Source organism: Poecilia reticulata, chromosome 9, assembly GCF_904066995.2.
Source record: "Poecilia reticulata chromosome 9, P_reticulata-male-v2, whole genome shotgun sequence".
Lineage (NCBI taxonomy): Eukaryota > Metazoa > Chordata > Actinopteri > Cyprinodontiformes > Poeciliidae > Poecilia > Poecilia reticulata.
The window spans coordinates 11,260,572-11,401,591 of NC_088838.1; the positions used below are offsets into that span (position 1 = coordinate 11,260,572).

General features: G+C 41.4%; 8 protein-coding genes across 19 annotated transcripts in view; 5 read left to right on the forward strand and 3 right to left on the reverse strand.

Annotated features, from left to right (window-relative positions):
• The first annotated feature begins 2,205 nt into the window (after window positions 1-2,205).
• Window positions 2,206-59,190, forward strand: dtx1 (deltex 1, E3 ubiquitin ligase). Of its 3 annotated transcripts, none has more exons than XM_008419187.3 (10): window positions 2,206-2,974; window positions 3,401-4,030; window positions 30,834-31,581; window positions 43,147-43,208; window positions 43,447-43,578; window positions 49,237-49,298; window positions 49,442-49,600; window positions 50,892-51,053; window positions 51,960-52,049; window positions 52,485-59,190. In XM_008419187.3, exons 2-10 carry the CDS (start codon window positions 3,772-3,774, stop codon window positions 52,707-52,709), a joined length of 1,899 nt encoding a protein of 632 aa, XP_008417409.1. In that variant the 5' UTR covers window positions 2,206-2,974; window positions 3,401-3,771; the 3' UTR covers window positions 52,710-59,190. The 3 variants fall into 3 exon arrangements, with proteins under 3 accessions (XP_008417409.1, XP_017162329.1, XP_008417408.1); XM_017306840.2 differs by having other exon boundaries at window positions 2,207-2,974; window positions 43,417-43,578; XM_008419186.3 differs by having other exon boundaries at window positions 2,207-2,974; window positions 3,428-4,030; window positions 43,417-43,578.
• A 199-nt stretch (window positions 59,191-59,389) lies between these two features.
• rasal1a (RAS protein activator like 1a (GAP1 like)) lies at window positions 59,390-82,365 on the reverse strand. 5 transcript variants are annotated; one of them, XM_081610530.1, is made up of 21 exons: window positions 82,067-82,365; window positions 81,754-81,810; window positions 77,588-77,701; window positions 77,210-77,271; window positions 75,793-75,922; window positions 75,266-75,347; window positions 74,731-74,871; window positions 73,803-73,894; window positions 73,251-73,368; window positions 72,942-73,095; window positions 70,280-70,344; window positions 69,470-69,582; window positions 68,660-68,852; window positions 68,422-68,559; window positions 66,620-66,764; window positions 65,969-66,141; window positions 63,643-63,780; window positions 63,343-63,481; window positions 62,275-62,389; window positions 61,962-62,041; window positions 59,390-61,800 (listed from the first exon to the last, which is right to left on the reverse strand). In XM_081610530.1, the coding sequence occupies exons 1-21, from the start codon at window positions 82,129-82,131 to the stop codon at window positions 61,652-61,654; spliced, it is 2,463 nt and encodes an 820-aa protein (XP_081466656.1). In that variant the 5' UTR covers window positions 82,132-82,365; the 3' UTR covers window positions 59,390-61,651. The 5 variants fall into 5 exon arrangements, with proteins under 5 accessions (XP_081466656.1, XP_017162248.1, XP_008417400.1 ...); XM_017306759.2 differs by having other exon boundaries at window positions 62,275-62,395; window positions 73,269-73,368; window positions 82,067-82,362; XM_008419178.3 differs by having other exon boundaries at window positions 62,275-62,395; window positions 82,067-82,360.
• A 1,116-nt stretch (window positions 82,366-83,481) lies between these two features.
• On the forward strand, window positions 83,482-85,507 carry dgcr6 (DiGeorge syndrome critical region gene 6). Its single transcript, XM_008419181.3, has 5 exons — window positions 83,482-83,894; window positions 84,144-84,304; window positions 84,496-84,596; window positions 84,681-84,821; window positions 84,949-85,507. Exons 1-5 carry the CDS (start codon window positions 83,791-83,793, stop codon window positions 85,024-85,026), a joined length of 585 nt encoding a protein of 194 aa, XP_008417403.1. The 5' UTR covers window positions 83,482-83,790; the 3' UTR covers window positions 85,027-85,507.
• A 148-nt stretch (window positions 85,508-85,655) lies between these two features.
• Window positions 85,656-94,122, forward strand: LOC103470611 (E3 ubiquitin-protein ligase RNF34-like). Of its 3 annotated transcripts, none has more exons than XM_017306812.2 (6): window positions 85,656-86,712; window positions 87,187-87,405; window positions 89,289-89,735; window positions 90,211-90,412; window positions 91,499-91,540; window positions 92,472-94,122. In XM_017306812.2, the coding sequence occupies exons 1-6, from the start codon at window positions 86,707-86,709 to the stop codon at window positions 92,657-92,659; spliced, it is 1,104 nt and encodes a 367-aa protein (XP_017162301.1). In that variant the 5' UTR covers window positions 85,656-86,706; the 3' UTR covers window positions 92,660-94,122. The 3 variants fall into 3 exon arrangements, with proteins under 3 accessions (XP_017162301.1, XP_017162300.1, XP_008417404.1); XM_017306811.2 differs by lacking the exon at window positions 85,656-86,712 and adding an exon at window positions 86,743-86,860; XM_008419182.2 differs by lacking the exons at window positions 85,656-86,712; window positions 91,499-91,540 and adding an exon at window positions 86,743-86,860.
• A 2,059-nt stretch (window positions 94,123-96,181) lies between these two features.
• On the reverse strand, window positions 96,182-109,407 carry kdm2ba (lysine (K)-specific demethylase 2Ba). Of its 4 annotated transcripts, XM_081610533.1 has the most exons (12): window positions 109,255-109,377; window positions 108,230-108,349; window positions 104,869-105,093; window positions 104,603-104,746; window positions 102,949-103,037; window positions 102,319-102,604; window positions 101,952-102,005; window positions 100,622-101,433; window positions 100,104-100,267; window positions 99,843-100,004; window positions 98,740-98,958; window positions 96,182-97,373 (listed from the first exon to the last, which is right to left on the reverse strand). In XM_081610533.1, the coding sequence occupies exons 3-12, from the start codon at window positions 105,061-105,063 to the stop codon at window positions 97,192-97,194; spliced, it is 2,307 nt and encodes a 768-aa protein (XP_081466659.1). In that variant the 5' UTR covers window positions 105,064-105,093; window positions 108,230-108,349; window positions 109,255-109,377; the 3' UTR covers window positions 96,182-97,191. The 4 variants fall into 4 exon arrangements, with proteins under 4 accessions (XP_081466659.1, XP_008417397.1, XP_081466657.1 ...); XM_008419175.3 differs by lacking the exon at window positions 108,230-108,349 and having other exon boundaries at window positions 102,319-102,597; window positions 102,951-103,037; window positions 109,255-109,407; XM_081610531.1 differs by lacking the exon at window positions 108,230-108,349 and having other exon boundaries at window positions 109,255-109,407.
• A 3,536-nt stretch (window positions 109,408-112,943) lies between these two features.
• On the forward strand, window positions 112,944-116,126 carry LOC103470606 (calcium release-activated calcium channel protein 1-like). Its single transcript, XM_008419173.3, has 2 exons — window positions 112,944-113,326; window positions 115,571-116,126. Exons 1-2 carry the CDS (start codon window positions 113,213-113,215, stop codon window positions 116,108-116,110), a joined length of 654 nt encoding a protein of 217 aa, XP_008417395.1. The 5' UTR covers window positions 112,944-113,212; the 3' UTR covers window positions 116,111-116,126.
• Window positions 116,127-116,951: 825 nt separating this feature from the next.
• Window positions 116,952-128,252, forward strand: LOC103470662 (histone-lysine N-methyltransferase SETD1B-A-like). The gene is made up of 17 exons (XM_081611136.1): window positions 116,952-117,679; window positions 117,780-117,884; window positions 118,704-118,974; window positions 119,057-119,216; window positions 119,680-120,700; window positions 121,400-122,107; window positions 122,692-122,790; window positions 122,875-122,929; window positions 123,018-123,190; window positions 124,029-124,155; window positions 124,230-124,613; window positions 124,749-125,756; window positions 126,283-126,446; window positions 126,526-126,651; window positions 127,178-127,297; window positions 127,462-127,599; window positions 127,705-128,252. Exons 1-17 carry the CDS (start codon window positions 117,542-117,544, stop codon window positions 127,876-127,878), a joined length of 4,971 nt encoding a protein of 1,656 aa, XP_081467262.1. The 5' UTR covers window positions 116,952-117,541; the 3' UTR covers window positions 127,879-128,252.
• Window positions 128,253-140,366: 12,114 nt separating this feature from the next.
• hpdb (4-hydroxyphenylpyruvate dioxygenase b) overlaps window positions 140,367-141,020 on the reverse strand; it is a 4,298-nt gene continuing 3,644 nt past the window's right edge. The window contains exons 13-15 of the mRNA XM_008419170.3: window positions 140,895-141,017; window positions 140,684-140,800; window positions 140,367-140,592 (exon numbers count right to left, since the gene is read on the reverse strand). Of these exons, the coding sequence (XP_008417392.2) occupies window positions 140,482-140,592; window positions 140,684-140,800; window positions 140,895-141,017 (351 nt within the window). The 3' untranslated portion in view covers window positions 140,367-140,481. The remainder of the gene's footprint in view (window positions 140,593-140,683; window positions 140,801-140,894; window positions 141,018-141,020) is intronic.

The window sequence follows — 141,020 nt, forward strand, 5'->3', positions numbered from 1 at the left end:
CTACAGAAGCTGGCTCTTGGGACGTGGAACACCTCCTGGACGCCTCCCTGGTGAGGTGTTCCGGGCACGTCCCACCGGGAGGAGGCCTCGGGGAAGACTCAGGACACGCTGGACGGACTTTGTCTCTCGGCTGGCCTGGGAACGCCTTGGGATTCCTCCGGAGGAGCTGGAAGAAGTGGCTGGGGAGAGGGAAGTCTGGGCCTCCCTTCTGAAGCTGCTGCCCCCGCGACCCGACCCTGGATAAGCGGAAGAAAATGGATGGATGGATGGATGGATGGATGGATGGATGGATGGATGGATGGATGGATGGATGGATGGATGGATGGCATGCTTTTCGACTGTCAGGAGAAGAGAACCAGGAGAAAACCCACACAGACGGACACCAGACCAAGATCCCAACCCAGGTCCTTCTGCAAGGCAGGTTCAGCCTTTCTCATTCTTTTTTTTCTTTTTTTTTTTTGCATTTATATATCCATTTAAATCTTGCAACATGACAGATATTCTTTCTTTGGTCTCTGTCTGTTTGCTAGTGTAGCTCTGCCAGCAGTGAAAAACTGCACTGCAATACCAGAAAAGACATAATGTGACCTTTAAGAAAATGCATTGTTTTGTCTCAGGCTGCACATGGCTAATTTCTGACACTGCCTGGATTATAAACAAGGCTGGTCATTCTGGACTTTGACACATCAGGTAAAGGTGTGGTTGGATTTGGGTGTTGTTCCAATTTTGACTGCTGCTGAAGTTCAGTTTGTTGTTTCCTAAAATCTCTCAATATGACAAAACCTTTATAAATAGGTAAAGATGGCTGGGTCTGTGTTAAAGACTCCTCCCAGAGATGAACCTGACTGAACTGAAAGTAGGAAGAAAATTATAAAAGAGACTTGAGTAACACAAAGCAACCTCTATAGAATAATCAGTTTCCAGACCAAGAAACTGATTATTTTGCTTCTGTACTGTTACTTTGCCAGTATATAATAATCATAATAGGTTTCATTTTCAAAAGTCCACAGCAAAAATAAATAAATAAATAAAAACATGAAGATATATGTAGCTTCACACAAACATATCTCATAAAATCGCTGGGTTTTTTGTCCTCAGTTCACTAACACCAACATTCCACGTGATGGCGCTGTTTTGTAAAGCTAGAGTCGCTATTGGCGGTGGGGTTTAAAAAAAAGGAAGAAAATGTTTTTTCCTCACACTGATCTCTCCATGTAACCAGGCAACACACATGTGTAATGCTCACATTATGAAACCAGCGAGTGAACCTTTACAATCAGGCAGGTTAAGAGGAATAATCATTGAAACTAGCGAAGAGAAAATATATTTTAAAATAAGACATGTTAATTTTAAACTACTAATAAAATAAATAAATAACGACAAGTCATTTTTTTCATTGTGTACTGAATTCAAGAGTTGTCTTGCTTAGTCATGTTGTCAATATAAGTGCGTACTCTAGAGGGATATGCTGACGTAAACCAAGCTTAAAGTTTTGATGACAGCTATATTGCAAGTTGTAATTGCAGGAGATTACGTAATAGCAAGATTCACATTTTCGCTTTTACTGTTTGTGCTGTAATTTGTTGACAGATCAAGTTATTGTGCAGAAAAAAGACAGCACTGCAGAGCTCAACGGGGGAAAAAAACCAGAAATAGGAACAATCTCCTTAAGAAAAGAAAAAAACTACATAGCAGGAGTTATAGTGCATTCTTCCTCCACCTCCCATTACATGTTTTTTATGTTAGGCCACAAACTCTCATCCACGTCACAGAAGGCATGTAGGGCACACAGCAGCACACATGCTGAAGAAAATGTAGCTTTCTGGCCTACATGCCAAAAACACCTTGTGTGGAGGAAAAACTAACGCTGTACATCACCGTGAACACACCACACAAATTTCAATACAAATGTACATACATAGTGGTGGCAGCATCGGCTGAGCTACTGCTGCCTACAACTTTACATCAAAATTATAGACCTCCAGTCCGTCATGACAGACGGTCGTTCACACACGACTTTTTCCTGTTAAAGGGGAGTTTTTCCTCTCCACTGTTGCCACATGCTCATCCAATCAGTGACTTGATGCAATCTGCTTGGTTTCCTTGGATTTGAACGATAACTTCAACTTCAACGGTGTCTGACTGATCTGACTGCTTTTGTAAAGTGTCTTGAGATGACGTGTGTTGTGAATTGGCGCCGTATAAATAAAACAGAATTGAACTGAATTGTGCCAGTCCCTCACGTGCGATCTCAGTGAGAAACACACTGCGGTTTTCACGTTTCAAAAAGTACATAGATGTGTGAGTGTGTGTGTGTGTGTGTGTGTGTGTGTGAGTGTGACCCGTTTATCCATCTTATCGTCGTCAGCTCCTCTCGTTGACGATGCAGAGTTTATTTTGAAACCGGATACCGGAAGTGCCATCTTTTCGGTGTTTTCTGTGAAATTGACCAATAGGCTACGTTTCTGTCCATGCATACAGGTGTGCACGGCTGCGCATACTTGAGCAGCGTGGGATCGGGTGTTTGCGTTAGGAGCGTCTGATTGTTGGTGTGACACGGACGGAAAGGAAACATCCTCCCCACCGGCGGAGCGGCTTCTGTCTGCAAACCGCGCAACTAGGGCACACAGTCAGTCAGTCAGTCAGTCAGTCAGCACACAGCAGCGGCAGCGCACCAACAAGCCGCTGTGATCTGTGCACGGCGACGGCTCGCTCTTTCGTAACGGAGTCGGGGGCAGCTTCAGCGTTTGCGGGACAATTTGGAGCGTTGAGTATAGGGATAGGTCTGTGAAAAGGCAGGCGTGTGTCGGAGGGGTTTGCATCTCTCTCTTTTTTTCTTTTTTTTTTGTTTGTTTGTTTTAAACCCCCTCTTCGTATTGCTCTCTGGTTTTCATCCCGGTTCCCGCAAGATGCAGCCTCTTACCTGACGGGTCTGTGGCACCACAGCTGCTGCTGCTGCTGCTGCTGCCTACAGGTCTGTATCTGTAACATCTCTTTTGAGGCATTTTCTCTGACTAGTATTAACAGTTAATCTGGAGATCGCATGTGCTATTTTGTTGTTGTAATTTTTTTCCCCCTGCTCCATAGCAGACAGATCTGTTTCTGTGAGATACCGTTTAGATGATCTGATGATAGCTGGCTCTATTTGTTTTAATTTTTTTGCTGCGTTTGCACACTGCCCATCTATACATCTGATGGCAGTTATTTTACTGCTGCTGCTGCTGCTGACACAGCTCGCATGTAGACTCGCTCAGTTTTCATAGATTTTGACAGAAATCCGGATAGCCAACAGTAGCAGAGCTGCAGCCTCAGTAGCTGAAACTCATTTAGGACATCTGTTTATTAGTGGATTTATTTTTATTATATATTTTTTTTTCTTTGCTACTTGTCATTTGTTTAGTGGCTGTCTTCTGTCGACCTGCTGTAGCTCTCCTGTGGTCATCAGCAGCATCAGGATCGGGATCTGTCACTTCAAACAGGACAAGGTAGACTTCGGCTCATCATCGAAAGTGGCCCCTGTCAAGAGAGAAACCTGCTGAAGATGACTTCGTCGGAGCCGACTGCCTGAAAGCAGCATGAGATAACTGAGGGACTATCACGCTAACTGCTGATTCGAGCTGTTTTTTTCTCTTTTGAGGGCTGGTCCAAAACGATGTTCCTGTGCGCGAGCTGACTGGCAGCGGGGGTTAGGGGGGCCTGGGGGGGTTGCAGTGGTGTTCTAGCACGGGGGACACAGCCCAGCAGCTCAGACGCAGCCGCCGCCGGAGAGAGATGGCTCGCCCCGGGTCGGGGCTGCTGGTGCCCATGAACGGGGTGGGATACCCGCCTCAGAACCTGGCCAGGGTGGTGGTCTGGGAGTGGCTGAACGAGCACGGGCGCTGGAGGCCGTACAGCGCGGCGGTGTGCCACCACATCGAGAACGTGCTGAAGGGGGACGCCAGGGGAAGCGTGGTTCTCGGGCAGGTGGATGCCCAGCTCTCCCCTTACATCATCGACCTGCAGTCTATGCACCAGTTTCGGCAGGACACAGGTAAGAGGCAGGAGACCATGGGCAGAGATGACTTGGCTGTTGCTTTCCAGGAGCGTGGAGGCGCTTCAGTGGAAATGTGTTATTGTCCCTTGCAGACTTTTTCTGTGGTGTGTTTTTTGTTGTCTTTTAGTAAACCGAGACAGAGATCATTTGAGTAAATATGGATCAGTGTTCGTATGGTGATTTAATTTAGCAGCTGGTAAACGCTATCCAAACCCAAAAAAAGTGAGTAAGTAATATCCTCTTAAACCTAATTACAGCCTGTTCCATCCTCCTTGGTGGCAACAACTGCTGCCAAGCGGTTGTGATAACTGGGAATCAGACTTTCCTGTTGTAATTCAGCCACGTTGGAGAGATTTAGAGCAATGAGGGGAGATCTCTGAGATTTATGTCTGGATTTCAACCAGGCTTCTCCAAAATTCTCCACTTATTTTTTTATTTATTTATTTTTGTTTCGTTTTATGAGCGAGTCAGAGGTGGACTAGCTGCTGTCTGTGGTTTGGATCATTTCTCTGCTGCATCATCACTCAAGTGTGTTTGAGCTTAATGTCACAAAACGGTTGCTGGACATTTTCCTGCGGGATTTTCTGGCAGAGAACGCACACACACGCACACACACGCAAACAAACACACACACACACACACACACACACACACACACACACACACACACACACACCTTCCAAAAAGTTCCACTTTTGTTCTGGTCAATCCACATGATTTTTTTTTTTTGGGGAGGGGGGTTATCTAAATGTTTGAAGGTAAATGTGAGATGAGGCGGTTGTGTGTGGTTTTCACCTCAGAAAGCTCCATTTTCTTTCCCGACTCTTTCTTGCTCTTGGAAGCGAAAACAGAAGACGTACATGTATGTATTCAAATAATTTTCACAGCACTTTAAGAGTAGCTTCATGTCTTAAGCAGGCGTGGGTCAGTTTGAGATTTTCCCAATCTGGTAAGCTTGAGTAAAAATACCACTGGACCATCCGGTTAACACTTTGCTGTATTAATATTTTGTGTCATTCATTTGCTGAGGCCCGTGTATGTAAGATGCAGAACTGAGAAGCAAACAGCACTAATGTGCTTCAAGTGGAGTTAACATGTTTTTTTGTTTTTTGTTTTATGTTGACTCGTCATCATCCAGCAGTCTGAATGCCACGACCTTGACTAAGGTCATCAAGAGTGAGCACCGTTTAGTCAGTGCCTTTCTGTTTACTCCCCTTTCAAAGACAACGATTCCACTAGCGAATGTGTCACAGGACAGTTTTTACATCTTCATAAGCTGAGAGGAGGTACAGGATGACGCCAGGACGGACGCCAGGATGGTTATCACAAAAAGATTGTGATAACCACAATCTTTTTTCTTTTTTTTTTTTTGTCATTTTTACAAGAAACCCAACAGTGATTTAAGGAGGAAATGGAGGAAGGAATATGTTCACCTTGGTGACCTTCCAGTGGGAAACTAGTGCTGAAAAAAAGGAACATGTAAAACAACATTTGACACAACTGAAGTGCACTGCCTCCATTTCTGATGTAAATAATAATTTACTTTTATGTAAACATTGACGACAATTCAGCGGTTTCTAAAACAGCCTTTGCATAAACCGCGTTTCTGAGACTGGAGGTGTCTTTGTATGCGAAAAGTTTGAGTTGGTTCCCTTTTTGCACCAGCAGTTAGCTTCTGCCTCGAAGACCAACTCATCTGCTTTTGTACAAAATGCAGAAGAAAAGAGAGTTTGCTATAGCAGGTCACATAATAACTGTTTGAAACCATTTAATAGAACCTTTCTAAAAATTCAAAATGGCGGAGTTCACAACTTCTGTTCAGTAATCCAAACTTTCATGTTTCATTTGTAGGCTTAAATTTGTCTGATCAGCTAGAAATCAGGATAGCCACAAAATGAGTTTTATATCTGAAGCTTTATCGCGAGCAGTGGTCACATCTGCAAAAAAAAAAAAAAAAAAGGAAAAACAAGTTACCACCTAAACACATTTCATAATTTTCTGTCATAGGCTGTGGGTTTCTTGATCGTCTTCTGTTTTTTTTTTATTTTTTATTTTTATTCGTAGACGTTATGCAACATGTAAGCGTCACGTGGCTCACAGACGTACACATGGGATCTGCAGAAGGTGACCCCGCAGTGCATGGAACTGCTCTGTGTCACCTTTAATGGGTTTGCTGTGGTTAATTTGCGAGTGCATCATTATATTAGAGTACAGACGGAACAGAAGCACGTCTCTAATTCGGTAAGGGCTCTGCCTCATTGAATTAGATCCATCTGAAGTTTTACTGAGATGTGTGTGTGTGTGTGTGTGTGTGGGGCTGGTAACTGTCTGGTTTTACAAGCAAACATTGACTAAACACAGATTATTTTTCTCCGGTTTGACTTTATTAGATGAGCTAATGTTCTGGTTTTTTGCCAGGTTTTGTAAAAAAAAGTTTATGCAGTTCCTGGTGATTATGTAGTGTCCTTCGAAAGTATCCATACCCCTTTAACTGAAAATATCTGATGTGAATTTGTATTCAATCAAACCATCTCCACCATGAAACACGGCGCTGGACGCATCATCCTCTGGGGATGCTGTTATTCAGGAGGGACAGGGTAGTAAAGCCGAAGTCGGTGGCGTAGTTGGATGGAGGTAAATGAGGCAATCTTAGAGAAAAACCAGTCAGACTGCAAAAAGACTCGGATGAAGGTCTGCCTTGGTCATCAGCGGCACATCCATCCATCCATTTTCTTTACGCCCTTGTCCCTTAATGGGGTCGGGAGGGTTGCTGGTTCCTATCTCCAGCTAACGTTCTGGGCGAGAGGCTTGGTACATCCTGGGCAGGTCGCCAGTCTGTCGCAGGGCCATCAGCGGCACAGCCATGGCTAATATGGAATCCCTTAATCAAATTGCATTAATGTGTTTGAATAGATCAGCCCTAAATCTAATTTAGAACTTGTGCCGAGACTTGAAAACTGATGATCGCAGAAGTTCGCCGTCCACTCAGACAGAGCGCTGATCGCAGGGAAATGTTGCTTTTAGACAATTTACTCAAAGGGACTGAACACAAATACCAAAAAACTAAGTCCTTTATTAGTAAAAGACTTGGAAAAACAACGTACATTTCACAATTACGCCCTAATATGTTGGTCTAGTGCGCAAAATCCCTCTTCCACTGAAGGGGTACGAAAACCTCTTCAAGGCGCCTTGCATTTTGTAGAATTAGTTACGGGAGGAACTAATTCTACAAGTAAATTCGTAGTAAATAACGGCTTATTTCAGCTCCATTTGAATAAAACACGTGGAAACGAGCGCGGCTGCTTTTCCTCGCATCCGTTCAACCCTGGAATGGTCTCCGAAGATGTCAGGCTTAGTTTCTGATCCTTCTCGCTGGCGTTTCCCTGTCTAACAGAGTGCAATGCACAGCCTCACACGTGCCTCCAGTTTGACTGGCTGTGAGATGAGCCAGTAAACACTTTGTCAGCCAGCCAGCAAGAGCTGGGCCTGACGTTTATCTCGTCTCCCGGTGTCGTTCGGAGCGCTGCCTTCACCTCCGTCTGGGATCAACCTGTCACGGCGCAGCCTGACGAGAATCCTCTGAACTCTCACCCCGCCCCCCACCCACCCGCTCCTAAATGCGCCCAACCTCCAGCCAGGACATCGTCTTTGACGCATCGTGAGCTTGTCAAACATGGTGTTTGAGGCATGCACTCCATCGCTGTTGGGAAATCCTGTTCACTAGGGGAATTTTTGATCTCATCCTCTGAGGCCAGTTTCAGCAGGAAATGGGAGTCAAATTTATTTGTGTAGCACAATTGGTTCAACTGAGACGGTTCAACATGCTCTTCAATATATTTTTGGGCCAGTGATTTATCCATCTTCCTGGTTTTAGTCAGAATGTGAGCAGCAGCGTTCTGGATGAGCTGCAGCTGTCTGATTTTTTTTGGTTTTAGCCAGACTTGTAAAGATGCTGTTGCAGTAATCGAAGCGACTAAAGATAAACGCATAGATGAGTTTCTCTACATCCTGCTGGGACATTAGTCCTCTAATCCTGGAAATATTCTTCAGGTGATGAAAGGCTGATTTTGTAGCTGCCTTTATGTGGCTCTGAAGGTTCAGGTCTGAGTCCATTACTTCACCCAGATTTCAGACCTGATCACTAGCTTAGCTGTAGTACCTGAGAAGTGCCAACTCTGTAGGTCCAAAGATAATTACTTCAATTTTGTGTCTGTTCAGCTGGAAATAAGTTATTGAAGAATTCTGCCGTCCATGTATGAGAATGAAAAGTTTACAGGATCCCGTGCGCGTGTGTGTGTGTGTGTGTGTGTGTGTGTGTGTGTGTGTGTGTGTGTGTGTGTGTGTGTGTGTGTGTGTGTGTGTGTGTGTGTGTGTGTGCGCGGTGTTCCATGCGGAGGTTTGTGCCCTGTCCCAGTGAGCTGTGCAGGGTGTGTGGGTTTGGGAGGATCTCCTGTGGGCAGCAACCAGGCCGACTAATGAGACTGCAGGTTTAGTTTACAGTGCGCTCCCTGTAATCAGAGCGTCATGACGACAGCGCTGGCACCGCAGATGATGCTGCAGGGTCCCTCTCTTCAGCTTGGCAGTCCAAACACATGTGTACTTAATTTGCAGCGGGATGAATCACGGCGCGGGAACCTCGATGAGGCCGGCCCTGCGTGTGTGAAGGCAAAGGCGACGACTGGCTGCCGGCCAATTGGGATCGATCTGTTCTCCTCCCCAGATGCAAGGCTGAAAATCTGAACACTGCTTCGGACAGATCCCCTTTCACTACAGCACTCCCTAGGTGAAACAGACAGACCCGTCTGCCGTCATACACCAACGCTCCCGGCCTGTCAGACGGACGTTACGCTGATTGATTCTGCCGCCTGGCTTTTAAGCACTCACATCTTCAATATTTTCCCTTTTTATGACGAGGGGTATAAGGCACAGATCAGCTCATCTGCATTCGTGTGTGTGCGTCACTCCCTTGTTTGTTGTGACCTTTTTTCTTAGCGAATAGAAATTTGCTTTGTGGGACGCAGACATTGAAATGCAGCACGTGTCAACCGAGGATGATCTTTCCCACCGACATTGTGCAAATTGAATTTATATCCTGATTATTTGCTCGGGTGGCTTCCCCATGAGTTTAAGTCGGCGTTCAAGTTTGATATTTGCTGATCATGGGGTGACTGAAATGTTAATTTCCAAGTAAACTATGAAATAAAATTCAGCATCGAACAAAATGTACAGTACCTTGCAAACATATGCGTGTGTCAGAGGTTTTCTTCACATTTTGCCACATTACAACCACAAACCTAGCAGAATTTTTTGGGGGGACCAACAAAGAAGATGACTAAGATGAATAGAAACTACACCAGGGGTGTCCAAACTTTTTGTCACTTGAGCCAAAATGGTCAGCTCAAAAGTACTTGTGGGTCAAAAAATATATAATTCTCAAAAACTAAAATCACTTTGAGCACTCTTGATCTAAAGCCTTCTTTTAAACCTCTGGCTGCATGTTTGCGGTCGTTCTTCTGTTTGGTGAACATCCATTTCATTCCCAAGTATTTTGTCGCCTTTCACTGGTTTTCCCACAGAATCACCTTGTATTTTCGCTCCGTCCATCTTTCTGTCAACTTTGACCAGCTCCCCTCTCCCGAATGAAGGAAAGAATTGCCGCAGCACAATGCCGCCGCCACCGTGTTTTGCCATGGGGATGAACGTGTCTAAGGTGAAATGCAGGGTAAATTCTCTGTCAAACATTTTTGCCTTTAGGTTGAAAAGTACAAACTTAACAACACCACTTTATAGACATTGTTTTTGTAAAAATAAATTTTGAAAAACATTTACGGTTCTTCTCCTTCCACCACACAGTGATGTGCTGGCCCATCACAATAAATCCCAATCTAATAACGTTGAGGTTTGTGGTGGCAACGTGACAAAATCTGACAACGTTTCTGCATGTCGGCATGTATCTCTCTGCTGGGCGTCTGAGGCCTCTGCAGTGTCACTGTGCTCACTTGCTGCAAGGAGGCCCGTGTGCATCTCAAAGATAAACCTCCATCAGCCTCTGATGGCTGCCATGCTGCCACACCGAGGCTTTGTTTGTTTTGGTTGCGGAGGCTCCAGAGCCTCCTCTCCTCTGGCTCATTACCTACGACTAACTGCCCTCTCTCTGGCTAATTACTGAGCGCAAACAGCAGAAGACAAAGACCTCATTAGGGGTTACGGGCTGGCCGGGGGATTCAATGCCGCTACCTGTGCACTGAAAAGGCTGTGTGTTGTTGAAAAAGAGCTGTGAGTTTGTTCTTTTTTCTCTCTCTCTCTCTCCTTTGTTGCTCAGTATGGAGTATGTGTGGGAACAGTTTCGGTGGTCTGTGGGAGGAAGCTGTGAAAAGGATTCCTGCAATGTACGTGAAAAAGGTCAGGTGGCGTGCACGCCAGCTCTGACTGTGAAATCCCATCTGCATGAGAAGAAAGTGAAACCGAGCCGGGAGCGGAGCATATAGACTTTAAAGTCTTTCGCGTGTGTGCGGAGAGATGTAAGGGAAGCAGGCTAGAAATAGAAACGGAGCCGTTTGTCGTTGGGTGTGATTGTGGTGCGTTTGCCGTTGCTTTCAAATGGTTTCCCGCTGAGTGTATGCATCAGCGTCGCTGCGATGTTGGCTGGCACAGTGTCTATGGTGCGCTACTCCCATTACAGTAAGAAGCATCAATGTGTCGACAGTCATTCAGCGACGGACGCGTTTACTGACACCGTTTACTTTTCGTACTTCGTCAGTGTCCAGAAACGTCTAATTATGTTGAGTTATATCATTACACCAGGAAGTTTCCCCAGTTTGAAAATATAGAGATGCACCAACCAGATTTTCTTGGATTCTATTTTTTTTTTCATTTATTTATTTATTTATTAGGTCTGAGCTGCCAATTCTAAATTTGACAAATGCATTTTTTAATTAAGCACTACAAGACATAACAGAGGAACATCTGCTACATTTTCTGTGATGGACTGTAGTTGTGTATTAAACAGGAAATAAAGAAATTACAAGGTTCTTCCAATGTATCAGTCAAAGCACTTCACTGAGTTTTATGTGATTTTTTGCTCAATTAAAAAAAAAAAAGAAAGTCCATTAGGGAACTTGCTAGGTCTGGGCAATTAATTAATTCAATCAGTTAATCAGATTTTCTGTTTTTGAAGATTTATTTCTTAGACTGTCGTTTCCACCAATGCACTCCTTGGATTTTTATAGTTCAGAGTGACAGCAGCCTGACCAAGAACTACCATCTTGTTTTACAGCTTCCATTTATTTCGACTTTGAATTCATTGGGGCAAGTGTTTTATGTTTTGATTTTTTTTCTTAAGCAAAAACAGTGATTAAAATCAGATTTGGTATTAAAAAAAAGTCAGAAATTAATTACTAAACCACATGGCCCAGCACTGCTGTTGTTTGGTGTGATTATACCAAACAGAAACTTGTGGGAATTCATAGTTTTGACACACTGATTTGTTGATTACCAGTCAGAGTAAGCTCTTTTTATTGGTCCTGATTTCAGGTCTAAAAATATTATCAGAATTTTACAATCCATTCTTCTTTAAAATCTTTGTCTACTTTTAGTATCTCCACTAGCAGAACTGTTTTCCTCAGTCCCTCAAACCAGCATGTTTCTGCACACTTTGCACAAATCCCTTTCGTTTCTTTCCTGTTAGCTTTTTGTTATTGTTTTGTTTATTGCCTCCTAATTTTACTCAAAGCTTAAAGCCAGCCTTTGTCGCCTTCATTCATTGCGTGTGAAAAGGTGGTCTGTAAAAATAAAGACCGACTGGTTGAGGAGGCCAAGCTTTGAGGCAGCAAGTTCTGCTGACGGATCCGGCGCAAAGCAAAGGTTTACCATGTGGAAGAGCAGCTCATTGTCATCAGTATAGTTCAATTGTGTTTTGTCAGAAAGAGGGTTTTTAGCGGAATCGGAGCCGGGGCGGCGCCGAGGTGTCGCCCTCCTCGGGGGTCCGTTAGGCCCACAGCAGCTGGCTGGATTCCACTCGTATGTCTGCAGGAAAAGGGAGATGGAGGGAGGAACCTGCAGAGGTGAGGAGTGAGGAGGAACGCGGGGAGAGGTGGAACGGTTTCCTGATGGGAAATGACAGACTGGAGGAAGGGAATGAATCACAAGAGGCTGCTGGAGCGTAGCTGCTGTGAAACATCCACTTAAGCCTAATGGTTTCCTATTTAATTTTATTTTAATCAAACCTTATTTATTGATATTTGTTGCTGGCTATCTGATTAAGCATTTCTTGTGGGGAGTGTGATGGTGGGAGGCTGATGGCTGCCACAAGCACTGGCATGATGCTCTGAAATAAACTGGAACCTCCAGTATTTATACGTTTCAGGCACATATTTTACTGTTTTGTTTTGTTTGGTAGCTAAAATAAATAAAACCATCTAAAACTCGCAAAATATGTTATTTATATTGTTAATTATTTATTGTATTAATTATTGGGTACAGAATTATGATTCCTGACCATTTTAGGACTTTCAGGAATGATCAGTCAAAAGTCCAAAACACAAGATGCATTTAAAAAAAGACAACAAACAGAACAAAAGACATTCTTTTTTATTTTTTACACTTTTTACTAGTGTTCAAATTGTGATAGGCTATATGACGAGAATAACCTGAACAACCCCAGTAAATGCAGTTATAAATTGACGACGACTAAACGGAGAAGCAACCTTTTCAACTCTGATTTCACTTGTTTTTTACAGCCGAGTTTAATTTCACTAGCCACATCCAGGTCTGGGAAATCAACCTTTTGGGGGTCAAAATGAATCGTAGCTGAACATAGAACACAACACCAGTAGCCTACAAGCTAACAAGCTTAAGGTGATGTAGGCTATTGATATTAGCTAGTCATCTTTTAGCTAAATTTACCTGCATCCAACAGCTTTACTCAACAGTCTGTTAGTTTGGGGGAAAAACTGTGAAAAGTTCTTTTCGTTTTGCTGGTTTGCTGCCGCACAGGTGTAAACCCAGCGCGAGCGTCGTAGCGCTCATGTTGCGCTTAAAGGCGCCTCGGAAAAACAGGTTACGACATGTTAACAACGGATTAAACCGTTTTAACTGCTGATAAAGGTGACAGAGGACACAGATATGGGACGTGTGGAAGCCCCTACTGTATCAAATTGACAGAGAAATAACAGAGTTGGCCATTCTAAGGTAAAAACCCAGCGCATACGTTCATATTTTTGTTTTTTTTCATCCAGACGGCTTCCCGCGCCCCGCAATGGTACGGCACCACCCCTAGGGGGCGCGCCCCACAGTTTGGGAACCTCTGATCTAGAGCAATGCTCAACGCATTTGCCATAATTAAGCACAGAGTTCGAAAGCAAAAACCACTGCTAGAAAAAAAACGACACAAATCTCCATGTCAGATTTACTAAACAGCACCTTGATATGGCCCTCTAGAAATTTAGAAACATATATTGGTGAAAAGTTAGATTTTTTTTTCTTTTTTCCGCAGGGTGTGGTTGTCCGCGCATCTGGTTTAAAGTTCACACAGGATTCCAGTGAAAGAATAAATACGGCGGCGGCAGCTACAAAACAATAGAGTCAGTCCTCAGCTTAAACAGGCAGCTTTGTGTGCTAACAAATGAAACCATTGTTGGGGGGCCGGGGGGGGGCGGGGGGGGATGCATTTTGTATTGGGTCGGGATATCTTTTACATTGAAATCAGTCTTAATTCGAAACATTTTACAAAAAAGCTAATCAGAACGAAATTACGGTTCTCCTCCGTCGAAACATAATATAATAATCCCCGTAGTTTTGTTTTAAAGCATCAGACAGACGGTTGTTGAGTTTAAAGCCAACCTGATTTTCCAGCCCTCGTTGGGTCTGCTTCTCGCTCCACATCTTTATTGCGTTACTGTGATGAGTTCAGTGTCCGCAGCTCCTGGCAGCCTGTGGATTTGGGTCGTGGAATCGTTTCCTCACGTCACGTTCGAACTCGTAATCTAGCAAGTCGCCACTTTCAACTTCTAAAGTGGATATCTTGCTTTTCCATCAAGGAAGTAGTTTAAAAGCTGCTCTCTCTCTCTCTCTTTTTATTTTTTTATTTTTTATCAGGCTTGTCTGGGAGGTCGCTCAGATCAGAGCTCGGGAGTCTGACTCGGCCCGCTGCTGCCAGAAAAGCGGGGATTATCAAAGGCCTTATCAAAGCATTGTCTGTGTAAACGCCGCTTCATCTCCTGCTTCCGTTTATTGGCTGACTCCTTGTTGAACAAACGCCCGTCTTAAAGTATCCTTGCGCTCATGTAAATCACTCCTCTAAAGACCGTCTCACACAGGTCGGAACAGCTTCTGCATAATGTGATTAAACGTAGTGAACATAAAACCATCTGAATGAATGATAGCAAATAGTAAATCGTTTTGTATTGGTTGTCTTCTATTTTTTTATGCCCTACTGTGTGTAGCTCTCCTTTTGTTTTGAATGTCGTGAACATTTGCTTCATTTTGAAGGATATTTATGTTGAATGACCACTTCGTCGTGTTGCTGGGCTGTCCTCGCCGCTCTAACGCTGTATAAAATTAGGGCGTTTTCACGCCAGACAGTTTCGTAGACTCGGTTCTGAACTTGTGACTCTTTCAGATGGTGTAGTTCATTCGCAAATTGCTCTGTGTCAAACGACTCAAAGTCTTCGAGAAACCTGTTCACCCCTGGCCCCTGGTGGCGCCGCACCAAGAACTACTGAAGGAAACGACATGATAAACCTCCGAACAAGAAACAAGACACTGAGCGGAACTTAATTCTTCACAAAATGACAACAAAAGTGGAGCGACGTCAGATTTTAGCAGTTGCAGGATTTCTCTTTAGTCTTTGGCAAAAAGACAATTTTCCCGCACATTTATTTGGGTTGCATTTAACCAGAACGCCCTGCGACATAGTCCACTTCCTGCTTTTGGAGCAGTGTCCGGTCGGCATCCACATACACATTCAAACCGTGCCAGTTCACTTCAGTCGAACCGAGACCTCTGTTTTTAGGCGGATCCGCATCAGAGCTCACCAAACAAACCGGACTTTCTAAACAAACGGGCCAGATTTCAATTGAAACGGTCTGAACTGGGCTGGTGTGAATGCCCCAAATAACCACTTCACCAGTAACCGTACTTGGGGGGGATTAAGGCTCATTTAGCAGTAATTGTTATTTATGCAATAAGAATTCAGATCATTTTGAACATCCTTTCCTAAAAAGCTCCCAAAACCTTGCCAAGTACCGGTTGCTCCTGCATCCGAAACCATTTGGAGCTGCATATCTGACTGCGAAGGTTTTGTGACGTCGACTCTTCCTTCTCACAGCAAGGTCAAAAGCTGTTTGGAGCGATGACAAAAAGAGGGGGAATATTTGTGGCGAAGCGTGGCTCAGGCCCTACAAGCAATATCACTTATTTTGATTGTGTGCTGCCTGAGCAGTAGCTGGAATATCAATGCGAGGCGCTCCCCCGCCCTCCTCTCCTCCGTTCTCCGTGTCACCTGTAAGTACTTCTAAATCACGGCTCTTGGTACGAGGCCAAACCCGGTGGCGGGCGAGCAGGAGGAGCATCCTGCAGTAACTTGCGGAGGGGAGGAAGTGTGCCAGGTGGTGCTGGCAGCCCGCGTCCACTTCTCCTTCTCGGAGGAGCTGCTCACATGCCATCGCATGTCTGGGAATGCGTTCGGGGTTTACGCCTGCGGCCCGTCGTGATTCCACGGCGTTTGCCTCCGGTTGTGTGCTTTGCATCAATGCGTTTCAGTCGGAGAAAGTCAGGTGAAAGAATGTGAACGTTGTCGTTGCAAAGTCTTTTCAGGTGTTGATTCATGTCAGAGTCCCATGGGGGGTGGGGGGGGGATGGGTTATGACGGATTTGTTTCAGTGTGAAAAAAGCCATAGCAGCATTTATATTTATATATATATAAATATAAATGCAATAGATTTAGTGATTTAGTTTTTCCGCTTGTCTCTTTGCTTTGTCCTGCTGCTCACCTTGGCAGGTTGACAGGCAGTGCAGGAGATTTAATGCTGCTGAAATTCAAAAGCTCGGACGTGTTTTTTTAAAATTATTTTTATCTCGATTGAAAATGTGACTAGTGATTATTAATAAACAAAACTCAAACATGAAGCAATGAATAATCAAAATGTGAAAATAAGTAAATAAAAGTAGACTTATTGCATCTAGATTGAAGTCTTAAAATCCAGTGGTGTAAGAATTAGGCATGCATCAAATAACAATAAGCCTTCGCTTTCACTGCTCGGGGATAATTATAAAGCTGGAAGGAACCTTTACTGGGAATAAGTCATATGCAGGTGGAAGTTGGTTCTTTTTGCTAAATAAAATACTCCACAAGCTGCAGTTAAAATGAGAAACTTGACGGACCGGCCAAGTCGACATGAGCTGCACAGGAAGTGGAGAAAAGCCAAAGAAGCAGGTTAAGCTTCACATCACTGTGTGAGTTGCTATGCAGGATTTAGCTAATGTACATCAGCAGTTAGGATGGCTAACATTGTAAAACAGCAGCTTTTATGTGTATTTCCTGAAGTTTGCAATTCTCAGATTTCCAAAAAGGCTGCCAACATTTTTACACCAGGATGTTGACAAACAGACAGAAATGGAAATCCTAAAAAAATGGCTTTAAAAAAAATCCCCTCTGACTGGCATTAGCATGGTGCATTTACTGATAGGGAGATACATATTCAGAGTCAAAAGTTTACAAAGACTGAGATTACTACGCCTTGAGTCACTTTGGTAAATCCCCGATGATGATGTCATGGTTTTGTAAGCTTTGATAGGTTGACGCACACATAAATCTGAGACAGTTTAACATGAGTTAAATGAGGATATTCTGTTGGACATATTTTAAGACAATCCATCAACCACACTGCTTCTTTATGTGAGAAGACATCAGGAGGAGAACTGTGGGCCTCTGTGGGTCTGGATCATCCATGCCCTTAAGGTTAAATATTCATTTGCTCAAACAATACAAGCATGAACAACATGGAAACCTCCAAACCCTCATACTGTAAAGAAAGTGACTTCACTGTGTGTTACAATTAGAGGTGTGCCGATCGATCGGTCACCGATCATAATCAGCCGATTTCCGTGAAAAAGTGTATGATCGGTGTAGTGTATTTGCCTTTGAATGTTAAGTTTTATACTTTAATTTTTTTGGCAATGTTGAGAGGTTTTATTTTGGCTCTTTGCATTATTTAGCCTCTTCAGAGCCTTCATATGTTATCAGTCTGTTAAAGATAGTATTACCGATAGCAGTACAATTTGCAGAATGCCTGTTTTGTTTAGTTTTCTTCTTGGAAGAAGTTATTAAAAACGAGTTTTTGTCTAAATTGAGGTGAATTCATGGTTCGTTTTTCCACATAATGTAACCGGTAGTGTTTATGATAAAAAAATAATAATAATTAGGTGATCGGTATCGGTGATCGGCCCTCATGGGTGATCAGTATCAGTATTGGCAGGAAAAAACCTGATCGGCACATCTCTAGTTACAATTACGACTAAGTGTCCTTCCTCTGTGAGCTGCACAGGGTTTATTCTTCCTGTTGGACCCTCTTATCCAGCAGCAAGAAGTAAAATGAAAAAAAAGAAGAAAAAAAAGTAATTTTAGATTGTTTTTTTTTTTCACCATATTTCTGAGTTTAATACTAATTAAATGAGTTGACCCTTATCTCCTCCAGAGTAATAACACGTTCTAAGAATGTCATAAATGATTCATTAATCATAGGTCCTTTTGAATTATGCATATTTCTTCCAGCTTTTGGGAACCCGAGGGCATGCAGTCGTCTCATTGAGGCGAACCCCTTTTCAGCGATATCCGTACAATGAGAAGAAAACCATCTTTCTGGCTCAGCTGTAACACTCTACTGTTAATATTTCAGTGACTTACTCTTCCTCTTTTGCCACCTCAGCACAATCGATAACTTTTCGAATCGTGTACAGCAAAAAAAAAAAAAAAACCGGGGCAGGCTGCGTTTTGTCGAAACCCCTAAGAGTCCGGTGGTAATCTTTGGAGACTGATTCGTGCTTTTAGCCCTAAAACGGCAAACATTTGACCTCAACCACAGCCGGTCTCTTGCATTAACCGTCTACCCCTCATATACTGAGTGATTACAGATGAATTGTGCAATGCAGAAACATATGGAGCATTTTGGATGGGCACACTGTACAAATGTGATTAAAGTTGTGAGTCCATGGGGGAAAGGTACCGGACCTGATTTCTAAATTTAAAAAAATAAAAAAAAAACATCCTTGAGAAAGGAGCAGCACAGTCGAGGTGAAATTGGTGAACACATCACCACTTTGTGCGGTTGAAGCACTTTGACGCCCTCTCAACGCTCTCACACCATGTCCAGTTCAGCGCTGATCAGAGCCGACCACTGTCGCCTGGCACAGGGACAGCTTGTGCTAATGTGGCCAGACGTTTCCTCTGATAAGGCCTGAGCACGTCTGACAGCCGCGAAGTGGATTATGAAAGCCCATCTCGGCAAACACGTTCGCTGCGTGTTGTTCATTTGGATGAGTCACACTCGCTTTCAATAGCCCAAGCTTTTCTTTTTTTTTTATGGGTGATTTGTTCGAAGTGATTGTTGTTTCTCGAGAGAGAGAAAAAAAAGCCACCCACTTAACATATTTTGTGAGCAATGAGTGTTGAGCAGGCCATCCGATAGACCTGTATGTGGTTGTGTGAACAAAGCAGTGAGTCGGAAATCTGTGACGTCCAAAGAGATGAGGCGGTCCTTTCTCTCTCTTTTTTTATTTTTATTTTTTAAAACCTCATTTTGTGCCAAATTGTTCTTAAACTGAGTCGTGTGGCTCGCGTGGCCAAGGTCATCCGATGGAAAACAACGTGACCTTTTTTCTCCAAGCCTCTCCTCGCGCGAGTCGGCCCCATCAGTCAGGTTCCGGCTGAGCAGACGGTGGAGTCTGTTGCCGTGGTGCGACGCCAAGCATGAATAATGGCGCCGTTGCCATGGAATACATCACCGTGTATCGGCGTGGGGAGTAAAAGTTGGATGCGTCACTTCTTCCTGCTAAATGGAGGGATTAGCGTTGCTGTTGGCAATGTGAGGTCAGATCAGATGGCCGTGTTTCAGTGTTCGCTAGACTGCATCAGGCTAGATTCAATCAAGTGGAGAGCTTTGGAATCTCAATTTATCACATTCAAATCAATTTTTTGAACCAAATAGTGATATTTGACAGTAATTAAAGAACACTATATAAATATTATTATTTTTGCTGTGGACCGGTGTCAGCACTGCTGTAGCTAGCATTAGCTCTAATGTCTGTGTTGAGACACATTTTGCACGACTGGCAATAAAACCTGAGGTACATTAACACAAACTGGAAGAGGTCCGTCTGTCTCAGTCTGCTTTTCAAGGTTCAAATTTCTGCTTTTAGCGATGTAGTGATTTTGTTTTGGTCTCTCTGTTGTAAAGGATTTTGTGAAAATAGCTCCACATTTTCAAAGATGGCTCGGAAGTTTAAAATTGCTTGATCGTTGGTCGTCTGCCTCAAGAATTGGTCACATCCTCTCCTGTTTCTCCATTAAAAAAATAATCTCCATTTAAAATAATAATAAAAAAATTCCAAATTTTACGTGTTTATGTTGCTTCATCGACTCGGGTGTGTTTGTTTTCAACTATAAATCGCTTTAAATCGTTTTTAAGTTCGGAAATGTGGAGGAGACAACCACTCGGATTAGTGCTGCTTCTCCTGCTCGTCTCTCGCAGCAATCTGGCTGCGTGAGTTATTTGAAACATTTTGAAAAGGACTTTCATGTTTTTATTCAATCTGCTCTCCAGTAATACTTGGCTTCACTGTTGAACCGATGCCTGGATGAAATATTTAGCTGTTGCTCAGGCACAAGAGCTCCTCCGTGGGAAGTTGGCAGTAAATTATTATTATTAATACAGAAGGTAAGCAGGTGAAGTGACTATTTTCAAAAGGGACGGTGCCTCTGAAACCCCTCCGTCCTCATCGGCTCGGTGTTTTCCGGTTCTCCGTTACGTAAGCTACGTCGGATGTGTTTCCTTGAAAAATTAACAGAGCCGGATTTTTTATTTCCTTTGCGAAATTGCGTTTCCTGCTAACAAGAGATCTCATCCACTGGAGACCTGTCAGCTCTCTCTGCTTGTGCTGCCATGTTAATGTGACGCCAAAGCTGCAGATTTAGTGTGAAGCAAATGGTGCCAGAGTTGTGCCTCTTTATTTTTATGTTTTTGTTCTTTCTTTTGTCCCAACAACTCGACTGCACTGACGAGGTTTTCCCCTGGACACGACGCAGCTTTGTGTCAAAATTCAACGTAACGCTGCTCGCCTTTGCTCATGCCCTCAGCTGCAGGTCGCCACAAGTGAGTGAAAAAAAAAGAGCCCAAAGTCCTCAGCCGAGGGACGGCCACAACGTTAAGGTTGTCTCAGCGCCTGCTGCAGTGCAGAAGCTGGCAGGTGGACAGGCCTCTAACTTAATTTTCTGAAGTTTTTTTTTTTTTTTTTTTTTTTTACACACTCTGGCCTTTTTGTGTAACCTCAGTAAGTGCAAACGCTGCACAAGCATGCAGAAACTGGCCAGCTCCCCTCGCCTTGCCAGGCTGTTGGAAAGCTGGAGGGGCTGAGGAAGAGGAGGACGGTTGCAGTGGGAGTCGGTTTGCTTTTCTTGACCACTTTGTCTTTCTTGCAGGCGAAACTGTAAGTTGGGCAATTTCTTTCTTTCTCTTTTTATCTTCTTTTTTTTTTACTGCAGCGTTTACTTTTCAAGAAGTTGCTACCCCCACCACTGCACTCCTTGCTTCTTTTTTCCTGTCAGCTGATAAGCTCCTCTCATCAGATACTTTCCACCTTTTCCTCTCCTTTTTTTTCTTTCTTGTTTTCTGGCCTTATTCCATCTCAGGATCCTCCCTCCCCCACCGTTCTTCTCTTTTTCTTCTCCCCCTCTTTCTCCCTCATCTACCGACACTTTTGTTCATCCATCACTTTTGCAGACAAAGAGATCAGGATGCTTCAGGGAATCCAAGTCACTATTCATGACTACAGCCCTTTATGAAGAGGTGCATCCTGGGAAAATAAAAGCAATGAATCAGGACGTGGAAAGAGCTTCGCCGGTTGAGGATTTTTTTCTTTTCTTTTTTTTTGAAAGAGTAGCTGAAGAACGGAAATATTAAGATCCAATACTGCTAAAGCGGCTTAATCCCAGCCTATCACGCTCATTACAATGTTCTCTGATCTCCACATGTTACCTAACGAGTAGATAAGTCTCTTACTGATCTTTGGGACTTTGATGTACAGGTATGCAGCACTTTGTTTTTAACACGGGAGAGAGAGATTTCACTTCTAAGGTCTCTGCTTTACATGCATTTCAAGAAAAAAAAACTCCTTTTATCATACTCAGGTAATAGCACAATTTTTATTTTTATTTTTTGACAGTTTGAGGCGTTTATATTCAAAGCAACGTCTCACTCTTTCGTCGCTAATGGCCAGCTTGGGCTCATTGTTTGTGAGGGATCCTTTTTCCAGAGATGAAAGTCTTTTAAAGATCTGCCCCGGGGAGTTATGTGAAAACATCAAACTGGCTTTAATTATTTTATGTCTCCCATACTCAAGAATGCATTAACATATTCATCATGAATTTGCTATTTATATGAGGAAAATGATGAAGGTTGATGATAATAATTCATGGAGTTTTTTTGTTGTTTTTTTTCTACAGCAACATTTTTGACCCATTTTATTTAGTTCAGGGTTGCAGCGGCTGGATCCTTTACAGCTGAGTTTGAGGTTGAACCCTTTGGATATGTCGTCCTTCCGTGACATTTTTGTCATATTGCATTGTGGTTTTTTTTAGTTTAACACGTGTCTTTGGATGTTCTTCTACGTCGGACTAAGTTTATCAGATTTAAGTTCCTTCAAGTTTGCTTTAAATATTTGTTTCAGTGTTCAACATGGGTACTGTGGCAAAATGCTTGTTATTGAAGACACTGGTGATCACATAACTGGGAAGTGCAAATAAAAATTTACCAGGTTTGAAATTCTTTTGCAAATAAAAATCTGCTTGATTTTACCGTCCTTTCTCTCGTAAACCGTAATAAAATCCAGTAGATCCCTTAATCCAGGGAAGTTTTCTAGTACAGTAATTAGTATAAATAGAGTCCACCTTTTGTGTATTTTAATCTCATCTTAAATCGAGTTGTCCGAGATGTCAGAATTTTTTATTTTTTAGGAGAATATTGGTAAACAAACAGCATCATAACTTGTCATGTTTTTCACGGCTCTCCAAAACTCTCTCAGGAGACAAAGTACAAGTTTTACAGATTTTATTGAATACAGCAGAGTCTTGGAAAGTCAGAGGAGGCAGGAAACGGCAACGCTGTGAGGTAGAGGGACAGAGGTGAGCCAAGGAGATGAACCCTAAGGAAGGTTGAATGGTTGATGGCTTTCGGTGGACGAAGGTGATGAACACCAGGACAGAATGAGCAGAGTCCGGGGAGTCGTTGGCTGACGTGGCACAGGGGATGCTGGGAGCAGGACATGTTGGATCAGTGGTTGAATGATGACAAGAGGTCATGAGCCGTTGACCCAGGAACTATTGCAGGGAGATTACGAGTGAGGAACCCTAGGAGGAACTCTGGAGGTGACGACGGAGGAAACCTTGAAGGATGAACACAAAGAAGGGAGTTAACAAAAGGCTAAAGCACATGAGGGAAAACACAAGGAGTCAACAGGGGGGCAGCAGGTACAGCGGAGGTTAACGCTCAGGCGATGAAGCAGCGGCATCTAGGCCCTCTTATCCTTTGGTTGATGGTGCGTGATGATGATAAAAGGTAAATGACCCGTACTTGAATAGCGGTTTATCAAGTCCGAGGACTCCAAAGCGCTTTGCTCTACATTGACTCATTTACCCATTCACGCACAGGGTCATACGCCGATGATGGCGAGCTACATTGTAGCCACTGCTACCCTGGAGAAGACTGACAGAGGTGAGTCTGCCATACAATGAGAATGGTGCATAGCAGGTGTTCAAACTGGCAACCCACCGGTTAAATCCAAATCATTTTTAACAAGATTTGAAAAAGGATGTTTTCAGAAGGCTTGCTGTCTGAAAACAGTGATGTACAAAGCAGGTAGAGATGCACCTTGAAAGACTTGAGGCTTTAATTTCAGTCCAAGGCTGTTTTATAAAGGAGGCAGAACAAAAATGCACAGGACAGTCATCTGATTTTATTTCCAAAAGAACTTAAATATTTAATTTCCCTTTCCACTGACAATAATGTGGTAGTTTAGTGTTATTCTTTACAGACGCACTGTAAACATGCTTCTTGGGGTGTTCATGACATATAATAGCTCCTCCGTTGAAAGTGAACAATTCTTGACGTGCAATAGAAAAAAATAACAATTTATGTGTCAAATTATGTTATATGTACCCGAGAGTGGATGCCTGTAGTGAGTCATAGATTATTGCCGGTGTGGATTAGAAACTTCTCAACAGTGTATTGAAAAAGCACAGTGAGGAGCATTAATGTTTTAATGTTGACGCCTAGAGGGAACATTTCGGAGGGGAAAACGGTGCTTGAGAGCACGTGTTTAACCAAATACCATCCATCCATCCATCCATTTTCTTTACACCCTTGTCCCTTAGTGGGGTCGGGAGGGTTGCTGGTGCCTATTAACCGAATACCAAGTTCAGAAAAAAAACAAAAACATTTATAGCACAACTTAGTTTTCGGGTGCTGAAAGGAAGAGTAAAACCAATGTAACGCTAGGATTTTGTCTTGTTGTTTTCATTACCCCTTAAAAGACTTTTCAGACATATATGACTGTGAGCGTTTTGCGAACTCTCCCCTTCCAGTTCAGCGGAAAACGCAGCAGAATGTTTTAATGCGATCGACGGGAGCCCCTGGGAAGCAGGAGAGGTTTGTCAATTGTAAGGATTTACGATAGAGCTCGATCCAAGCTTGGCGGCAGCGGGGCAACCCGGAGCAATGAATACAAGGTGATGTTTTTCACTGACACAGATCTCTCATCTCTGTCCAAAAGCTGAGCGTTGTATGTGTGAGAGCCGGGACGGGGTCCAGTGAGTGACAGAGTGGAAAATGTGAGGGATGGCTCAGTGGTGACTGCTTTGGTCAGGATCCAGAAGAGACTGGAAGGGGTGTTTTGGGCCGGTGGGGGGAAGCTGGCGTCAGCAGCAGATGATGAGTACAGGAGGAAGACTCTGCTGGTGCTGTTCTCAGGGAAAGTAAGAGTACAGTGGTTCACATGTGGACACACGCGCCCACCCCATCCTGCCCGTTCTGCTCTCTGCGGAGACGCTTTCATGACAACGACATCTCGCCTCCCTGTGACGATATCGTTTTGACCTGGTGCATTTTGCCATGTCTGGAATTACCTGTAGCGACTGATCGAGTCACAGACGGCTTCTATTGGGAGCGGGCCTTTTTTTTTTTTATTGCTGTTTCTCAGATGGCCACAGCACAAATGCACTGAAAGCGTGGCATGACTTCAGTGGCATATTTATGTAGTATATTCATTAAGTTAGTAGAAATAGCACCTTTTTTTGTTTTGTTCTTTTCTTTTATCTTGTTTTCAAATGATGAAAAAGTTATTTTTTTTTATGTTTCTGGTCTGGATAAGTGCACAAGAAGAAAAGGTCACTGTAAAAATCCGATGGTATTTCCAGAATGTATTCACTTCTATTCATCCATCCACTTACAGTTGTATTTTCTTCTGATTTTGTCCATAATCCTGTAGAAACTAATAGCAAAAAAAAAAACAAGCAAACATTGTATTATTTTTGTTGTTAGATGAAGTTGTAAGAAAAAGAGGGTAACAAAAATTTAATTTGAAGCCTGGAGTCTTCAAAAATCTCATTTTGTCTTCATTTTGACATGACAAATGAGGGAGATCCTTGAGGAGGGGGGTAAAAAGAGAGCATTACAGTTCTGCTTCGAGAGTAAATTATCCCCTCCGGCTGTGCTGCATATTTTCGTTCAGAATGAGCAGTAATTGTACATCCGTTGTAAAAGCATTCGATATCGCTATCTATAAAGTATCATTTTCCCAATCTATTTACTTCCCCTGCAGGATACCTCTAAGGGCAGTCAAGGATGTTGCAATTTAATGATGCATGTCCTTCCCTTTCAAAGAGTAATTCCCTGCACTCGCAGGCAAAAACAAAGCTATTAGGGACGAGGACTGGAATGGCTTCTTCTTTTTTTTTTTTTCTGCTCCGGCTAAGATGTGAAAGGCCAATTGAGCCCATCCTGAACCCGCCTGGTTCTGTGTGACAGCGGGTCGAGAGTCCCGCGGCGAGATTCGATTGTAACAATACATCACGCAGCTATCCCTCACCCGGAGGAGGAGACTGTGCTGGTGTTGGGTTTGGGGTGTGGGGGCTGGTGGGAAGGACAGCTGGAGGACATCGTGGGAGTGAGGGAGATTAGTGAGGCAGGAAAGATGGCCGCCGAAGGCACAGAAGGTCAGACGGGAAGTGACCACTCTTGCTCGGTTTCCTGTTAGGATGAGCGGGAAGGGTCACGGGGAGAACATCAGCAGCTCGGCCAGACATTTTGGTGGGGCGGCGGTGGGGGGGAGGAGTGTTTATACAGCAGTAAATTACAGGATATAATAGGTGGCAGAAGTTTCAGAATGAATGTTTGGATAAAACTTTTCCACATATGGGCTCTGGGACTGCTGTGTTGTGGCTTCTGGTCTCCAGTCCTAACAATCCTCCATCAGCAGTTTACACAGATCCTACAGCAGAATGCAAACACGACGGCACAAATGTTTCTGCCTCACTAGGTCTCGCCTCTCAGTTTTGGAGTTATGGCAGCTGGTTACATTTTGTACCATCGTCCCTTTGTCTTTGTGCGAATTCCCTGTGCAAACCCCAAACCTCAACTCTTAAGATTTTGCAAGACTGCTAAAATTATTATGGGGTAGGGTTCTTTTGCGTGCAGTACTATTCAGCTTCCCCCCTCACCCCCCACATAAAACTAACAGAAACAAATGCTTAGCAAAATTAGCAAAAGTATGTCATTAAAGCGGACAGTAGCTATGTTTACTTGCGCAAAATTACTTTATGGGACTGAAATGCATTCAGACCGGGAGAGAGAAAAATAATGGTTCATATGAGAACAAAATTCATTATCCAATCTTTACATGTGTCGGCAGCAGGTTTTATTCGGAGTAGACGCACTGACACGCGCAAAGTTGGAAAATTACTGAACATAAAAACAGACAGCGGTAGCAGTGTGTTCCTTCTGTGTTTTCAAAGTGTCCATCTCCGCTCCAGGTTTGGTTGAGACGTTAATCCACTCCCTAATTAAGTTTGCTCTATACCTTCTCTTCACTGAAGGCGTAAATATGTCACGTTGGCATAGGACCCACATGTGGTCAGGTCAGTTTGCCACAGTCAGAATGAAGACGGAACAAGGCTTTGTGCATCATCAATCGACATACCCGTTTCATTTGGATGATAATTTTAGATGTGAAAATACTCAGATTGAGGCGTTTTTATTCCCGATTACTTATGTCCTAGTGTTCATATAACCCATCTGTTTTGACCACTTGCATTAAACCTGAAACTTTTTAGCACCATTGCACTTTTTCTTCATAATTACTTTTTGGTAGGTAAACAGAGGAAGTACTAAATTAATATTGTCGCGAGTTATTTCATATGATGGTGGTTTCTTTGAAGTGTGACATTGCTTTACATCTTGTCTCTGCTCAAACATTGAAAATAAATAACAACCCGTGTTTAGAACTGCTCACCTTGGCATTTCCTGGTCCTCAATCCCATGTAGACCCAGAAAGCCCTCTGTAAAATGTTACGGGTGAAAGTGCTGATGTAGTAAGTTGCTGATTAGAGTACTAGAGGCAGAAACCAGTTTACTTGTGTACTTGACTGAATGTCAAAATGACTGACGCCTCTGTAGATGTGCTGAGATTGGTCTCAGTCCAGCCTCCCTCAGCATAATTTTTTTTGGTTTATGACATGGTAGATCAGTGTTGCACACATTTCATATCATAAAGTTGGTTGTCTTCTTGTTTGCATACATGTTATTTCTTTCTGTAGCTCTCTATATACCAAAGGATATGTAACTAAGGGTCAAACATATCACAATTTTCCAATTTAAAGCCCCTTAAGGCTTTTAATGCAGAACAGTTTTCATACCTGGTTGAGCGACTGGTGATTAGTTTTAGCCCTTATGATTTTCTGTGTTCAAATAAATAAAGCTGTTTACACACAGTGGAAAAAAATAAAACATTAATTTGAGTACAGGAGTAGAAAACAAAGATATGGTCAGAAGCAAACACACTTTGCTATCCTTAAGCTTTCTGTACAATACTTCACTGGTTCAAGTCTTTCCTGAAGACCAGGTAACTTTTGACATGACGGTAATCACACGACGGGTTACCCAAGGTACCATCTTGGGGCACCTCCTATTTTATATTTACATCCTCGGCACGCAGCTTCAGTTATTACAGCTAGAAACTACGGATCAGGTCTAAAATCTGGACGTAGTGATGCATTCAGACCTCGACATTCAGAAACACATAAAGACAATTACAAAGACAGCCTTTTGTCCCCAGGAGAACATTTTCAAAATCAATGGTCTAATGTGCCAACAGAATCTTGAGAAACTCATCCATATGTTTATCTTTAGTCCAATTGATTACTGCAACAGCATCTGCACAGGTCTGCCTTAAAAGATCAGGCTGCTGCAATTCACTCCAACACATTGCGTTCATAAGAAGCTCATGATATACAACTCCTGCCAGATGTGCAATGTGTACACAACTTTATTTATTTCTTTAAATAAAGATACTGCACCATGGGGAATATTTTCTAAACTAACTTCATTTCGTTTCACATCTTTTTGCTTCTACTGGACTGCTGAGGTTTGTGAAGCCAAACTGCTTTCCATCGTCATTTGTCAAAGCCATTATAAGACCTTTTGTGTAATTTGTACAATTAATATCAGTCATTATTTGGCAGTTCTGAAACACAAAGAGAGCAGCTCTCTCACAGTTTTTTTTTCCTTCTCTGACCAATGGTGTAACAGTGGTGGGAGGATTTTTAGCGAGAAGCTGCACACAGGCTGTCAGACAGAAGGAAACTGGATGTCCTTGAGCGACGAACGGTGTAGAAATAATTGATAAAAATGATGAGGCTCTAAACGGAAATCATTTTTACATTATAACCCTTTTCTTTCTTACCTCATTGTTTGTTTTATTAGTCATCAGGTCACCGCCTCATCAGGACGGTGTCTTCAGCTTTTCAATGCTGCGGCTAAACAAGCCGCTCTTCCAGAAATTTCTGAGCTGTGTACAGCATCTAACTCATAAACTTCCCGTTAGGAGTTTATGAATAAAGCCTTCGTTGGCTTTGATGTCTTGGCTTTTAATTGGAGCGACCAAATGTTTTCTGGAGAAACGCGTAGTGGCCAGATGAGACAAAGACTGGGCAGCTCGGCTGTAAGACGAGGTTTTCAAGTTTGGCAACACTGAACCAGCAGTAAATGACGGTAGTGGTGTTATGCAAAGGGCCTATTTTTTCTGCACTGGTTCATTGTACAGAGGTAATGAGCTACATCCACATTTTGCTTTATTTAATCTCAAACCAACAGCCGGGTTGCAGAAACCTGGACACGAGTTGGTTTTCCATCCGAGTTCTGATCACAGACACACATCAGAACTGATGCTGGATAAAGCAGACATTAGAACAGCTTTATTCCAGTGTGTTACTTTAAGCTCCCTGAATGATCTCTACCCTTTGGAGAAAAAAAAATATTCTGAACAGCTTGTCAGAGACAGAAACCCAACTATTTAAAAAAATTAGTTCCACCAGTTTGGCCATTAAACGTGCTCAAATATCCAGCCAGTTTCTAGGTGTGTATAACTTTGACCATGAATCCTTCATAAATTCAAACACAATTCCAGCTTTTAAAAAACAAAACTAAAATATGTCATTAAAATCCCTGAATAAATATATTAACAAAAGAAAAACTACTTGCTTCTCTTTTTAAGACTAGGCAGAAGCTGTTGCACATGACAGACATTAACCACATTATATGGTCACGTCTGTGTTATGCATTTCTGTCAGATCAGCTTAAGCTAATAAACAGTCTTCAAAATGAAATGCTGTTCATCCCTCCTCACCTTAACCAAGTGGATAAATTAAGGCCTGGGGATAAGCAACTGCGCGTTACATTATTTATGAAATTTGCACAATGCTTATTTAGCTGTTGATTTTTACAACAATTTAAATCATACTTGCATGTTGCACATCTGATTAAAAAAAAAAAAAGCCACAGTGAGGAACTGTAACATCACAGAACCTTCCTCTTCTACAGAGACCAGAACATGACTTTCAAAAACCACGTGGAAGAGGTTTCATTTTGAAACTTATTAAACGATGTTGTGTATTTTGGCTTTCTTCTGAGGAAAAAGGAGGTACACCTTGCAAGCGACAATCACGCCTTGGTGCAGATTTGTGCACGGACGGTTGGGTGAAGATGTGAGAGACGCACGCAGCTGGCTGACTAGTCATCTGTGAGCACATGGCTCAGACTGAAATTAGCCACCAAACCGAGTCCTTTAGCAGCAGACTGCAGGACGCAATCAAGGTCAGAGTCGCAGTTTCTGCTGATGCAGTTTTATTCCCCTGCGTTGGCGCCAAACTGCCGATTGAGGGGGTTGCCGCCGCTGCCCAGCGGCCCTGCTCAACCCATGTCAATCCCACGCCTATTTATTCTCCACACACACTCCTGTTCCTCCGTTATTGCCATGGCTCTCCCTGGCACGGGACTGTGCATTTAGCCGTTAAATTAGCTGGGGGAGGGCGAGGGGGCGACGCTTTCTGCAGGAGCGCCTGGATACCTTAGCTGATGTGTGGCGTGGAGATGGATAGGCTGAGGTGTCCTGATTTCCCATGGGGCTACGGTAATTGTGTTATAATGGAGGAGGGAGCTGAGTGCCCATCGGCGGTGGTACATGGGCACAAAGCCGCCTTGTCCCAAAGTCCCATTGCACCCTGTCGTCATACAGAAGAGTGGCAAACTTACCGAGTAAGGGCTTGTGGGTATGACGCGTGTCTGTGTTGTTTTTTTTTTTTTCTTTTCAAAGGCCAAGTTTACACTTTTATGTGAAGTGGCAGCTTTATGAGGGTGAAGAATTTATCAGTTTTCACATCAGCATTTGTTCTCCCCTCAGGGCATCAGAGCCATGCTGGCCCTCATTTCCATCAGCGCGTCACGTCTCCTCAGCACCACATATTGTTTTTGATGTGCCTGAAACTTGAAAACATTTGGTCTGTACTGGTTATAGATCAGTGTGGGTTTCCTACAGCGTAATAGTCCTGAATAAAAATAAAAATTTTATTTTGTGTATTTACACAATATGTCGAAATAAGCCCAAAAACAACATTGCTTTTGTTTGAAACAAGAGCAAAAATGTGATCTCGCTGGTAAAATATCTAAACATATTATTTCTGAATTTTTCTTTTAAAAATGCATGAAAGACTTAGTAGCAGTCTTTCATGCAGCTGGGTGGCAGTGGGCAGGAAAGAAAAAAAAAGTCAGCAAATATACTTCCCACCAGTAGGGGGCCTGTCGATGCATTAGCCCTAACGCATTGGAACGAGTAAGAGGCACCAGAAAGTGTGTTTGACTCATGGGTGTTTTGAGACAAGCCTCGTGATAAAACTAAAGTTCTTTCTCTCATTGACCAAAGTGTTTACCATTCAAGTCAAGAAGTCCTTTTCACGTTGTTACTTCTCTCCGTTTTCTCTCAGGCACCATGAGGCCCGTGCAGAGGAACTTCTACGAGCCGTCGTCGGCCCCAGGGAAAGGCGTGGTGTGGGAGTGGGAGAACGACAACGGCTCGTGGACGCCGTACGACATGGAGATCTGCGTGACCATCCAGAATGCCTACGAGAAGCAGCACCCGTGGCTGGACTTGACCTCTCTGGGCTTCTGCTACCTCATCGACTTCAACAGCATGTCGCAGACCAACCGGCAGAGTCAGCGCAAGCGGCGCCTTCGCAGACGCATGGATCTGGCGTACCCGCTCATCATGGGCTCCATTCCCAAATCCCAGTCGTGGCCCGTGGGCGCCAGCTCTGGCCAGCCCTGCTCTTGCCAGCAGTGCATCCTGGTGAACAGCACAAGAGCCGCCTCCAACGCCATCCTGGCCTCGCAGCGGCGTAAGCTCTACGGAGGGACGGCGGGCAACTCGGGCGCCCCGGGAGCCCTCGGCGGCGTGCGGCAGAGCAACACGTTTGCTGGAACCTCCCTGTGGTCCCCGACGTCCGGCTCCTCCGGTGCCAACCACAATAACATAAGCGTGGGAGGTGGGCAGTCGAAAGCCGAACAGGTGCAGTCGCCGCTGTCTTCTGCCAACTTCCCCTGCTCCCCGGTGATGCCGTCGCTTTCATCCTCCCACGGTCACCACGCGCTCACCATCAACGGACAGAACAATCTGAACCGGCCAGGCACCCAGCGGATTTCCATGGGGACCACCAGAGGAGCCATCCCACCCGGGTAACGGTGTTTGTTTGTTTGTTTGTTTGTTTGTTGTTTTTTGCTCCTCGAGATTCTCTGAAGTCCGCCGCAGCCTTCATGTGTTGCTGCCTCAGCATAAAGCTCAGATTCAACTTAAACATTGATTGAATATATTTTTTTTTAAAAAACAACAAAAAAACGGCATGTTTGCCTCACAAAGCTTTACGCTGAACGTGTCGGATTTTCTGTACCTTTTTTTTTTTTCACTCTCCTCACCCTTTACTCCGCTGATTTATGACTGCTCTCTTTTAACATGCTGATCAATGGATCTGCAGAGGAATCATAAAAAAAAAACATCTTCAGCTTAGTCTTGTTTTCTGTGTGCCAGAGTCCTCCCTTTCCTTCCCTGTGTGTGTGTGTGTGTGTGTGTGTGTGTGTGTGTGTGTGTGTGTGTGTGTGCGTGTGTGTGTGTGTGTGTGTGTGTGTGTGTGTGTGTGTGTGTGTGTGTGTGTGTGTGTGTGTGTGTGTGTGTGTGTGTGTGTGTGTGTGTGTGTGTGTGTCTCCTCCATAATGAGCTTATGTTGGCCCCAGTAGGCGTGAAATACTGCAGCTCTTCTGGATCATTCTGCTTTGAACTAATTTGTTGCTATCAGGGCGCGCTGGGGTTGTTGAGTCGCTTGGAAGCTAAGGAGTCTGACGGAGCGAGTCAGGCAGGGGATGGGGGGTAGAAATGCGGGATGTGTTTTTAACAGCGTCTTTGTTTGACTGCGCGTCGTTTCTGACTCTTGCGTACGTGGAGTGACTGATGGGCAAAGTGCGAAGAGGGCACTGGTGTAGCTTTGGAAGCCTGTTCGCCACGAAGGCAGAGCTCCAGCGGGGAAGAATGAATAATGGATCAAGGGAAAATCAGAGCGCCAGCATGGTGCTGACCTCAGTGCAGTTCAGAGAAAAGGAACCAAGAAAAGGAAGTTTGTTTAAGTTCAAAGCAGTCCTTGTCCCTGATCCTGTTTTTTTTTTTTTTTCTCCCCCGTTACAATAAACCGAAGCATAGAAACAAAGTAGAAACTCCTTCGACTTCGTTGCATGATAGAAAAGATACGCTGGCGTTGGCCATGTTGCGAGCAGCAGCCTGCCGCTGAAATCCAACACCGTGTTGGAAGCTGGGTTTTTAGAACTGACACTCAAGTTTGAATTGTTTTTTGTTAAAATCATTTCTGCTTATTTGTTTTAGTACTTTGATCACAAAAACTGGTGATCACGGAGATATAAGAAAGAGCGATAAAGGAGAAATATCTGTAAAAGACAATGTATTTAAAATGTAGGTAAGCTGATTTTAACATCACAGTGTATTTGTTTAATTTGCTTTATCTTTAAAAAGTAAAGTTTCTGAGGTTTACCTTTTTTTGTGTAAAATGTTCATTATGTGGTGGATGTGAAACACATTGATAAATGGTAATAGTATTGTTAATATTATTACATCTAAAAAAAAAAACTTAAATAGTACTATTAATAAGACATATGGGGCAAAGAGGAGATGCAGAGTTGTCATGGATATTCTGTGTGAAGGTCTTTCCTTAGTTTGGGGACCACAGCCATTGTGGTTTATTGCCTGAACAATTATGCAAAATGTAAATTTACATCAAGATGTTTAGAGTTGGTCCAGGCTCCAGGCTCAGTCCATGCCCTGTGAATTTTACTCAGCATCGTAAACGAGCTTTACGTTACCCTGCTCTCAAGGCTTCAGGTGTCTCTGGAAAATCGAGTGGCAGGAAAAAGCAACATTAGCTTGAATACATTTATCAGTTTCCCCTTTCTCGTGGAAGAGGTCAGGAAACTTTTGGAGATGTGCCAACTTAGCAGTGTTATGAAGGTCTCATCATAACATTTTAGCTTTTTTTTTTCGTTGGTTCTGAAAAACTGCATTTTGAGTTTTTTCTCTTGTAATTTTTATTGGTTGCGGGATATTACTCACAATGTGGTGGTGACACGGACGTGCAATCTGGACACTCGCGCATGTCCGTGATATGAAACCCTCTCCCTGCTCTAGTGTTCATTTTTTGTTATTCTTTGTGCTTCTGGGGAGAAACACACTAAAGTGCTTGCTAGAATAACATCCTGTCACTACTGTGGACTGAAATGCTTTCGCTTTCTGCAGCCCGACTTGGGTCACTAACCCCCCACCCCCACCACCACCACCCCCTGGGGGTCATCCCATTCAGGGACAACTCTTCTGGAAATTCAGGGCTCACTCAAAGCTCAGCCATGCAGAGTTGTAGGTAAAAACGTGACTTTCTCACCTCGAGGCATAGAAACACTGAGACCCACAGCGGGTAGAGAGAGGAAAACAGATGGGAGGGGTAGGAGGGGGGTGCGAGGGGGTGGCGGCGGTGGTGTTGAGCGTAAGGCGGAGCAAATCGGTTCCCAGGCGAGTGGCTCGATGTACAGGATGAGTGTGGTTAACATGCGCACAGCAGGACATGAGAGCTTGCAATCTCACGCAGGCACAGCCTGAAATGCAAACTCCCAGCGTACGTTCCCACAAGTGTGTGCTACACACAGATAACAGAGGAACCCACGCAGAGTGTAAAACATCAGACTTTTTTTTTTTTTTCACACACCCACGCCCTAATTTAACTGTTGTTGGGTGCAGGAAAGGAATTTGGCACACGGCGGTTTGTTTTTATCAGCTGAATTTACGTGCAGAGAGCACGGCCGCCGTGCTGCTTCTGATCGAGGGTCAATTCTCTAAATCGATACAAAAAGTTAACAAGAATCCCGCATGTTGTTTATGTATTCTTGTTGTAAGATCGCCCGGTGTCATAAATGTTGGAGTGACACGTTCATTGTTTGATGGCGGCAGCTGCTGTTGACGTATTGATCTCTATCCAGCGTGTCGTAAAACAACTGGTCGTAAGCTGGGGGTTGGGTGCCGCCTCGCACATGCACAAAATATTAGAGGTGGCACCATCTGCTGGTTTGTGTCAACACGTCGGCGCGTGTGAAAACTGGACTGCCCACGTCCCACCACCTGCATGCTGTGGCGGCGGACGCATCTGTCGGCACTGGGACCGAAGCTGCTTTCTTTTGGTTTTGATTTCTTTCGCGTTTATCTGACCTAAATCTGAGTCCAAAGGGATAATAGTGCAGCCATCAGCGGATGCATGAATATGCAAAGACGTTGCATAAACTTTCATTTTCAGTGAATGTCTTTTCAAATTTGTTATATCAGCAAATGGGGTGGGAAAGCTGACACAGGCTCAAAAAGTAAACTGGATACCTAAGACAGCTTAGACGCACTGATGGAGCTTTTACTGCCTGATGCCGATTTTCTCAGAGGGATAGAGAAATCTTGGTTCACTCTTTTTTTGCATGGAAAACCTGTTTGAAGTCATCCCACAGCATCTTAATTGCATTCAAGTCTGGAATTTGCCTGGGCAGAGGTCAGAGGTGAACTTTCAGGATCATTGTCCTGCTCCATAACCCGATGCTCCCGTGCTGAAGGTCATAAACGGATGGTCGGACGTTCTCCTTCAGGATGCTGACCAGAATTCATGGTGCTGTTATTTACGGAGAGTAACCCGGGACTTGAAGCAACAGGGTGGACACAGACCACCACACTACCACCGCCATGTTTGACTCCGTTGTCTTTCTGTATAAGGCTGTGTTAGTTTTACAGCAGATGTAACGGGACACGACATTCCCAAAAAGTTCAACTTTTGTCCTGTCAGCCCACAAAATACAATCCAAAAAGTTTTGGGGATCATTTTTTTATAAAGACGAGATGGCTCAGTAGCTTTCTTAACTTAAGTAAGTGACGTCAGTGCTTTAGATGCTGTTTTTACTTTAACACCTCAATAAGTCAGTGGTTCTTTTTTGGACTACTTTTTGTTGAATCATTACGGTTCCATTAATTCTCCATCTGTAAACAAAGCCACTCACTGCAGTAAGTGACTTTGTTTCTCGTATGATCTCTTTAAGCGGCGCATGATGCATTGCTTTCTAAGAACTTTTGTCCTACTTCATGTCGTCAGGCCAGTTCTTTTTAAGTGTTTCTTCATTCTCCAGGTCTGGCAGAAATCAGGGCAAGTTGTGTTAAGTTAATTGTTTATCCCGGTCTGTTTGGTCTACAATCTGTTTCTAACACCGACGTTTCTTTGACGATACGAAAAACGAAGGTGTTGCAGAAAAAGGCAAAAACAGAATAAAGAAAACTCTCACTAAGCAAATAGTTATTCAAAAGTGGACGTAACATAGCAATGATTTATTTGTGTGTAACACTTTGTGGTGAAATGAACAGGCAGGCTGGTTCACACGGTCTTGAGTTTTTTTTTTGTTTTTTTTTTTCACTCAGAGAAAACCACTTCCTCTTTTGTTTAGCAGTTAGTGTGTGAGTTGCCAAATTACCTTCTGATGAGTAAAAACAAAATGTAAAACCAAAAAGAGAGAAAAAAAACCCTAACAGCTGAGTTTTCTGTTGAAAGGCATAATAAAAATAAAAAAAATTGAACAACATGTTTGCTGTTTTCATGAGGCCCCTGAGGTAGGAATGCTAATGTGGGAGCCGACAGATCATTATTCTCCATCGAGCCGCCCCCTTGCCTTGCTCAGACGCTCCCCACCAGGATTAAAATTAATATTATAGCAAATAAATAAATCATGAGAAGATTATGTGGGCCAAACTGATGCAAGTTTGAAATGTGCTGGTGTCAGTGTTGCTCCTCTCCGCTCCACTCCGACTCCGCCGCTGCAGGGCGAAGCGGCTTTGCGTCCACCTCCTGAAACCTGCGTCAATACAGTAATTTAACAAACACTCATACATTTTTATCCACTTTTTTTTTACAATGCATCATGAGCAGATGAAGTGGATTTTAGTTCTTTATCAGCATTTTTTTTAAAACTGGGCTTAATGCCGTGGGTCTAATGAAGGATGACAATCGAGTAGGCCCTAAAAGAAAGCTGAATATTCCCTCAGGAGTGAAAGAATGGCCTCTGTGTTGCCCTGCGACAGACTGGCGACCTGTCCAGGGTGACCCCGCCTCTCGCCCGGAACGTTAGCTGGAGATGGGCACCAGCACCTCCCGACCCCACTGAGGGACAAGGGTGTATAGAAAATGGGTGGGTGGGGTGGGAGTGAAAGAATGGCACCGAGAGGAGGAGAAGAAGCCGACCCATATGCCCCGACCTGCCAGGGGCCCTGATTAATGTGGCATTACAGCATCAGCGATGAAGCTGCGGACTCTTTAAACAGTTAAATGTGTTTCTTCTGACTTAAAAACCCAGATCAAGAGACCTAAAAACAACGATCTTGTGTAAGAGTTTTTAATTTTTTTATGAAAACAGGAAAGCAGAGACAGAAAAACTTCGAGGTGAATGCGAGTCGAGAGAGGGGGAAAGCAAAAACTGTTCTCACGGCGTAAGAAGAAACGCAGTGGTGACAAAGGTTTTGTGCGGTTTGCTCAACGTCCTCCTCGGCGACGCTGAAGTGCCACAGCAGCAGAATCACAGAGGAAACGCTGAAGCTCTGTGCCTGTTCACGCTGATGCTGCGCTGTGATATGTTGCGTCTGAGCGCAGACCGACATCGCCGTTTCATCGTGAGGTGTGGGAATTTGTTTCTTTTTTGATTTTTGACTGATTAGATTCAGTTTAAATTGCAACTCCGAAGACCACGAGTGGCTCCAAAAACGAGCCTTGATTTAGTTTGAGATTTCAAAAAATAAAAAAGATTTTAAAAAATCTGAACTTGTTCAGATCAACGCCTTAATGTTTAGCTATCCCTCTGTTTTTATGCCAAGTGTCGGAAATAAATTTGGGTTTTTATCTAAGAAGAAGAGATTAATAAAATATGAGCACAGGATGTTGCAAATTTCTGAACACTTTGTGAGAGTTTTTGGGTTTTCCCGGCAGAATGAACCGAGGAGGTCTGAACAGATTTAACCGAGGCATTAAACTTTTAAGGACACATTCTCAAAGAACAACGAGATTTACAGCATACAGACTACCTGAAATATCACAAACTTCCTTAAAGTGGGTTAGGATTTTGACACAGGAGAATTATCACAGGTGATGAATTTCAGCCTGATAATTTGCTAAATTATTTCTCTAGTTGAATAAATTCTCTTAAATCCCGTTGGACTACAGAGAACTCCAATGTGTTCACTCTGTTAATGCAACCTGCCCTTATTTTGGGTTAAAACAATATAACATATTCCAAAAACTTCCCCACACATGTCCGAACAGTCCATACTTTATACTGCATAATTTTATAATCTGATGCGTTGTTTCTTTCAGAGCGGACTCCTTTGTGATGGGGGGGGAATCAGGTGTTCTCACAGATGTTGGAGTTTTCTGTGAGGAAATATTTTTTTCTCTTTCTCTTTGATCGCCTCTGCACCTGATCTGTTTGTGGCGAGAACATCTGTTGCCTGGTTAGCGAATGAGTCAGAGTTGGCATCTTTTTGTCCTCCTGTTTTGTAAAAAGCTCTTTATATGGGGAAAAAAAAAATTATCATTACTTGCACAAAAGCTGATTCTGCGTTCTGATCTCTTATACGTCATAAGACATATTTGTCTCTGCCTGTTAGAGAGGGCTACCTGCTTTGTAAGTGTGCTGCAGATTGCACATGCAAAGTATGGGTTAAAAAAAAAAGCTGCTTGATTTTTGCCCCACATTTTATCAATTGTTTTAAAAGGAATGAACGAGGGGAACTACTCCTCGGTTAAACCCCGGAAGTCGTGCAGCTGCAGGCACCGTCATCGCTGTTTGCCGTGATGGTCAGGGTCGCTGCCTCGAGATGAGGGACACGTACTTCTATATTTAAAGTAGACCGGAGAGGAGGAAGGAGTCAGAAGACGCCGTCGATTTGTCCGATTTTAAAATGCAGCTTTGGAGAAAAACCGCTTTCTAGCATTGACGGTTTGTCTCAAATGTACAGTATAAAACATCTGATGATGGACGGGAGTTTGTTTATAAGTTCAGAATGAATCTTTGTCTAGGCTAGCGGTTCTCAACGTGGGCGGTACCGCCCCCCGGGGGGCGTTCAGAGGACGGCAGGGGGCGCTGGCAGAAATTTTTACAAAAGGGGGGCGCTGGGATTCCTCTGGGGGGCGTTTGGTCGAAGGTAAATTTTGCACCTTAAATGCACAACAATACCCGTTTAGACTTTGAGCAACTTGTTAAAATTGCATTGTGTAACATTAAATCATGCTTGGCTGCAACTGTGTCAATGGCAGCTCTTCTTCTCTTCAGTGTTTGTAGCTTCTTGGCGCTGCAACGCTCCTGCTACTAGTAGCTTCACCGCATCAGTTCAGCGTTACACCGGCTGATGACCTTGCTGTGATTCACTTTGTCTGGTATTTTTGTATGTTTTGGCAGTTCTGTGATCATGTCAAAGCAGCAACTTATTTAAAAAATGTTTTATTTCCGTTTGAAAGCTGCCCGCTTTCATGGAAGGATAACAGAAAATCGCTCTTATGTAATGACTAAAATCATGATACCCTCACTTTGTATCCCTCTGAAAAAATGAACCCATTTAAATAAAGAAATCCCTCCATGGGTGATACCATGATTGAGAGCATTCATTTTATAGCATTAACACCGGTGCTGTAAGTGGTCCAGTATGAAACGGGGGTGATAGAACAACACAGCACTTTTAAATTTCAATAATCAGAATACCGAAATTGTTTCAGTTGTTTCAAAAGGTTTATGTCAGTCTGCCTTTTCCCCATCGCCCTGCACCTTAAGGAGTTTTTAAAAAAAAGACACGCACATTGGCAAAACTCTGAAACAGGAGAAGCGGGACATAAAACAGAGCGACGAACTAGATGTGAATTATGGCATAAAAATAGAGAATCCAACGCTGAACAGTGAAAAAAATCAACACATGATGTGAAACACATGACGATTAGGCGCAGCAGGTGATGAGTGAAGATGACTGATGGTGAGCGTCAATAAACATAAAATCTAGCAACAGGAAAGAAACTAAAGTGGACATGGCAATAAACCAAGAGAGGACAATACTAATCAAAGGAAACTAAATGACATTCCATGACACTTTCAATTTGACTCATTAGGATTTGATTAAGAACCAGATTTGTTCTTTGTAATTTCTGTCCAGTACCACCAGAAACTGACAGAAACACTAAAGACAAGAAGAGCTATGATTAATGTAGTTATAGTTCTATCCATGTTTTAATGTTGCAGAGCTCAGTCGTTTTGCAAATAGTTCAAAGTTTAAACTGCCATGTTGTACATCTTTTATCTGGTCATTTTGTGGAATATTTAACAACTAAAAAATGGCACAGGACAAGAATCTTTTTTCCACTCTGATTGGCTGCTCTTAGACCTACCGATTTTAACTTGAATGTTCATTGCATTTTTGTAGACACCTGTGAAAATAATTTCTATTCCCATGGCTTTTTTATTCTCTGGGAAATAATTTTGATGATAAATACAGAAGCAAGCATAAAACCCAAAACATCTACAATAGTGATAGTAATATTAATGATAAAATAATGATCAGTGTAAAGTAGCCTACAAATTCTTTGGTGGAGGGCGGTGAGGGACCTGGATAAAGGCTAGGGGGACGCTGGGCCAAAAAAGGTTGAGAAACTGGTTTAGGTGGAAAATAAAGAATCCAGAAAATGGCTTTTTTCTTCCTACCTGTAGCAGACAAAACTAACCCAAAGGTTTGTAACGATACATTTATCGTGAGGGGAGTTATCAGCTGGAACTGAAAATATCCACGAGACAAAACTGCATCTCCATGAAACGTCAAGCTGTGTTTCCGACGCCATGATAAACGTCATGTCCTGGAACAAAATGTACATGCAGACGGTACATTATGCTAAAGGATCCTTCGCTGCCCTGTCCCATTCCTTCCCCTGATGTAAATGATCTGTTTGATCATGGCACTCTGTGGACGCCATGAATTATACATGCACACATAAACAGAGGCATGTTGTCCCTCATCTGCTCTCATTTGGTTTCCATTTAAGTGTATGTTTAAGTGAGAGGGAAGATTTCCCACTGGGCAGCACTATTTTTTATTTTTTGTCTTTTTGGGTTTTTTGGGGGCGGGGGTTTGTTGTTCATTTGATGCCTCACATCATCGACCTTACCTTTGAAATTTACTGCTAAGCTAGCGTTCCTTTATCCACAGCAGTGGAAACAAACACTGGCTAAGCTCTCAATCAAGCTGATACCTTTATTGAGTGAAAGGGCAGCTGCGTGTCGTGAAGTATCGACTCGGTGTTTTGTTTTAGCTTTTTTTCCTTTCTTTTTCTTTTTTTTCCTGAGCGCCCTCTCTGAGCTGAGAGATAACATTAAGTCCTGTGTTGCGGTTTAAGGTGTGAAATCACTCTCTGTTGTTGAAAAACCTCTCGCTCTTTCGGCTGCTGCATGCTCGCACTCACAGTTAAGTTCAAAATCTTCACACTCCCTTTTTCTATGACCACAACACCAATGTGTTGTCTTGAGTTTTCATGCGACGGACCAACACAGAGCAGTGACACCGTGTAGAATTGTCATTAAAGACGACGTTACATAAAGTGAAAGTCTTGAAAGTGTGCGGATATAACTGGATATATCCTGACATTATAGACTCTATATACTGAGTAGGGAATTTCTGAGGGAAATTGGTTGTCCTGGAGTTTATGCAGGGATGTCCGATGAAAAGGTGGCTGCACTGCATGCTTTATAGAAACGTTTTATTGTGAAAATCACAGAGCGCTTTCATTCAACTTCAAAACTATGCATTGATTTCTGGTTAGAATAATAAGAGAAAACAAAGCAAAAAAATCAGCAAATCAGAACAGAGGTGAGAAACCGCACATGCTAGAGAAGGGATGGGTCACATGAGCTTCCCCACTGGGGTCTACGTTGATGTGCACCCTGCTTTGCCTCATCTGCTCCTTACTCCTTTTCTAACTAAAGTTTTGTAGACATTTGTATGCAAACTGAAGCCTCCATATCCTCTGGTCTTCATTTATGTGCAGACTATAGTGAGCTAATTACTGTCCTCAATCAAGGAACGACTTGGACTGCTTGTGAAAGCGTTGGTCAAGATTTGTCTTGACCTGTGTTGTTTTTATTTATTCATTGCTATGCTGGAGCACATAGACATTAAACCCATCTGTCTTTAAAGCAGATCATATAAATTGACTGTTGACCACTGCGCGTGCTGCAAGTATTCATGTCAGTATGACCACTGCAAATTTAGTTCAGCACAAAAAAAAAATTTATGTCAACACAAAGTGTTTTAGGAGTTTTGAACGAGTTTTATTGTGCTGTGTTTTGGTGTGAACGGAGACCTTTCTGGAAGTAACTGAATATTTACCGAGAACTTTTCAGGATTTCCAAAATGAAATCTTCTGGTTTTCTCACCTTCTTAAAGAAATCACAAACTAAGGGGAAAAAAGTCAAGCCACATTTTTGGCAGTAAATTTGTTTGGTGCATAAATTCATATTGAGAAGATCAGATTTTTTTTTGGCTCAGAGAAATGTCAGAAGGTGTTACTTGATGCCCTTTGCCAGGCTGCACAGCCAGAGAAACAGTGTTTTGAGGGAAATGGCTCAGTTATGTCAATTCAAACTAGCTAAGCTGTCACAGTGTGTTTGATTTTCCACCACAGGTAACAACAGGGTCGACTACGACTAACTTTAGAAAATGTTTACAAAAGTAGTTGGTGAAAAGTAAGGTGCTGTCCTTCTCCTTTTATAATCTTTTAACAACAAGAGCAATTGCTTTGCTTGTTATTTCTTCAGTAATGACTTCATCACTGATGAGTATTGTTTTACATCAGAGCTTGTCGGTGCTTAGGCAGGCGTGGTGCGTTCACTGGTCGTAAAAATATTGAATTGCCTAGTTACCAATGGAACAGTCAGGGATGAAGCTAAAAATTGAAAAAAAAAAATCCTCTGATTCCTGTTCGTTTATAATGGGACCTTTTTTCTTTTTTTTTCTTTTTTTTTAAAGTGAACTTCTTGTTCTGGGTATGATTTTTTTTTTTTTTTTTTTTTTTTTTTTGTTCTGAAGTTTGATGGGATTTAATACAAGCCTCTCATTCTAGCCAGAGGCCCTAAAACTCGCAAGAAACCATTATTTCTTTCGAGCTTTGGCGTCTGCTGCGCAGCATCGTGTTTCGTGCTAGAAGAGCCGATTGTAGTTCCTGAGCTCTGCTCAGCGGGGCGGCGCCGTTTCAATTGAGGTTTCAGCCCCTCGGAAAGAGTCGCTGTATCCTGCGCTATTAATACACCGCTGGCTTTTGTCCGCTCTGCTCCAGAGAGTTTGAAATGTGGGCAAGTGAACTGTCGTCTGTGTTCGCCACACAGTCCAAGCTCTCCAAATGTCATCCTGAATCAGGCTCTGCTGCGGTGCTTTGTGCACGAGTCAAGCCGTCTCAACCCATTGCAGCAGTGTCTGCTGAAGTGCTTGACATTTCAGCTTCAGTATTTATAGTGGGATGCAGGGAACAGTAGGTTGCTTTCTGGTTTTTTTTTTCCTCAGATCTCAAGTAATGGTGCACCATTTGGGCCATTTACTGTCAGCAACATTACTCACTTCTGTTTTCTGTTTTTGGCTTCTTTTTCTCTCTCTCCTTACAGCGTTCCTGCTTTACCAGTGAAAAATCTGACCGGGTCTGGACCTGTGCACCCAGCGCTAGCAGGTTAGAAATCACCACGCTTGCAGCGTATTTTTCTTAAAAAAAAAAAAAAAAAAAACACAACTAGAAGAGGTTCTCTCCGTCTGTTTTTTTCTCCCCACCTCAAAATGTTTTAATCTATAGATTTTTATCCCAAAGGAAATGAGTGACTGTCGCTGTTCTTTTCCCACTCTTCTCTGTGTTTACGTGTGCGTGCGTACATATGTATCAGGCATGACAGGTATCCTGATGTGCGCTGCAGGTCTACCCGTTTGTCTGACTCGAGCTCCAAAGCCTATCCTGCACCCACCGCCCATCAACAAGAGCGACATGAAGCCTGTGCCAGGGATCACTGGCATGCGGCGCAAAACCAAGAAGAAGCACCTGAAGAGAGGTGAGTCTGAGAAAACCGGCCTGATCAGAGCAAACAAATCGAGGTCGAACTTTTTGCACGGAAACCCCACACTGTGCGGTGGAAGGAACCGCCGATCCACCGTGTCCTGCCAAGTTTCGCAGTGCGTCTGTATTGGCTGTCTGTCCTCTGTTGTTTACATTTCATCCCATCCTCTGAAATAAACTGTTGAAGGTTTTCATGCAGGCTCTGCTTGGATTACAATACTTTGCAATCGTCATTGTTTTCTGCTGACGTTGGCAAAAACGTTTCTGGACAGCTGACGACATAAAATGATGGGTTCACCTTGCAGGATGTTCCACTAAGCTGCAATTGTAATTTGGTGAAACCAAGCTAAATTTACGTTTGGGTTAGGGTTAGTGCCACTTTTCTTAAAATGGCAGGAGGTTTCCACTGAGGTAAAACAGTTGATTAGTTTTTCTCTGATGTAACCAGTGGTGAAAGTAAGGGGGTACGGCGGGGTACTGCGTACCCCTAAAAAATTTAGTGGGGGTACGCAGTACCTGCAAGAGAGGGGAGCGGCTGTCTGCTGGAAAAAAAATCAATGGGTTCACTGTGCAGCCGTGAGTTCACACACTAATCAGCCGTGACTGATTAGTTTTTCAAGAACAATCTAAAACACGACTTAATCAGTTAATAAATAACCTTTTTTCTCATTTCATATTGTTTCTGAACTGTTCGTGCTTTACTAGAGCAGCGGTGCAATACGTCGATCGCAGAAGGTTTTGAGTCGATCTTGGCATTAGGTGACAAACTGAACGCAGCCAGGAGGCTGAGACCAGCACGTCCTCCTCTGGCTCCTTATATAAACGTTCATAACTTTATTAAAGAACAGCAACAAAAAAATCAACATAACGTGCTCAAACAACAATTATAATCTCAGTGATTATTGTTTCAACAAGGTGTTGCGCAATTCTGTGCGTTTCGGTTCCATTAACAAAATAACTAGCAGAGCAGGAGTTTAAAATGAACTAATCAACCACAGCTGTGTTCAGGGAGGCTTATTAATAATCGCAAAATAAATATCAAGCCTGAAAACCTAATATTGTAACGGACTGAATGTTATGTTTTTAAGTAATCTCTGGTTGGCTTGTGGAGTGCAGGAGGTTGCCATGGCAACGGGTGCGCTTAAATGACAGACGGAGAGTAAAAAGGTGCGACTGGTTTAGAGTTGATCACCTGTTCAGGTTGTTTTACCTTTGCCTTGGCGCATCACAGCCACTGTACTTTCTGAGCATTCAATAAACGACAAACTTGGACTATACCTCTTCTGTGTGAGTATACATCATTTACAACAAACATCAAACACGGTAAAAATGTTTCATTAAGTATTTAACAAACAAATGGCTTCTACCGCGATAATTATGTGAAATTAAATTAATTGTCTGATATAAAAAATAGTTTTGTGCTTTGAGCTCAGAGTCTGAGAGGCTTTTCCTCCATCAAACTATTTTTTTGCCTCTTATTTAGTGGAAATATTGATGTTAATGACACTTTCTCCAAAATAATAACCTTTTTCAACCTTTATAGCTCCACTGTTGAAAATGAGGCTCTAACATTCACAAATGACATTGAAATAAAATCCAGTCCAACATCTGGTTTGAGGTGATTCCTATGGAACCTGTTGGAGGAAAAATATTCCAACTTCAAAAAATGAGCGTTAACCTAACAGAGCTCTGTGGTTCCTCCTATCAGTATGAGAGTCAGGATGAGGAGGCGCCATGTTAGGAAGAGAAGTGGAAGCTGCAGGATCTTCAGAACAAACAGGTCATGATGCTGGGCTACTGGTTATCCCTCTGTCTGGACACAGGATCAATAGAACCAGTTTAAAAGCTAAAATGAATGGTTATATGCCAGACATGGAAAACTGGAATGCATCCATACCATGATGTTCAGAATTTAGGTCTCATGGCATTTCAAGGTGTCAACATTGCAGCCAATGGGCTGAAGGAAATACAGCTTTATTTTCTTTATTTTGTAGCAATTCAAGAGCTACTTCGCAAAAAAATTCATCAGCACAAAAACTCCAAAGCACACACAAAAAAAAAAATATATATATATATATATATACTTTTTTTTTTTTTTTGTCATAGTACCCCCAAGAATTTAAAACTACTTTCACCCCTGGATGTAACCAAACGTCACCGGTAAGAGACCCACAAGGAAACATGGTGGTGGCAGCGTCATTTTCTCTCCTTGCTTTTTTATTCAGATGTCACTATAGACTTCTTGTCGTGTCGTGTAAAATCCTGAAACGGTTCTAAATGCCAACTTCACCAAGAGTCTGAGCACAAGTCAAAATCAATACAACAATCATAAAATTTAACTAAATCAATAGATGGTCCAACAAAGTATTCGTTTTACGGCTGTCAAGCACATCTATGCAAGCGGGTTGTCGTGTATTTTTCACTTTCCAGATCCCGACCGAGGAGACTTTTTATTTTTCATACAGGGTACTCAATTCAACGAAGGGAGAAATTTTATATGTTTTATGTATTTTAACAGGTGTGTTGTCTTTTGTATCCACTGTATGTTGTCTGGGTGGAGCAATCTGGCCTCCAGTTAATTGCTGGTTGATGAATGCCGGCCTCCCAGTGGAGCGGCCTGGACCACAGGGCGCATAATTGATTGGGGTGACGGTGCATTTGTCCTCTCGGCCTGCCTTTTAAGATTCCCTTTGCTATACTCACACACTTTATAGCACACACACAGTAAAGTCTTTACACAAACGCAACAATAAAGCTTAGTGGTTGATCACGATGGAGATTATGTCAATGACAAATTACAGTAAAATAAATAAATGAATACATACATGTGAATCTTGTCCAATTAACAATTCTTGTCATCAAAAGTTTAGCCATAGTTTATCTCTCTCTACTATATTGACAACATGACTAATCAATTTGACTGTCGTATCCAAACTCAGTACTTATCACTCTGAAGCACTGTCTAGTTTATCCATACCCATATTTAATTTTGAGGAAGAAACTGGGATGTTGCTTTGGTATTTTGTACGAATCGCTTTGAAAAACGCACCTACCGCTTTGCAAATCTCGAAAATTGATTGGAGAAACGCACCGAAACGACTGAGGAAAAACTGTAAATAACCAGATTCCTTCTCAGTCTGGGGATCCATTAGAAAACCTTACAAGGCGGCTGGAGTGTTGCCAGATTTGCGAGTTCACTATAACAGAAGAATGCATCGTGCCAAGTTTCAAGCTGCGTGTTTGTGGCCGAAGCTACACAAACTACATCCTGTACTGGCAGCTGCAGACGGATTTCGGGTCAGACGAGTGTCGACGCTGGAAAAAGAAGCCGTAACGGGATTTAGGTGCCAGGTTAATAATCGGATATATAGGAACTGGATGATATAGGACAATTTCACAGTCAGGAAACTTGGCATAATGTAGCAGGAAATGCTCTGATGTATTAATAAGAGCCGTCTCCCTTATGGGAATAACCTGCTCCAGTGCATGCTGATTTATTGTGAGCGTTTCCTCAGGCTATCAGCAGAACTTAGCAATCGTTATTGGCTTTAATTACATTGGCGCCTCTGATGTTGTGAATAATTGAGTCAAAAAATACCTGCAGTAAAGAAAATGGGCATTTCCATTTTAATTTCATCATTGAGTAAAAAAATCATAAATCAAAGGGTTGACAAGTTTTGTTAGCTGGAAACTTTTGTATTTGTGCTTGTTTTTTCTCCATTTTTATTTTTTTTTACTTTAGCTGCATACATTTGCTCATACCAAGCAACTCTCATGTCAAAGCCTGAAGCTAACCTTTGATAGACAGAGGGTTTATTTATTCACCTGTCAAGTCTTGGTCAGTAGGACTTTTGTAATGTTTTACAAAGAAAACGTCTGAAAAAAAAGTTTGGCGCATCAAAGTGGCGCAATGAAAAATGTAACGTTCTTCTTTCCAGCCCTATTAACTACTTTGGTATTTTGCATCATTTAATATAAGCTTACAATGACAATAACATTAGAAATTATAGACTTTGTGACCAATATTAGCAGGGATATTGACCCTGTCTGTAATCGTAGAATAAAAACTCACGTAAACTGGGTGGCACTGAGCAGCCTGGAGATTAGCGGGGTTTTTTTTGTTGTTTTTTTTTATTCTCACTTTGCTTATTGCACATAAAAAAAAACTGTCTGGGAGGTTTCTGATCTGACTAATTAAGCCCTCCCAGTTGTGCAATATCCTTTTATTCGTGCACCTATATCTCTCTCCTCTTTCCTGTTCTCTCTCCTCCCTCTCTGCTTGTTCTGTGCCGAAGCTTTTTTGTCTCTTTCCACCGCTGCCCCTGCTTTTGCTCGCTGGCTGTGCCTCAAATGAACAAACAAAGGCTCATGGGGGAGAGAGGTTGCCTATAAGCGTATTAGGGGTGTAAGCTTTGTGTGTGCGTGTGTGTGTGTGTGCGTTTGTGTGTGTGCTCTCAGCCATGGTAGCCTGGTTGCACACAGGGATTATCAGGGAGTGTAGGGAAAGGCTGTTTGTTATGTGCCGGTTTGAAGGTGACCTCCTCTTTAACATCACACGTCTGGACCATATACGGGCAAAGCATATTTTTTTATTATAAAAAAACATCAGTAAAAATCCCAGTGCCACATTTGCAAACACTATTTTTTTTTTTAAGATGCAACAATATTTTAAAATAAATTCATGTTCCGTCATTGCAGGAGAATCTCAATCTGGAAAATGTAGAAAAATCGAACCTTTAATTTGTAAAGTAGAGCTAAAACCCCACAAAAAGAAGTAATTATTAGTATTTAGATTAAACTAGATCATTTTAAGGCTTATTTTAAGGTGATCCCAGTTTCTAGGAATGTTTCATTAATAATAAATGACGTGCTGTTTCCCTGAGGGTTTAAATATGTCATGATACAGAGGACCATTTCATTTAGCCACTGGCCTATAGGCCGGAGGAGGATCCATATTTATTTTGTCACCATAGATTATGAGCAGAATATAGTAAGGTAAATAAAAAATAAAAAAAAAAGTCAAAGCTCACCGTTTTAGGACAAGTTTCCTTAACAAACATGAGACGCAGTTCACATCTTAGCCACGAACCGGGGAACCAGGAAAATCATTTTCGTCATAATTTTAAAAAGACAAACATGGACTTTGCTGAGCTCTGCTAGCAGCTTAACTGGATCTCTGTGCTTTGGTTTGTGAGAATATAAAGGTTTTTTTGTAGTAGGCGTGGCTTGAAACGAAGCATAAATATGTGAAAAAGCCGTTCGGTGTCGCGTACAATGACGAACCTGAGATGGTATGTTTCTTTTCCGAAGGCACAGGGAGCCTATGTAGCTAGAGTGCATGGCACAATGAAACTATGCATAATGAAAATGGGTCGGCATCGAGTCTTTCAGCAGGATAATGATTTTTTGATGTTGCCTAATTAACAGAAATGCTTCACCTAACATAAAATCAACCTTATCGCAATGAGAACCTGAGAGCCAAGTCATATAAAACCTGTTGGGGGCAGGGGGGGCGGAGCGTCGTAGGAAAGAAAGCAGGGTCAGAGAAATTTGAGCTGCATTATCACATTTTTAAGTTGCATTATCACAATTACTTCAGGTTTTGCTACAATTAGTTGGAGGATCATTTCTTTTTGTTTGATTTCATAACCAGGCAAAAACCCGGAGGATGTGGTCCGAAGATACACAGAGAAGATTAAAGTGGTGCCAGACGAGGTAAAAAAAAAAAAAACAGCAAAAAGTTTCCTATCTACCAACAGATGCAATCTGTCACTATTCAGTATCCTAACTGGGTGTGAAAGACTCACACACACACACAAAACCATGGCAGCAGATGTATTTCTGGTTGGCTCTTCCAGGACTGTACCATCTGCATGGAGAGGCTGGCGATGTCATCGGGCTACGAAGGCATCCTGCAGCACAAAGGCATCAAGCCAGAGTTGGTGGGCAAACTTGGCAAATGTGGTCACATGTACCATCTGCTGTGCCTGGTGGCCATGTACAACAATGGCAATAAGGTGGGTAAAAGCTTGCGAGCCAGACGTTGTTATGATGTCGCTCCAGGCTCAAATAAACCTTTCGATATCTCAGAGCTCGACTGGTTCTCACGACGCCGATAAATTATCGGGCCTAGAACCTGCGGCGCACGCAGATGGGGGGGGGATCTTATGCGCTCTCGGTGCATCGGTCGTGTCAGCACGGCGTTTCATAAAATCACGGTGAATTCTGTTCGTTTCATTTTGACTCCTTGAAATGCAGAAAGCGCATTTAGTCGACCATAATCGGTTCTTCTGATTGCATCTTAAAAATGCGCGTGGAGCTAACGAGCAGCGTGGGGACAGTCTCAAAGGTTTTGTCCTTCACTTTTCAGCTTTTGTGCTAATCATAGCATTAAATATGGCATTTACAAATTATAACAATGCCTTTCAACAAGTATGCAAAGTACTTGATCACTCAAAGTGCCAAACCCCCTCCTTTCTCCTCTCTCCTCTCTTACCACCTACACGGGTTCACCGATGAATGTTCAGTTTTAAGTTTCAAAAAGAAAAACGAATGTCGTGCATTAAAAGGGCTCCGTTGTTCTGCCTAAACAGGTTTCATTTTTTTGTGGGGAAAAAAAATGTAAATGTCTTACTTAACCTTTTTAATAGCATAACTTCACATTGCTTCTCACATGAGTTTAGACTTTTACTCTGAAATGCAACTGTACTTCGGTTTTTATTTACTTTTATTTGCTGGAGTTATGCAAAAAAAAAGAAGAAAAAAAACATGCATCATTTCATCGAGCTCAATTTTAACGTGCTGATTTTATCACAAGACGCATACTGCAACAAAAACCCCTGAAAGTTGGTAAATGACAGGCTGTTTCTAACGACCTTCTTTACAGCAACAAATATGATCCAGGAAATAAAAAAATAATTTTTTTCTAAATGTTGAATTAATTAATTTTTTTCAGTTAAGCTACCCAACTGGTTTTTTTTTTTTATTAATAATGAACTAACTAAGATTAACTTTTTTTTTATCCACAAGCAAACCTAGACTGAATAACTCGCAGACATCTACAATCAATAAAATCTTTAGACATGATCACTGCGCGTCTCAGTTGGTACAAGTTTGGTATTCTGAAAACATGAAGTGAGATAAAAAGTTTTTTAACTTGAGGACTTTAAAGTTTTGATCACAAATTGCCTTCAGATCGTCTCAGACAGAGTATTGTATTTCTCTCACTGAAGTCTTTAACTGACGCGCCAGCAGCAGCAGCAGTCATTCTTGCGTGATTGACCCTAAGCTCGCTTTCTTTGCAACCAGGACGGCAGCCTGCAGTGCCCAACGTGTAAGACAATCTACGGGGAGAAAACAGGCACCCAACCCCCTGGGAAGATGGAGTACCACGTCATCCCCCACTCTCTGCCCGGCTACTCGGAATGCAAAACTATCCGCATCGTGTACGACATCCCCGCCGGGATCCAGGTGAGGCCCGTCTCATTTCACCGGATCCAACGCAGCTGCCTCCTCGTATCGATCCGCTGTCTCTCGCCGCGCGTCTGAATCTCTTCAGCCGCTTTATCTGCTTCGTTTCGTCAGAAGGACACTTGTGCAGAAAGGTGAAGCGCTTGCTTGGGACTTGGAGGAAACTGCAGTCTCAGTGCTGTGGGAGTGGTTTGTCTTTTGGCGCGTTGCTGTCCCAGTCGGAGACTCTGAAGACCAGAGCGCTGCGTATTTTATCCTGACTGCTGAGATTAGCATTAACGGAGACAATAAACTGACCTTTTCCCTCCACCGGCAGAGAAGCCTCCGCGTCCCCAGGGTCAGAATACTCGAGGTCACGACCACTCCGGTCAGCGCCGCAGCACGATTCATCATTAGCAGGGACATTACTGGAGGTCTGCTGAGTTTCTCTGTGCCCTCTCCCTCCACACTACGCATGACACCCTGACGGCTTTCAGTAGATTTCAGAGCTCGAGTAAAACGTTACAATAGTATTATTGGTAAGGCGATCTCTTATCGCGACGTTTGAGGGAAATGTCTGACATAACAGCGGGACCTTCTTCAAAAGAAACAAGGACGACAAAACGATTCATCTCAAAATGTTAATATCAGATTTTGGGAAACACGTTTTAGTTATAGCGATTGCATGTTTCTCTTCTTATCAATATGATGTGATTTCATTTCCACATGGAGGAGGCGGGGCTTGAAACAGCCTTTCTGAAACATTATCAAGTACTGTACGCGCTACATCCTCGCTCACCAAGGGCCGTTTAAGTAACGCTGACGATAAAGCTTGTCGTGTGGGCGCCGTGGAGATTTCCAGCACTGTTGAGCTGTACTTGGTTTAAGAAAAGAGTCTAAAAATGTGTTTTCTGTTCTTCACGTCAGACCAATGAGCACCCCAACCCCGGCAAGAAGTTCAGTGCGAGAGGCTTCCCTCGACACTGCTACCTTCCCGACAACGAGAAAGGCAGGAGGGTGAGCGCCGACTTCTGTCCCAGGAAGTAAACGTGCTGCGCAAAGGCAGCAGATGATCTACAGCCGATCAACGGTTTCGTAGATGTGCAAGCACTGATTTTTAGGATTTTTTTTTTTTTACTGGAAATGATGGTTTTTCTTCTTTCTTTGTATAAATGATGTGTCTCTCTCTGCATCTGCATGTATATGTAAATTTAATCAAATCCTGCAGGTTATGGGAGGGAGGTATCTAATTACTCAAAGAGGAATAAGTGAATTTCATGTGACTGAGGTCAAACTGTTGTGTTCACAGCCAAACAGACTTTAAAAAGAAACTGGAAGAACAGTTAAAAGGAAATAAACAATATAAAAATATATATTTTTATTTTACCTTTTGTCCAAAGTTGGACTTATAAAACTTCCCCTGTTTTTTTTTTTTGCTTTCTGAATCTCCAGGTCCTAAAACTCCTCATCATGGCGTGGGACCGCCGCCTCATCTTCACCATCGGCACATCCAGCACTACGGGGGAGTCGGACACGGTCGTGTGGAATGAGATTCACCACAAGACGGAGTTTGGCTCCAACCTGACCGGCCACGGCTACCCCGACCCCAACTACTTGGACAATGTCTTGACGGAGCTGTCGGCTCAGGGCGTCGGCGAGGACAATCTGAAGGACTGACGTGCCGGCCACAACGGCGACCAGCAACACGGCGTCCTTCAGAGAACAAAGGGACGATGCATGACGCGCCAGTCTCTACGTCTGGCGACTCCTTAACAGCTTACAGCCTGAGACGTTCCTTCAGAAGTGGCTGACTAAGAGCAATAGAAGCAGAAACCAATGGTTCAGATTTTATGTTTGATCTCCACCCAGCTGTCTCCCGATCCATGCCTTGAGGATGTCGAGTCCCGCAGCGATGAGCTCCCTCCCTCCGAGAGGAGGATGCGAGGTTGGTTTTATACTCGTGTAGGGAGCTGCAGGCTGCAGTTTGCACGTGAAACCCCTTTTAGACTTAAACCCCCTAAAGAGCTCTACGCTTGCGCGTTGGAAGGTCAGGGTCCAAATCAGACGTGTTTTAAAGGCTAAGCTTTTGAATGCATGACCCCGACTAATGCTGCATAATGAATGTCGAGCAAATACGGCAGGCTCGGTTGTTGCCTGTCATAACAAAGATACGCAGGAGAGAATTTCTAACCCTAATTTGTTTTTGCTTTGCTGTTTTTGATTCCACGATTGATAATTGCAGTTTGGTGTTTTGCAAAAGTATTCACACCCCTTGTCACATCATCACCACAAAGTTCAATTGGGATTTCGTGCAGCAAGCTCACGCGAGACAGCGCGTAGTTAAGTGAAACGGAAAACGATGGTTTTCAAAATCTTTTACAAATAACCTTTTACTACAACTGCAGCAATTCTTTTGGGACCTTTTGTCTAGGTCTGGGCTTTGACTGGGCCGTCTAACTCATTACCACGTGCTTCTGCCTACGTCATTCTGTTGTGGCTCTCGCTGTTTGCTTCGGGTTGTTGTCCTGATGAGCCTGCGCTCGTCTTCAGATTCTTCTGTTTTCTTCCATTACTGCCGTTTAATTAGCTCCGTTCATCTACCCATTAACACCAACCAGCTCCTCCGCCCCAGCTGAAGAAAATGACGCTGCCGCCATCTTGTTTCGCCATGGGGATGGTGTGTTCATGGTGATGTGTGGTGATCTCCACAAAGGAAAATGCAAATAAAAATACTTAAAAGTTTGCGGCTGGGGGTGTGAATACGAAGCAAACCGCCTGGGCAACTTTTAAGATGAAAATCCCTGATTTGGTGAAAGCTATTTAAGGTCATCTTCAACTTTTATTTATATTTGTTTACCAATCAGCATTCTGCAGAGGTGCAGATCCAAACGTATATTTTGGATTTGCTGGGCGGAGAGAGGTCTCACACGGGCCGAAACTAAGCCTGCAACTAACAGGATGTCGAGGTTGTGCAGCAGGATTTCGTTGAAGGTCAAACTCATCCGTTTCGTCTGCGATGCTGATGAGGCCGACCTCTGCACGAACAGAAAGCCCGCTTTGTTATTATTCTCCGCTGTCGAAAGTTTCCCCGGCCGTCGGCTCGATCCATCACGCCCGACCATACGGGAGGAGCGAGAGCGCAATCGCCTGCTGCGAGGCGTCGCAGTGCCTGTTTTAAGTCCTTGAGTGTAACAGCTGAGCGCCCAGATGGACGTTCCCCTCTCAGACACCAACGATTTTTCCTCTTCCGAGCTCGCCTGCGACACACAAGCCTCCCGTGACGGGCAGCACACCAAGCTCCACAGCCCATACGGCGAGGCAGTGGAACATTTCATTTCCCCGACCGAGCTCACGCAGAGTTGCTTTAAGCTGATCCTGACGCACGGCTTCGACCTCGCTTCTTCTCAGCCGTAGAGGTAAAGAGGGGTGCAAAATTTCATCTTGCGCTTTGGCAGAGAAGGTTTTTTTTTTGTTTTTGTTTTTTTTTCCTGCATTCTCCTCATTTGTAACATCTGAGAGCTTTGAGCTTCTCGAGGCCCTCATAATGTATCCTTGCAACCTGTCGGTGGATAATCCTCCTGAGTGTATGTGATCAATTCGACGAGTTGGGTCGGGGGCTGAATCATAGTCTTCCATAGCACCTTGAGGCAACTTTTCTGTTTAATCAGTTTATTTTATTTTATTTTATTCTTTTTTTAGAAGATGTCTAAAATTGCTATTTACTGTCTTTTTTAAGTTGATGTTTATAAACTGGCTTGCGATGCTTTAAAGAAAAAAAAAAATATATATATATATATATATACATATATATGTATGATATATAATTGCAGATGTGATATACCTTTAATTTCGAGCTCAGTTTGAGTCGGTGGCGTAAGTTTAGTTTATTTTTATACTCTTATATATATGGAAAAAATAAACAAAAAAAAGATTGTCCCACATATTTATACGCAAACACATGTCAAAAATGGATTCTGGCAAAGTTTATCAGTTTGTCAGGGACTGAATCATGTCATGAACGTTGTATATTACAAGTAGTGTTAGAAAGCGCCTGTCGTTACCTTAACGTAGAATCTGCATTGCTGATTGCCTGTCGGACGCCAGTAAATCCAGTAAATCAACTTTCGTTATTGGCGAGGGAAGGTTAGCATGAAGATATTTTTCATTTTTTCTTTTTTTTTCCCCAATGAGTTAGGCCACTTTCCCTCTTCTACTTACCTGCCCAGAACTTGAAATCCTTTCTGTGCAGTCTGAAGGTGAAATTGCAGATATAAATGAAAGAGGTTGTTTTAGCAAAAATGAAACATTAGACCAGCACGTAAACCAAATCAAAGACCATAAAAACAATCATCTTTATCATCAGTCATCATTGGTCGTTTGCAATAATGTGAGTTAGAAATGAATTCCCAGTCTGATAATTTAACACTCAGCCCAACAAGATAACCCCAAAAAAATGCTTGACATATTTCTTACAAGTTAATGTTTATGGTCATATAAAAAGAAACAAACAAAAAATCTGCTCCCTGTTGCTTGGAAGCAGGAATATTTCCATTGGTGTCAAATAATGCTAAAATAAACCAACACATGCTGATAGTGTTTGGAAATGTATCTCACTCCCTCTTTCTTTGGTACCCTGGGTAAAGATGTGGTACGGAAAATGAAAAGAAAAACAAAAGTATAGTTTTTTTAGTCGAGATAAAATTCCAGTTTAAGAGAAATTTGCTTTATTTTATTTATTTATTTATTTTTCCTCAAATTACAGGTACCACAATTATTGGAACCCCTTACAATTCGTTAGGATGAATTAACACAAGCATTTTTATTTCTTTAACACATCTTACTCCGATCCGCTCAGGTAAATTATAGTTGGCCGATACGATGCAGAGGCCAATATGCTCTTAGCCACATCTTAAATGGGAAAGACAAGAGAACATACTTTTCCAGTTGGGCTGCAGCATATTGATCATTATAAGTAGCTGAAAGGAAAAAGACATACTGGAACTCCAAAAAATGATCTGAGTGTGAGTTTTGTCAGTAAGAAACTATAGGTTTATCTTTGGCCCTTGACACTTGGTTGATAAGGGGCAGGGTGTCTCAATGAAAGATACATTTAAGAGTTTTAACACATCTTTACCAGGACTACCAATGAGTGTACAGGGTACAAAGTTGTGCACATTTGCGATTCCACAAAAACAGGATAACTGAAGATAGTTTTGGATTGAGTGACACAAAAGAATGAATAAATTTCCTCAATTCATGTGTGGAACCTAAACAAGGTTTATATATATATATATATATATATATATAGTGTGTGTGTGTAATAAGTAGTTGGTAACCTACCAAGACAAGCTTCCACATTAAATGTAAATTAAATGGAGGACAAAAGCACAGAAAAGCTCCTTTACTCTATAAATGTCTGCAGTACCGTCAGTCACCAGCGGCTGGGTAACGCACCCTTACTGTAGGCAACAAGTTGAAATAAAAGGCTTGTGTCTGTAGAGTTATCCTTAACTGTGTGTGTGTGTGTGTGCGTGCGTGCGTGCGTGTGTGTGCGCGCGCACCTGACACTTTTGCCAAGTTATTAACTGGAAAACAAGCATGTTGGCTCATAGCAAGAACAAAAGCTGCAAAACGGTCCCCAGAACCAAAGACATCAGCTGTTAGAAAAGGTATTTATTATCTAAATTGTCCTGCAATTTTTTTGTGTGTTATCTGTTTTAAACAAAAACCAAAAAAAAAAAAAAACTTCTGAAGAATTACAGTACAATGTTTGACCCAGATGTTAAAAACGGTCACTGTTCCAGGAGTTTCCTCCTTCACACCTTCCTGACACTTTAAAAAAAAGATAAATAAATAGACGGGACAGCAGGAGAGAAAGCTGTGAATCAGGGATTTTATTTTTTTGTTTTGTTCCTTCGTTCTTTCGATGTAGGATGAAGTTTCGGTAACGGAGAGAAAATGATCTGCCTGAATATAAAGAGAGAGAAGGCTTTTATGCAATTTCCTATTTTTAAGCTCTAGTGCGCGGCTTGTCTGTAGCAGGACGGCAGATTTCTGGTTTATATGACAACGGATGTTTCCTTTATAGTTTGCCTACCTCCTGGTTTATGAGCAAAAGGGGGGGTGGGTTCAGTCTGAGGACGTTAAAATGCTATGTATTTGAAAACATATATTTTTATGTATTTTTTAATGATTGTCTCCAAAAGGAATCTTATGTAACATTACTGCTTCGTTCTGTTTATTCACTTCATACTTTTGCATTTGATTAGAGGCGGAATAAGTGGTCAGAGCTATTATTACATAATATATTTACAGCTGTACTCTCTTGTAGTGTCTGCTGAAAACTGTGGAAATGTAATGGTTTTTTTTCCCCCCGTGTGTGTGTGTGTGTGTGTGTGTGTGTGTGTGTGTGTGTGTGTGTGTGTGTGTGTGTGTGTGCGTGTGCGCGCGTGTATGTGTGTGTCCAGTAAACAAAGCTTACGTTCATGTCCTTTCAAGATGCAGTAATGTTCTCCTAGAGGTGCATGTCAGCCAAACTGTAAGTGTATTGACAATGCATAGTTCTGTCTATGAAAACATCATAGTGTCTTCTGGGAAAAAAAAAAAAAAGATTGATTTATTGAATTCTTTAGTTGGTTAGAAAGATCTTATTGCCTATATTGGTTTTGATTTACAGGCACATCTGTATAAATAAAAAATATCATCAAAAGTACTTTTATTTCAGTTATTTAATTCGCCAAGTGAGACTTATCTCTATAGGTTCGTTACACACATTCTGACGTATTTTAATCGTTACGTACTTCTGTTCGTTTTCTTTGTTGTAGCTCACAACTTATGAAAGACTAAAATTCAGTTCATCAGAAAATACATGCGAGTATTGCAAAAGACAAAAAAAAAAATCTATAACATGAAAAATGTTGTCGCTTACGCAATCATGAAGCAGACGGCTTATTCCACAGTTAACCAGCAGGTCAGTCTTTGACACAAAAGTCACTGCTAAAGAAGCTGGTTTTCCCTCCACTGCATTTTTCATTAACACCCTTTTATACAGCGTTTTGTAAAGAGGCAGCTACGTACTGTTGCTTATTCACTTTTACGTTTTTCCTTCCCCTTAACTTTCCATTAGCATGCTTGCATGCAGCACTCTTAACAGGTAGCATGTCCCCCTTTTTCCGCTTCGCCTTTCTTCCACTCAACTTTCCATGAACACACTTGTGTATAAGAACCATCTACCACACTTTTTCCTTCTACTGAACCTTCCATTAACATGTGGCGCTATGTGAAAAGCCAGTTTTCTTTAGCAATGATCGCTGTTGCATATCCGCCCCTTTCTGCACCACACTTTTTCCCTTAAACTTAACTCTCCGTCGATGTGTTTGGATTTGTTGTTTCCCTTCCTTTGGAAACATATCAGCGATTGACTGCTGGACAACCGTCAGCAGTTTTCCCACGATCGCTTTAGCCATTACACAACATTTTCCACACAACACAATCTATACAATGTTTTTTTTTTTTTTTTTACTTTTTGAATAGATCTATGAAAATAACATTTTGATGATATTCTGGTTTATTGAGATGAACCTGTTTGAGGCAGCACCAGGTGTCTACAAACTCCATATGGTATTTAAAGTTTTGATTTTTTTTTTAATGCATTTAGGTGGCCATTTCAATAAATATTTTAAAGGGTCACTTATTGTTAATCGATTTAACCTCCAGCAGTGTGACATTAACAAAAATGCAAGCTATTGAGACACTGATTAAACTATAAAGGGCTTCTTAATCAATCAGTCTTTATTGAATTGTGATGACCTTGTTGCATGTCTGTGTGTTCCTTGTGGAAAAAAAAAATAAATATATGTGCCCTGTGAGGCTCTGAGGGATTTTCTCACCTTGACTCTGATTCCACCCAGCTTCCCTCCCAACCCCTCCTCCTTTCTTTTGTTTCTTTTTTTTGTCTGAACAACCTCAGAGATGTGATGTGCTCTTACTTGGGCTGCTGCAGACGGCTCTCTGCTCCGCTCCTCGTTCCGTGGATCGAAATGAGCTTCGAGGGAGCTGCAGAGACGCTTCTCGCCGGCAGTAAATCTGCTTTACGGTCATTTTTTGTTACTCTGACTGTTGGAGCTGTGGTTGGTGAAAATAAAAGTGAGCTCTGGGATCTGTCGGTGTCTGGATTCATTCAGTCCCCCCATTCAACACCGGCAGCTCCTGGATCGGCTCCTTTCCGGTTCGTGGTTTTGATTGAACGATTCGTTCGACCGATGGAGCTTTATGGGATCAGCTGCTGCAGCGTCACATTATTCGCCAAGTCATGAATGAGTAGATGGGGCTGTATTTAATTAGGACAGTAGCCAGCCTGCAGACAAGTTAACACTGCCACTTTATTTCTTTCTGCAGCACAAGGGGTGAAGTCATTAAATACAGGCATTCCCACGATTACAAATACACCTGAAACAAATCGTTATTTTGTGTTTCCCACACCCAAAAAAAATGCTAACATGTTTGTTTTGTCCTTTCAACGACGCTTTCTCTGGTTCTGAGAGGATTCGTATCACTTGGCAGGTAAACGAATGGGATTCATTCAAAGCAGAATAAAATAAAAACCGCAGGTAAAACATCCAGGTACTTGCATTTTCTTTTTTCTTAGAAAAGATACGATCAATTGATTAAACAAAATCACATCATTATCTCATTTTATTTTTGTCTTTTACACTTTAATGAATAAAACTAAAAAGCACTCAGACACTTTAAGAAGTCGGATATGTTCAAAAGCTTTTGAAGCTATGGCTTGTTTAGTGTCTTCGTAAAATGTCTTCATATGCAAACTGCAAAGACTTGACTTTTTTTTTCCAGCTGTCAGACGACGTCCCTCCAAAGCAGCAGCCCTAAACTCTTAAATGATTACAGCACAAAAAAATGAATAACATCTAATTCCAAAATCAAAAACATGAATAGCTTCCACTTTTCTGGTTCTTTTGAGATCCCCCATTTATAACGATGTCCAATATGACTTTGTTTTTCTACATCTGGGAAAGGATGGACTTAACAGCATCTTGGGAAACTATTCATACCCTTTAACTTTCCCACATTTTGTCAAACTTTACTGTCAGCTGTAACCTGACAACCACAAAGTAGCTTAAAATTGAGTATTGAAAGAAAAAAAGATCCCAAAAATCTGAAAAGCCTCTTTTACTTTGATGGCCTTAAATAAAATGAAGTGCAGCCAGCTGTTTTATGGCAAAGGAAAGAGTATGGCACACACGTGAACCTACGGAGACACGGCCACCAGAACCGAAAGGCCAAGCAAGGAGAACATTAATCAGATAAGCAGCATCCCTTCACTGAAACATGGCGGTGGCAGCATTTTGCTGTGGGGATGCTTTTTCTTTTATCGGTGACAAAAAGACGTCTCAGAGTTTATAAGAATCACAGACAATTGTGGAAGAAAATCTGTGATATCTGACAAAAGGATTTTTTTTTTCCAAAACTTTGTAGTTTTCAAAAAAGTTACAAGTATAAAAGTTTGAAAACTGAATCTCATTTCCTGGTTGACATCACTTTGTATGGGTCAACCCAATAAAATCCTAATGAAACGCATTAGGGCTTGTGGTTGTAATGAGGGTCAATATTCTTTCTTGAGGATATGAATACTTGGACAAGACGCTTCCTGCATGACAGGAAGAGCGTTCCCCCAAAATAAAACAACATAAAAGCAACCAGCTGAGGTTCTCCTCAATAACATCTGACCTCAATAGCTTCCCCCTGCTCTGTACTTCAAACACCAAACCTGCTTCATTTTCAGAAAATAAATGTACCAATTTCTGTATTGGCTTGTTGAGGTTTGTAACAAAAAAAACAAAAAACGATTTGGCATCTCAAACACAGCCTGACACTTTTGAGTCAGGTAAATATTACCCATACAAATTTCTGAAATGCTTAAATATGAAAAACAATAGCATTAGAGCTCAATTTATATAATCAAATGGCCACAGCACCAAAGACAAAAGCTGTTTGTTTTTTTTTTTTAAAAAAGGACATTTAAGCATTGCTAAATAGGTAGCGTTACACTTAGCGTTACTCTAACATAACATCACTTGGAATGACGTGTGATGTTAAATTAACTGCTACAAAGTGGCCTTGGCGGTGAATTGCCTCAGTCAGGGTACAAAACATGAGTGATAAACCACAAGTATCAAATCACCTTACGTTTAGGAACTGTACAGTACACTACAATAAGCCTTTTTGCATAAAAATGTTTCAAGTCCTGTAAAATATCTTGAAATATAAAAGCTTTTCACATTTCACAAGTGGATGCAAGCCATGCAACGGACTGCTTGTTATCTACAAAAAATATATACAACATCCAGGTCATGCTGCAAAGTCCCCCTCCATTTTAGCATGTCGTAATCTTCCTCATTGGTGGCGTTCAGAAAGCACAGAAAGAGATTACAAAGACCCCGTTACTCTTTACACCAACAGGCTGGATGAGGTCGCAGTTTCTCCTCTGTGACAGTCGTGAGTGTGTGTCTGCTTCCCCTCCTCCTCATCTTCCTCCTCCAGCATCTCCTACACACCCGCCCCTCCTTTCAGGCATTAATAGATCAGAGGCCGTGTGCAGCCTAGGGATTCAGAATGACTCTGGTGGCATCCTCTATTTCTCTCAGCTGGAAGGTGGCGTGAGCTTGCTCCAGATCCTCTATCACCACCAGCAGCCGAGCGGCGACGCTCTGACCGGGCCTCGTCGGCGGAGCGTTGCATTCGGCGCCGTCTAGGAGTCAGAAGTCCACAGAATGAGCTTTCCTCATTAATTCAAATCCAAGAGAAACACAGCAAGCGATCCGAAATGGATTTTTGTAGTGAAAATGCATTTTACACTGTCAAAACAAACTCACATTTACTGGTTCCTCTATAGTAAAAGTCTGATCTCACCTGGGTGAACATCAGGGCTTATCCTCGTTTCCTTATTGCTTGACGTCGGATCTGCGTCTTCCGTCTCCAGGTATTTTTTCCTGCAGCATCAGTTAGAATCTCGTCACACTATCTCATCTTTTGCCTCTGGAAACTCATCTGCCTTTTCATTTAGTGGCAGAGAGATGCATGACTCTCTGCAAGGCTGAATATCATGAGCAGCAGCAGCAGAGCAGAGCAGAGCAGTCCTGCGTTGCAACATAGACCTCTAGTGACTGGCAAATGAGCTGCATCCAGGCTGAAAAAAAGAAAGAAAAGAAATGCAGATGCTGACCTGAGTTTGTCTCTGCCCTGGAGAAGCTGCTTGTATATCATCTGAGTCTCCACGTCGGGATCCAGCGGGTCGCTCCAGTCGCCCAGAGTTACGGCCGAGTGGGTTCTGCTGCAGCCTGTAACTGAAACAAAACCTTTTGGTTAAAAAGGGTGGCGCTCCACATGACAACTAAAAGGTGATTCAGCTACAAATCATGGTGTAAACAGTTTCGGTGCCCTGCAGGAAAATTATTTCAACACCAACAACAACCCCTTTCGTTTTGTACAGCGCTGCAGAATGGTTTTTTTTTTTTTAATAAATCTGAACACACCTACACAGAGCTAACATCTTCCAGCGTTAAAGCCGCTGCAGACAGCTTGAGCAGCAAAGACACAGGAGCTATTAATTGAAATGCTGACGTGTTAAATACGGTTCAACTAAACTCGTCTGAGGTCATCGACAAGTTGGTGGAAAGGGGGCTGAATTTTTGACCCGAGCTATTTCCGCTCTGAGACGGCAATGAGTGACACAGGGCTTTGCATGGTAACCTTTTCAGTGCTTTACAACTATAAATGTATGTGGATTTTATTGGGATTTATGTAAAAAAAACAAAAAACAACACAAAGTAGTGCATAACGGTGAAAGTAAAGGAAATTTAATACATAGTGCACAAATTAGTGTCTAAAAGTGTAACGGAGTCTCGCAGGAGACAGGCACCAGCACCCCTCCCGACCCCACTAAGGAAACTAAACTAACTAATGGAAAAGGGGAAGAAGGAGAAAGCGATTGTTTTAAGAAGTCCTATTTGCAGTTTACCACAAGCCACACAGGGGACATAGGAAACTAATCAGTTTTGTTATTTGTAAAAAAAAAAAAAAAAAAAAAGTATTTTTCTTTTAATCCACCCTCCAATAAAATGCCACTTATGCTATCTCTACAAGTGTTGCTCATTCAACCTTAACATTAAGGTTTGTGATTTAGATGAGAGAAAATGTGGAAAAAGTTCAAGGCGTATGGATAATTTTGCAGTCAGCGCAAGAAAGCGGGTGGACAAATCCCATCCCGGGTCCTCTCAGAATCGTGATTCACCAGCACGGTCCGCCTGCAGGCAGCAGGTCCACTTGCCGCTGCGATGGACGCCCGGGTGAAAAGAAGGCAGCATGCGCTCGTTGTAAATGCTGACTTTCCTTATTGCAGACAGCCACTGGTTCAGCTCATTCACGTTCTGCTGAGACAAAAACATCACGACGGGAGAAAAAGAAACTTATTGGTTAGAGAGGAAACAAGGCACAAATGTGACCGGATTTTTGTGTTGAATTGCACACTAACAAATGCCAAAAAAAAAAAGGTAATGAATCAGATGGTGACTGGTTAGCGAAGGTAGTGCACCTTGCACTGGATGTACATGGTGTTCAGCTTCCCATCGTTGTCCTGTGTAATGACCTGCATTACATTCTGCTGCTGGAAGGCGTTTTCGTCCACCCTCTCCACGGCACACACACGCTGAATTGGTATGGAGGAGCGCACCTGCAACAGTTCATCCAACGATTAACACACACCAGCAATGATACGTCACTCCTTACCCCGAGGTGATTTCAGTTTTTGGTTTACCTCAACTAAAGCTGACACATCAAGAAACTATGTAATAACGGCAGAATGTGTATATTTAACAAGCAGTAAAGCTATAAAAAAAAAAAAAAAAGAAGATTTGAAGATGAGATCAGTGTGGCAGCGAAGGCTACTTTTAAGTGTAAATCAGCCGTTTCCCGACGGGAGCTGGCCTCACTGAGGATGGATGGAGTGCTCCGACCGTAGAGGGAAGGGGCCAGGACATTGTCAGCAATCTGATTTGCAATGTTAGCATGAATATCCAGAGCCTTCAATTAAACCTCGCCTTTTATTCTGGTCACACAAAGCGGGGGACCGGCTCAAAGAGAGCGCTTTTTAAGGGGTTGTTCCTCAGCCATGTTTGTCCCTCTCCCTCTCCCTCCCTCTCTGTCTCTCTCTCTCTCTCTCTCTCTCTCTCTCTCTCTTTCTCTCTCTCTCAGCTTCTGGACAATAAATAAGAGGAGATCATTATTACAAGGTTAGACTCTGCATGGTAATAACTCTAATGATGATCTCACAAATACATCAAAACACGACAGGGCTATCTAAAAGGTTTCCCCATTTTCTCGTTTCCTCCGTGCTGATAAATCTCTGTTCAAAGCCGCGACCTGTGAGTAATTCACGACAAGACGGCCAGCCAGCTTCCAAAATCAATTACTCGGTTTCACTTGTCTTTCATCTGGCGGAGGAGAAATAATTATTGTTTTATTGGTAATTCGTCCAGGCGTCACAGTAAAAAACTCGGAGAAATAATGCTCTCTTCCACCTGCTGTTCAGGGCTCCTCTGGAAGTCCGATTTAAAAAAGCAAAACAAAAACAAAAAACTTTTACATAAAAACAATAAAAACAACAGATGGATTCAGAAACAACTCGCAGCACAAATGCCTGTACAAACGGCACAGTCTTACAGAAGTATTCATACCGCTTGAGCATCTCCACGTTTTGTCATGGTGCAATCACAAAGCTGTATGTGTATTTTATATGCATATTTATGCTTATGTTGTTTGTTACAAATGAAAATATGTTGTTTAAATGTATTCAACAACCCTGAGAATTTTACAGCTGCAGGTCTTGAGCGTGTTTTCCAGTGTTTTTCTGCAAAACAGCTCAGTCAAAGTCACTAACACATGAATATACTTTAATTTAGATCTTTCCACTGGCTGCACATTCAGGGTCATTGTCCTGCAGCAAAGCTGATCTCAGTCTCTAGACGTTTTTCTTCTAAGATTGTTCTGTGTTCACCTTCCCATCTTCCCCTCAGTTCTGACCAACTTTCCTGTCCCTACAGAGGTCGGTGCTGCCACCACCGTGTTTCTGTATTTAAGTGGTGCTAAAGTGTCACACTTGAACACACCAAGTGTGACATTTCCATTTTTCCAGAGTGCGACTCTCGATGTGTTGGTGTGAAATGTTGAACACACCAATTCTCACCATTTCAGAGTGATGCAGTGTTGGTACACCACCACACGCAGAGATTTGCATTTGCATTTTTTTCTTTCATGTGACCAGAGCAAAGTTTCACAACCCTGGTCCTCAAAGCACAGTGCCCTGCATGTTTTGGTTGATTACCAAGCATTTGTTGAACTGCAATCATCTGAATCAGACGTGTTAACATCTCAAAACATGAGGGCAGCGTGCCTTAAGGACTAGGGAACACCTGGCCTTGTCCTTTACAGGTTTGGGGCCAGCTGCAAAGGGTGTCTCTCATGCATTTCTTTGAACAATGTCTTCCTCCTGCCACTTCTTTCTAAAACTACTAATCCAGATTTAACCTAACCCTGCCTCAAACATGTCCACAACTTTACCGCTGACCTGTCCTGTTTTTCATGATGCCGTCTGTCCACTAATGTTCTCTATCAAACAAACGCAAGCAGCTGATCGCCTGGATTTTATTTCAACATATCAGATTAAAGAAGTCTGAGTAAAATCCACACCACAATTGTCAAATTTGTCTTTGCATAAAAGTTTGAAATCTAAACATCACGCTTCCTTCCACTTCACAGTTCCAATGTAACGAGGTTTTCGATTGTGACGTGACAAAATAGATAATAGCCTGAGAGAAATGAATAGTTTTGAAAGGCACTGAGTGTTAGCAGAATAAACCAACCTGCCAATCAGAGGTCTTGGCGTAGGACAAGGTCTCACTGGTCAGCCAGAAGTAGCGTTTCTTGAAGGCAAAGCGGGACAGCAGCTGGGGTCCCTCTGCTTTGTGTTTGTGGAGGTACCCCTCCTTCACCGTCACTGAAGGCATGAACACGGCCCTCTGAGGCACCGAAGACACTGCGGCGGGGAGAATAAAACACTACGTTCAACCTGACAGGCACATGGGAGCCCTACGCTGTAAGACCGATAAGATCTAATTGTTTGGTGACAGTTATTTATAGCGTGATCCCCTGTTAAGGCGGTGGTACCTGAATCTACAAAAGGAAAGCCTCATTACGCGAATAACGAGGATCCTGATCTGTAAAAATCTCCACCTGAAGAGCACTAAATGTCAAACTGGCACCGGAGAGAAAAAGAGGGAGGGTGTGAAATACAATATTTCAGAAGGGTGGGGGTGACGGGGGGAGTGTTTTCAAGGCCGTGCTGGGTATCCAGTGTTGTGTGTACAAGTATTATCCCTTTTCCAGACTTCCAGCTAGTTATGAATATTTCACCACAGAGCAACAGTATAGTGCTCATATCAGATCCCTCTGACAGCTGGTCTCCTGCTGGCTGATTACAGGTTCGGTGGAGCGCTCAGTGTCGTCTGCCTTACCGATGTCGTGATCCACGTCGATCAGCTTGTCCAGGAAGTCCTTGACGGAGGCCACACTGCTGAGGATGATGGGATGAAGAGGCGACATCCACTGCTCCTTCCCGTGACCCAGCTGAAGGCCCAGGTTGCCCACACTCTGCAGCGCCTGGGGGACCATAAACACACGACATGTGCTCTTCCACTGATATCTTTCATCACGTCAGAGATCCGCCCACCGACAGCAGGTCTCAAAGTCAAAGATCAGAAGGGTCCCTGAGGGCCAAAGAGTGCTGTGAGGCTCTTTGTGTGGCCTCCACCTGGCCCCGGTAGGGGGTTAGTGGAGGGGCGAGAAGGAAGCCCCCATCGCTACGGCCCTCTCTGATGCTCCACTTTGAACCGCAGGCCGGTTGCTGCACATACAGGGGTAAAAATAGCCGCTCGCTGTCTCTGTAGCGGATTCATGGCAACAGCCTTCCAGCACCATGGACAGCAACCGCAGAGCCGTGTGCTGGAGAGAATATGAGGTCTCAACAACTAGCAACTGATCGTGACATGCGGCCGCTATTTTTAAAGATATGGTGGGTGTTGATTCGAGCGACACTGGCGGGTCATTGCTGTTTCAAGGTGTGGTTAGCTCTCTGTCACAGTGTGCTAATGGCTTTCTAGCACTAGTCTGTCTAATCTGTCACACAATCTATACGTGACGCTGTATTTTTAAAACCGTTGTGAAGAAGCGAAACCCTCTGCTCACTGCGTCATTTCTGGAATGGCAGCCTGTGTTTTGCGTGATCATCAGTTTTCGTTCGGCGCCTTGTGTCAAGTATTGACACCCCCTGAGCTTTTCTATACATTACAATCGCAATCTTTAATGCAAGTTTTTGGGATTTTATGTGATAGACTAGCACAAAGAGGAGTATAATTGTGAAGTTGAATAAAACTGATGCGTAGTTTTGAAGTTTTTGTACTGCTAAGTACCTCAAAAGTATGAAGTGCATTTTTTTATTCAGTCTCTTGAATCAGTAAATTGTGAGTAGTCGCAGCAGCCACCGCGCCACAACTTCGCACACCTGGAGTTTTTGCTCCTTTTTCTTTCAAAAAAGTGCAAAGTCAATCAGAGCCTCTAGACGTTTTTCTTCCATCTTTAGTCCTTTGCAGCTCATCCAGATTCACATTAACTCTGATGAGTTTCTCTGCCATTCCTGAAGAAAAGCATCCCCGCAGGTTGTTACTGCCACCACCGTGTTTCACTTCGCATGTGGTGTCAGGTTGATTCGCAGTGTTGATTGGTGTTTGTGGTTGTGTCATATTCTTTCTGTATTCAGATGGTTCTCTGTGCGTTGTTTAAATAATTGGTTATTTTTTACAAACTAAACCGGACTTTGAGCTTCTCTACAACTTCCTGGTGTTGCTTGCGAACGTTTTTAAAGGCCTCTGAGGCCTCAGATGAAATGACACACAGGTGAAATCTGATGTTTATTGCTTCCCTCCTTTAGGGTATATTTTGAAATTGTTCTTTGTAAAATATAAAATTTAAATAAGGAGGAACACTGTCTATATTTTTCTTCTACTTTATGTTGGCCTATCAGATACAATCCAAATAAAACACATTGAAGCTTTTGGTTTTAGTATGACATAATGTAAAAATTAGAGGAACTGAGAAATATTAAACCTTAACACTGACCCCGTGGTTGGAATAATCATCAAAATGATTATATCATTCTATATCGTTATTCTTGTGTTTCATCTCTGCAGACTTCTGGGACGCACAACGATTCCCCTTTTGTTTCGTACTAAAAACGCCCACGTCTGTCCGTATGTCATACCTTGGCGAGTAGCAACAGCGTCCTGCTCGTACGGGTGTCAGCGTGCTGGTCTCTCAGCTGGAACAGCTTAGGCGTCAGGATGGCAGGGGCAAAGAAACGCAGGAAGAAGAACCCGCTGATGGCGAGGTATTTCACATCCTGTTTGAATTAAAGTGAGTTTTAAAGAAATTTTTGTGAACTGAGAATGATTTCCCAGAGGATCTTTCCCAGTTTTTTAAGCGTCGAGCTCGACTCTGACCTCATTCTCCGGCTCTGTGAATTGTTCCTCCACTCTCTTGTGCAGCTGTTTGAAGGCCACTCTCATGACCGAAGGACACTGATCGACAGAGCTGACGATGGATTCAATGATGCTGGTTAAATACGTCTGCAGCATCTCCACGCTGAAGTCCCGAACCTCTGCCTCCGACACGCCGCTCTTAAATGAAATCCGTCTGCAGGCACAAAGGCCAGATTTGGGAACACAGTAAACAGCCAGAGTCATTTTGTGCTTACATTAACTTGCAACATGTAAGAACTAAGCAGCTTTTATCCACTCTACACACAAGTGGTGGCCTCCCTGCTCTGGATAATTATGATAAATGTGTTATGGATAAATGTAAGACACTGATATTGTGCAGATTGGACAGAGGAACACAGCTACTTTGTGTTAGACTGAAAATGTCAAAAGGGATACATTCAGTGGGAGGGAAAATGGGGGGAAAAGATTAGGATAGGCATTTCCAGTGCAGACTCAAAGGATGTTACACCCTGGATCTCTCTCTCTCTCTCTCCATGTCAGAAATAGAGACACATCTCAGGGGGCTCATGGTTGTTGCCAAGCAACAAACCCTCCCCATTTTTAAATTCTTTTATTTTTTTTAAATTATTTCTTTTTATTTTCTTGTATGTATGTCTTGCTCTCAACCTCTTGCAGCACATTTTCAACTTGAGCTGTTGAGCAGCTGCATCATCTCTGAACCTGTCCTGCACGATGTTATTTAGACCAGAATCAGATTTTTTTTCATTAGCGGTGTGATCCAGCATGATGTTTGCGGCAGGTCTGTTTTACCTTGTGCGGTTCAGGTCAATCTTACACGGGTCCAGCTCAATGTACTTCCTCTCATCAAAGATGCGATTGATGATGGGTTTCAACACTTCATGCAGATACAGCATGCCAACGGCCTGGCAGCAAGACAGCATCGTTTAATCAGAGTACCTCATTTACATCACTGGAACAGGGTTTGGCTTCAAAATGTGTAAAAGTCCTCCAAATTCTCCACAGTGCAGAAAGTTAACCGCATACAGTCAGACGCATTAGATGTGCATTTGCAGTAAAGTGCCCTACAACAGCCTTAAAACTTCTCGAGCTTTTTTTTCTAATTTGGTCGCGACACAACAAGAAACTCTCATTTTTTTGTTCCTTTTGCAAAATTATAGAAGCTCAGTGGGACTTGGACGTCATCTAAAAAGGAAGAGCAAATTTGAAAACCATGATATTGCAGCTCTGGCTGCATGTTAAAGGTCATTGTCCTGCTGCCTCAAAAGGTTTTCTTTCAGGATTGCCTTGCATATAGTTTCATGCATCCACTCATTAATTCTACCTGCAGAAGAAAAGCATCACCATGTGCATCACTGTGTGCTACAGTGAGGATCTGTTTCAGGTAGAAATTGAATTTTGCCAATTGTACCTTCACAAAATGTGTAAAAATTTAAAGGGGTATTAAGACTTTTGTAGGGCACTGTAACTGAGACAGGAAATGCAATAACTGCAAACAGGGACAGAAGTGGGTTATTCATAAATAAAAGACAAATCATGCGTTCAGAAAAAAGAAACCAAACACTTACTCTTGCATCCATAAAATAACAAAGTTTGTCACACCTTCATGAACTGTTCCATGGCTTTGGAGGCGAGAGAGTTGGAGCGAAATAAGGTGTTTGGATCAGCTTTGGAAACAAAATAAAGAAAATGACCAAATTAAAGCAAATATAAGAGAACTGAATGAGTCATGCACAGTAGCTGCATTTAAATCATTTATAGGTATTTAAATTATTTTATTTTGCTCCTTGCTCATAATTTTTGAGATCTAAATCTTCAGCGCTATATTGAAACTATTAATACTTAAAATCCCTCAGCACCCACATTAACTGGGCTTGATTACGGCCTTTGAACTTGAAGGATTATATAAAGCTGAAAACAAATCACACACAGCTTCTATGTTTTCTGTAGAAATTTCTTGGATATTCGTTTTGTTGCAGCTTAATCAGCCAATATTGCTCACAAATAAAACAGTCCAGTGTCAAAAACGAGAGCAACCCGACTTTGCTGCTTCACCACTGTAAATTCTCTTAAGCGGTGGTAGTAAAAAACGCCCCTGGTGACAGGACTGTGTTGTCAGGTGAAACATTGGCACCTCCAGGGCTGGCAGGACGGATTTCACTCCCACGCAGAGGACGTACAATATGCTTTCCTCGCCTTGCCCTATGCTCCTAATTTTAATGTCCGCCTGTTTGCAGCATCTATTCCTGATCAAGCAGTTACCAGTTGGATCATGTGCAGTTGCTATGGAAACTTGGGTACTGCACTTATTATCTCGAACTACACCGACGGAGCTTGAAATCCGAGCACAACTCTGTGTGAATTATCTCTGGGGGGGCTTACAGTGCGGAGGAAAAAAACATGACTAATCCAGACCTCGGACAAGCCATGAAAAGACTGTTGGGGTGAGTAAATAATCGCCGCCAGGGTGGTAAATATAGTGCCGGTGGGCTTTTACCGCCCACGTGCAGACAATAGCTGTGGTGTTCAGAGACCTTGATGTCAATTCTGACTTAAAACAGCAGCAACCTTTAGAGAGTCTCAGGAGCCAGAGGTAATAGCAGCAAGCTGGCAGGTTTCAGTCTGCGACTGATAAACTAACACGTTTACGACAACGATTTGGATGAGCTGAGGTACATTGTTGAGCTCGTTTACTGGCAGAGCATCAAAATGAATCCATCTTTTGCTGCAGTAGCCTGAGTCCACATTGATATTTGTAATACAATCCATCTTTTAATTGAAACATTCAACTTTTGATTAATAGGTGAATGTTTAATTTTTTCCCTCATAGAACAGCACTTTGTCTGTTCTTGTAATGTTTCATATAGTTGGAAAATACAGTGAGACCAAATGACAACTCATTTTCAGTGCATTGATAGTCAAACTTTTTTTCTTTTTTTTCCCCAAATCTCTTGATATTTCAGAAAGTGAAAAACACAGTAAGGTTCCCAAACTCAGGCCCACAGCATCACAGATCCTTCACCATACTTAATTTCTAGATATTAATTATTTTCTTTAACAAACTAAGATGTTTGTTGTAAAAAAAAATCTATTTTAACCATTTTAACAGCACGTTTACATTTGTGATGGTAGAACTGATCAGGCTTTTTCCTGGCATCCTTCTCTAGTTGACCAGAAGATACAGTAGCTTCATGTTCTGTTTTGACATGTGACCCAAACACAGACCTGAAAATGATTATTTAATCAAGAGAACCTGCAAACCAATGAACAGGCAGGTGTAGAACTAGAGAACATATGATGGGACAGCAAGGACAGAAAAACATGTGAGCCATAGGAACACAGAAAAACTGGAGTGGTGGAAAACCAACAGAGCAGATGATGAGGAAAGGGAGCTGACTGACTTACTGTGAAGCTGCTGGGTACAGTAGGTGATTAGTGACATGGGAACTCAATTAACTAACTACACTGCAGCAGGGTGTGGACTTGAACCGAGGACTTGAGAAAAAATGACTAATTAAGACAGAAATGAACACACAGGGATCCAGACAGGACATGAGGGGATTGTACTAAACAAAGAGAAACTTAAACCAATAAAGAACAGAACACAGAAATAGCAAAGAATCAGAAACTAATGAGTGAACAAAGTATAAAACACCATAGAGTTCGAATCAAAAATGAATCACAAACAAAACTCTGTTTTACTGCATATTTTTACTCTGGGAAACAGAAAGTCAGGGATTACTAATTAGAAGTTTCTACCAAGTGAATAAAAAATAAAAAAAATAAAAATTCATTTCGGTATATCTTAACATGTACTTTAAAGAGGTTCCAAAACTCTTGTCACTGGTGATTATATTAACGATAGTTTCTTTATTCTCTTTATATATTTTCCAATGTTAGTTTATGCTACTGCAATAAAAGATTAATGCATTCGAAGGATATTTACTAATAAACTGACAATTGTGTCCAGCACAGTCTGTGACGTGTTTAGAGCTTAAACGTTTACGTATGAAAATCCAGTTCAAGATCAAGATCAAGAATTTTTATTGTCATTATAAAACTACATTTAAATTGATGTTGAGACGGATTTCACACATGAAACAGACAGAAAATAAAAGCACTCCCTTCCTTAGAGGACAACACAGTTTGCCTTTATTTACAAGTAAACTATTTAACGTCAAAGCTCCATCTGCAGCATGCAACCAGTTACTAAAAATGTCTGCTCATTCTAGTTTCCTAATATTTTCAACCCATTTGTCCTTACTTGTGTGGTTGACCTCTCTAGTGTTAAGGTAATCGAGGAACGGCACCACCAGCCCCTGCCCCAGGTAGATCTTCACAAGAGTCATCGCGACATCCTGCCTGCTCTCCACCGTGGTCACCTCCTCCAGCATGGTCAGGGCGCTGCTGTCCTCCACCTGTTCAAAGAAAGACCCTCGTCACACCTTGAGGAACAACGCGCCTTTGGAAAACAGATAGACGGGAGAAGAATGTAACGCATGGAGCATTCTCTGTGGTCATGATGAAGGTGAACGAATGAGTATCCGTAGTGAGGACGAGCTACGATGCTGACCTCTGCGGGGGAGATTACCGACTCAACCAGAAGTTCAATAAGTGGCTGGTAGTATGTAGACGGCAAGATCCGGTCCTCCACCAGACGCACCTTCAGGCGCAGAGCTCCCAGCTTGCCACTGGAAACCAACGACGACAAAAGGATCAGTTCAGGAATTGGTTGAATTTCTTGCACTAACCTCAAACAATAATAAGTCCCTCCAAGATATTCAATATATTGTAACACAGAGAAAAGCCTTTTTTATCATAACTGCACTAAGCAGCATGCGACGGTTCCTAATAAGCCTGTGAAATTCATCTAATATGACATCTCTTTTGCATTCATTCTGCCCTTTGTTCTAAAATTATCTCAAGAAACAGATGCTGTCGGAGGCCTTGCCCTCCACCTGTTACTCTTCATTTAAATGCATGAAAGGGAGCACGGAGGTGAGCAACCGCCTGTCCTCCTGTGCATTGAAAGAAGAAAAAAAAAAACTACGAGCAAAATACATTCGAGGTGTATAAATACACAAAATTGCATCATTGCACAAACAAGCACACCCATGATTCTCACCTAGCATCAGCTTCATTGTTTCCCAGGGGCAGCAAACGAAACCAGCCCTCTAACACAGGTGTCTTGTGCAAAGAAGCAAAAGGGATTTCCACCTGTGGAGTAAGAGAATAAACAAGGAAGCTACATCAGCCAAGATCACAGACGGTAGTTTTGTGTTGAGAAGTTTAAACATTGTATCATGTTACAACGAGAAATTTCAATGTGGGATGTTGTGGGATACACCAACAGTGGTGCATAATTGTAGTGGAAGGAAAATGATGCATAGTTTTTACATGTAAAAATCTGATAAGCGTTGTGCATATTTGGATAAAAAACAAGGAAACTAAAAACAAGGCTGGAAAAAAACCTGTTAGAGAAGAAGACTAGTTAGGATCAAGGCTCACTAATAGAACAATAGACTATAGCGTCTTATTATTGGTCCATCAGTAATAAGATAATACTCACAATAATCATAATATATACACCATAACCCCTATGGATCAAAGTATGCCACCTAGTGAGCTCGGGAGAATCAGCAAAAAGGAAACCTAATCAATTCCCACATTGCCAAATTATGACAAACCAAGTCAGTCTTAATGTGTTATCAAGTGCCAATTTGCTACTGAAGTGCACTGGTTGTTTAACTGCACAGATCTGCAAGACCTACTTTCAGTGATGAACATGATACTTTCAGTGATGAACATGATGCAGACGGTGCACGGAGTCCATCTTGCCTCCAACATATTCATAGAGCTTCCTTAGCTCAGAACAGAACACCACACTTTAACTTGTTGCAAAGAGATAATGTCAAGCATGCTCCTCACACAATCCAGATAAAACACACTGAGAGCTGCAGTTGCAATGCCTTAAAAGTTAACAAGGTTCAGTAGTTATGGATTCAGTAACCTGCATCGTTTGACAGCAATCATAGCATAAAATTCACCCTGACCTTTCCCAGAAAGTCGTTTTTTCCCACCATGTCCCAGTCCCAGACCTCCACGATCACAGTCCCCTCCTCATTCAGCTCCTCTGCGCCCAGCTCCAGCTCTAAGGTTTCCCCCCAGTGAGGGAAACGGGTCTTCTTGATAATCTACACCCAGACATAAAAAAAAAGGTAAGAGATCCCAGCATGAAAATTATCTATAAAAGAGCGTACATAATAGAAAATAAAATTTCCAACATAGCTGCTATATCAGCAAAGATAGTTACATTATTACTCCATGTAGTTGTTTGACAACATTATGAAGCCAATCCTAACTGTCTCAATAGTTAATGGAATATGCTGCAGGCTTAATATGCAAGAAAGGATACATAAAATAAATAAAGCTAAATGAAAATCAAAATATCTATAATTATCTCTGCATGTGCCTTGCTGTCTAAGATGTTTATGACATACCATAGCATCTTAGACAGACACTATTTACAAAAAACACCTTTTTACTCTGGGAATCTCTTGAATGCTGTACAGAGGTCATAGAGCTCACCGAGGTCTCCGCACTGTGGTTGTTGAAAATAATTCTTCCAAAAGGATCCGATGTTCCAGAAATGTCTCTCGGTGCCAAGTCCCTGTGGGTATCAGCAGTGAAAACAACTCTGAATCTAATCCCTTATTTTATACAGATCATAAAAGTTTCAACTTGGTATTACTTTTTTTTTTTTTGGTTAAACTAAGAGCTGTCTCGGCTTTGTTGAAAACCAGTGTCAAATTGTGATTGGCAGACTGATCGGTGGTTGAGAGATCGGGACAGGCAGATGGGGCACTGAGTGGGGCGACAGAGGCAGTGTGACTCAGAAGGAAGTGATAGAGAGGTTTCATCACAGAATTAGTTATGGTGCGGTAAGACACTTTGCCCTAGAAATTCAACTATGTAAAAGATGATATGAACATTTGTTTCTAAATAATTTCTTTTCTTTTTTTATGACAAGTTTGCTCTTAACTACTTGGGTTGTTCTTGTTCATTTGAGTTTCTGCTCCCCACACGAGCAGTGACTAGTTTTTTTTTAATTTTACCTGGCTTCAATGACCTGGCACCGCAGGCTGCTCTTCACTGTATCTTTAAGGAGTTCCAGACTTAGGTGGATCTCTCCTTGAACTTCCTCATCAGGGTCAACCCTAGTCAGGTTCATCCAGCTATCAAGCCCTGTGAAGACCACACAGACAGACAATGTTATTTACAGTGGTTTCTAACATGGGCTGACAGTAGTGGGTGGTAAACAAATGGTTGAATTGTTAAAGTATGAAGACTCTTTGAACTTTCATATTATGTTACAGTAAACACAGGGATTTGAAATGGTAGATGGAGAGAAAGTAGTGCCTATTTGTACATTTACAGCAAAATGTTACCATTTGTTATGATTTTTTTTTATTTTATTGTTATTTTTTTAAGTTTCTTGAAGCTTTGCACCTGTAGAGACAGAAATGATTGTCCATTCCTCACCCAGTGAAATAGATCAAGTGTACATGCACTAGCTGAACATTAAACAAAGAAAGAAAGAAAGAAAGAAAGAAAGAAAGAAAGAAAGAAAGAAAAAAAGAAAGAAAGAAAAAAAGAAAGAAAGAAAGAAAGAAAGAAAGAAAGAAAGAAAGAAAGAAAGAAAGAAAGAAAGAAAGAAAGAAAGAAAGAAAGAAAGAAAGAAAGAAAGAAAGAAAGAAAGAAAGAAAGAAGCAGCACAAGTAGGCACAGACCTGAATGCACTCCTGTCGACTCTAACTCTCCTGCAAGCTTTGTGGCTGTGTTTAGATTGTATTTCAGTTTTTCAGAAACATCAAACAAACATCAAACCTGTGAAAAAAAACTATGAAATCAAGGCCAGGCTGTGAGAAAAATCCTGCGAGGGAGTCAGTGACTCAATACCGTCATGTAGTCATGAATCACTGGAATGAAGGCCGTGCCAGGTGGTTCTCACAAGCACCGTATCTGTATGCAGCAAATATAACATGATAAACTCCTCCGGTATTAGAGTGAAGCCACTGCACTATCAAAGCGCTTCATGCGTTATACGCCATATGTTTGGCCAAGACATTGCAGAAGGTGTAACAGTTGACGCTGGGTAAACACTGGGAGCTGAAAGGGAAGCTTTCCTGCGAGGGAACCAGGCATTTTATAGTGTAAGGCTGTTTGAAATGCATTGGCTGCCTTCCTGGTTTATGATGCACAATGAATAATCCCAGGGTTTACGCAGATGAGCAGCAGGAACACATCACAAAAAAAAAAAAAAATCCAATGAGTTTGTTGTAGGCAAATATTCAAAAAAGTGATTAATCAGCACAAATTACTCATGTTTAACATGTGAGAGAACACCAAAAAAACATTCCCAGACTAAAAACGGACATTTGACTGTTTGGTGTCTTGGGAATTCCGTGTATGTTTAACTTTTGACCTCTGGTCATGTTTTCAACATGAAGTTTATTTTGTCATCGGTCATACCTTTAGCTTGAGATCCAATAGCTTCTTTGCTCAGCGTGATCTTTCCAATAACATCATCATGTCTGCAGAGTAGAATAAAACAAACAGATTATCAGGTAAATACTACTGTATTGACATTCTGATGAAGCCGCAAACAGAAACAACTACAACCCTAGTATTCTAAAATAAAAAATAGCAACTTGATCAGGGCAACCATCTGTCTGATGATGCTTGTCTATTCAAAGCTTGGCTGTCAGTTTTGTTTTTTTCCCAAAATAGTTGAGCTGAACTTGAAGTTCAGTTCATGAGCCAAGTTAAATAATGAGGGCTGTAAATCAAATGCCAGCCGCTGCCTGATACTAGGATGTTTAAGAATGAAGACTTTCCAAACTTTCTTACCCAATCGTGTCTTCGTCCATCACGAGGAACGACAGTGAATGAAACCCCATTGGGAGGTGCAGCGTGTACTCTTCACCCCAGAATGGGTTGAGATTCTTCCACACTGTAGCGGTTCTGGAAAGAGACGTTCAACACGTTTGGTTGAGTTCATTTTTAAATTAATGCCTGAATGATGCACCTCTAAAGTCTACAGTGCTTTACAAAACTATACATACTCCTCATACCTTTTCCCATTCATTCCCTTTTCACTTTTTACCTAGAATGTGCCAGCATGTTGGAGTAGTTCTGCTACTTTCATTCAGTCTTTTTGTTTTCTATTTTAATAATTCCTCTTTTTCTGGTGGAAACATTTTTTGAGCAATTATTCTCTCTTGTACTAGATGGTGTGCAGCTGGAAAGATTTCTGGTGATGCTTTTTACTTTTCGACATTTGTAACCATAGCAACAAGGTGGTTTACAATCACGAGCAGCTAAGTAACACTACAAAAACCAAAATAATACCTCAACTGCAGAAACAAATTTCAGATTAGTCGAAAAGAAGGTGTCAGGAGCAAAGAGTAGAGAAAAAAGGAGGGAGTTCAAGCCGTCTTTTTGGCAATGTGGTATTGTTTGCAAACAAGTTGGATGAACTCCAGCCAGAGTATATGGAAAGCAGCATTATGTTTTTCATTGAGACATGGCTGCGGGATCAAGACCAACTCCAATGTCTCTCTGTCGATCTTCCTCACGATATTAGCAGGCAGAGATTTAAAGAGAAGCGGCAAAAGCAACGGAGGAGGATTAGCAGTGATCGTCAACAACAGATATTGTAATCCAGGACATTTTACTGTGAAGTGTCGTCTCTGCAGCCCAGGTAGCAAACTGTTAGCAGTAATATTTTGTTTATATTATTCACCAAGAGAGTTCAAAAGTTTTATTTTGGAAACCACTTAAATCTCACCATCAGCTGTTGCAGAGAATGCAAGAGATATGATCAGTTCAGATGTCGCTAAGCTACAGACACAACACTCCAGTGCTTTTGTGGAAATATCACGCTTCATTCTCTGCTACATTTCCAAAGTTTCCACACTTTGTCAGTGCCTCTACCACAGAAAGCAAAACATACGATTTTGTTTTAAGTTAGAGATCCATAAATCTGCAATACCTCTAATTGCCCATTGAGGATCCACAAACCTCACTGGACAAGTCAGATAGCCTTCTTGTCTTAAATATAAATCCCTTGCTTAGAGGCAGCCTGTAACAAAGAACTATGAGAAAATGGTCACAGGAGGCTGAAGACGTCTTACAGGGTTGCTTTGAGGCTGCAGACTGAGATTTCAGTCATGTGGAGATGAAATCAAAGTCATTACTGAGTGTGTGATTGACTCTAAACTTCTGCATGGACAACATCATACCAGCCAGCAAAGTGAAATGCTTCTCCAGTAACAAACACTTGACTAACAGTGACCTGAAGGAACTGCTAAACAATAACAAAAGAGCCTTCAGGAAGGGAGATGGGGGACTATTGAGGAGCATACAGAAGCAACGTAAAGTCAAGATTAGAGAAAATAAGAAAGCATACACGAAGAAGCCAGAGAGGAAGCTCTAACAGAACCATATCAGAGCTGAGTGGTCAGGGATGAAGAAGGCCTTATGGTAAATACTTGTTGAGGAAGCTTCGGTCCATCAATGCATCTCTTTTACAAGTCTGTTGTTTAGAGTGCAATCTCTTCTGTCTTGTCGGGGTAGAAGAATCAGAGCCGTGAACTTAGGTTTAGCTAGTTTACCTTCTGAGATAAGGAAGGATATTCTAGGGACCACATATTGTGCAAAGAAGGAGTCTTCATAAAATGAAGAACATGATTGAGAACCCTGATCATCTTCTTCATGAGACAGTTATACAACAAGACTATATATTGTATTTGGATTTAATATGATAGACCAACGTAAAGTAGTGTTGGTCTACTTGAGGCTCCGAAAGTCTTGACAAATATTGATATTTGATCTAAGCGATTCCATAAAAAGTGAGCCTTGATCAGAGTCTCATGTCCTTTACAGCCTTTGACAAGTTTTCTTCAAGGATCGCTCTGTCTTTTAATCCATTTTCCCACTAACTCTAACCACCTTCAATGCCACTGCTGAAGTAAAGTATCCATGAAGTGGCAGAATGAGAGCACAACCTGTAGTTTTCCTGTCAGATTCTGCGTGGATCTCTGTGGCTCTCAGTTGCCTTCGCTGCTTCACTAAGTAATATTCTTCCTATTCAGTCTTTCAGTTCAGGTTCACGGTGACATATCTTAGTAGTATGGTATGCCCCATAGTTTTTCCATTTTCACATAACAGACAATGCTCCACATGTTTTTCAAAACTTCTGATATTGTTTTCTAAACTAATTCTGTCATAATTATGACTGTACAGGACCCAACTGATAAAAATTTGTGGAAAACATTTTAAAAAGTCTTTATTAAAGGAATGAAGCAAAATCTCCAAATGACAACAACAGCATGAGTTGACTTGTATTTCATAAACAGGAAATAATTTGAGGGGAAAAACTCAGATGCAAGCAAAGCTGGATGGAAGGATCTGACATAGAACTAAAAAGACTAGAGCGTATCAATACAGGGACAAGTCACTGCATGACAAGGACCATGTGGTGGTTAGCTGATCTATTCAGCTGTGAGAAGTGTGAATCTAAGGGCTGAGAAACAGAAGGATAAGCAGCATAAATACGAGCATATCAACAAAATACATTGAAGTTTGGAGTTGTAATGTGACAAAATGTTCAAAAGTTCAAAGGGTATGGATATTTTTGTGAGACAACGTAACTGAGGAGGTGTAACAAAAGGATTTGAAATTACACTAACTAGTAATGACATGTGGCATCATGCAACATATAATATATAACAACAATGTTATATATCCTAATAATGACGTGTTATTTTGATGCAAACTGTCAACAGCTTTAAGTGGAAGCTTTGCTATATTTACAGAAGGCTTCCAAGTTAACCATCCCAACGTGACTGAGAAAGGATCGAGACGTAAACAACAAGTTCCTGATATGTTCAGAGACCGAGTTTCAGATGCTCAATAAAGGTTAATTTGCAAACCTGAGTAAAACCATTGCTGCCTGCCTGCTGTTTGATAAGAGACCCCAGGCCCAAGTCAAAACAGCTTTGGTCAAAGGTTATATTTAATTAGTCCAAAATGGAAGCTGTTCTACAAGAGGAATAGTCTTAAGCTTAAAGCTGATACTGCATAATGATTGCTGGCTAATAAAAAGATTTGTTGTATTTATTGCAGATCAATGTTTGCAACTATCAGCCTGTGACTAAGATTTCAGATGCTGAATAGTTCACATCTTGGAGTCACACATACTCAGGTATTAACCGAATAAGTCTAATAATTTCTTTTCAAATGTTTTTTTTTTTTTAAACTGGATTACTTTTGTGCAATTTTGAGAGCATTCAAACAATTTGGGGGTAAAGAGAAGCCCTATAGATGAACACTAATTAAAACAAAAAGTTAACACAAATGACAGCCTGGGGAAAAAAAAACACTGTGTCATAATGAGCATAGAAAGAGTTTTGTGTATCCTTTGTTTCCCAGCACAGTCTACCAGGCTCATCATCCTTGGAAATCACACTCAAGAGTCAACTGCCCAGTAACACAGCAAGTGAAAGATAATGTGAGTGCCTGCAGTGAAACACTGAGCAGTTTTCAACACTCCAGATGGAACAACAGTCATACTTCCCATTTCCTTACTAAGGTTCTTGAATTTTTTGTCATTTTTATCTTTTTTAGATTATCAATAAATCTCAAAGACACCTGTAAAAAGGTGTATTCTCTCATCTCCCCAGTATTTTTCTTTTCTTACAGGTGACCCCTGCAATAATTGATGCATGCTCACCATGGATACCTAAGGGTGTTTAAAGGCCAGAGCAGTATCAGGTTCTCTAGCTGTGTTGAACGGGCCATGCTGTGGGCGTTTGAACACACCTTCCACATGGGTTACATACACTTGTAACCATTGAAGGTTACATGTACTATTTGTTACATGCTTACTAAAATATCGCATGTAATAAATTATGACTCAACAGACCATTTTGACTAGATTGCTTATGTTTGTAAAGCAGAAAACTTGTTTTTCCTCACAGAAACCTTATGTTATTGAAACGGACAGAGCTCACCTGGCCACAACTTCATTGTCAACTTTAACGATGCAGTAAGGATCACTCGTCCCAGATCTGAAAATTAGGAGAAAACGTTGGCAGGATGATCGCATAGTAATTGATTAAAATACATTTCCTTTTTCTTTTTAATGATGCTCAGGTCAATACAAGCAGGTAAACATAGTTTGTTTGTTTTTTTCACATGTGGTTCTTTGAATTTATTCAAATGAGAAACCAACATAGAGTTCTTCGGAAACCAAATTTTAGACGTAGGTTATTTTATCAGGTAAGGCTGCAACACTGAAGCACATGCCATTCAGAAATTACTTACACGTCTTTGGCCGGAAGGTTCCTGCCCTCGACAATCCGAAAATAAAGAGACGTGTTTTTGGCCATTTTCGCTCCGGTAATTTATTTATCCGCCGAGTATCTCTTATGTTGCCATGCGAGCTGGTATAAATAGCCCCCCTGCCTTTCTGCGAGTGAGTTTTCTCCGTTTCATGACACCTTCAGCTCGTGACGGCGCTCTGCCCACCAGCAGCGCGCGACCCAGGCGCGCTTCACGGTCCAGTCAGTGGAGCGGGTTAAAGCCGCGAGCCCCATGTAAATCAAAGCATGTGATCGGTTTTACAGTCCACGGTTGTACCAAATAATTCAGACCATGGATGGAGTGAACAATGCGAGCCTCAGTCAATCCGAGAAGCTTTTAATGGGGTTTAAATATAGTATTAATAAGATGAAAAATTAAAATAAAATAAAATAAACGGGTTTAACAGCTTGTTTACAAAACCACAAGGCGTGATTCTCCTTTTTCTGCGGAGTCAGAAACTCCTTTATGTTTCCGGGATAAAATTACAACTTAGTTCAGGTAACACTATTTGTAGAAGCGTCTGCGTAACAGTCGTAATACATTTTAGACAATAAATTTGAAGCTCCTGTCCTTTGATATAAAGCGCCATCTGTCGACCATTTGTATTGAGTGCCAAAAGTTGAAAGCGACCAAGTCTGTAACAGCTGCTACAACAGCGCTTTGGACTCCAGAGGGCGCTGTTAGGAAGATAGATTGAAATTCAAATGGTCACATATAGCTGTTGTCAAAAAACCTTATTATAATTGAAGAAAGTCCATATACTTGAGGAAAAAATTTTCATGTGACTTTCTTTATCCCACGTTTTTTGTTTTTGTTTTTGATTGGACCTTGAGTCTGAGAAAATATTGAAACAAATTCTAACAACAAGTTATAAGTTTTACTTTCAAAGCCCAAGTTTTTGTCTTCCCTAATTGCAATTATGAGATGCGTTACAAAGTCACAATTTTGGGTTTCAATACCAAAATGTGGACTTTTGGTATTGAACGAGGTCAAGTCTTTCATCAAGGAACAAAGTTAAAAAATATCAAAATATTACAGGAATAAAGGACCAACAATGACAATCAATTGCATGTATATAATATATTAATAAAATGTTAAATTTATAGAGAAACATGAAGTGGACATGAACCAATCTAACACTCATGATTGGTATGTAACATATATAAAAAATGAAAGCAGTTGAAAGAAAAAAAGTTTAAATTACTTCAAAAGATATGATATGATATGTGGAAAAATTATTCATAAGTTCATTCAGTTCTCATTTTAATAGTTAAGGTTCGTGGAACTTTTTTCCGGTTTATGTTGCCACACCTAGTCCAGTAGAGGGCGGCAATACACTTATGCACTGATTGCCAAGCACCAAAAAAATTCGAAGAAGAAAAATCTCAGCAATTACAGACAGGCGGGTTTACAGGCAGCTACTTTTTGGGGTCCTCTTAGAATAAACAGAAATACAGTTAAAACAACCAGTCTGTTTCGGTATATTAAATAGATTTGTACAATTATTCGGGTTTTAGTAACGTAAGAAAAAATAATAGTTTATATCCATGGTATTGTAAATTACTTCAGCGATGTTCCTTCTTTAAGTTTAAGCCATGAACAGTAAAATGGAGTTAGCTGAACTTGGTAACGTTCATTATCTATTTTGACCAACGTTTCAAGCAGTTGTATTTATAGTTAAAAACATGGATGAGTATCCCGTAATCACCAACAATGATTCAACAAAACTACAGGAGAGACATTACTACTTGCTATCTGAACTGCAAACTTTAGTCAAAGACTTACCAAGGTATGTTTTTTCCCTCATGATATCCTTTCTTCACTACAGAATAACTACTTGAATTCAATCGAGCTCGCTTAACTTAATTAGATGTAGTTTGTCACCTATCAAAAAACATATCATTTGTTTTACTACTTTGTTTAAAATATTTATCCAAACTAAAATCTACCAACAAACTTGTAAATGTAATTTAGTGTCAGAACACAGGCAGGTTTAAACTTGATTTTTATGACTTGTTCTTTTTTCCCCATTGATCAGCTCCTTCCAGCAGCGGCTGACCTACAACACGCTGAGCGACCTGGCTTTAGCCCTCATTGATGGCACAGTATATGAGATTGTGCAGGGCCTCCTGGATATTCAGCATCTGACAGAAAAAAATCTGTACAACCAAAGGCAGAAGCTGCACTGTGAACATCAAGGTCTGTACCAGTTATACAAAACATAGTCAAAAACAGATTTTTATTTAAAAAAAAATTATAAATCAGCCTTATACCTGTGTGATTTTACACAGACCTACAGTTTTCTTAAATGAGGAATTTTGCTTCATTTTTTTTGCCTGCAACCTCCAAATTATTTTTAACTTTCTCCCCCCCCCCCCCCCCCCCCCAAGCACTCAAACAAGATCTGGTTCGAAAACACAAGGATGCATTGCAGTCATGCAAGCCGCACAACCTTTCACTTCTCAAGACAAGCCAGCAAACTGAGCTTGAGGTGAGAAATAAAACCTCAGTTATTATGTTTACTCTGAGGAATGCCAGACTGTTATGTATATTATGTTTTGTTTATGGGTTTCAGACTTTGGAAGTTCGGGTTCGCGAGGAGCAAAAGATGATGGATAAGAAGATTGTTGTAGAAATGGACCAAAAAGTGACTGACCAGCAGAACACCTTGGAGAAGGCAGGAGTCCCAGGGTTTTACATCACCACTAATCCTCTGGTAAATGTTCTTATTTCTTTCTAATTAACTCTAAACAGAATTTTTTTTTTTTAATGAGTTAAACATCCATCAGATGTAGATTTATATCTTCTCTAACCACTCTTCGACCAATTATGTGCGACTGCAGGAGCTCACGATGCAGATGAACCTGCTTGAACTGATTCTCAAGCTTCAACAGAAGGACTCGCAAGTCGGACTGCTATGAGAAAGATGTGCCAACAGAGACGGTGTTTTCTATTTTTTTCATATATGGAAGATCAAAAAAAAAAAAGATGTGATCAAAGATTTGGCCACATCCTGGAAGAATTAAGTTTTGGCCTGAAGGAGAACAGTGGGGCACATCATAGTTAAGAAATGATAAAAGTGGGCCTAATTCCTGTTAATGCACTGTAAACTTTCTTAAGGACATTTTGCCTATTATTTTGTGCTGCAACTTAAAGCAGGGGGACAGTTTTATTAAACACTTTTGTATCTCTCAGTATCTTTGAGAAATATCCACAGTTTTGAGTATTTCCCGTTTTTTTTTTTTTGTTTGTTTTTTTTGCACTAATCCACAAAACTTACTTTGTCCCATGTGCACTTGTAAGTTTCATCTGTTATTAGTTTATGGTCTGGTCTTATTGAGTTTAGTGTTATAATGACACATGTGATCTTACTTTAGTTGTCAGTAAAGTTATGTTTTGGAATTATGTTTCTGATGTATGTTAATCTTCTGAAATTGTGAAGAAAAAGTCTTTAGGTTAGGTTTTTTTTTTTTCCATAAATAAAAGACAGCTGGGCAAAAAATGGTCAACTCATAAAAACTGCATGTCACCCAAAGACATGAATTGCACTTTTGAAAGACCCATTTTTTTCTGCTTCCTAAAGTGGACATTGTTAAAATGAGGAATAATCCCATCATCTGGATAAACGTTAAATAGAAATCTGCTTAATAGAACTGAAACCTGTTCTTTATGTACCACCAATATACTGCTAAGCACAAAATTATATTTCTGGTAGATTTGTGTGTAAATTATCTTAGATTAACATTTTCTTTTACCTTAACCTACATGTTTCTTCAGATTTAAAGGGTCTTAAATGTGTCAAAATACTACAATCCGCCACAGATTATCAGCAAAAAAGGTGCAATGTCTGTGTCTTGCTTGACTGGAAGAATTCACAAGCATTGATAATTGGGGGTGTGTGGGGAAAGTTAAGAATCTACACAATTTCTGCAGCCTGTGCTGTTCTAAAGCAGATGGAGGGCAGATCTTCACAATATATCACTAAGGGTCTGTCCTCTTAATTTATCCCGATTATTCTGGAACAGATGCTTTTGTCGACCCGGCAGGTGAAAAACTGCAGCTCCCTGGTCAAAAACAAAAGAGCCCAGTCAGGAACTGTCACTATATTGCACATCAAGGTGGTCATATTAAATTGTTTGGCATTTTGGACTGGAAATGTCTACTTTTAATTTAACTCAAAACTTGCCCATTTCTGAGCATCCTATGTATATGTATCCTGAGTAGGATACATAATACATGTTGTATTCTGCTGCCACGCATAAAATGCAAGTAGACTGGGGGTAAAGATAATCTCTACTTGATAATCTCTTGAGATTAAAAGTTTGAGCTCATACACTGACTTTGTGAAAGTAGTTTTGAGAGAATGAAGATATTTTTTTTTCCTTTTAGTCCAAATGGAGGCGCTAATGCACCTCTACCGTGGTTTGACAGTTGCCAATGAAGGCAGAAGCAGCAGCAGGAAGATAGCAGCGGTAGTGAGTTAGTGCTACAGTGGGTTGTTTCCTTGTCACTAGCTGTTATTTGGCTAAATAAGCTACCTACCTATTTGCAATGATTGCACCAGGTGTCGGGTGTTTCTCAGTAGCAACGTCGGAGCTACAATGAAGGTGCACTTTTTAAATGTATCTGTTGTCCATAGCAGCATAGCTGGCTAACCTAACGGTGGCTAATGTAACGGAAGCCCCGGCGGAAATCACAGCGGCCGGTGCTACATTAGCCTTTAAAATGCGTCGCTTATGTGTCAATGAGTTCTTGGTGATTTTTATTTCTTACTCATTTATATGTTTTGTTATTCTGTTGTACTATTGTTGTAGTAAGCTCTTGTTTAGACTAGCATTGCTGTTTTCTTTTTCCTTTGTAAAAAAAAAAAGAAAAAAAAAAGGTCACTGTGCGTAATAATGCATAACAATTCTCTTGAGCAGCACTTTGGTTGTTCTTGTGGTTGCAGTGTTTATACACCAAGCTGGGACAGCAGCTTCTCCTTGCTAGCAGCGTTGCTTACTTACATTTATGAAGAACATCTTCAAAGTTGACATGGAGTGACACACCTTTGAGATGAAACTATGCTGTCATGTGTCCAGGCTGGGGCTTCGTCGGTGTGGGCTTCATGCTGTGGTCTGCTGAATGAAGTCATGGGTACCGGGGCCGTCCGAGGCCAGCAGCCAGGGTTTGGTGCCGGTGCCGGGCCCTTCAGGTTCGCCCCCAGTGCGGGATATTCCACGTACCCACCCAACAGCTCAGGGAACCCCGGCCTTGTTTGTAGGGCTTGTGGACAGGCCTTCTCAGCCTTCAGGATTAAGGTAGGTCTCATTAGATGCTGTAGATTCCCGTCCACGTCAAATGTGCGTCACACGAAAACTAATTTTAAGATTATCAACAGATTTGAAAAAAAAAAAAAAAAAAAAAAAGAAGCAGCTAATCACTGAAGAAGCGTCTTTTGTCATGGTTTCTAAATCTGCTCACAAAATGTTTAAGCAATAAAAAAAAAAGCTTTAAATAATACCAAGTTCATAGGTGACACAAAAGTAAAGACCAAGACAGCTACAATATATTAACAGCTAAAAAATCTGGGTTAGTTTATTTTTAATCTGTTAGTTGGATAGACTTTTTGCTGAGTGACTGAGATAATAAAGCAGCTCAAACAGGCTTGCATGGAAGGGAATTTTGAATTAATCACAGTTGATATCATCATTGCAATATTTAACAATATTAGGGGGAGGAGGGGAATTTCTATATCTTCCAGCCTTGTTCGCTCAAATGTGTTGAAGCAGGAAAAAAAAACTGAAACATGTACTGCAGGTAATTAGCATGGATTGCAGCTGCGTAGAAACTTAACAAATCTGCATAAAACACTTTGATTTCCTAAATGAAATGTTAACTGTGCATTAGTTGTGTTGGACTAAAGAGATCAGAACTGGAATGAGTTACTTAAGAGATTTTGAGAAGATCAGAATTAGGGTTAATACCCTGACAGTCTCACACGGACTATGTTCATCTAACACTCTTTTTCTGTCTCGGCTCAAAGTGAGACTTTCTTAAATGCTGTTTCTCCGTTTTTCTCCCTCGTGTCTTCCTCATTTTCCTATAAATTTCGCTCTCCTGTAGATTTTGTTTTCTAACCGTGACGTTAGTCTGTTATCTCAAACATTTGTTTAAAGCTTGTCATAAAATAGGACAGTTAAAGGGTTTTGCATATGTGTCCTGCAGCGCATATGCAGCGCCACTCGGTTATTTGCCTTTTTAATGGTGCACTCTGGACCACTGTCTGGATTCATAATGGGTCCTCGTATTTTTTTTTTAAATGTACAAATTAATACATGAATTCAAAAACAGAGAGAAGGTTTTAGCGTTTTAGAGAAAACAAAAAGTATTTATCCTTGTGAGCTAATTGAAAAATCAAACAAATCTAAGCATAGACTTTAAATTTATGACCAATTAGGGCCTGGCGACAATTTTTTTTTCCAATTACAAGAATAAAGTTGTAATAACACAAGAATAACGTTGTCCTTTTATGAGAAATCCAACACAAAAAAATAGAAAACTTAAAATGAAAAGTGTTTAGCATCTTGTGTTTTGGTTTTGTAGATAAGAAAGTACTTAATCTTTTAACGCAGCAGCATCAAATCATCATCAATTACTGAACTTTGAAACAATTGAGCAAACAACTGAATATTTCAAATAAACAGTCACACAAACTGAGCTGGTCTCATCAGACCTTCATAACTCTAGAAACTTAAAAATGTTTTAATAAAATGATTTTTCTCAATTTTAAGACGTTCTCCTGGTAAAATTGTGTCTTTATTCTGCTAATATTACAACGAAACTCTGGTAATTACACAAAAATTCTGGTAGCCTAATGCTCCGTCGTGTAACTCACAGTAGAGATGATACGAATAAGTCCCTTTTTGCAAATATTTTCTGTCGTAAAAGAAAGCAAGACAAAAAAAAAAGAAACGTGATTAAAAATCCAAGATTTTGTACTGAAGCCACGTCACAGAGCTCTAACTTCCGGTAAACGCTTCAGATGTCTTAAATTTTCCAGCTTAGTGTTTTCACCTTGCATCAATACACTCTCTCCGTCTCCCATTGGACTCTGAATTTTACGGATGCGTTAAACCTGTGTGAAAACGTCCGTCTGCCTCTCCTCTGTCACCCCAGCTTGTCGCTTCCTTCCCACTTGCAGTACACTTGCTGCGACTGCAAGAAGAGCTTCTGCTCGCTGTGCACCGAGGTTCTGGAGAGCCTACGCATTTGCGCCACCTGCCATTCGCTGAAGGCCACGGCGTTCCACCGGCCGCGGCTCATGCGTCTGCCAGTGAGGGACCTGCGACAGTATCTGCTGCTGCGGAGCATCTCCACTGACACCTGCAGGGAGAAGGAGGACCTGGTCGATTTGGTCCTTTGTCATCGGGCTTTTGAGGTGGAGGACGAGGAGGAGGAAGATGAGGATGAGGATGATGACGACGACGACGAAGATGAGGACGAGGAGGTGGAGGACCCTAACACGGCCAGCCTCCTCTCTCACATCCATCGCACGCTAACAGATTCCATCGCGCCGCCTGCCTCGGAGCTGTCTGCTGCCACTCTGCAGGAGTCGCTCAGCAGGAGCGAAAGTCCTGAAACCAACCAGGTGAGAAACCAGCCAGAGAGCCCGATCGCTTTACAGACACAGCTCACCTCTGAACTGTCGCGATTCGCTGTAAGCGCTTGTACACGGCCTGCTTGTGGAGTCGTTAGTCTTGTCTGTGAATGGAAAGTGCAATGCACTTTTGTTTCCAGTTCACCCAGTAAGATGGGTAAAGGAGTGCGTAACAATACAAATACTTTCCCAACTGAACATTGTTTTCCTGCAGGACTCGGATGAGACCACACCACTGTCGCTCCTTAACTCGGACTCCAGTGAACAAACAAACTCCTCAGATGATCCATATATTCATACTTGTTACAATATAAAAACAGATTTTAAATCCTGATTTTTTTTTTTTTATTATTATTATTATTATTTTTATTGTTTCTAAACTGAAACAAAGCAGACATTTTTGTGTATAACAATGTTTTGTTTTTTTGTTGTTTTTTTTAATTTGTTTTGTTTTGGGGGTTTTTAGACGAGTCCTCAGACACGCCATGGAGCCGGAGCGTCCGTCTCCGACATCTCCAGCGTGAGGGACATCAAGGGCCTGTCAGTCAGGCAGCTGAAGGAGATCCTGGCAAGGAATTTCGTCAACTTCTCCGGGTGCTGTGAAAAATGGGAGCTGGTGGAGCGCGTCAACAGATTGTACAGAGAAAAGGAGAAGAATACAAATACATGTAGGTGTTTACTTGGCTTTTGGTCACACAACTTTCCTTATTCAACATCATATTAGGGCCAGAAAGGGGCATCATACAGTTAGTCATTTTAATTATTTTTTTTATTTAAATCACAATGTACCAAAAAAGTGATGAAATAATGTCAAATATTTCCTGAGATCTGATTGGTTAAGTGGTGCCTCTTCAGACCAGCGCTGAGTTAGACCATATAATTAAGGGCCAAAGTTCTGTTTGAATGCATACAAAATTGACATCTAATTGTTAATTCATACAGTTATTTGACTATTACTGGTTTAATTTATTCCACATCATGAACGTTATTTTCTCACTCGCGTTGCAATCGGAAAGTATTCACAGCACTTCGCTTTCTCCACGTTTTATGTTGCAGCCTTGTTCCAAGTTGCATCGATTGAGTTGACCTCTTTCCTCAAAATCCTACACACAAATACCCCGATGCAAATGATGTGGGGGAAAAAGATAGAGTTTTTTTGCAAATTTGATAAAAATAGGAAACCAAGAAATGCCATTTCTGTATTCTGTCACAGCTGGATGTTATGTTAAGTTAAAGGCTCTGAGATAAAATGTGGAACAATCAAAGTGCAGTGAATACTTTCAAGACGCGCTGCGAGCCGATTGGTCTGAAACGCTGGCTTCCTGGCCACATTATCCAATCAGGTTTCATGCTCTACAGGAACAGTTGACGTTATTTCATGCGCACTGCAGCACACAGAAACCTGCACAATTATTTTAACTTTTTAAATGGGTCATTCAAATGTTGGAAATGGCACATTCAGCGTGATATGCAGTTCAACATTCCCCTCAGCAGGCGGCCGCTGTAGTATTTATGTTTTTGTGTAGATATCTTTTATTATCAGCACTGGCTGGGAGGATCCTGTTTGTAACCACAGAAACTTCATCAATCTTTTCTCCTTCTGACATTTTGTCCTGTAGGCGGTGACATTATCTCGCCATAAATTTACCCAGATAAGGAAAAAAAACAAGAAAAGGATTATTCGTGTAGCTTTTTTTTTTTTTGACGTCATGATAAACTTATCTCATGCTTGCTTTACTCCTCCTGCTGTAAAGTGATGGCCTTCCCCTCTCCTCTCTGCAACGGTGCCATCGGAGGTAAGGTTATAGATCATCACCGTGGTCAGGTGTCCCACCTCTGCCTCGCTTCTTCCATCGTATGAGCAAAGCCGCATTCTCGCTACGCGTGTGTCCGTTGTGAACCCGTCGTCATCCGCTATCCATCCGTGCCATTCGTCCTGCTGAATGGCATTCACTCTTGTGTTGCCAGGGAAAGCAAATATAATTTTTTTTTATTTTTATTTTTTACCTGTTAACACAAATTCACGCCGTTTTGATTTTGTGTTGAGCTTTGCAGTCAGGTTCCCTCCCTTGCCGTTTGTGTCAATCGTCCGTTGATCACGAGGCGCCTGCTCTCTAACAAGCGGCTTGTTTTCAGTAAAACTTTACTGCTGACTTGGTGTTAAGCCACGGCTGGAATTAATATTTTTGACCTTTACGCAAAAATATGCACACATTATACCTTTAGAAAGCATTCGCTGCGCTTGACTTTTACAACCTCAGATGTAAAATGTAATTTGAGATTTTGCTCAAGAAACTGACAAAAGACAATGCAGAGTCGTGCAGTGGAGGTTTAACACTGCGCATAATACAGCTTTTCAACATTACTGCCAAGTAGTTTTGTAACGACAAAGAATTTCGAGACCAAATACCAACTTTCTTCCTTCTCTGCACTCAGATCCAATTACAGGAAGTGCGATGTCACCCCAACTGCTAATGCATCGCTGATTATAGATTTTATTTTACACTGATGCGCTAATAAAATGCAAATAAAAGATATTGAACTTTCTGGTTGTAATGTTAACAAATCGTGGAAAACTCCAAGGGGGACTTCAGTGAGGTGCTGAAATACAGTTAAATTTATTTCATTGGCTAATGCTTAATTTATTTCCACCTGTTTTAGTTTTCTTTTCTTTTTTTCTCCGTTTTTCACCTCCAATTTCTCCTCCTTCTGTCCCCACGTCTCCAGATGGCGAAAAGTGTCCCCTGACGCTGCAGGACGACAATCTGTGCAGGATCTGCATGGACGCGGTGATCGACTGCGTCCTGTTGGAGTGCGGTCACCTGGTCACCTGCACCGACTGCGGCAAGAGAATGAACCAGTGTCCAATATGCAGGCAGTACGTCGTGAGAGCTGTGCACGTTTTTAAATGCTAATGCACCACTGACTCGAAACCCCCCGAATTCAGAAATGCAGCTCATAAAGTTTGAATCCTACAAAAAAAAAAAAAAAAACTCATTTTCAGATGTTTATATTGACGGGAGTCTTCAATGGTCATTCGCACGCAAGAAAATAATGGTTTCTTTTTTTTTGTGAATTTGACTTTGATCGACCGGGTGGTTTTCGTTTTCTACTGTATTTCAAAGCAACAGTTGCCGGTCACTTTTTTTTTTTTTTTTTTGTAAACATCCCATCCTTATTTCTGCCTGCGAACTGTAGCTCCTCCTCAGATCTACGACTGTTTACCTGCGGCTGCAAGCGAACACGTATCTTAGTAAAGACTTGCACTGAATCTCAGCAGACGTGTGAAAGGTAGGTGCCAAACGACGCCAGTCGCCGTGCTGCTTCTCCTTTTCTCATCTTCTTCCCTGCGCTGCGGGATGACACTGTGTTAATGTTTCAGCATGTTGGATCGGAAAGCACTTTGCTCACGCTCCACGCTAATGCAGCACCACTCACAACCCCACCGCACCTCACGACAGCTAATAGTGGCTCAGATAATGTGCGCCTCTTCCTGAATGCCTGATGAGAGACGCTAATTAGATTTTTTTTTTTTTCTTCTTCCTCTTTTGAGATGTTGTTTGCTGTTTTAAATGTAGCGCTGCACAGTCCTCAAAGGAGCACATGCTCTGGCGGTTATCTTACTTGCGACTGATTTATGGTTATGCTCTGTGAGGTCGATGCATTATTAATTCCGTCGATTTCCTCCGCCATAAAATAAGTGCTTGTTTCAGTGCGTTGCCCGTTCCAACGTCCGCGCGAGGTCTCGTCGCAGCAACGGCCGACATCTGTGGCCTCTTGTCCTGCCTCAGTCCGCCAACAGGAGACTTGAACTAGACTGGTGCTAACTCATCCAATCATCTTCCCTGTTTTCTAACAAGACGTTTTACGCGTGAAACTTACATTTTCTTAAGTTGTTGGAATGAAATTTATTATTATTTTTTAAGTTTGTCTCGTATAAGACGACTAATGAAACCGTTTTGAGTGATGTGAAAGTATATCCAGATAATGACTTGTACATATATCGGTCTGTATAAGATGTACATAGCTCTATTTTTCCATTTGTTTTGAATTGTGTGCGAAAATGTTTATTTTTTCAGGATTGTGTTCTGTGACGTGGCCTGAAATGTGTTGGATCTGCTTTGGTTGGCTCGAGTTTTTCTTTGAACCGCAGCATAACAAGAAGCTTTACTATCGTTCTCTCTGTAGTATCTCCCTCCCCTGCTTTAAAAAAAAAATAAAATAAAATAAAAAAGACACTCGCTGCTGTCACAGTACAGATGTCCGGAGCAAATTGCACTTTTCTGTTACAGAAGGTATAATAATCATGTACAAGGTATGGTCTTTGTATTTGCAGATGTTGACATTTATATTATGGTAAATTAAAGATTTTAATTAATGTCTTCTCTTTTTATTTTCTTTTTTTTTTATCCATTGTGCATGACTTGCAAGAAACACCTGTGCTTTTCAATAAAGTCGTTTGTTTCTGAAACGAGAAAAAAAATCTAATTCACACTACACTTTTTTTTTCATCATTTGTTTAACCACGAGTTTGTAATTTACAGTATTTTTTTCCTAATAATTTTAGAAGTGTAGAACAGAGAGCATTTTAAGAAAAACTCCCTGTCTAATCACATCTGTGGGAAAATATAGATGTATCTTAATCTTGATTTGACTCGAGTTGTCGTTTGCGTTATCCATCCAGTAAAGATCAAATGTTTAAACTCTCAATTTTCTCTAGTGGCCTAAATAAAGCCTTCCTTACTCCCAAGTTGATGAAATCGTTGTTAAACTGCGCTGTCAGCATTTGCAGAGCAAAAAGTCATGTAAAATACAGAAGCAGCATATTACTAGCTAATTGTAGCGTTTCACTACTTTGAGGTTAACGGGCATTTGTCTAGCTGTCTAGGTTTTGCATCAGATGACTAAAGTTGGGTTTGAGTTTGTTTTTTTTTTTCTTTTGGCTTGACCAAGTTTTAAAGCATTTTGGAAAAACAGAAGTCAAGCTCGGTGACTGCAGGAGAAACTGGGTTTTGTGGTGGTGGAACAGTCTTGACTCATGATCCTTCTTGGCAGCTCAAGATGTTTGAGGTTTTGCCAAACTTTTGCTTTCTATGCCTTCAAATGAAATGTGTCGTTTTGTTAGTGTGGTGTTGTTTCTCTCGCTCCCTATCGAAAAGGGAAATGAGACTTTGGAAATATGGGAGTTCAAATGGTAAATCACTTCCCAAGCAGACATCTTCGCCTAAAGCTCCAAGATCTCACTCCTGCTTGGTTTGCCTTCATTAAAACCTGACTGATCCACAACTTGCTTCGACAGCTGCTCACATTTACCATTAATCGGTTGCACATAATGAGTAGATCTAGGCCATTAAACGTACCACAGCAAGTCCCAGATGAGCCACACTCACTTTTAGTAGAAATCTCAACCACGTTTTGGCGTCGACTCTTGCTGGATTTTACTGTTCTGTTTTTTTTTTTTTTTTTTTTTTTTTTTTTGACAAATTGAGGAGTTCGAGTAAACTGGTTGGTTTTCCGAGTACATTTAAAAATAGTCCGTGCATTTTAAGTCCACGCCATTCTGGAAGCTCGTTGATCATAGACACACCATCAAGTATCACTCAAATATGGCAACGGGATAGAAGTTGAGGCATTTAGACACGATGACAGCAAGTTTGTTTGAAAGACTGTCAAGCATGCTTGTGGCGGCATCATGCTGAGGGTCTGGTCCACTGCCAGCTGTGCTGGCGCCATAAACCAAGAACTAAACAGTGGAAACCAATGAAGATTTTAAATCTGATGAGTGGAGCCAGTTGGTGGCTTAAAGTCCAGATCAAGATTCTGGAAAATCTAATTAATCGAATGAGCTTCATCGGTTTCTGATAGGAAGAAACTTAAAAGTACAGCTGAAATTAAATGCCAGATTATGATTGCAGACCAGGAAAAAAAAAAAAATTCTGCAATGTTCCAAGGGACATTGAACTAAATATTCAATTTGACTTTTTGACTAAATTACCCTCACAATGCAAAGTGGAAAAACATAATCACCGTTCAAAGATGTAGGACTGAATTGTAATAAAATTTTACATTTTGAAGTAAATCAAATATTATGAAGTGAGACAGGAAACCTGCACTTTAAAATGTTTACATGTTTATATTCTGTGGCTTCAAGCTCAGTGTCTGCCTATTGAACATTTATATACAGAAACCTGTGAACATATACGCTATTTGGGGCTGCTGTTGCCACTAAATACATCTGTAATATATAATGTACTATCTATCTATATAGGAGTTTTCTGTTTTCTTTCTACAGGTGTAGAAGCAGATTACTAGGGTGTTTCACCCTCGTTTCTCTCCTTCTACCTTTCAACTTAATACTTCTATTATCCTTCCTCCTCTGCCTTTTTCTATATCAGAGTTCACGCAGAAATCAGAAAGCCATAATCAAAAAGTCTCAATGATGATACAAATTAAGTTCTTTTAATGCAAATTAGCACTTCTTTTTTGATTTACATGTATAAACATAATCACATTCACCTGAGGCGATAAATTTACAGCACAACACCCAAAAATACAACACCGACTGTATGAAGTATATTTTTAAATGTATGCAAATACTTGCAGAGGTCATAATTAGTTGCCCATATAGTTGTGTGAGGTTGCCTGCTTTAAAGTCATCGTTAGATTCGCTTTAATTTGACTTTTGGGCACCAAAACACAAACCAGGTGGCCGGGACGAGCGCCGACCACCCCGATAAATTATTCACACGCATCATTTGAACAAACTATGTAAGACACCTATGTCAAGTCACTGAATAAACAAATAAATACAAACTGTAATAAAAATATAAATCAATAAATTAATATTGAGATATTGCTGAAAACCCCTAAACAAAAACGCCCCACAGTTAAAAGTTTTTTGTAAAACATCCAAGGGTTTAACAGAAATATGAAATTTATCGCTTTCTCTTTTCTGAAATTTATCTATTTAACGTAGCTATGGTAATTAAATCACAGCACATGCATGTTTTTATTATCTGTATACTGAAGCGTCGACGTCAAACAGAGATTTTGGCACACAAGTAAAAAAAAAAAAAAAAAAAAAAAAGGAAGCCAAGTTGTTCTGTTGAAAATGACATAAAAGTGATATTTGGGCTCCAGAAACAGGAAGAAAAAAAAAAAAACCTTGAAGGATTTTGCTTGTACAAAAAATATGTTCAAAAATGAAACGAAAGCAATAAAAAAATAACTCAAATACAACCACGTGTTTATAAAAGTAAAAATATAAAAAGAAATACATGCAACCTTTTTCCTCCTTTTCTGTCCGATGAACATCACCTCCCATGAATTCCCTCTCATTGTATTCTATGACAACAGTGATTCAGAGACTTATCACAGGACGTGTAGTTTAAGTGCAAAAACAGTCTGAAAACATTGGATTTTTTTTTTTTTTTTGTCCCGATGGAAACTAGCTTATCTTCTGCAGCAGCTTGTCCTCTTTCAGTCTGAACGGGACGCTCACAGACATCTCTGCAATGAAGTGCTCACAGGCCGTCCTGGTCACCTGCTTACAGAAGCGAAGGTCGATCTGACAGATGCTGCCGCAGCGCTTGAAATAGTTCAATGAATGATCGGTGACTCTGTTACAAACTGGAATACAGTGGGGAGGAAAGGAGAACGGTCATTAGTTTTACGTTAATCAAGGGGGGGGTATGTTCTTCTCACATTTTGCATTTTAAAACTCTATAAATACAGGAGCTCCTTATTGATTTGTACAACAAAAAACTACTGACGGATTTACAACTATATATAACTTTTAGAAAGTAGAGTAGGGAATGGAGGTTTTCCACACTTCATTTTCCAGGCATGTCAGAAAAGGAAGCTCATACAGTAACTATTTTTAATCAAATAACCCATCAGACAAACATGTGTACAGTTCTAGCTTATAAACTAAAAGCTAGACCTGTACACTAATGTTTGTAGAGAAGCAACATTCAGTCACCCAGGTTTTGGTTCCCTCTTTTTGGATCACGAGGTCAAAAAAACAGAGAAATTATATGGATTTCCCAACTTCCTTCATGTAAAGAGGTAAAATACAGAACTCTACACTGTGGGCCACTGTTAGTCGGTGCGACTGTTAATGTAGGAGATTATATAGCTATTTTAGCAGGGCTGAACCTGAAGAAGGTCTGATTACCCATATTCTATGAGAAAATTGTGTGTGCTAATGTTGGTACAAGTGACGAGCATGAGCTAATATATAAGTTAATATATTTCAGATTTCTGGGCTGCACAGTGGCGCAGTTGGTAGAGCTGTTGCCTTGCAACAAATAAGGTTATGGGTTCGATTCCCGGCCCCGGTCTTTCTGCATGGAGTTTGCATGTTCTCCCTGTGCATGTGTGGGTTTTCTCCGGGTACTCCGGTTTCCTCCCACAGTCCAAAAACATGACTGTCAGGTTAATTGGCCTCTCCAAATTGCCCCTAGGTGTGAGTGTGTGTGTGCATGGTTGTTTGTCCTGTGTGTCTCTGTGTTGCCCTGTGACAGACTGGCAACCTGTCCAGGTGACCCTGCCTCTCGCCCAGAACGTTAGCTGGAAACGGGCACCAGGAACCCTTCTGACCCCACTAAGGGTCGGGAGGGTTGTTTCTTAACACAAGAGTGTTAAGAAACAAGGGTTTCTGAACACCCGTGGGTGTTAAGAAAATGGATGGATGGATGGATTTCAGATTTCTGATATTTAGGCTTTTTTTTCTAAATCAGATAAAGCAATGTGTTATTTTAGCGTCACACTTGAGTCCATTTAAAACAAACTGGTTTGGCTTTGTTTGTGTCGAGTTGAAAAACTGTTCTGAGACCGTTTGGAGGAGGTGGTCTGGTGCAGATCCAAACTCTAGAGTGGGTCTGTTATGGTGTGAATGGGATCCAGCAGCTCCCAGATACATTCTGAAAACTTGAGCCAAACGGCTGAACGTGCACATCAGTATTTATTGCTACAATTCTAGTGCAGGTCTCACCTGATAGGTTAATTTCTGTGAGTGAGTCTCTGGTTGTAGTGCCTGCTGCAGTGAGCAGGTTCACAGACTGGTCGTTGATGTGGTTACAGTAACTCAGATCTAGCCTGGACAGTAGGGGCATCTGTCGACTGATGAGACGCAAAGACGTGTCGGTGATGTCCAGCCCTGCCAGCCGCAGGTCCTCCACGTTCCGCAGCTTGCAGCGATTATCCAGCTGACCTGTTGGTGTAGCACGCTTTAGTTCACATCTAATGCTAGGAGAATTGTCATCAAGATACATTCAGGCATAGTAAAAGTACACCAACAACTTCCTATGACGGAAAGTGAGTTAATGTTAGCCAACATGCTAGTGATAGCCCATATGCAGTTAAGAGTATTTGAACTAACATTAGCTTTGCAGCTAATTTTAGTATTTGTTTTTGCATATTGAGTGGCGTGTGTTATTATAAGTCAACATGCTAATGATACTCTTTATGCTAATGTAATTTTAGAAAAAAAATTACATGTTAGCTAATTTTTATATAAAAGCTAAACTTGAAGTGAGTGGAGTGAGTTAATGTTAGTCAACATGCTAGTAATACTGTATATACAATTGATAGCATTTTAGCTAACATTAGCATTCTGGCATGAATGCTAATGTTAGCCAAAATATTATTGCACGGCTTCATTCATATTGAATAGCATGTAAATGTTAGTCAATATACTAGTGATAACCCATATGCGAATGATAGAATTTTAGCTAATATTAGCATTTTAGCTTTAGCATGTTTCCCCACTTACTGAATGGAGTATGTTGGTGTAGGTCAACATGCTGGTGATGCGGTGTTTTATAACTTTGTATTTTTGTGTTTTTATGATGCAAAGCACTTTGAACTGCGCTGTGTGAAATGTGCTATACAAACAAACTTGATTGATGTCACTCATGCTAATGTTGGCACCTTAGCTAATCATTACTGACAATTTCCTTCCCAGTAGGCAGAACCAATATAATTTACACTATTCTGTAAATTTCTGAGAATGTTAATTCTTCTTCACACTCGCCATAATGTGCTTATGATTTATGGTGCTCCAGATGAAAATAATCCGAGTTCCTTGTACCGTACCTGGTCTGTTGTCTGTGGGCGGTGAAAGGAGATCCCTCATCTGTGCGTCTTTGAGTCCCTCCACCCACTGGACATCCAGAGTGCGCAGCAGGGGGCAGCTGGACGTGCAGAGTGCAGAGACAGCAGCCCAGGAACAACCAGACAGCTTTAACACTCGCAGACCTGGAAGTTACAACCGTATTTTCCATCACTGATCCAAAAAAGAAAAAAAGAAGGACATCTTTATTCTCTACATCATGTGTGGGTCTCATATCCAAGTACCTGGTAATCTATTAATGAGCCAGCTCAACTGCTTTTTGGAAATGTTCGTCCAGCTGAGGTCCAAGGAGACCGGCTGCCTGCGGATTATCCCGCTGAGCATGAGCGGCGTGATGGAGGTGCAGCGGTTTAAATCGATGTTTGTCCAAAGTCTCTTGTCACAACACCTGGTCACAGGAAGAATAAAGGAATAATAATATGTGTGACTCATCAGGTCCAAGCAGAGCACAGGTTCATACATTCATATATCAACATCTAGAACAAGTACAGTTATTACTGAGCATTTAATATAGTGACACACTAATCAACAGGGGGCACCAATCATTTTATGTCACCTAAACTTTTGCCTAAATCTTTAAAAGACTTCACATGTAAAAAATACTGGAAAATGTTTTAATATTCTCTTATTGTGCCTCTGGAGTCACCTGTAGCTAATCTTGCACTCCTTTCATTCCCCAATTCAAATTTTCTACCTCAATCAAATAAAAGACAGCATTTTCATGTTCAGCTTGTGCATTTACCATCGGTTCCATGTTTTGCAGATTCTCATGCAGACACACAACTCCTGGTGCGACAGATAGCCGAATATCTTCATCCAGACTTCGCGCTGGAGGATGTGTGCTTTCCCGTCTTTCAGGGGCAGTCTGTCAGGAGGCGGGCTGATCGGAGGCGGTCGAATTACGTGCCTTTCCATTTGGACGCACTTGGGCGGAGAGCGCGGCGGCACCGGCCGCGTGGTCGGCGTGCTCCGGTTGAAGCCCAGGGGAGTGATCTGACTTGGGTAAAAGTGGCGCAAATCCCAGGTGTTCCCATTCATCTCTTTGGCCTTGAGGTGGGACCTCTGGTCACCGAGTTCGTTACCGTTGCGGAACAGCTTCTTTGGCTCCTCGTTCTCCGTCTCCGGCTCCACCTTGAGTGGCTGCCTGTTCTCGTTGGCCAGGCAGTCCTCGGTCTTCTGGATTTCCTGGTTCAGTGCTTTGCTCAGTTCTCGGCTCAGCTCCCTGTTGGGCAGACGCCGCTTACGGCGAGCCTTCGGACGGGGCCCCCTTTCCTGCGTCTCGCTGCCGCCCTCGCTGCTGGGGCCGGCCTGCGGAGAGCTGCAGAGAGAGTGGTCGCTGTCTCCAAGTGGGGTTTTGATGGAAGAATTCAACGAGTCGTTTCTGGAGTCCCTGTAGTCCCCTTCCTCTTCGGCCTCTCCGAAGCGGCCTTTCCTGTCCACGCCGCTGCGGAAAGGATGTTCCCTTCCGCCTTCCTCGTCATCATCATCTTCCTCCTCCTTTTCCGTCTTGATTTGGGGGAGAAGTTTAGAAATGTACGAGTCGTCTGACTTGTCCTGCAGAAGAGAGATTTAGCATGAATGAATTAATCTCATAAATTAAAATGAGCTTGATAATTCCCACTCTGATGATTCAATTCATAAGGATCATTTTGTTCAGACTTTATAAGCTATTTTTTATGTTATCGGTTGTGTGTGTATGCGTTTTTTTTTTGGTTTTGTTTTTTTTACCGTTTTCATTTGTTTTGTGGGGGATATTTAAAATGTCTTCCAGTTCCAGTGCAAAGTGCATAATGTCAATTTTATTTTGCTACAGATCATCAACTGAATTGAGATCTGGACTTTGACTGGGCCATTCAAATACGAATAGGTTTTTATCAGTCATTTCATTGTGTAAGATCCACTCCAGTCTTAAGTTTTTACAGCCGCTGACAGATATTGCACTACGTCCGTCCTGTATTTACCTCCCACAGGCTGCCACCAGCCGGTCCCTTATGAACAGAAGCATCTCACATTATGATGTGTAGTTATTTTTTTATATTTTTACAAGAGGGACTATAAAGTTCTCATCTTACCAGACGACTTTCTTCCACATGTTTGCTTATGTCGCCTACATAGTTTGTGGCAAACTGCAGAAAAAAAACAACAAAAAAGAACAAAGCTTATGACTTCTGCCAAGTCTCCATGAAATCCACATTTGGAATGTAATATTTGCCATGTTGACATTTTCCCCCACCCGAGCTCTGGGTTTCTTATTGCTTTATTACCCAAACCAACTTTAAAGCTCTCATGGCTCCTAAATTAAAAGAGCCCAGAAAATACAGCATTCAAGGAGTCACTTGCAGTTGCGAAGATGCCGATTCTAATCCGCCGCCTTGTAAAAGTTAAATGGATCTGAATAGTTTTGCAAGGGGACTGCAAGTCATTGGCAGTTATACCAACCTTCTTCCTTAAGTTGAGGTCCTCATCGTCGTCGTCATCGAAAAGCTTCCTCTTCTTCCTCAGTTTGTCCTCGGGTCTGGGCCTCGGCAGGCCGCTGGGGGACAGCAGCGGCGGCTGCCGATGGAGAGCCTCCTCGGTTCTGTATCTCGGCGTCTCGTCTCTGTCCGGCTTCCTCTTGGTCGCAGAGGAAAGGTCCCCCTCCTCCTTCACGGGCTTCTGTTCCCTCAGCAAAGAGCCGGGGAGGTTGGAGGCGTACTTGAACCCGGGGCCCCTTTTTTGCTTCAATACCAAAGGGGACAAAAACAGTGGAGACGACTTTATACCTTTAGCCTATCGTGACTAGAAAGCCCTGTTTGATATTTAACTAGGCGCTTAAAGTTTAAGAAACACTTCTGGTTGTCGGGGGGTTTCCTGCCTCTGTCCGATACAGTCATGTGAAGGACTTTCATAAACGGCAGAATTAACAGGAAGTGGCCAGCAGATTATCATATATAAAAAAGATACACTGAAACTATCTAAAAGAGGAAGCAACTCTTCTCTTTATCGTTAAGGTAACTTTGCAAAGCGTTATCAAAACTTTGCAAGATTAAGACTCGGTGTGCAGCCTTGGGCTCGTGCATGATTGTACTCACTTTTCCACTTTTGCCTGCATGGTTGCATTTGGGACATTCCCAGCAGTTAGGCAGCTCGTCGTTCACCACACCTGAGGCGTCGCTCACCTGACAGGAGAAAGGAGAGAGAAAGAAAAATAACAAAAGGGAGTAGAATTTCAACCACAACAAGCCTTAACAGAGTCCAACAAGAAGCGAGTTTATGGGAAGTGAAAGCGACTGTTGCGATGTGTGGCTCGTCAGGCCGGTCAGCGCTGTTCAACCTGATTTATTATAAATATAAAAAAAACATTGAGAAAAAAAAAAAACATGTCAGTTGATTATCTGTGCAAACCTGAATCAAAAGAAAGCTGATTGCTTTCATTTTTATTTTTACAAATAAAGTATTGAACTCATTTTCGTCAAATCTAAATTTATGTACCGTCATCCTCCAACATAAAAGGAAAAACAAGTGACACGTAGCCAAAAGATGTCCATCAGTCCCAACCAGCTTCCTGGCCACAGCATGATGCTGCCACCACCATCTACCTTGCACATATAACAAGATAAAGTGACATGCAGTTATTTTTGCCACATATATTTCCTATGCTTCATCTCCCTAGAGCAGGGCTCTGCAACGACTCCTAATAACTTTGCTTTATAATGATAAAGAATAAACTAAAGTTTTAAATATAAATTTAACAAATAGGTTTTTTTATCATAAAAAACTATGTTATAATTAGCTGATTTTACAACAGAATGACACTAAAAAGTTACCAGTGATACAGTTTTCAATTTTGACATTGAGTTGGAAATGATGTTCATCCCACAGAAGGAAATGTATCCATCTTCTTTTCTGCTAAACGTTTCTTTATTTGAAAATCTACAAACCACAACGAAGTGGTTTTTTTTTTAAATGACAAATTTCCTGAAGTAGATATTTATCAGCAATTTTAAGTTGTTTTTTTCTTTTTTTAAAAGGTTATGCAACATTTGTGACTCTACACAAGTCTTATTTAGCTGGACTGAAGGCAACCTTTATAATTGCAAAGGGTGCTCCTTTACAATCCCCTCCTGCCCAGGAATTTTAGTTTCTGTTGCAAATAATCATCTTGCAGTAGCAGCAGCGGCGGTGGTCTGCCAGATCGCCATGCCATCTACATGTATTGGCTGCATGAAGAGGAAGTGGCTTTTAGACGCCATGAGGAACTTGCACGTCTTCAGCTGTGCTGTGCAAGTCAACAAGGCATTTTTATGAGAGCTACTGTGTTTGTTTAATAAAATGAAAACACTGCTGACATTCTGGTTCTGTCGGATTAAGTAGCAGCACGGCCTTAAAAAGCGGGTCTGATCACGTCTGGACCAGCAGCGGCATGTTTCCGACTCGACGAGCTGGGTTTTTGCTCCTTGGCAGTCGACTTCCAAACAATTACAGGTTTGGTGTTTTTCCTCGCAGCTTAAAGGCTGAAAGTCAAACTAAAATGAAATAGAGTCAGGCTTCAGCCATTATAACCTCATAACCACACGAATAAGAGCAGCGGGTTTCATAAACAAAAAACAATTTCCGCATCAAATTAGCTCCAGATTCTAGTGTAAAGGGGGCTGAGTCATGTCATAACAACGTGGCCTTCCCAGGACGCTGCTCCAACTAAAATGAGTCACCATGGGAACGGTCCGGCTGAGGCTCTGTGTACCTTTAGGCAGTTGGGGTGGACAATCTCGTTGCAGATGGAGCACTCCATTAGCATGAAGTTGAACTTTTCCTCTTCGTCCTCCAGCGTGTCCTCCTTCCCTGCCTCTTTACACACCACGCACACGGCCGTGTGGGGCAGGACGGGCTGTGGGAGGAGCGAGACAAACGAGAGCGGCAGGATTTAACGGTGCTCAAATGGAAACTATTCAATCGCTTCGTACTGTATTTCAACCAGCTTGGGAAGGACTAGCTCTTTCGCTGACTCACCGCGATGCACTGCCTCATGATGCAGGACTGCTTCATGCGCCCCGGACCCCCAAACTTCTTCATGTCCTTGCAGAAGTGGCACTCTCCGCATTCAGTGCGGAGACACGCCTCGCACTTCCGGCAGCGCGTTCTCCTGCGCCTGGCTCCCGACGCGCTCCGGTTGGACGGCAGCTTGACGGCCGACGTCGACCCCATCTTTGGCTTCGGACGGTTGACTGCTCGCTGCTGGAAGACAAAAACGGTTCATCGAAAACCAATTAATCTGCAGGCCCAAGAGCTGAAGTTTTTATATGGAGAGGTTTAGAGACATTCTCTTTGTAAAACGCCGAGTCAGCATACTTTACTGGGAGTCGCTGATGCTGAACAGACATGTGATTGATTGATTGATTGTTCTGTTCATTCCAGCTTCCGGACAAAAAAAAAAAAAAAAGGTGCGAACTCAATCTGCAGGTCAAATACTGAAAAATCTGATTTATTTTGCCTCTTCATTGAACACATCGAAGCTAACTACTTACGGTTTTCAGTCTTTAAACACATCAAACAACAGCATGTTTTTTGATGCACTTTTAAATAAAGTTTTCACATAGGAACACATGTCAGTTACTTTTTATTTTTAAATCCCTTGAATTGAAATTTCAAACTTCAATGTTACAAAAAGAATGTTTTATTTGCAATTCTCAGCTTCCAGGGTACACTTCGCGGTAAGCCTGCGATTTGTAGTTTTGTTGTAGCGCAAAATATCCGAATTCCTCTGCAAAAACTACAACAAATATAAACAGATGAACTCTACTGACACCGCGACCTAAATGCAGTGAATCCATGTACGGGCTTAAGCATTAACTAACTGCGGTTTAAGATCCTGCAGAAACGATATACTCGCCTTAGGGGGAAGTTGTTGTTTTTTGTTTTGTTTTTTTAAATCTGCAAGGAAAAGTGGGAAAGCACGTCAGAAGGAAGTTTAACATAAATATTTGATATTCAGGGCTACACTGCATGAAAACTATCGGGATTAATTAACAATAATTTAATACTTCGTCATCATGCATTCCTCTACACAACACAAGTAGGCCACACAAATGAAGCCTCATCTGGTCCAATTGAATTTAAACATAAAGTAGAGCAGTAGGAAGAAGGCAAACAAATCAGTAAAACTAACATCCACATTTTTACAGTAGAAAATCTGCAGCAATGTTTATTAAATCATCTTTAATATCAACCTCTTTAAAAGAAAAAAAATCTTCCTCGTTTCCATGGCATTACTATAAAATACAACAAAAAGAAGAAGGCATCTCAGCTCCTTTCATCTTCGCAGGAGACGTTACCTTGGCAACAGTTCGCCTCGCTGGTGGCAAATGTTTAAATAGGGGAGCGTGACAGATGGATAAAAATAAACTCGCTGGAGGTGGTTATGATTTCCTTTGAGGCTGTGAACATCTTTCTGATTTATTCTTATAGCATTACTTTTAACAGGTGCTCAGCCCCCACACTGCTGACTTACTACTGCTGCTGCTGCTGCTCCTTAAATTGTTACACGTTGGCAAACAACTGGAGGTAGACTTTGTTTCTGCTTGCATCCAGGGGACAGGTATAACAGGTAACGTGCGTCGGGAGGCCAAATCTGGGTTAACGACAACAATGACTAAAGTTTTACTGAAGAGGAAAGGTGAAACTTGTCCTGATGACTCCAACTGAAAACATCCAAAGTAAATCATTACATGACTAATCTCCTCTCCCTAATCCTTCAGATAACAGATTCCAGGGTTTCTTCACATTCTTCCCCCCCACAAGACTGAATTCCAGACTTTTCCTAGACTGTTTTCTAGTGCTTTGTGCCATTTTGAAGAGAACACAATATGGCGTCAAACACAAAAGTTCACTATGAGCTTATTGGACACATTTCTAAAGGAACTAGGGGGAAAAAAGGAAAGAAAGAAGGACGAGGGACACAGAGGCTTGGAGGAATGCAGATATAAAATTTAGCCTATAAAGAAGGAACCAAGTCTGCAATCACATTTTTTTCCCCAAATTTTACTCTTTCCAGATTGTTTTCCCTCCCTGCCGCCCCGATAGCTCGCCCTAACGGCTGCTAATGAATTATTTCGACAAAACACACTCCAGCAGATGCATCCAGCTCCTGTAAAAATTTAAAAAATAATCATAATAATAAAATGTGGGAGGGAACCAGTGAAGGATGAGCAGCTGCTCCAGGGATGGCTGTGACTGTCAACATCACAACTGTTTGAGCCGAAGTCTCCTCATCCCTCACCTGACCTCTGTGGTGACAAATCTTTACCACTTTCATACGAGGAGTGTCGTTTCACTCCAGAGTATTTCAAATCATTACGCTTACTTTGACCTCTGATCAAACCAAAATACCTCAAGGCAAGCAAGTATGCAAGTCATGCATCAAACGCTAGGCTAGCAGTAGATAGTAGAAATCAGTAGTGAAAGCGGGCGTAAGAGCAAACTGCTTATAAATGACCGAAGGTACAAAGTCCCACTTCTACACGGAAAGTTTGGTACAGAGAGATGGAGTATGAAAGAGTAAAATGCCCGTTTTTAGGAGTCGCATCTTTGAGAAGGAAAAATAAAATATAAATATGGACCACCACGATAAAGTTAGTTTTTGATGATCTGCAGCGGAGGAAGTGGCCATAAGCAGCGAAACAAGAGGTTTTACTTTTCACAAGAGATGAACAATGTGACTTTTTTTTTCCTTTTTGCATTTTTTATCTCCTATGAAGTCTAAATAGTCTAATATTTAAGTATCTGTGGATTTAAAGACAAATTCCTGCTTGTGCAGACAAAGACAATAAAGTGGATTCTGAGAGTAATTCGTGCAATTCTGCCATTAAAAGAGACTGATGGGACGAAACACCTAATAAAAATAACACATCTGGCTGCTTGAACGGACTCTTTACACGTTTCCTGTCCACACTTTAAATCGATCCAAGTGATCGAGATGCTAAAGCTTCATTAGAGAGACAAAATAGAAACTGAAGAGTGAGGAAAGCAAAGTTAATAGCAATTAATACCGAAATTGCAAGTTTGCAGTTTTCTAAAATCCTTGTAATCCCACTTTTCGGAAGGTTAAATAGAAACAAATGTGAGTTGGGGGGGGAAAAAAGGATTATATTCTTGAACAGCATCGAGGTCGATGCTTCGCTTTAAATAAAACGAAAATGTACCACCGTGAAAGTTGTGACAAACAAAAACCCTGAACACATTTGCTGAAGATGGCCCCTAGAGCCATTACTGCATCAGCTGATTCGTGCTGACTGTTACTCTGCAGTAATATGACAGGAATTTGGGATTGGCTGCATAGGCCTGCGAACCAAAAAAAAAAAAAAACACAGCTTACTATGCCAAGCACAGTCGTCTGACTCAGCCTCAGTTCGGATTTTGTAGGAGAAAGTCACAAGGCTCATCATCTGCTAAGGTCCTCATAACAACAAGTGCTGCTGTCGACAACCACGTGTCACTGTGGAAAGGAGTGAAAACATCATCTTTGATGTTGTACTGATAATGGAACCGTGTTGTGGGTACAAATATTGTGCAAGCACATTGATGTGGATCTTGCATCAGCACTTTTAAGCGTTCCTCATGAACTCTACCAAGCACTCCGTCTTGGTTTTGCCAACAAAACCAGTAAAATGTGAAGATCTGCGCAACCGGACAGTGTTTGTTTTTTTATTTAGGGTGGTGGGATATGGGTACCCCCAGTTTGAGAAGCAGAGGTCCAGCAAGCACCAGAAGTAAAGCCACTTCATTGTTCCCTCTCCCCATCCCCCTCCCCGGTCCCTGCCTCAACAACATTTCGCCCAAAGCCTTCTTAAAGGCGCAGAGTGGCAGGACAAGTTTTGGAAGAGTGAGGAAATGAATCAAAAGAAAGAAAGCATTTTCAACGTGGCAGGCAGGTCGGTGTTCGGGGAGCAACAAGAGCTTCAGTCCGGGTTTAGATTTAAACACGTTGAAGCCGAGCTGGTGGCTTGGTGGAGGCTTCTGGTAACAGGAAATTATCGAAATCATGACCGGACCGAAGCTGCGCCGTATTAATGGCCAGCTCAAAATGGGTCAGTTGTAGCTAACATCAAAGGAGCAGAGTATATGGTGTGTCCCGGACAGCTAGTGTACAACAGCTAATAAACATCTTTATATGTGTATATAATGCTTAGCCAAGGGTCCATTATTACAGGTGAGGGATATTTAGAAACACCTTTTTCTAGTGTCTTTGACTGAACCTGACTCACACAAACACAGAAGAGCGGGTTTATCGTTAACCTTAAGCAACCACACAAAAAAACCCAAACCGTCTTTCTTCCTCACATTTCGTTAAATTTCCCACGGACTAAAATAATCAATATAATGAAGAGTAGCGGTAAGTACCTGCTCGGACTCTGACTCATATTCTTCATCGTCTCCGCTCATTGACAAGGCCATGACTCTCCTCTCTCATCGTTTGTGAACAGCAGAAGGAAACTAACATGGCTGAACGAGCTTACAGCTCAGCTCGTCCCCCCTCCCACACAGCAACACGGCCCAGCAGCTGCCAGCTATGTTCACCGCGCTGCCTTCAGGCACCACAGGAAATATCAGCTTCCTGCTCAAAGAGATAACTGAATTTTTTAAAAGCAAAATTATTGCAAAATAAAAAGGTAAAACATTACCTACAATATAATAATAATTACGGTAATGTACAACAGATCATATTATTCTTGATTTTTACCAAACAAGTGAACTTGGGATTCATAATTCCATAATGATTTATCAATAGGACTCAGATTTTTTTGTGGCATGCTTCTGTTGATAAATACAGTGGTTCAAGTTCATTTACCTTTTTATATATTCAACGTTACATGCACGTCTTTCATGAACACATTTGATATATACCTAAGTGTACGCTGAAGCTTCAATGAAGTGGTGGGATCATTTTGATGATGGAAAAGGTAACAAAGAATGGGTTAATTACAATCAACATAATAACTGCAATATTGAACAATAATATTATAATGACAATACTTTTTAATGGGAAAAAAAGTGGGAGGGAAAACAAGGTGATGGATATATCTGAATAGCCCAATTTACCCTGGTGCTTCTCTTCAAATAAAAATACAAATGTAGTGACTAGAAAAATTGTGATTTGAAAAAACACTGAAAACATTTGCTAAAGCAACTGTTATGGCAAGTATTTTTGTAAGGGAGTCTTCCTTGTTAAACAGAAATTTAACTAAAGGCTATAAAGGTTAGAGTCCTTGTTAAACAGAGATTTAACTAAAGGCTAAAGGGTTAGAGTCCCAGTTGACAGAGTTTCAACTAAAGGCAAAAGGTAAGGCTCTTAGAGCCCCCTTACTTTGAGGAGACCCCTTAAGGGTAACTCATTGTGAGGATAGGAAGAATGTTTTTAATTTCTTTCTTTAAAAAAAAAAAAAAATCTCTTTAATGTTTTAAATTTCTTTTTATTTCTTTTCCACGTTTTAATGATGTAAAGCCCCCCGGAAAACAGTTCCAGTTAAACAACGTTTAACTAAAGTTCTACAGGGTTTAGAGTTCCAGTTGACGGCGTTCAGCAAAAAACCTAGAAGTTGGAGTCTTTGTCAAAAGGTGTTTTTGGCTAAAGTCCCTGAGGGTGAGACTCCCAGTTAAGCTACGTTTAACTGAAGTCCTAAAGGGGTGCGGGTTTTAATGTTTTTATCTTTTTTTTTAAATCTCTTTCTCTTTCTCACTGTTTATTCAATGTCACATGCTGTTTTTGTTATAATTATGTAAAGCACTTTGAAATGCTTTGCTGCTGAAATGTGCTATACAAATAAAATTTGATTGATTGATTGATTCCTTTTAATATAAAGTCAGATTAAGGTTAAAAGAATTATATTTAAAAAAAATCTCGTCCTATCCCTTTAAACACAAAGTCCAGCCAAAAATAAAAAAATAAGGATGGAAAAAGACAAAAATGAAAACCAACACATCACAAATTGTAAATTTAAGTTTATGTAAATAAATTTACAATATTTAACAAACTGATTAATGTCTTTATCGTTAGGAACGACACACACTGCGTAAAGTGAATGCACCATGGTTTTAGCAGGAAGTGAAGATGTCAGATACAAGATAACTCTCTCTAATTAATTTCCGTCTTTGTTTATTTTATTTACTTAACATGTTAACCTTTAAATTTTAGAGGAAGACTTGTAACTAGACATGCAAACTGAATATTTAAACATCATTTGTAAACATTTCTCCGATCTGTATTTAACTGTATTCTTTTCTTAAACTAAGTCATTACTTTTTTATTTCTTAAACCATCTAAGTATTTAACAAATTAGTCACAGTAACATTTATATATGTCATAGAAATTCAGTTTTTTGTATATATTGAATGTAATGGAAAATAAATAGATTTTATTCAATTTTGTGGGTAAAACAAGTAACAAATAATAATAACAAATAATCAACAATAATGGTTTACAATAATGTTTCATTTGCATACAGACAAAAATGTTACCTACACCTTTGTAGGTAACAGTGGCTCTCTCAGCATTTATCTATCTTACATAAGTACAATGGTGACTGACAATTGTGCAGTTCAGTGAAATGTTGGTGAAATGCATTTCTTTGGCACCATCTAGTGTCTCTGGTATTGTTTCTGCTTCTCCATCTTCATAAATAATCGTTGATGAGCACAACTGTTCATGCACTCAGATGCACAATTAAGGCATCTAAGTGCAAATACTGCACAGAATTAGATGTACATTCAAGATTAATACATCTGTTCTTACCATTTGTACCAACATAAAGTAAAAAACATTTGTGCCTGGTAATAGGTAGCATTCTAAAACACGTTTTATGTCATAGATTAACAATGTAAATCATAAATAGGTCAGTTTGACATGACAGCATCACACAATTCCTGCAGATTTGTCAGCTATGCAACTATGATTGGTTTATCTCCACCACATGTAAATGTGCTTTATTGAACTTACAGTACAGTCTTCTCACTCTTTGTTACTGTCAACAAATCCGTTTGAGACCTTTTGAGCTTTGTGACACGGTGTGTTAAACCGGATGGGACAAGCCATCAGAAGATGACTTACACTGTGGTCATATAGAGATGGACATAGCCAGTGGCAATACTCAGGTTGTGGAGTTTAAACAATGCTCAAATTGTTGCAAAGGGTCCAGAGTGTGCAAAGAATAAATCTATTGTAGCATTTTACCACCATCAGCAGCTGCCTAAGCCAGTGATAGAAGACAGACATATAGGACGGATCTATGCTTTCCTGGTGCTTATATTTTTGACCCCTTCCATTTGAATGTAGTTAGCTGAAACTGAAATTGAGACTCATCAGACCAAAAAATTGTCTAATTTCAAATTTTTGTAAGTGTTCAGGAAATGTAGGATAAGTTTGCTGGTATTTTACATTACCTGATTACAAGAAATAGCTTTTTGAGCTACTGTTGCCTTTATGTCATATCCAACAAGTCCACCCATTTCCATCTGACCTCTGGAATGGATATCCATATGGATATGCTCAATGGATATTTCAGACCATAAGTCAAATAAATGGCTATATCTGAAATTCCTATGAGATCAGTAGTTTCCAAAATACTCAGACAAGCGTGCCTCGGTCACCAACAATGATCCCACATAACTAAGGTGTCCTAAATCATCTTTCTTCTCCATTAAAATGCTCCATTTGAAGGCAGAAAGTAGAATATCTACATGCATTGAGTTGCTGTCATGCCATTGCCTGCATCTGAATGGGTTTACTTACTAAAGTGGAGCGTCACGCATTTTTTTACTCAGTCACGCATTTTTAGAGTTGAACCGGGCTCTCGTTGACACAGAGATCTCTCTGTAAAAAAAGACAGCTTGTTTTTATTTACCTGCTTATAGCAATAATGCAGAGGTTAACTTCAACTAAATTTCAAAGTGATCAAGTGGCGTGCACCATAAAGACCACTGCACATACAGAAGATGATCTTAAATCAACAAAAGAATGAACGAAAACGAAAAAGAAAGGGGGTCAAAGAGAGCAATGATGTCAAACAATTTATTTTTCAGAGGGAAGGGGAAGCGGAGCGGAGCGGAGGGGGCAGACCTGACAGTTGCAGCGGCTGCGAGCAGCATTGAATTGTGGGTATCTTGAGTTTCCTCCTCATAGATTTCAACAGTCAGCTGTTGCGGAGAAGTTTTTGACAGATTTTCAGAGCTGCCCTATAGAAGTCTTATTTTTAGCATCCGACCGGGGCTGAAGCTCCTACGTCGACTCCAAGCGTGTTGTGTGGGAACATATTTCCGCGTCGTCAGGAAAACTTTTCGGTCTCTCCTTGGAACAGCTGTCAGAATGAGCCTGAACGAGCACTCCATGCAGGCGCTGTCCTGGAGAAAGTTGTACTTGAGCCGAGCTAAGCTCAAAGCCACCAGCCGCACTTCGGCTCTGCTGTCGGGTTTCGCAATGGTGAGTAAGTGAGGTTTAAGTTTTCACAGATATAATGCGCAGCTTCACAGGCCGTGGGCACCAACACCCGGAGAGTTTGCGTGTGACGCAGATTATTGTTTTCAGCGACGATCCCTCCTTTATAATGGCCAACAGGCGAGCGCCAAAAGTATTCACTCCTCTGTCAACTTTAGCCAAGCTGCAACCTCAACAATTAGTGCAATTTATTGGGCTTTAATTCTATACTCCAACATGAAACCGTGCATATGTATAAGTGCGATTTAAAAATAAAAACAATGACAATGATTATGCGCATATGTATTCATATTCGGCTCCCTTTTCTGATACTCCTGATTGTATTCACTTGTAATTTTCCCAGTATAGACTCAGCTGCTCTTTGAAGGTATCATAGGTTAGTTAGAAAAAAAACAAAAAACTATCATGAGTCAAAGAACACAGCAGATTGGTCAAAGTTCTGGATCAGTTTAAAACAGAAGTGCTTAATAATGTCGCAAACTGAACTTTCTGTGGAGCAATTAATGCTCAATTGATTTAAAAATGAAACAGTATATTATCTCAGAAGAAAAAGTTGTAAGACAAGGACGCCCATTTGAACTGACAGGCTGGCCGAAGACATCATTGATTAGAGAAGCAGCCCGAACGCTTGTGGTAAACTCTTGGAGGAGTTGCGGACGTTCACAGCTCGGGTGGAGAGTTCAGTTCAGTTTTGTATGACAAAAATTCACAACAGAGGTGATCTCAAGTTACTGTACAGGAAAAAAGAGAACTAATGTGTGTGCAGAAATACGTAAATCAGTCCAGCCACATAGATAGATTCCACCCGTTTCAATCAGAAAGTAGTAAAACGCAGTTAAATTGAGCTCATTATGTCAACTGCTGAATGGTTTTATGTCTAAGGAAGCTCAGCAGATTGACTTTGCACCAGTCACTCCCACGGTGGCGGTTCAAAGGAAAACTTCAGTTTAACAGGAAGAAACTTCCAGCAGAACCTTCCCTTTGGTGAGTGATCATCTGCTGGGATTAGCCGGGGGCTGGAGAACACAGATCAGGCTCACACGCACACAAAAAGCAGGAACAATTGTTCTTTTGTTTCTCTCACCTCACACCTTGTCCTGGTGTCTGCATCAGGACAGGAGGAATGTTAACCATGCAGTTCACAAGTTATACCTTTACACTGACAATACGAATACCATATTTATAAATAAAACTTTTAGTAAAGCCATTTAGGGAATGCAGCAAACATGTGGAAGACGGTCCTCTGGTCAGATGATACGAACACTGAACTTTTTGACTTGGGTAGACTACTACATGGTCAAAAAAACCAACAAATTTCAGATCACCCCAAACGGTAGCGATGTACGCAAGAGACTTGCATAAGCACTGACACTTTTCAGACTTTTGTTTTAAAAAAATTATATTTCATAAAAGTCCCAGTTAAATACTTTTTCCAAGGTGCCGTAAATATTTGCTCGCATCGTTGCCAGCGAGCCGAATGTAGCCGAGGTGGACAGAAAACGCTTTGAAAAAAAGGTGTTGGCTGAAACTGAAGTGTAATGAAGGGAAAGTAACATGTCTATTTACTGAGACCTTGTTACATCCTGAAGTACAAAAATTTTTAATAGATACAGAACAGTATTTTTAGCGCAGATATGAGAGATGCAAATGAATTTTTATTTCATGTTTGGTTTCATTTCACCCACAAACACTGTGTTCTAGTTGATTTGTCGTGATAGATTGACACAAAGTAACATATACTTACGAAGGATAATGAAAATATTCATTTTCATATTTCATTATTTTTTACAAGTAAAGATCCCAAAGTGCGATTCAGCCACTTCATGTTGGCTGAATCACCAAACACTTGAGTTTGGTGACCTTTCCCAGTTCTAAATCTTTGGCAGCCTGCAAGGATAACTGGTTATGGATAATAAATAGAGGCATGATGTTATTGTGATCAACAATGAATAGATTCATTGTTAATGCATTTATTTGAGGAAATAAAACAAATTTGATGCATGGCTAAAGCAAAGAAAGTGACTCTTGTGAAAGGAAAAATAAAGTGTCCATCATTAGAACTGAGTTGACAGTACAGACCATGAAACTGATTCCATTTACACGAATCAAAGTTTAACATCGGATATGTTAAACTATGTCTCAACTTCAACATGGCAGAACTAAATAAAAGGAAAATCTTTACCGGCTGTTGTTGTTGCTGCTTAAACATGTCTTGACATTTTCTCTCAGGTTGCCATGGTGGAGGTGCAGCTGGAGCCCACTCACACGTATCCTCCTGGACTGCTGATCGCTTTCAGCGCCTGCACCACGGTTCTGGTCGCCGTGCACTTGTTTGCCCTCATGATCAGCACCTGCATCCTCCCGAACCTGGAGGCCGTCAGCAACGTTCACAACCTCAACTCCGTCAACGAGTCCCCCCACGAGCGCATGCATCGCCACATAGAGCTGGCGTGGGCCTTCTCCACGGTCATCGGCACCCTCCTGTTTCTGACTGAGGTCATGCTCCTGTGCTGGGTGAAGTTCCTGCCGCTCAAAAAGGAAACCAACGCCACCATCAGCTCCGGCGAGGCGGCGGCCATCGCGTCCACCTGCATAATGGTGCCGTTCGGGCTCGTCTTCATCGTCTTCGCTGTCCACTTCTACCGCACGCTAGTCAGCCACAAAACGGACCGGCAGATCCGAGAGCTGGACCAGGTTATTCAGCTCCAGAAACAGCTGAATCACGGGGCCGAGAACGACGAGCTGAAGGCAGCCGGACATTTCCCGTAACTGTAACCCGTCTGAGTTCATGGCAGAATCAATCACACAGGAAACGTGTGGACATCGTGGTTTGAATTAGGTCAAGGCTCTCAGCCATGAGCATCTGTCACAAACAAAGACCCACAAACCATTTTTCTTTAGTAAACCAAAGAAAAAGATTTCTTTTTTGTTTGTTTTTTCGCTAAGACTTTTTCTGCACAAATTTTCAAGACTGTTTTTCATTAACTGAAAGTCCATTTGTTGTGTTTCAGTGAACAGAGCTTCTTGAGCAGATGCCTTCTGCTCAAGCAACAATGACATTCCCCTCGCTGAAGACACACAGTTAGCACGCCCACCACAACTGGATGCGTCAACATTTTTAGACGCAAAGCAAAGCGCTAGAATGTGTTGAGCTTAAATTTTAAAATGCAGAGATTTAGATATACCTCTGGAGTTAAGCTAAATCAGGTTCTTTTAAAAACATTCATTGGTAAAATATGGACTGATCCAGGTCTGGTGTGGCTTAACACAATAGAGTTGTGTTATAAATTTGAATTAAATTATTAAGCAAGTAGTATTTGGTTTAAAAATGTTTTACCAAATCTCAAAGTTTCTTGATGTATACTAAGATTTATCACTGTTGAAGGTGGATAACAAAATTGATGTTGTCTCTGAGTTGCCTTTATGACCATTTCTTTGTTTGAAGTGAATTTTGGACTCAGCATTTGCTGTTGGATATAGATAATATTTAAAAACGAAATAAATAATAAAAGTGAAGTATATGGACAGTGAAAGAAACCTGATACAGACTAAAAATTCAGTTTCTTCTTGCAGTCTATTACACACACTACACGTTTTATGACTCGAATCCTTATCATGAATGTATTACAAGTTAATTATTATACAGAAATAAAACAAGCAATTTTATATAAAATTGCTCAATTTATATTTAGATTTTTGTATAAAGTTCCTTAAGCATATTTTATTCAATAAGAAGCTGAGTTTAATTTTGGAGGGATATTTCCCTAGTTGCACTTTCCATGTAACTCCACTCTTTCGGTGTTCTTCCGCCCAGCCCAAGGATCTACATTACATTCTCTGTTTCTGCCTCCTGGCGGATGAATCCATTATCTTACCAGCGCGACGACGTGTAAAAAAAACACCGGAAAAAACCTTAACAGCTTTGCAACAATGTTGCCTGTTCAAAAGACAAAACTTCGGTACAGGTAAGCGAGATAAGAAGTGTTTCGCTTGGACTAACTTTGGGCATTTGAGTACGTTTTGTTTCACAGCCTGTTATCTTTCAGATATGGACACAGGTGATGCTCTCCATCACCTGTTGGGGCGTGTTAACCTCTGCTGGAGAACTCATTTCTGCAAGCTTACAGTAGCATTGACCGTGGTGCAAAATGACGCCATAAGGCCTTTATTTTTGACGTTCTTACAGGTTTTACTAATGTAATGGAAAGCGAAAACCAATTTACAGAGACAGATACACCTCGTCAGCAGTGGAAAAGTTGCAAATTAATCATTGACCCTGCCTTAACTAAAGGACTATACAAAGTGTGTCGCTTTGATGGACAATATTTTAACATACCCGTAAGTACAAACCTCCAATTATTGCGTCCATCTTTTGCCTAAACATTCAGATTAGTTCGTTTTATATTCCACGATAATTATAAGTATTTTTCGTTGTCAGGTTGAGGATTTAGGTCTGTTTCCTGTGGACACCGTCAGAGATCCCAGAGTCTGCCGCCTGTGGAGTAAATACAACAAGACTGATCTATTGGTTCCTAAATATAAGGTACTTTTCGTATGTAGCCATACATACAGTTACATAGCATCAAAATAAAAATATTACCAAAAGTTTACTTATTTCAGTTCATTTTGAGGTTCACAGCTAATCAAAGATCCAAATATAAATATTCTATTTCAATTGAACATCGATAAAAACACAGAAATCCAGTCAATGACACCCTCCACTCAGAAGGGAAGCAACAAAAGGTCATCTGGCTGTTCAGAGTGCTACAGAAGAATAGAATAGAAAGACTCTTTATTGTTCTGCAAATGGGAAATTCAGGTGTAACAGCAGCATTAGGTATATCGGTTCACACAAAAAGTTCCTAAACTGTTAAAATAATGTATAATAAAACAAGCCTAAAACAGAAAATACTGTGCAGTTATTAGAAATAGCGACCAAGTCAGATTACTTATTTTTTTATGTGCATAATGTCCATGGGTTTTGAACATTAAAAAAACAAACATCTTGAGAAAAAAGTACAGTGAAAAAAAGGTGTACAGCAGGTAAAGGTAACCGCTGCATTGAGATAATTATGAAATTAACATTACGAAGGCAAAAACTTCAGCTGGAATAAGAGCTTTCAGAGAAACTCTTTAGTTTTTTTTCTGAAAATTATTATTATTTTTTTAATTAACTGTAGGCTGTGATCATTAAAATAATAGAGACAACCACGAGTTCATATGTGATAAGTTAACATTTGAAATTGAATTTCTTATTTGGAGTAAATTAACTTTTGTTAATTATCTTTTTAGACGTGCCTGTAAAGGGACTTGGACAGAAAAAATTAAAAATGTATGTTTATGTTTATGCATGTCTTTCCAGATTGATGAGTGGTACGTTGGGCCTGTACCTCCCAAGGAAGTGACATTTTGCAGGTTAAATGATAATGTGAGGGAAACATTCCTCACAAATATGTGCCAGAAATATGGTAAAGTCGAAGAAGTGGAAATATTTTACCACCCGAAGAACAAGAAGCATCTGGGCGTTGCGAAGGTCGTCTTTGACACGGTGAGAGCTGCAAAGAACGCTGTGCGGCACCTTCATCAGACATCTGTGATGGGAAACATCATACATGTGGAAATCGACCCTAAAGGTAAAAATGGTTATTTTCCCCCTCTTACATTTAGGTAGATGTAATTGTCTTTGATTAACTGACTAATCAAAGATTTCCTCAGGTGAGAAAAGGACGAGATATCTCCAGCTGCTGTTTAACGGTCCATATACTCCCTGGACGCTGCCAGTGGGAAGCAGTGAGCGCGCCCTGCAGAGCTTAGTCGACGCCCTGCTGGTAAACAATAAAGCTGCTTGTGATGCTTTGGATGCTGACGCCACACGGTAGGGCTGGGCGATAAATCTATTTTATCGATAAATCAAATTTTTGGGTTGAAAATCTGGATTTTATTTTCACCATTGCACTCCTTGCCTTACCAAAGTTGAGAGTGACGTCCGTGCGTCCAGCCTAAACTTTGAGTTTAGGACACATCTTTATTGCCCTCTGTGACTCGAGGCAGTTGTAGCTACTAGGAGCTAGCTGCTAATATACCCTTGATAGCTAGCTAGCTGTTTTACGTCCTTCCTGGGTAAGTGCAAATTTATTGCCAATTTGTGCATTTGTGTTCCAATACAGGTGTTCAGTTTAATTCATAATGGTCTTAAACTCTTTGAAGGATTTCAATTAATATGACATTTGATTTCATTTTGGGATCAAAGTGAAATGAAAGTCGGATCCAGTATGAAAATATCAGAGATTTCATTTTGAAGCCATTTCGCCCAGCCCTTCCAGAGGCTAAATAACATTTTGGCTTCGTGTTGCTTTCCCTCATCTGTCCCTCCTGTTGCAGACCAGCACAGCTGCTCAGCAGTCAGGAAACGCCTCCAGCCCTGCCAGCATTGCCACACCCCTCTCCCTGGACACAGCCTACTCCAGCATTTGGGGGGACACTCCTTGCAGCCTGGGCCTAACGCCACAATCTCAGGGAACCCCCCGCACTCCCTGCCTGTCTGTGACTCCTCTCTCCCAGGACTCCTGCTACTCCAGCCTTCAGGCGACTCCGGTCCTCCAGGGAGAGCCTTCCAGCTATAGTCTTCATAAACATTTAAGACGAGCGCTTTGCCGTTCCAGACCCGCGAGGCATCACAGGGGATCTCGTCCGCCTTCAAATGTCAGCCTTCTGTTTAAGAGTAGCCAGCCGCAGCCTCTGAACCCACCCTCGAATCAGAAGCAGCTCGCAGTGTGGCGTGACGAAGTGAAGTGCTCTGCCTACAAGGAGCCCCCCTGCAGTCCTGCCTCCGGTCTTCAGCAGTCAGAACTCTCGGGTAGCTCTTCTTCTGTGATTTTCTCGCACAACGCTGTCAGCATCCAGAGCATTCATTTCACAGCTGACAGTCAAACTGCAGTAAACTTCCCACACAGAAAGCAGCAACCCGCAGTGGAGAGTTTGGACTCCCGCATTGAAAGTTTGCTGATAAACAGTCAGATTTCCGATGCTTTATTCTTGGATAGGAACATTTCAAAGGCTGATGAACCCTCTCCAGACAGCCCTGCATCCGGTCGTTGCTCTCCTAAGTGTGCTTCCTCGGAGGATTTTCTTTTTTGCTCTCTGTCGCCTAATGACTCCTCTACCAGCAGCTGCCGTCGCCCCTGCCACGATGCGGGGAATATCAGTCCATCGGCGCTTGAAAACGAAGAGGATGAAACCAATCGAGCTGTTTTGTTTCTGGAAGCAAACTCCCAGTCTCCCTCTCCCTCTGAGGTTGAACCTTCGGAAAGCAGAGTTCATGTAGACACTGAAACATCTCCATGGATTTCATCCTCAGAGGTATTTTTTCTATTTTTCTGCATGAGCATTTTAGATACTGCGCCTTGCTAAAGGTTTTATACTCGTTTCAGGTTCCCCCTGAACACGTACTTTATAGCCTATTTGTCTTTGCAAATAAAAAAATAACAAAATCAGTCACATCAAGCTTTGCTGCAAAATTGAATTTAGATCTGGAGACAGTAGCCAGCTGTAAGGGACTGGAAGCCGCATTATTGGAGCCCTGGCTGTATTTGTGTTTTTTTTCTTTCCTCCTGGATTGTTTTATATTTATCTCTCTCCATATTTCCATCAATTCTGACCAGTGACCATGTGCCATACTGTTATTATTTTCATTTTTGAATGACTGATTGAACAGGACTCATTGAGATCTCCAAAGCTTGGGATATCCTGAGATCAAATTACACGCAGCTTCTTCTAAAGGGAATCTTTTACATTAGATTTTTTTAGGGGTATGTGAGTAGAGGGGGTGAACACAAATGTACACCCCTTAGATTTTCATTAAAAAATTAAAACCATAAATTCTTCTTTCTCTGCTTTACAAACATGTAATTTCATGTTGGTCTACCACAAAAATGTGACAAGGCAAAGTTCAAGACTGATGAAAGCTTTTTCAAGGCATCGCGTAGACACTAAAATAACTATTTTATTTGCATTTGTAATATTTATGTTATAAGTTGCTTTTGTTTGTTTGTTCCCCAGGAACATTGTGCTGTACATAAAGATATACATCTTCCCCGTACATTCCAATCTGGATCTCTGCCACCAGCAAAAGACACATCCTCATTCCCTAAATCTCCCTCTGCAGCTTCTAATCCCACTTCACGCAGTCTCCCCATAGCTCCTCCTCCAGTTTCAGTCGGATGTTCACATCCTCCACAAGCCTCTTTCCCTGTCCCTCCCTTCCCTCCACCTCTCCCTCCTGTCCCTCCTCGCCTACCGAATGGCACCATCCCTATCCCACCTCCAGGCTGGATCCCACCTCAGTGCATCCCCATCCCACCTCCTCCTACCCAACCTCCTCCTTCCATTGCTCCTCCCCCGCCAACCTTTCTGGTTCCTCCTCCACCTTTACCTGGACCGCTACCTGTTCCACCTCTTTTGCCTATATACCCTGTACCTGTGCAGCCCGCAGCACCACTACCTCCAAGGCTCGGGGGCGCACCACCTTTCCCGTTCCCTCGACCTCCCTGGTTCGCCCCGCCGTTTCCCTCTTTTAACCCCTTCGTGCCACCACCAAACTACAGTCCTGCACAGGAACACCGCCATAAGATAACAGTGGAGAAGGTTTTAGACATTCTCATGGATGAGCTGAAATCCATCATCAGGAAAGACATCACTCGGCGAACGATTGAAGGAGTGGCTTTTAGGGCGTTTGAGGCATGGTGGGACTGTCAAGAGAAGAAAAAGGTTTGCTTGTTGTGCTTTATGTTTAATGCCCCGATGAAATTATTTGGGTAAACTTTTTTGTGTGTCAAGTAAAGAGGGCTGAAAAGGGTTCAATTAATCTGATTAATCAATTATTCAAATAACCCTCAACTAATTTAGTTATTGGTTAATCGTGTGGAAGTACACAGACCCAAAAAAAAGACCAATTGCTGAAAGATTAAGGCAAATTAAGCGAAAACTGTGCAAAAATGTTAACATTTTGATTTTAATATAAGAAAAAACTTTTTTAAATATATTCAACCCAAAACTCCTCAAGTTGCCTAGTTTTAGCTTCACCCGGTTCAAATGCAATAAAAAAAAAATTATCTCCTCTCAGGCACCTTTTGTGATCCCATTGTTAGTGGGTTAATCTAAAAATAATCTACAGATGTATTTCTGATATTAAAGTGAAAAATCTGCAGAAGGTGCCAAAACTTTTTTTTATCCGATTAATCAATAAATCGTCAGAACAACCAATAGATTAATCGAGAACTAAGATAATAGTTAGTTGCAATCCTCCAAGCAAATAAATTTTTGCATCATGAGTGTACATTTTCTCTTTGAAGGTCCAAGTTTCTCCCGTGAAAAGTGGAGCACCAGGCGTCATGAATCTCCTCAGCCACATTAGTGAGAAGGGCAAGAAACCTCCTCTGCCTTCATTCAGGGTAAAATATTTTTCCAATATTAGGCACACTGTTATACCACTGCAGAGTGAATGAATTATTCATGCTAAAACACTTTTTATTCAGGTAAAAAGAAAACGATCAGAGGAAACAGAAAACGAGTCCAGTTCTGCCCAGAAAGGTTGGAGTATTTTTTTTATTTTTATCTTCTTGTTACCAGACTAGAACATTTCCCTTTTAACCAATCTGTGTCCAAATACTTGTTTCAGCTTTAAAGCTGCACCAGGAGGATGACGATGTGGAGAAATCAAACGCAGCCAAACGGAGACATGCCAGACCTCTGGAGCTGGACAGCGATGATGAAGAGAAGGAAGGAGACAATACGCATAACGATAACCACCAGATGTCAGACCAAGTAGAGGCTATTATCCCAGTTCTTATGGTAAATGCTTGTAAAGTAATTACAGTAATTATAGTAGGCAATAAAATGATCTCTTATAATTAGAGAAGAACCTATAAATCCATGATGAGGAATCAGCTGATTTTCAGCAGCAGTGACCGGTGCCTGGAAATACAATTTTCTTTCTGATCAGTAATGATGCGATATATCATCACTACCAGTTAGAACTGATGTTGTCTGTGCTTGTAATATAAATAATCAATGAACTCTTACATATTTTGAATACTGTTGTTTAGACTTTCTTATACTGTACTTATCAAATTGACTAAGTCAGACAATTTACAAAAAGTGGAGATCAGAAGTCAACATTTTGATTTGTGCATTTGTTGTTAGCATATCGTCCTGATGTCATTTAGTATTAATTCAAAATCACAAAATCTTAGCAAGTGTTTTCCGTCTAGTTTCTAGTGCAAATATCTTAGTACACTTGAAATAAGACAAAACTAGCTTAAAATCAGCTTTTCATCAAGATAAATGAGCTTGTTTTCAGCAAATAATTCCTTAATACTGATTTTTTTTTAAAAGTATTATTTCTACTGGCAGATCTTTCCACGTATAACAAAACATTTTTTCCATGTTATATTCCAGTTGAACTAGTACTTTTTAAATCAATGTTAAGGGATTGTGGACTTAAGACAAGCTCCTATATCTTGTTGAAGTTTCTTGTAAATTAGTTTTTCCTTATTTCAAGTTTACTAAGACATTTGCGCTTGAAACTAGACAGATATACTTTCTAAGATTTTGCATTTTTGCATCAATTTCTTAAACTGTTAAGTTTGAATTTGATAAAACTGTGGCAAATAAGATATCCTTTAATTAGTCTGACAGAGATTATGAATATGATGTTGGTCAGCGATGTGAAAAAAGGACATCAGCACAGAAAAGGTTTGAAGATGAAGATGCTGTTGTCTGCCGAACGAGTACCGAGGGACGCCGCCTTGGAAGAGGTTTGTTAAAGGCTGCATCACAAATAATATCTAACTTATCACATACTAGTCAATAATTTCATCTTAATCTGCAGAGAGATTATCGGAGAGCAGCGCCTCGGAAGAAAGCGATTACTCGTCGGAGTCCTCAGAGAGCTTCGATGACTCGTCTTCCAACCTCAGTTCACAACATGATGAGGAGGAAGAGGAGGATGACAGGAGTGATGACAAATGCATTGTGATATCTTCTGATGAAGAGTCGGTGGAGCTGGAGCTCATTGTGACTCCCACTGCTCCTCTAACACCTGGAGCGCAGCTGGAGCTGGACTTGGAGGACTGGTTAGAGTCACGGCGTAGGGATCAGATGGAGCAGAACTGTACAGCCGGCCTCCAAGAGAGCAGCGATGTGGACTCCATGGTGGAGCTGCAGCACTGTGAGCATTCAGACTCAGAGCTCATCTTACCTATTGGACTTGAAGGTAATTGTTTCAGAGTGTTTTGTATTTTCTTTCTAAAGTTGTAGTAATTTTCCCCAAGATTCTGTTTTTTCTCTAACCAGAGTATTCTCGATTGAACATAAGTAAATCTGTTTTCTTCTTTGTTTTGTTAATCAGCGGAGCCAGGTCTCTGTGTGCACTCAAGACGCCGTGCCTGCACTCCAGAGTCTGTGGAGGGCATAGGCGACCTGAGGCCTCTCACTCCCACTGGCAGCTTGGTGGACAGTGACCCTGACAATCTGATCAAAAGCAAACCGGCGTCTCCAGCACCTCTGGATGAAATGGAGAGCCCACCCACACCAGGCAAGGGTATCGCTGCCGAACTGATCGATTTGGACTCGGATGAAGCCAGTGAAGTCATGTCTCTCTCCCCAGCAAGTAGTGATGTTCTTCTAGCTTCTTCCCATTTCCCACCTGCCTCCTACCCGTCGTACGAGGAGAAGCCTAAAACTCCTGGGAGGGAGGAAAGCGGTGGATGGACTTACAGCAGTATGTCAACAATTGGTCAAACGACAGCAACTTTCGAGGGGAACACAGTTTTTTCACCTCTCTGCAGCCCTCCAGACGTTCTACCACTGTCGAGCAATCCATATATCACTCCCCCAAAAACTCCTGGACGGGACATCTTCTTACCTAGAAGAGACATCGTCCACAGGAGGAAGACACAAATGTCTCTTCCTTTGTTACGTGACAGCCTTCTTTGTGTTTCTCCCTTCCCTATATCCTCTCCATCCAGTCTTTCTGAATCTTCGTTTGACTCTGCCGATGGAAACCGTGTACGCATGGGCTCAGGTGTGAGAACAAAACCCTTGCGGGGACTGGAGAATATGCCGGGGCTTTATAATGACGTCAAACCCTCATCGAGGCAAAAACTGTTGAGGAGGCTGAGGCGCAGAAAGAGGGCCCGCCTTCGTCAAAGATTGTTTAATGGAATAAATTGGTGGTGTCAGCATCATCGCCTGAGGAGACGTTCACAGTGTGAGGAGTATAATATCCTGCATAACATCTGTAGGGACGGTTTGGACGAAGAGGATGCCAGACATCTGCTGAGTACCTATGAAAGGCTGCAGAAGCAGGATAACAGTCCTGGGTGGCTCAGTGACACTTTCTGGATTCCTCATCCTCATATCCTTTTTGTTCTCCATAGTGCTGGATCACTATAGAGATTAAATATGTTAATTGAAATATTCATTTAAAAGAAATGTGCTTAAATCCCATTTAACTGTAGAAATGCTTAAGATACAGGATTTTGTAAAATATGTGCACCGCTTGTATTTTTTTCAAATTGTTTCCAGCTTCAAGCATAAAGTGTCAGAAGTGTCACAAAAGTATTTTACCCCCAAAAAAATATTGGTAGCCATTTTTCTTTTTCTTTAAATTTCACAATTGTTCACTAATTTGTATTATTCCCATAAATTTCATATACAATACAATCAATATTTAGAAAGTAGTGTGAAAAATTGAAATGTTCAAGGAATATAATACCTCTTGAAGCCACTGTATTTTTTTATACAATTTTATAAATTGTGAAAATGCCTAAAAATACTTGGTATAATGTTGCATAGAATGATTCTCTCATATGGTTGGTGTTTCCTTGTGTTCTTCATGATTGTGTCACAATCTTTGCTTCCTTTCCTTAACTCCTGCTTACTGACTAAGGTCCCAACGGAGAGCAGCGAGGAAAGCCAGGGGCAGCCGGTCCACAGGACGGGCTGCGCTCGCAGTGAAGGTTTCTACAGAATCAGCAGGAAGGACAAGATAAAATATCTCCTGGACACCAAGCCTCCTGCTGACCTTCACTCTGCACTGGATCAGGTGGGGAGGAGAGGATGATAAAATGCATTAATCTTCATGCAGCGCCTGTTTTATTAAAGGCCAAGCTGTTCCTTCACAGGGTTTATGCATTCCCGTCCAGCAACCCACTTCACTGCGATCTGGATCCGACTTCAGGTCTGAACAGCGCCGCCTGCTGTCCTCTTTCAGCTGCTATAGCGACCTGGTTAAGTTCAACCAGCTGAAGGTAAGTAACTGATTAATTGATGGAAAAGAGGAATTAAGGCCATGAAATCACTTGTCTTTAAAGTAGAAGACTGAATTAGAAATGTAAAATTGATAAGCTCCGAACATGAAGTTTTTGTTTAAGTCCTGTTTTTCTGTTGTGAGCAGAATCAGCTGAAGAACCCAACTTCTCTCTGCGTATGTTTTTAGGCCAAGTCATCCTGAGACAGTTTTATCCACAACAATTCTCAAATAATCATATCACTGAATGAGTTTGTTACAAGTCTTTTTTTAGAAAAGAAATAAACAATCTGACTATAATTAGAATTACTGAGTGTTAGAGAAAGATGTAGAAATTGTATCTTTCATTCTGTATTTATGGTTAATAAACATTTGCATGTGTTAATTAGCCATGCATAAAATTAGCTTTTATTACTTTGGTTCTTCAGAAGGTGATATAGATATTTGCCCTCCACACAGCAGTAAAATGTAACCAAAACATTGGTGGCGTGTGGAGCTGCAGACTAAATCCTTTCATGTTCTGTTAGTTTCGAAAGAAGAGGATTCGTTTCAGTCGGAGTTTAATCCATGAGTGGGGCCTGTTCGCCATGGAGCCCATAGCAGCAGACGAGATGGTGATTGAATATGTGGGGCAGCTCATCAGACAGGTAAAAACAATTAGATAAATTCAACTGACAGATGTGTTTATTGACAAATCATTTCCACTGAATGTTTTTTTTTTTTCTGAGAAGTTCCTCGGGGACCCTCTGGTTGTTCTTGGTAGTTTCCAGTGGTGTAAGTGCAGCAGTGTATCATCACACTCTTTGTGTAGGTCATTGCAGACATGAGGGAGCAGAGATATGAGGAGGAAGGCATCGGAAGCAGCTATTTGTTCCGCGTTGACCAGGACGCCATCATTGATGCTACCAAATGTGGAAACTTAGCCAGGTTTATCAACCACAGCTGTAATGTGGGTACAGAGCGGGTGCTAAATGCAACAAGTGATTATTAAATACCTTTATATTGCATTGACAATTAAAATATAATTTTTTTGGATGTCTTGTTATCTTTACAGCCTAACTGTTATGCAAAGATCATCACAGTGGAGTCTCAGAAGAAGATCGTGATTTACTCCAGGCAGCCGATTAGCGTCAATGAAGAAATTACGTATGACTACAAGTTTCCCATTGAAGACACAAAGATTCCCTGTCTTTGTGGAGCCGATAGCTGCAGAGGATCCTTGAACTGACCTCTAATTAACTCTCCTTATTATGCAAAAATCTCTGGGGTCCTGAAGTGCTCTCACTGGATCATAGCTGCTGTTTACAACTGCACAGTTGCTAAAATCTCTGCAGACAGGTTGATTATGCACAGTAAAGGCTTTTAAACTTGATGAAAGGAATGAAAAAAAGTATTTGGAGCATTAGTTTATCTCTGTATGCTCTGAAACAATCAGCTGAATAAACGACCATGTGTAAAATCTGGTAAAATACGTTTTATGTATTTTTGTTTTTTGCTATTATGTGTGCCTTAAAAATGTACAAACTGATGTATTTTTGGCTCTTGATATGCCACGTGGTTTTGTACACGTTAATATATATTAAATAAACAAAGTCAAACACGCTCGATTTCCCCCCCCCTCAAAACCCTTGCAAAAAGTGCTTTTAATGTTTTTAAAAACAAGTCACCAAAATAATTTTTGCACAAATACTTATGATTTTATTATTCTAAACACGTGAGGACATTTACGTTAAAGCCTGGTGGAGCTTTAAATGACTTCTGTAGCGTACAGAAAAGACGCTAGTTGTCTCACCAACTCCAGATAGGTATCGACATCATTGGAAACTGGAGGCACTCACCTTTCCAACGACTTATCACGCCGACTTTGTGAGACGTTTTCCATTGACGTAATTTCCGTGCGTAACACAGGTAATGGGTAGCTTTACGCACTTGATTCTTTGAGCGGGTTGTTTTGGAGATGTCTTTCCGGTTGTGGTTTTTTTGCGTTGAATTATAATAAATATGGCGCAGAAGCGGAAATTCGTCGTTTTGGAAGTTTCAGAAAGTATTCGGTGTAGCACCGAGTGGTGTTGAGATCGACGAGTCTCAAAGCAGTGTGGAGTTTGAAGTGGAGGAGGAAGAAAACGAGGAATCTCTTCTTGTGAACCCCGTTCATGAGTAAGTCATACTTTTTGGAAATAATTTACTATATTGCAATTAGAAAAGCAATTAACTTTCCTTCCCCGTCTCATCCCACTAACTCGCCAGCATAATATACTCGCCACTGAAAAGAGGAGGATATGGAGCAGGGCAGTGTTTCTCTCTGTGTTGCAACATAAGCTGTTTCAGAGCGTATGCCTGCAGGTTGTAGGGTGTTTTATGTTTTTTTTTTTATTTTGTGACTGCTTGTATAGTTTCTTGCCTTTATACTTACAGTTGTTTACAGTCCCAGGTGAAAAAAAGTATACTTTAGTATACTTCAAACATACTTAAATTTGTGAAAATACACTTTAAAGTATACTAATTAAGTGTACTACCTATAAGTATATCTGAAGTATACTAAAAATATACTTGTACCAATTTCGAAATTAGTACTTTAAACACACTTAAACATAATTGTACCAAAATACACTTTTAATATATAAAATAAAAGTATACTTTAAGTGAACAAAATATGAATTGATATGTATGAATTTTTAAGTGCCTTAATACTATTTATTAAAATTGCATACAATAAAAAAAAATTATAATCATGATGTAATTTTTAAGAAAGTACCCAATCAATTTTCAGATGTGTGATGTAAAACCTTATAATCAACGGCATTAGCTCCAGTTCATACTCCAGACCAGATGGTGGCGGTATTGCACACTTTCATTTATTTAAAAACCGCCACAAAGAGAAGAAAAAACTTGAACGCAGGGAAGATAAGAGACGCTGTTCAAATTCGTCATTTGTAATCGCATAATATTGCCTTAAAAGTAGAGAGGGCCTTGACAGTGGTTACTAATTTTGGTAAATTCAAGCTGGTGACGTCCTAATCCGAGTTAGACGACAACACAACGGGACAACAACCGATGGAAATGAAATGTGTGTCACAAAAGGAGCCCGGGGGGGACGAAGGCTGCTAAGTGTTGCTAGCTGGTGGTAAGTTTGCTTATTAATTGTCTTCATTTAATTATAAACAGTGCAGTAAATATATATAACTTGCGTTGGTTTCTTAAATAATTTATAAATTTTATTGTGACTTGTATGATTATTACTATAGCAATCATTCCGCTTCATGTAATAACTGAATGCAGGCTGTTTGTTGCGACTTATACTTTAATTCATAAACTAACCTGGTTTTAATTAAGCTCCATAAGACAGAGAGACTTTGATATTGTGAGGTTGTTGTTCTAACTCGTTCATCAATAATTTTATCTTCAACATATGTTTGCAGTCTAACTAAGCAAATGAAGATGAAAGAGGAAGCCTGAGAAATCAGGTGTTAGAAAACCTAAAGACTTTCCTGTCTCAGAAGAAGCTCTGGCTCCACCAGATCACCAACCAGCTCTAAAGATGAACCTCAACATCGTCTTCATGATGTAAGTTTGTTTTTTCAATAAGGAGCTAGCTCCATTTTCAACAACAAAAACTGGTGTGTTACCAACACCAAGTGCTTAATAAACATGATTTGATTTAAAGGTAACTGGAAAGAATTTTTCTCTTATTGTTAATCTAACATTTATCTTTCATTTTCTTTATTTGTTGTTGACTTTCAGGGCCCTGTGATGGACTGGTGACCTGTCCAGGGTGAACCCTGTCTCTCATCTGATGGCTGCTGGAGATGGGCACCACCAGCCCCCCTCACCACCCTGCAAGGATCAGTGTGTTCAGATCATGGATGGAAAGATTTTAAGGTAGTTTATCTCCTTAAGTCCACACTTAAACAGCTTCATAGTTGATGCCAACATCAACTGATTCTATGACATTGATGACTATTTTTTTTCTACTTCTATCATAAACAGGCAAAGAAAACACCCAGAAATGTTTTTCCACCCCAAGCATCTGGTCCCAATCATCATCAGTTCTTATGATGTCACATACATGGCGAGTCCACAACTTCTTAAAATTGTAAGTATTTTTTTTATTTGCCATTTTTCTGTTCTCTTCAAATACAAATACTTTCTCTGTTTAATTGCTCTATTGTTCTTTTTTGTAGGTTCCTGTAAGATGCAGTGAACGGGAATGTTCTGTGGTTGATCCTCACTTTCATGTTTTATTGTCACACTTAAATTTTCATGTTCATGTGTTCTCTTTTGATGTGTAAACTGATAATTTATGTAAAGTTCATAAAGTTGTGAGTAAAATTGGACAATTTTAAAAAACAACACTTACTTCCCTACCTGACCTTCTCTGACTCAACACTTGCTGGTCTCTCCATCCTCATGTTCTGATCCTCTCTAGCAGCTGGAAGAATCAGTAAGACCTACTTACTGAACACCAATTTAATTTAATATCATAACACAGCAAAATGTATATTACATCTAATTCGGAATAAAACTAAGTACCAAATAATAGAAAAAACTGAAATTATGTGAATATCCTCCTTCGGCCTGTGACCTACCAGCTTCGTTTTACATTTTACATCTGGAAGAAAATATATATATTTAACAGTTACATTGGCTCCCCTCATCGACAACACTGATTATGTGCTTGGTAAATAAATAATCTGCACAGTCACTTGACATGTGGTGCAGATTAACGTGGACCCAATAACATTGGTGCAAAGATCAGCTGTTTTCCAATTTTAGCTTCAATGCTAGTTAATACACACACACACACACAAGGATGATTAAACAAGTTTTTAACAAATATTTCCTCCAGATATATTTGGTATTTTTCACGCTTAATGCCACTCGACAGAGGTGCGCTGGTTAACGAATTCAACATAAATACAGGCAAATATTACACAAGCCTAGTTTATGAACTTTACCTAGTGCTAACATTAGCTAGCATAATATGCTACCGGGGATCGCGGCAGACAAAAAATGTGACTGTCATCATAAATTGTGTAAGATTTCTTCTTCGAAACAGCGTGGACACTTTAGAAGCTGCTAAACGGTGTAATTTTGTGAAGATTACTTACCATTCACATTCTGTCTCCCTCGCCGAAGCCCTGCAGTTCGGGACAGAGTTCTGAGATCTCAGGGAGTCATCCGCTTTAGTCAGCGCTAACCAATCGGAACACGTCTTACATTGCTCGTCCTTAAGCCCCGCCCAGAATGTTCATGTAAGCTTCGCCAAAGCAAATAAAGTTGTATAAGCAAGAAGAGGAGTTCAACCAAAAAAAGTTAAAAAAAAATAAATAAAAATACTCAACCAAAAAAAAAAGTTTCAACCAAAAAAAATATGATTAAAAAGAACCAAAAAAAAATATGATTAAAAAGTTAAGATTTTTTTTTTTTTGTTTGACATGATTTTTTTTTGATTGAATAATTGTGAAACAAATCTAACTCCATAGGAGATCGATTTTATTTTTTCAAAGATTATCCGTCTCATGTTAGGACAGCGAAAGTTTTAATACGTATGTAAAATAAAAATTTTTAAGTTAGATGCTGCAGCTTTAAACAGGGGTTCGGTGTGAGAGTTTACTATCAGGTAAGGTTTGCCACGCGTTCCTTAAAATAAAGAAGTATTTGGCTGTTAAATGTAGCATCTCGTATTGAACCGATACGGGAAGCAATTTGTTCCGCATTCTGCAAATGTGGATGTGTAATGATAAAGAAGTGGTCCCCGAGCACTATATAGTAGGCTGCCCCAACTGCTTTCTGGGTAACACAGACCAACCGACAAGCTGCCGCCGCAGTCTCCATAGACATAATATTGCTTATATTATGTCTATGGCAGTCTCTCTCTCTCTATCCCCCAGTCCCCCGGCTTAAAATATATAGGGACTGGTCCCTTGGTAACCCGAGTCGAAGCCCCTCGCCCCCGCTTATGAGACTAGGACGACGTGCATTAGTGGGCGTCGCTTATTTTTATTTCTCAAAGGTGGCAACCCTACTACCAGGTGGGGCAGAAGCGGCGCTCCGTCTGTGAAATATTACTACCTGTTGCTCGTAGCAGCGGTTCAACAGCGAGAATAGAACCAGCGTCTTACACCGCAGCTCAAAGACTTGAATAATTTTGCAGGTTATTTGTTTAGCTTTCTGACTGTCATGCTAATCCGGGTGAGTGTAGTTATGTGCTGCTTTACCTGCTATCTGATCGCTCCATATATCTTTTTTACTGCAGTGAGCCTCGATATAGCCAAACTCCGTCAAGTGTGGCATTGTTTTTATGCCATATAAGATTTGTCTTGTTGATGCATTTTGACGTGCTTCACCCCACGTGCTTCAATTTTCCGCCGCAAAATGCAAACTTCCCTATTCACTCAGGCCCCGTTTACACGACAATGATTTCGGGTGAAAACGGAAGAGTTTTGTTGCGTTTGTACTGTACATTTACCCAAAACCACCGAATGTTTTCTCTGACAACGCCACAGATTGAAAACAGGTTCCAGAGTGCGATGTTTCTGAAACGTACCGATGTCCGTTGTTATGTAAACAGAGTAAATGGATCTTTTCTTCCAAAGAATCCCCAGCTCATGCATAGTATGACGCAAAACATAGCTGCTTCCTGCAATCCACAGAAGAAGAAGAAACTATTCACAATGCTGGTGTTACTACAATTCATGTTTCCCCATCAGATACGGTTCCCCCAGCATCTCTTCACCGCTCCGCACCGCTCAGATGGCAAAATACACGGCTGCTTGTTCAGCGCTCTTGTCTAGAGAACTACGGACCAGCCCCGGCTCCAGCCGAGTTTAAAAGGGGGGGGGGGGCATCGACTTATTTTTGGGGGGCAAAATTAATCTACGTAGCTGAACATAGACAACAACATCAGTAGCCTACAGGCTACTTGTTAACAAGCTTAAGGTGCTGTATTGATATTAGCTAGTCATTGTTTAGCTATCATTGCCTGTGTCCAACAGCATTACTCAACTCAGTCGGTTAGTTTGGGGAAAAAAATTGTGCAAAGTTATTTGCGTTTTGCTGGTTTGTTGCCATGATTTTAACATGCATGTACAGCAGCAGCAGGTCTCCTTCGCTGCCGCACAGGTGTAAATCCAGCGCGAGCGTCTCAGAGTTCATGTTGTTTAAAGGCGGCTCGGAAAAACAGGTTACGACTTGTTAGCAACGGATTAAACTGTTTTAACTGCTGAAAAAGGTGACAGAGGACATGGATACTGGAAGTGCGGAAGCTCCTATTGTATCAAATTGATATAGGAATAACAGACTGTTGGCCATTCCAAGGTAAAAACGATAAACAGCTTCCAGTCCGCGGGGGGGGGTGGGGGGGATTCAGTGTCCCCCAGTGCCCGCCCATGTCGCCGGGCCCGCTACGGACACCGTAAAAGCTCAAACAAGGTGTTTCAGCAAAGTTATCCCACTTTTTCCAACTGCATGCGCCCTAATCAGACGCACATGGTGCATGTTTTCTCCCAATCTATGGGAGAACGGTACCTGATGGGGAAACGCGAATACACGTGCCTTCAAGTAGAACTTTTTTTAAACGCATGCGCACTTAGTTTTAAAGAACCTAGCACCAACTAGGCGCAACGAGAGCGTTACACGTTTTTGATGTGTACCGATACTGTGTAAACAAAGATTGGAATTAGAACGTTTTCATGTAGATAATCCAACAAAACGGAACAAAAATTCCGTTTTTGTTGGATCATTGTCATGTAAACGCCCCCTCAGTGCGTTACACGATATTGCTTAGGATTTGTTGATGCGCGTTTGCGCAGGGTGAAGGAAAGAGGAGGCCAGCTGCAAAGGCAGGCTGCAAAATGAGAAGCAGGTGATCAGTTTTTGTGATCGGCAACAAGAGACCGTGATCGGCAATCACCAATCATACACTTTTTCACAGAAATCGGCCGTTTATGATCGGTGGCCGTTTATGATCGATCGATGTTATATCATAGTACATATATATATAACATACTATATATTTAGTATGATATATCGACGATGACATCATAGTACCCCCAAGAATTTAAAACTACATTCACCCTTCCCCTTATCCCATTGAGATCTGTGCTTATCCCATTGAGATCTGTGCTGGAGATCTGTGCTGGTTCCTATCTCCAATAGTCAACAGACGAGAGGCAGGGATCACCCTGGACAAGTCACCAGCCTGTCACAGGGCAGCACAGAGACAGACAGGACAAACAACCATGCACATACACACACTCACACCTAGGGAGAATGTAGAGAGGCCAATTAACCTGACAGTCATGTTTTTGGACTGTAGGAGGAAGCCGGAGCACCCAGAGAGAATCCATGCAAGAAAGAGAGAACATGCAAACTCCATGCAGAAAGACCCTGGGAATCAAACCCAGGACTTTCTTGCTGCAAGGCAACAGCTCTACCAACTGTGCCACTGTGCACCATGCCTTCTTTCTTTTTTTTTAATCTTTAAACTTATATCTTCGTGGCGTGGTCCATGCTAGTGAAATTAAGTTAATATGTTAACTTAAGTTTAGAAGCAGGGCCACGTCCAGTCTACACCTCTAATTATATGAACTAATCTTAATTTCATCCCTTCGTCCATCCATCCATTTTGTTACACCCTTATCCCATTGAGATCTGTTCCTATCTCCAGAGGTCAACAGGCGAGAGGCAGGGTAGACCCTGGACAGGTCACCAGTCCATCACAGAAACTATCATATACACACAAACACAGATCTAAGGAGAATTTAGAGAGACCACACCTCATGTGTTGATGACCACACCTCATGTTTTTGGACATGTGGAAGGAAGCCGGAGCACCCGGAGAGAACCCACGCCTGCACAGGGAGAACATGTAAATTCCATGCAGAAAGACCCTGGGAATCAAACCCAGGACCTTCTTGCTGCAAGGCAACAGCTCTATCTATTTTAAATCTTTAAACTCAGTCCTTTATCCTTTCATCCCTATGTCCCTTCATCCTTGCATCCATTCATCCCCTCATTCCTTTATCTGCGCCACTGTGCATCACGTCTTCTTTTTTTAAATCTTTAAACTTGTATCTTCATGGCATGGTCCATGCTAGTGAAATTAAGTTAATATGTTAACTTAAGTTCAGAAGCAGGGCCACGTCCTGATCACACCTGTAATTATATGTATTTATCTAATTTCATCCCTTCGTCCATCCATCCATCTTCTTACACCCTTATCCCATTGAGATCTGTTCCTATCTCCAGAGGTCAACAGACGATAGGCAGGTTACACCCTGGACAGGTCACCAGTCCATCACAGAAACTATCAACTACACACAAACACAGATCTAAGGAGAATTTAGAGAGACCAATTAACCTGACCACACCTCATGTTTTTGGACATGTGGGAGGAAGCCGGAGCACCCGGAGAGAACCCATGCCTGCACAGGGAGAACATGTAAACTCCATGCAGAAAGACCCTGGGAATCAAACCCAGGACCTTCTTGCTGCAAGGCAACAGCTCTACCAACTGCGCCACTGTCCATGCCTTCTTTTTTTAAATCTTTAAACTCAATCCTTTATCCTTTCGTCCCTTTGTCCCTTCATCCTTGCATCCATTCACCCCCTCATTCCTTCAGCCTATCCATCCATCCATCCATTTTCTTCCGCTTATCCGGGGTCGGGTCGCGGGGGCAGCAGCTTCAGAAGGGAGGCCCAGACTTCCCTCTCCCCAGCCCCTTCTTCCAGCTCCTCCGGGGTTTCCCCCGGAGGGAAACTCCGGTCCCCCTTTTTAAACAGGGGGACCACCACCCCAGTCTGCCAATCCAGGGGAACTGCCCCCGATGTCCATGTGATATTGCAGAGTCGCGTGAGCCAACACAACCCTACAACATCCAGAGCCTTAATGAACTCCGGGCGGATCTCATCCACCCCCGGGGCCCTGCCATCGAGGAGCTTTTCGACCACCTCGTCCCCAGGCTCAGCTTCCCAACAGAAGGCATGTTGGTGGGATTGAGGAGGTCTTCGAAGTATTCCACCCACCGGCCCACAACGTCCCGAGTTGAGGTCAGCAGCACACCATCCCCACTATAAAAAGTGTTGGTGCTGCACTGCTTCCCCTTCCTGAGACGCTGAATGGTGGACCAGAATCGCCTCGAAGCCATACGGAAGTCTTTCTCCATGGCCTCTCCAAACTCTTCCCATGCTAGAGTTTTTGCCTCAGCGACCACCCGAGCCGCATGCCGCTTCGCCCGCCGGTACCCATCAGCTGCTTCTGGAGTCCCACAGGCCAAAAAGGCCCGATAGGACTCCTTCTTCAGCTTGACAGCATCCCTCACCGAAGGCGTCCACCAACGGGTTCGAGGGTTGCTGCCGCGACAGGCACCAACAACCTTGCGGCCGCAGCTCCAATAAGCCGCCTCAGCAATGGAGGCACGGAACATGGTCCACTCAGACTCAATGTCCCCAACCTCGCCCGGAACGTGTTCAAAGTTCTGCCGGAGATGGGAGTTAAAGCTCCGTCTCACAGGGCACTCCCCCAGACGTTCCCAGCAGACCCTCGCTACACGTTTGGGCCTGCCAGGTCTGACTGGCTGTTGATGCATCCAGAGCTTCTTTATGGTTCACTTCATCTATAAAGAGCTTGCGTTTCACCTCATCCAGTTCCGTCTGTAAAATGTTTTTCTCGGCGTGGAGGAATTTGGCTCTCTTCCCGTTCCGTATTTCAATTTCAGCGTGCAGATATTTCTCATCTCTGTGCTCCTGCTCCATTGTTTGTATTTCCTTTCTTAGTGCTAAAATGTCGACTTCGTACTTCTGTACCATTTCCAGACTCGTATCACTCATTGCTGAAGCTCTTTCTGGATGCATCGCTCTGCCTTTGCAGAAGCGTCTTGCATTGAAACCATTTTTTGACAAAAAGCCTCATTCTCAGCTTGTAGCTCTGCATAAAGCATTTTGTTGATTTGTTGATAAATTGTCTGATTCGTTTTCAGTACTGCAGCATGAGCTTCTTCATCGTCTCTTAAGATTAGATTCCTTTCCTTCTCTGCAGACGTCTTTTTCAGAAGTGCCATGGCCTTCTTCAGTTCGGTACTCTGATCTGTGTTGTCACGTTTCATGATCTTAAAAACGTCTTTTTCGTGTTTGTTTGAGTGTTAGCTGTTCTTTCCATGTCCAGCTCTTCCTGCAATGTTTCCACCTGTTCTGACAGACTAACAATATCGTCTTGAAGCTTCACAAGTACTTCTTGAGATAGGGCTATACTTTCCTTGTTCTCTCTCAGTAAAAGTGCCTCTTTTTCTTGAGCAGATCTGAGCTCATGTTGGAGGGCTTTATTTTCCACAAGGAGCACAGAGGATAGGATGTCCTCATTGGTATTCAAACCTTGTTTTGCCTCACTGCAAATGCCAGCATCGATTTCATTAAACTCATGTTTTTCTAACATGAGTTTTGCATCATGCAGTTCTTTTTCCAAGTTGTCTGCTCTTTGGCGTTCCTTGATGAATTTGGCTTGTTCTGTTTACAAAAGAGTCTTTAGCCTATTAATTTCCTCCTCATAACCACTTTGGTTGTCCTGGCCTTGAATCCAGGCATGTTGATTTTTCTTCTGTCCATCTTCCTGGCAACAAGTCTCGTCCTCAAAGAATTCCTTCATCTGAGTCTCCATTTTTCCACAAAACAGTATTGAAAATATGCTGCAAATACTCCAAACAGTGTTTTCCGTAGAAGCTGTCTCCACTTGACCTTGTGCTTTCTGACAAGCTACAGAACTGATCGACTGAACTTCAAGTGAAGTTCTGTGGTGACATCATAACATGTCTTGTGACATCATAGGATTGTCCATGCCATGGTAATCTTTGACAGGGTTCTAAAATCTCTTCAGTGTTACACCGGCTGATGATGTTGCTGAGATTAACTTTTAGTATTTTTGCCAGTTCTGTGATCATGTTAAGCAGCAACTTATATTAAAAAGTGTTTTATTTCCGTTTAAACCGCTTCCATGGAAGAACAACAGAAAATCTCTCTTATAAATATGTAATTGCTAAAATTACGATGCCCTCACTTTGTATCCCTCTGAAAAATGAACCAATTTAAATAAAGAAATCCCTCCATGGGTGATACCACGATAGAGAGCGTTCATTTATAGCGTTAACACCGGTGCTGTAAGTGGTCCGGTATGAAACGGTGTGATAGAACAATGGTACAGCACTTTATAATTTCAATAATCAGAAAACCGAAATTGTTTCCATTGTTTTAAAAGGTTTATGTCAGACTGCCTTTTCCTCATCGATACATTTCACGACGGCCCTGCACCTTGGGGGTTAAAAAAAAGACGTGCACATTGTGCAAAACTCTGAAACAGGAGAAGTGGGACATAAAACGGAGCGACGAACTAGATGTGATTTATGGCATTAAAACAGAGAATCCGACGCTGAACAGTGAAAAATCAACACATGATGTGAAACACATGACGATTAGGTGGCGCAGCAGGTGATGAGAGAAGATTACTGATAGTCAATAAACGATAAAATAAATTTAGCAAAAGGAAAGAAACTAATGTGGACATGGCAATAAACCAAGAGAGGATAAAACTAATCAAATGAAACTAAATGGAAATGAATGAAGAACAAAATGCAAGAATAAACTTAGAAACTAAAGTAAATACAGAGGAATAAAGTGGTATGGCAAGACATTTCGAGCAATAATTAATAAAGAGGACTGTATGGCAAGAATAAACGGACACTATTTGCAGATAAAAAGTAAAATAATATTGTTGAAATGTCATGGGTTTGTTGAGACCATATCTAGTACTGAGAATAAATATATCTTACAGACCATAACAGTAAAGAACTTATCACTTATTTATGTTTTTAATAAGATTTAATATATTTATTTCTTCAATATTATTTTTCATGTCAGTGCTATTGTCATGGATCTGGAACTTTTGTTTTTCCACTGAAAGCTCTGGTTTGCACAATAAATGCCATGTGGGTGAAGTTTTATGGATGATACTCTGATGTCCCATTCTCCTGAAGGCAGCACAGAGCTGCACCACCAGAAACCGACAGAAACACTGAAGAGAAGAAGAGCTATGATTAATGTAGTTACAGTTCTATCCATGTTTTAATGTTGCAGAGCTCAGACATTTTGCAAATAGTTCAAAGTTTAAACTCTCATGTTTTACATCTTTTATCTGGTCATTTTGTGGAATATTTAACAACTACAAAATGGCAAAGAGTAAGAATCTTTTTTTCACTCTGATTGGCTGCTGTTAGGCCTACTAATTTTAACTTGAATGTTCATTCATTGCATTTTTCATAGACGCCTGTGAAAATAATTTCTATTCCCATGGCTTTTTTGTACTCAGGTAAATTATTTTTGATGATAAATACAGAAACAAGCATAAAAATCAAAACATCTACAATAGTAATAGTAATATTAATAATAAAATAATAGTCAGTGCAAAGTAGCCTACAGTGAGGGACCTGGATAAGGATTAGGGGGTCGCTGGCCCAAAAAAGATTGAGAAACACTGTTCTTGATGGTTTCAGTCAAGCCTGTAAATATTTTGTGGAGTAAAAATCCACATTAGGACTTTTAACTTTCTCTTTTTAAAATACACATTTGGGAGATTTGCCAAGTAGGAATTTCCATACTGCCAAAATAGATGAGACCTACAAAAAGTGATTAAGCATAAGGGGGGACAAAAAGAAGAAAGAAATAAAGATCTTGAGAATTACAATGTGCATTTTATTATCAGAGACTGGACAGAGTAACTCACTGGGAACCTGAGCAGTACTAATTCTTGGGTTTTTTAAGTTGCAAAGACCATTAATGGGTTGCTTCACATGCTCTTTGTGTCTCCATTTGGTGTCAGGATGGTCAGATTTCCCCGAGCATGCTGGTCTGCCTCAATGGCTTCAAAAAGAGACTTGAAATTTCCTGCACCAAAGCCCTGGAAAGGAAAATGAACAGTTTATACTTATTTTCTGTGTTCAGAACGCTAATGGGTTTTAATTAATGAGTTTCCCAGGGCTATCAGTGACCTGGTGATTGTGTCTCTGAATGACCTCCAGGAAGACAGTGGGACGGTCCTGAACTGGCTTGGTGAAGATCTGAAGTAAATAGCCTTTGTCATCATAGTCCACCAAGATCTTCAGTTCCTGGAAATAAAAGGATTAGAAATAACAGTTTATTCATTCAGAATGACTAAACATAGACACAAGTCACCCAGTCGTCTTCAGGTGTAGATCTAACCTGCAGGACATCCAGGTTCTCAGCGATTTTGACCTTTGAGTGTTTCAACTTCTCCCTCAGCTGGTCGTAGTAAGTGTCTGGCACTGTCATGAACTCTGTGCCTCGCTCCTTCAGGTTGCGAATCTA

What these genes read in the sequence shown, in the direction of transcription:
- kdm2ba (XM_081610531.1), bottom strand. Translation starts at nt 109,308, where the DNA reads ATGGCCTTGTCAATGAGCGGAGACGATGAAGAATATGAGTCAGAGTCC. An exon ending in TCATGAGGCAGTGCATCGCG is followed by an intron (nt 104,747 to 104,868) that starts GTGAGTCAGCGA and finishes CTCCTCCCACAG; the next exon opens with CCCGTCCTGCCCCACACGGC. An exon ending in ATGTGGAAGAAAGTCGTCTG is followed by an intron (nt 101,434 to 101,951) that starts GTAAGATGAGAA and finishes TCTCTTCTGCAG; the next exon opens with GACAAGTCAGACGACTCGTA.
- dgcr6 (XM_008419181.3), top strand. Translation starts at nt 83,791, where the DNA reads ATGGATGAGTATCCCGTAATCACCAACAATGATTCAACAAAACTACAG. An exon ending in GCCAGCAAACTGAGCTTGAG is followed by an intron (nt 84,597 to 84,680) that starts GTGAGAAATAAA and finishes TATGGGTTTCAG; the next exon opens with ACTTTGGAAGTTCGGGTTCG. An exon ending in ACATCACCACTAATCCTCTG is followed by an intron (nt 84,822 to 84,948) that starts GTAAATGTTCTT and finishes GTGCGACTGCAG; the next exon opens with GAGCTCACGATGCAGATGAA.
- LOC103470662 (XM_081611136.1), top strand. Translation starts at nt 117,542, where the DNA reads ATGGAAAGCGAAAACCAATTTACAGAGACAGATACACCTCGTCAGCAG. An exon ending in CTATTATCCCAGTTCTTATG is followed by an intron (nt 123,191 to 124,028) that starts GTAAATGCTTGT and finishes TCCTTTAATTAG; the next exon opens with TCTGACAGAGATTATGAATA. An exon ending in TTCACTCTGCACTGGATCAG is followed by an intron (nt 126,447 to 126,525) that starts GTGGGGAGGAGA and finishes GTTCCTTCACAG; the next exon opens with GGTTTATGCATTCCCGTCCA.
- LOC103470611 (XM_017306811.2), top strand. Translation starts at nt 86,831, where the DNA reads ATGCGTCGCTTATGTGTCAATGAGTTCTTG. An exon ending in GGAGAAGAATACAAATACAT is followed by an intron (nt 90,413 to 91,498) that starts GTAGGTGTTTAC and finishes CCTGCTGTAAAG; the next exon opens with TGATGGCCTTCCCCTCTCCT. An exon ending in CTGCAACGGTGCCATCGGAG is followed by an intron (nt 91,541 to 92,471) that starts GTAAGGTTATAG and finishes CCACGTCTCCAG; the next exon opens with ATGGCGAAAAGTGTCCCCTG.
- dtx1 (XM_017306840.2), top strand. Translation starts at nt 3,772, where the DNA reads ATGGCTCGCCCCGGGTCGGGGCTGCTGGTGCCCATGAACGGGGTGGGA. An exon ending in AGAGGAGCCATCCCACCCGG is followed by an intron (nt 31,582 to 43,146) that starts GTAACGGTGTTT and finishes CTCTCCTTACAG; the next exon opens with CGTTCCTGCTTTACCAGTGA. An exon ending in ACAACGAGAAAGGCAGGAGG is followed by an intron (nt 52,050 to 52,484) that starts GTGAGCGCCGAC and finishes CTGAATCTCCAG; the next exon opens with GTCCTAAAACTCCTCATCAT.
- rasal1a (XM_008419178.3), bottom strand. Translation starts at nt 82,131, where the DNA reads ATGGCCAAAAACACGTCTCTTTATTTTCGGATTGTCGAGGGCAGGAAC. An exon ending in ACCACAGTGCGGAGACCTCG is followed by an intron (nt 74,872 to 75,265) that starts GTGAGCTCTATG and finishes GTCTGGGTGTAG; the next exon opens with ATTATCAAGAAGACCCGTTT. An exon ending in CGACGTGGATCACGACATCG is followed by an intron (nt 66,142 to 66,619) that starts GTAAGGCAGACG and finishes TCCCCGCCGCAG; the next exon opens with TGTCTTCGGTGCCTCAGAGG.
- LOC103470606 (XM_008419173.3), top strand. Translation starts at nt 113,213, where the DNA reads ATGAGCCTGAACGAGCACTCCATGCAGGCGCTGTCCTGGAGAAAGTTG. An exon ending in TGCTGTCGGGTTTCGCAATG is followed by an intron (nt 113,327 to 115,570) that starts GTGAGTAAGTGA and finishes ATTTTCTCTCAG; the next exon opens with GTTGCCATGGTGGAGGTGCA.